The sequence below is a fragment of the Tamandua tetradactyla genome, chromosome 1 (genome assembly GCF_023851605.1).
Source record: "Tamandua tetradactyla isolate mTamTet1 chromosome 1, mTamTet1.pri, whole genome shotgun sequence".
Taxonomy (NCBI): domain Eukaryota; kingdom Metazoa; phylum Chordata; class Mammalia; order Pilosa; family Myrmecophagidae; genus Tamandua; species Tamandua tetradactyla.
This window is the reverse complement of record NC_135327.1, coordinates 154281973-154426151: the sequence shown is the minus strand read 5'-3', so window position 1 is coordinate 154426151 and position 144179 is coordinate 154281973. Positions and strand designations below refer to the sequence as shown.

The 144179-nt window shown below is 36.4% G+C and overlaps 2 protein-coding genes and 1 pseudogene across 3 annotated transcripts; 2 read left to right on the top strand and 1 right to left on the bottom strand.

Annotated features, from left to right (window-relative positions):
- Window positions 1–29665: 29665 nt before the first annotated feature.
- Window positions 29666–129754, bottom strand: MDFIC (MyoD family inhibitor domain containing). The gene is made up of 4 exons (XM_077113969.1): window positions 129661–129754; window positions 111906–112028; window positions 66030–66305; window positions 29666–40656 (listed from the first exon to the last, which is right to left on the bottom strand). Exons 1-4 carry the CDS (start codon window positions 129752–129754, stop codon window positions 40409–40411), a joined length of 741 nt encoding a protein of 246 aa, XP_076970084.1. The 3' UTR covers window positions 29666–40408.
- Window positions 47604–68337, top strand: LOC143644705 (uncharacterized). 2 transcript variants are annotated; one of them, XR_013156848.1, is made up of 4 exons: window positions 47604–48068; window positions 53884–53993; window positions 55011–55053; window positions 68023–68337. XR_013156848.1 is itself a non-coding variant. In XM_077114095.1 (3 exons), the coding sequence occupies exons 1-3, from the start codon at window positions 47920–47922 to the stop codon at window positions 68218–68220; spliced, it is 390 nt and encodes a 129-aa protein (XP_076970210.1). In that variant the 5' UTR covers window positions 47604–47919; the 3' UTR covers window positions 68221–68337. The 2 variants fall into 2 exon arrangements, 1 of the variants encoding a protein (XP_076970210.1); XM_077114095.1 differs by lacking the exon at window positions 53884–53993.
- Window positions 129755–137470: 7716 nt separating the features above from the next.
- The window catches only part of LOC143681501 (10 kDa heat shock protein, mitochondrial pseudogene), a 7346-nt pseudogene continuing 637 nt past the window's right edge, over window positions 137471–144179 (top strand).

The window sequence follows — 144179 nt, the reverse complement described above, 5'->3', positions numbered from 1 at the left end:
CTGGACTAAGAAATTTAAGTACAGATAATGATAAAATTCATGATAATTCATTAGAAGTTATCTTTAGAGTCCATTTTTCTCCCAGCAGTCTCTTCAGAGCATTCTAGGCCTTCCCTATGAAGCTCCTCACAACTCTTCCAAAATCTTCCTCTTATCCTATAAAACGCCATTCCAACATGTTTGGTATTTGCAAACCACAGCACCCCACTCTTGGTACCAAAATCTCATCTAGTTTGAAAGCTGCCAGAATGTGATATACCAGAAATGGAATGGCTTTTAAAAAGACAAATTTAATAAGTTACAGGCTTACAGCTCTAAGGCTGTGAAAACATCCAAATTAAGCCATGGCTATGAAAATGTCCAAGTTAAGGCATTCAAGAAGGCCGATGGAGTTCAGAGTTTCTCGCTCAGCTGTAAGGGCATGTAGTGAAGTCTGCTATCTTTCTCTCCATGCTTCTTGTTTCATGAAGCTTCCTTGGGGCCATTTTCCCTCTTCATCTCTGAAAGTCTCTGGCTGTGTGGGCTCTAAAGCTTTTTCCAAAATAGTTCCCTCTTAAAGGGCTCCAGTAAGCAACTCCAACTTGAATGAGTGGAGACACATCTCCATAGAAACGATCTAATCAAAAGTTACCAACCACAATTAGGTGGTCACAGTTCCATGGAAATAATCAAAAAGCTCTCACCAAGCAATATTGAATGAGGATTAAAGGAGATGGTTTTTCTGGGGTACAGAAGATTCAAACCAGCACAGGAAACAAGAGTGAAACTGGAAGAGGGCAAGGAAAGAATATGAGAGCAAATAATTAGGAGTACTTTATTTTTCCATCTTTTTTTTTTTTTTCTTATTTGTTCCAGTGATTATCCTGCATTGGTATAATCTTTTAATTATTCTGGTTCCATTTTTATAATACCTATATATTTAATCTCTTTCTCATTTTCTTCCCTTTTCAATGTGCTTTTGGCTATTTTTGCCCATTTAGTCTTCCAAATGAAATCTAAAATCACTTTTTTCAAGTTCCCAAATAGCTACAATTATTTTTGGAAATGAAGTTCTGTAGTATAGAGAATACTTTAAAAGAGTATAATATATATGTACTTGATGAACCTTATAAATAAGGCTAAAATAAATGCCCCTATATAAAATGACTGTAAAGATGTCAGTTCTCCTGACAAAACTCATAAATTTAATGTTATCCCAAAAAAATACCAAATAACAATTCTTTCAAAATTTGGCAAAATGATTCTAAAGTTTATATGGAAGAATAAGGACACAGTGGAAAAAACTATTTGAAAAAAGAAGCTAAAGTGAATGTGTACTTAAATTTTCATATATTAAAATATATCATAAAGTGGAATGATGGTGGCTCAGTGGCAGAATTCTTGCCTGCCATTCCAGAGACCTGGGTTTAGTTCCTGGTACTTGCTCATGCAAAAAAGAAAAAAAAAAAAATATATATATATATATATACACACACATACATACATATATATATATGCATATATATGTATATCATAAAGCTAAAATAATTTAAATGGTATTAAAAAAAACCCTAATTTCCTATAAGCTTTCTTCTTGCCATTTTGATCAATATAATGATTATGATCTCTTTATTTTTTCCCATTTTATTTTCTAGCTTATCTAATTTATGACTACCGTGGAAGATTGAATTATATATCCCAAGGAAAGACATGTCCTTAATCTTAATCTTGTATGAACCCATTTATAAATAGCACCCTTTTAAGACTTATTATAAATTAAACTGAGCACTCATTTGTGACTAGGACCTTCTAAGATCCTGTTTAGGTGAACCAGGATGAGCCTTAATCATATTACGGAGTCCTTTACAAGCAGAAGAAAGTTGGACGAAAGAATCAGAGAAAACACATAGGAAGGGTCCAAGGACCTACCATGGACGAGAGGCAGACATAAAGCCAAGGAATGTGAAGGTTACAGCAAGCCAGCGTCAGAATGCTGCAGACTTTGGGGACAAAGCATGGCTTTGCCAGGGTCTTAATTTGGGATTTCTGGCTTCTTATCTAAAACCACGAGCCTATAAACTCTTGTTGTTTAGACCAACACATTATGTGGTAATTGCCATAGAAGCCTGATAAACTAAGATCACAGTAATTCTTGATCATACGTCTGTATGTTTCATGCTTATTGATCTGTTTAGATTTTTTACTCCTTCTTGAGTACATTTTGATACATTATATTTTCAGGAAAATATATTTTATGAAGATTTTTAAACTCTTCTGTGTGTTGTTTATTTTTTCAATTAAAAAAAATTCCTTCGAAGACTGTTGCTTGATTCCCTTCTCATTCCTAATTTAATGTATCTATCAATATCTATTTAGGTTTTTAGTCCATGTGTCCATTAGAACGCTTTTTGTTTCAAGCGACAGAAAATCCAGCTCAAATTGGCTTAAGTAAAAGTGGCCATTTCCTGACTCACATTGCTGAAGATTCTGGATTAGATTTCACTGGAGGCAATGCTGAATATAGGGGCTTAGAATATGCTATCAAAAATTCATTTTCCCTTTTCATATCTGAGTTCCATTTGCTCTGTTTGACTACAGTCTTAAATAGGCTCTTTTTTATGTCACAGGATGTTGGCTAGTATCAACCCAAACTACATCTTTCCAGCTTCAAATAATTCTAAAAGAACAAAGGCATTTATTTGATCCAACACACATGCTAACTCACTTTCTGAAGGCCAGTTCAGCTCATGCATCCATACATTAGCCAGTGACTACAGGTAAAACTAACTGGCCTAGGTCTCAATCACATGCTCCTTCTCTAGGGTTAGATGATCAAGGTAGTATGCAGAATAATGGCCCCCAAAGATATCAGGGCCTAATCCTATGTTATATAACTATATAAAACATTATTATAATAAAATAAAGTGATATGTTTTAAAAATCCTTATGTAGAGACAAGATCTTTACAGATGTGAACAAGTTAAAGATCTTGGACTAGGGAGATTATCCTGGATTATCAGGTTGGGTCCTAAATGTGATCACTTGTATCCTTACATGAGGAAGGCAGAGAGAGACATATCCACACATAGAAAAAGAGGAAATCATGTGACCAGAGAGGCAGAAATTGGAGTGATGTATCTGCAAGTCAAGGAATGCCAGCAGCCACTAAAGTTGAAAGAGGCAAGGAACTGATTCTTCTCTAGAACCTCTGTAGAGAGTGCAACTCTGGTGACACATTTATTTTGGTCCATTGGTACTGATTTTTATTTGTTGGGCTTCAGAAGGGTGAGAGAGTAAATTTCTGTTGTTTTAACTCAACAAGTTTGCAGTAATTTGTTATAGCAGCCACAGGAGACTAATACTATCAAACTTGAACTGTTGGAAGAAAGATAGCTACTACCAGCAGATGTTCAGCAGGTATATAATAAGTAGTCACTATTAAAGTGCCTATGTGGGTATGTTTCCTTTATCTTTTGAAAAGACTAGCTTAACAGTTTGTCTGTGTTGGTTTTTCCAAACAAAAATTTCTTTGACTTTAAACCTTTTTTTAGAAAAAAACATTAATTTCTACCTTTACTCTTATAACTCTTTTCATCTGATTTCTTTAGCTGCAATTTGTTCATCTCTTTCTAACTTGAATTCCATAATTTTCTTCTTTATGTATTTATTTTTAAATTAAGGTAAAACAAATTGGGCAATCTCATGATAATAGATCTAGAATAACTTTATAGAATAGATTCAGTAATAGAGTAACCTGAACATTTTATTCACTTCAACATTGCTTTCTCTTGTTAATCACTTTCCCATTGGTATGTGGCACAATACCAGTGGAGATAGATTTTGTCAAATTCAGGGTGAAGAATGTCAGTTTTCTATGAAAAATGCATAGGAAAGTAACATCTTAAGGGAGTCATTTTGAACCCCTCTAAAGGTGACTTTCTTTACAATTATGAATTGTAAGAGTCCTTTTGGCACACTATAAGATAGGTTACAAAGTGAGACTAATGGTGTAATAAACATATATAAAGTTTCTTCATTGAAATAAGGACACACCACAGTGCGTCTAATGCAAATTATTTGTATAGACACACATTAAGCTATTTAATATTCAATTTATGATCTTGAATTCCATATTATTATGTCTGCCCCTGTGTTTATGATGACCCTTATTTAACTCACATGTGTTGAAAGCTCTCTAGCTACTCCTTAGGAAATAATAAATTGGTTAATATTAGAAGCAGCTACTTATGGCTATGATGAGACACAATGGAGTCAAGCATTTCATAATAGTTTTATTAAGGCATTTGATTTATCTAACAACAATAATGCCCTTTGTGTCCAAGACAATATATTTTTTCATGGAAATAGCAGCATAAAAGGCCATATTGGCATATGCTGTACAAATAACCCTGACATATTTATCACTGAATGTTTCTGAGAATTTTCTTTAAATTGCCAACCAAACATCACCAGAGCCTGTTTTATTTTTGTATCCCCAAAGCCTAGATAACTACATTAAATTGTCTAATTAAAATGAATGTAATTTTATAGCAGTGCTTATTAGCTTATAGTCAAAAAGTAAGCCACAGGGGCACAGCTGGCATTGCCTGGAAGTAAATGAAAATGGCCCAAGATGGAAAACCTTTTCACTTCCCAATACAGATCTGACTAAAGCAAAACTACAGTTAATTTACGAAACAGCATGAGAGTTGAACTCTGATAACGCTTCAACACATGAATCTTGTGTCTAAGTGGCAGACTGTGGAGGACTTGGCTTACTCACCTCATGAAAACACTCGACATAAACAAACATGGAGTGAAATTTATAAATCATATTCAACTATATTGAGTTATTCATTTCTAATGACAGCTCTGTATAGTATAGTGGTTTAGAGCACAGCCGGTAAACTCATTTCCTGTGTTCAAGTCCTGTTTCTTTCCTAAGTGACTCTGTGATCCTCTGTGGTTACTAAACCTCTCTATGACTCAGTTTCCACATATGAGAAATTGTACTTTTAATAGAAACTACTTCATAAGCTTATTAAGATGATTGAATGAGTTATAATATATAATACCTGGATATATTAAGCAATGAAGTCTGTGAACTTAAAATGATATTCATCTGCTAAATCAAAAAAGCAAGTAGGGTTAGAGTTTCTGTGAATTGGGTTGCTCTTCAGACTTCAGAAGAAGACAGCAGAGATGAGAGGATCAGGGATTCGGTGCCTGATCCCCACATATTCACATCTTTTCAGTCTTCTCTAGCTATAGAAGGTGACCCCAAAACAGTAATAAACAGAAGAAATGAGAATCCAATCATTCCTGATTGGCTGATTGGGTCAGATGGGGCAATCTATCTGATGGGACTATCAGAACAGTAACTGTGAAGCAATGTCTTCTCCTGATTCTAGGATTTCAGATCTGAGAATTCTGTTGCCATATTCCTTCTATGGTATCCTGACCCTGCTATCTGGGCTCCAGTGGTAAAACCAATCAGCCAATAATGTTGCCCATAATGTTGATGATGCTGGGATTGTGTAGCCCTGATAACAGCAGTCAACACAACAATGACCATGAAATTCTTCAGGCAAAACCCTGAGGGCAGGGAGGATATTGCCCTTCCAAAAAAATGTATATAGAGAATGCATTAGAGTGTCTATAACTCACTCTCTCTAGATGCTATTTTCTCTGCCAAAATTAACTGGCTATGAAGAACCTTTCTAAAGTCATAGTTCAGGAAGACTTAGCCTTCAGATTAGGGATAGTCAGAGCAGAGCCAAAAGGTAAAGATCTAAGCATAGTGCCAGAGAGGACAAGTCTTCTACGAATGCTAGTTATTGTTGTTATTGCTATCATTATTATTATTATGGACAAAGAGATAGAGAAGCCGTTTATAAGAACAGAAGGAAAGAACTCCAGAGGATTTTTTCAAGAGCACTGGGATAACCAAATCTTAAGAATAGCATCAAAAATAGTTGGTACTTAAAGTGAATGGAACAACTGCAGCAAAATTGGACCACTTTGGATAAAAAGTAAAATTTTCACTACCTTGGCATTTCCTTAAGCTGTCAGACCCATCTCCAGTCTCTGTTGAATCTGCTTGCTTCTTGACTCGTGGGATTCTTCCAGGTGGCAGCCACTCGTGGTTCCAGACCCTCTTGGCTCGGAATCTTGGCTCACACTTCCTGTCTTATTCCATTTAGAAGTGGTAACATTGATCCAGATTGTCTACTTCATGAATAGATCATAAAGCGCAAAGCCATAATATTGGGAATTGTTCCCAGTTTTCCCTCTCTCAGCCAAAGTGAGGTCGTTAGAATTCTCACCATTAGAAACCAGAGAAAGATGGCCCCAGGCACAACAGTAGTGTCTCAGTACTCTCAGTCTGGACAGACAATGAACAACTAGCAACACTTGAACAATTTATAAGGTTGAGAAATGCATGTTAGCTCAAACAGAAACTTGCACCAGGAACAACGGACCTGGTTTTCATCAATCTTTGGTGAGGAAAAATTGGATATTTATATATTTATATTAGGGCCCCAATGTACAGAATTGACAATTGTTTATTTTAGGTTCAGTCATCCTAAACAATCTTTTTGAGGTTTTCAGACTCCAAAAGAGTGAATTCTGTCTATTTCATTAAAATTGGTCTAAAAAATGGGAAAAACAAGGAAATAGAGTCCTTTACTTAATGCTGACTGATAAGATTTTTCAGTTTTTGAGATGCTGCAAATTCAATATGAATCATATCAGGAATATATTATTACCTTCAATTGGTATAGTCTATCGTGTTGATTTTTACAAAATTGACACCAGGATCATCTAAAAATTGAAAATTATTACTTTTCTGACCAGTCTCTTTACCATAATGATTATTTCCATCTAGAGTTTTTTCCTCATATTATCAGTTTGTCTTTCATAGATTTTTGTAGTAATTTATAATTTTTCATATCTGTTAATTTATTCATTGTCTTTTATGCTCTGTAAAGTTGATTAGAGCAGATATTTTGTTTTTCTTGTTCAACGCTAAATTTTCAGCTTCAAATCCATATGTGCTCTGCAAATGTAAATTAACCTGCCCAATTCATTCATGTTACATTTACAAATGTGGAAATGAGACTTAGAGAAAGTATTTAATGTACTGGAGATAATGATTTTGTTCAGTGGTACAGATTGGAACTGAGCACTACAATCCTGACCCTTAGGAGTTATTTTCCCTTCTACAACAAGCTGCCTCTTTCAACAAGCTTTAAAAGTGCTTATCAACCCTGAATGCACATTAGAAACAACTGGGGAGCTTTAGAAACACCAATGCCCAGGCCATATTCCTGATCAATTACTCAGAATCAATCTTTTAAAAGTTTCCAGAAGTTTCCAAAGTGCACCAAGGTGGCGAATCATTTGGGTAGATTACTGTGTGCAGGTGTGTGTCCATGCAGGCATGTGTGTGGAGGCCAAGAGTTTGAATTTAATTTAGGAGGCCATGAAGAAGCAAAGCTATGTTTAGGCAAGTAAATCTAGTAGCCATGTGGGATGGCTTTGGCTAGAAAGAGGCTGAATGGCAGCCAAGAGACCAGTTACTTATGCAGTTCTCTAAACAAGAGTTAAAAAGATGTGAACTCAGGGGGTAGCAGTGAAAATATAGTAGAGGGAATTGGGAATAAATGTGAGACACATTGTGGAAGTATCTCTACAAGATTTGGCAACTGATTGGATATGAACGCTATATGGGAGAAAACGTGAGAGAGCCTTGAGAACTGTGCCTAGCCTGATTCCAGGAGTAATTTGTTGCCCACATGTGGTAAATTAACACTTTGAATGACAGTGAACCAATTTGCAAATTGCTTCTTTCAGAGCATTAATGACTGAAGAGCGTAATCACCATGGCATTATTTTTATTGGCATTAGCATTAATAAATATTTCATGAGCAACCAAAAATTACAATGCCTATACTTTGAAGAATAGATATTGCTCCAAAATATGAAATCTAAACCTCAGGCTATCCCCAGTGCAAAAAAATTCTCTAAATATTTATAAATAAAATAACAATTCATTTGAATAGAAGATTAATTGAGATGAGGTGCAATTATGCTTAATGTTAAGTAGTTTTGTTTATGTAATTATAAATTGAAGAGCTTGAAGAATTAAGCAGCATGAATTCTATCAACAATTTAACTGTGTAACATTGGGGGCAGTTTCATAAACTCTGTGGGTCTTAGTTGCCTTATCTGTAAAGTGAAGAAAATAATGTTTTGTCCACTTGACAGCAACATTTGGAACCAGATTTTTCTCCTACTGCAGGTCTTCATGCTAACAAAATACGAAAAGTAATATAGAATGGAGAGAGCACTGGAAGGGGAGTCCAATGTCTTGTGATCAGGCTGTTTATCCCATAGGATAGGAAAATTAGAATAGATAATCTCTAAGTTTCTTTTTAGCTCTGAAGTTAGAAATGCAATATCCATGACATGATTCCTTCAGAAAACTGGGTGTAGCTAAGATAGAAAGGAAAACTAGTGTACTGGATTTCTAGAAATAATAGTGGATGGTGGCCTAGATTTAAGAAGGAAGAAAATCCACAGAATTATTCTCAAGTCTTTCTTTAACTACTGATTGAATGAATGCACCTGAGATAAGTGATGGCAGTGCAAGGACTTTCTATGTATTTTTAAATTTTTTGGTAAGAAGATTTTGTTGCCATTTTTAAATTTAGGAGGCCATGCCTTTGTTTTGTAGAAAATTTTAAGAGAATTTACAAGAGAAGTCTTTTGTTCTGTACAAATGCCAAGGAAGCAATAAAGAAGGCACTTTATTTTGTGGCATTTTTGCAGATCCCTTTTCACCATGCTTGGATAGGCATGTAAGTAAAATAAATTAATGATTTAGTAGGATTGAGTTGATGAAGTACAGCAATAAAGACTGCCAGGTAGAGAAGTAATTCAGTCTTTTATATTAAGCCTCAAGAAAGCTACAACACCAGAGGGAATAGTCACACCACTGGCAAGCCCAAAGCAAATGCCTTCACACCATTGGAAGGGGCTCTGCCAAATTTCTCAAGGAATTATGAAGTGAACCAGACGAAATAAGTCAACTCATCAAACATCAACAAGACAGGTAGAGCACCATGTTCCTGATACATGTCATTTCAACAAGCAAGTCAAAGGATTCTATAAAATGAAATGTGAAATGGTTAAAAAAAAAAAAACAGCATCAAGACCAATGGTCCAATAAGGTCAGTTTGAGAAAAAAAAGTTAAATAAGATTCTTAAGAGCATGATGCTGAGTGCTGGTAAAAAGGACAAAGTTATTTTACAGGAAAAGGAGAAAAGAACTGAAATTTGGAAAAAAGAAGTAATTCAACAGATATTTATTGAGCCCTGACCATGTGCCAGACCCAAGTACTTCAGGAGCTTTTGTGGGGTCTGCATTCTGGAGAAAGAAAAGCAGGTCATAAACACAGTAAATTAGTTAGTATTTTAGATAAAAATAAGAAGTACAGCAGGGTCAAGGGTCTGAGTTTTGATTTCACTCAGGAAAGAATATGGATAAATAACCTAGGTAAGCCTCATTGAGAAAGTGAAATGTGAGCAAAGACTGAAACTATCTGAGGACATTAGTCAAGTAGATATGTGGGGAGACATCTTCCAATAAAGGACACAGCAAGAGCCAAGGACCTGAGATGAGAGTAAGCATGACATGTTGAGGAATGGCAGTGTGTTTAGTATGGCTGAGAAAGCAGGAATGAATGGGGTAGTGGGGGGTGAGCAATTGTAGGCAAGGAGGTCACAGAGCAGAGTAGATCATACAATGAAGTCAAGTCTGGAGGCCATCTTGAAAAGAACTTTGGCTTTCACTCAGAATTTTAGGCAGAGAGTGACTTGATTGGCAGACAGGTATTTGAACAGACTGATAATGGGGGTAAAGTAACTTAGTAAAAGACTATGGAACTATAGAAAAGGAGCAGCATCACTCTCACAAAGATATGCTCTGAACTCATTATCTATAAAAGGAAAATGTAGTGTGATATATTGTTATCTGTACCTGCTTTCCCAGATTGCCTCATATCCAAGTGCATATGAAATATGCTAGACTTTGGAATGGAGGAAGAAAATTATCAAAACCCGGAGATTCTGCTCCTTTTCTCTTAATTGTTATCTTCTAAAGAATCACCCATATTCTTAGTGTACTTTCTTTTCTATTCTGAATCCAAAACTTTATGTTGATCCTTTCCTCCAACCTGGGCTTTAATTCCATGCCTCCATCCTACTGCTAGTTTCCACTTGGTTGTGTGTTTATTTTTCCAGAACAACTTTTCCAAGACTTATCTTGTCACCACCCAATTTAATTATTTTACTTATGAGTCCATGAGTCTGCCAGTCACTGGCTTAAAATCAGAGCCTTCTCTGGTTTACATCTTTTTATCCCATATGTCTAAGCAATCTTTGAAGGGTGCTGATGAATTCTTCAACATATCTCTTACAGAAATAGATAATTTTCTTTCCTATATCCAACCCATACAACAAGCTATATCTCATCCCTGTATTGTTGGAAGAGTTTCCCAATACTTACTGTTTCATCTTACCCAAGACTCTCATTAACATTATTAACACTGACACACAAAACAACTCAAAAGCCCACAATGCATAAACTGAAAACTAAAAAGGGAACACTATGTACTAATAAGTTAGAAAAAAGTCAATAGTGTGAATAGCATGAAAATTTAAATAATGTTATATCAAAAATATAATGATTTAAGAGGCAGACAAGCCAGGAAAAGTTTTAAAAAGGAGATTCCATGTTGCCATAATCAAGTTGGAAAATTTGTTTTTAATGATGACATTCATTGTCAGGGGGTGTTAGGGCGAGGTCAAATGGGTTCAAACTTTTTGAGAAGCAATCCGAGAATAGTTATTAAGAGCCTTTAAAAGCTCCCATTGGAAATATAATGAAAATACTATTCATTTTCTTAAGGATAGAAAAAACGAGGTGAAAATTTGCTTATAAATTTATTTACAAAGAATTATTTATAAAACAACTAGAAATGACCTATGTTCAACAAGTCATTTTTTAAAATTATGACATACTCCCATAATTATTATATAATATTAAACATATATATATATTAAACATACAGTTCTTGAAGGATATTTAAAACCTTTGTAAAATACTCATGATTTAATGTAAAACTTTTTAATGAAAATTATATCGTATGTGTTAGATTCCTACCACTACTGTAACAAATTACCATAGACTTAATGGTTTACAACAACGCTAAATCTATTCTCTTAAAAGCTAAAAGTCAGAAGTCTAAAATGGGTCTCAATGTACTAAATGTTAGCAGGGCCATGTCCTTTCTGTAAACTCTAGAGGAGAATTCATTTTCTTGCCTTTTCCAGACTCTTGGGGCTGCCCATATTCCTTGATTTGGCCACACTTTGGTTTTCAAAGCCAGTAATGCCCCGTTGAGTCTTTCTCACTCTTTTTACTCTGTCACTGACTCTTCTGCCTGCCTCTTCCACATTTAAAGTATTTTTATGATTACATTGGACCCACTCAGATAATCCAAGATATTCTCCTTATCTCAAAGTCAACTGATTAGCAACATTGAATCCATGTGCATTCTAATTTCTCCTTGTCATGTAAGCTAACTTACTAACAAATTCTGGGAATTAGGATCCACGTGTCTTTGGGAGGCCATTAATCTACCTGCCACAGTATGTTTTAAAATTTTATAATCTATAGATACTTTTACATATGTAAAATTATTTGAAGGAAATATAATAAAATATTAACAATCAATCTAAGTGCTGATAATTTTTTGCTGATATTCTTTTGTATTTTACAGAGTCAGTGTGATGAACATTATAATCAGAAAAAATAGGAAAAGGTCCTTTTATTTTTGCTGTTACATTATATCAATGTAAACTCCTTTTCAGAACCAATATTTTCCAGTCCATTTATATCAGACCTTCACTGATAGAGCCCCAATCTTTGGTCTTCATGTAGTTCTTTCATTATTTTCCTTTTGTAAATACTAGCCATCCTGCAAGTTCTAGTGCCTTAATTAAAAAGCTTCCTATGATTATTACATCTCTTACTCATCTGGCGTCCTACGCCATAGAATCTGTACCATGATATTCCCCTGACTGCTTACCACTTAGTTATGGAAGCTAATGTCTGATCTCATCAATGAAACTTGTGCTTTTTGGAAACCAGAAACACCATTTCTTGTATTGTTTTTCTACTTATTCATTGTATCTTGAGGCAAGCTATCAATATAGTATATATCCAAAACACTTGTTGAGCTATGATTCTGAGATTTCGTTGGGTTGAAGTCTTTCTTTTCTATTTTTGTTTTTGTTTATTTTTTGAATGAAAACTATTTTGCACATAAAAAGTAAACCTATTGCCTTCATCTCTTTGCTTCTAAGATCTTTAGACAATCACCATTATGATGGTTAGGTTCTGGTGTCAACTTGGCCAAATGATAATGCCCAGTTGTCTCGTCAGGCAAGCACTGGCCTGGCTGTTTTTGCAAGGATATTTCATAGATAAGTCACTTGATTGCAACTGTGGCTAATTACCATTGACTACAGATAACAACTCTCCTTTTGAGAAACAGCTTTAAACCTGCTACTGGGCCTTAGTAGAGACTGAATGCTTAACCATGGGCCACCAAGTTACCATGAGACCTGTGTTGCCTATTATGAACTGCCTGTTGTCTGACCCACAAAGTCATAAAGTTGGATAGGCACAACAGCACTTCATCATAAAACGGAAATGGTATGTTCGAGATAGGATTCAAGCAAGCCCTGAAGGCACAAGTAAGTTACATGAGGAAGTGCCCCAAATGCCCATGGCCCCCACTCCTGCCTCATTACCTTCTCTTTCTCAGACCAGAGCTGTGGCCTCTTGGGGAGCTCCTTACAGTCAGTCGAAGAGGAAGAGAAAATTCAGTGTTGGTTTACAGATGGTTCTGCAGAGAGAGAAGTTAATTTCGTCACTTTGCTCGGTGTTTTATTTTCTAGTTGTCTTACTTGCCCATGTCATGTTTATTTTTAAGCATTAGTTCTCTTACAGTGTAAATCTCTGGAAGGTAGAATTGTTGGCTAATTAATTGGCTTGACGCAGTCCCTCATTTGCTCATTCAACAAGATGTCTCCATCTCTGTATCAATAGCCTACCATGTGTCATGAACTTTCTTGAGTTCTTTAATGATTGTGAAAGACTGCTGATGATTATGAAATGGCCTCCCAAAGCCTGATTTTTTTTACTGTAAAAGCTTATCCTGGTTATCATCATATTTATTCCTAACATCTAGAGTAATCAAATTTATGCTAGCACATGCAGATTGTTTTCATTATACAACCGCAGCCCATCAATTCCAGGAAATACTATCAAAGAAGGGTAAAATGCAGCCCTGAACAGCAAAGTGATAGTAGAAAGATCCTATATGCAAGAAATTCAATCCATATTAAATTATTCTTCAATATGTTTGTCAACATTTTATATCCCTTTGTGCTGGTTCGTGTATATATTTCTCACCAAGATGACTGGCATAAAGAAAATATTTATTTTAAAAGCTATATCGAGTCCAAAAACTCCAACATTCCTTTTCTTTGTTGTTGTTGACTGACTAAATCTGGTTCTAATACCGAGTGGAATTTGCAAACATGACCCCAGGGCACAACGGAAAGAAAAAGTCAACATATTTCTCAAGGTATTAAAACCATCAGAAGGAAGTTCTAGTATTTCCTTAAATACACACAATGCAAAATGAATCAAGATATGATGTCATGTTTTATTGAAGTATTTATTTTCATTAGAATTTGCACACTTCTTCAAGGTCAAAATGACATGGGGCTTACTAGAAAATATGAGATTAAAGTTGCATAAATCATCCTCTACTGTTTAGAAAGCTAACCATGAATTATCATGAATTTGGGACACAATGCTAAGAAGTGGATGGTATCAAAATACAAAGATAAGTGACATTATTTCTTTTTTTAAAGCTTGGTTGGGATAAAGTTAACTTCTGTGGTTATGTTGGAAAAAAATGCGAAGACCAATACAGCCTAGCCTTTTTTCTTTTAGAAGTTGTGGAGGCCTTTTTGTCAGCAGTATGATTTCCTGACATGCCCCTATTCTGCTATTCTACTAAATTTGCTCTCAAATCTTCTATACACCCCCCTCCCACATACACAGGACAGAAGTGGAACAAGTGGAGAAGAAAATGATGAGAGTAATGCCGAGGGAAGACAGCAGTATGTTTAACATCACAAGATCAGAGGAAGCCCAGAAGCAGAACCTAGAAAAATCCTTTCACAGCATGCAATATAGAACAAAAATCCCCAGAAAACTCAAATACTACTATTATCATGTTTCAAAACAAGAAAGCTAAGAAAGATGACAAAAGGACCCAAGAAAGGATAGTTCATATTTTCAGCCACCTGTGTGTCGGGTAGAAAGTTTTCATCAGAATCCTTTAATTCTTTCCTTTGATGTATAAGCCCAATCAAGTCAATAATGTGTCCTTGAACCAAAATGGATCCTGTATGATAGACTATCATTCTGGGTGATAAACAAAGCTTTTAAAGACATAAACTAGTTCCATAGGTGGCCTTCACTCACTCCAAGAAAGCTTTTAATTAAAATAAAAATGTATATCAGAGCAAAGTTGAACAGAGGCATACGAAAAAGTCTTATTCCATTTGGGAGAAATAAACACGAAAATGAGACCCCTTCGATACCTCTACGAGGCTAGACAAATTGATCGAACCAGACAGCAAAGAAAAAGGAGAAAGAACAACTTTCCTTCAACCGCCTCAAGATTTTTACTTTCAGGAGAATAACCACCAAGGGTTGAACTATTTCAATAATTCCTTTCTACAGTGTTGCCTAACTTCCTCAACAAAAAATAAGGACATCCGTTCAATGGGCTTAGCTAAGAAAGCTGAAAAGAAAACTAAAGCTAAAGACGGCTTGAGACTTCTGACCCAATGGTAATATGTTTTGAAGCAGGCTTCACAGATGAAGAGATGAATTCTGGTGCAAAACAAATGAAAAGGCAGGTGAGAAATGAAGAAGAATATGAAACAAAGGGAGGAAAAAGAAGCTGGATTTCAACATAAAGAAAAAAGGTTTTGGATCTTCTTCTGAATCATAGCTATAGAATGCTTTTAAACAGAAAACTAAATGGAATTTTTTTGTTGTTGACTAATAAAAATGGGAATATGGAAAGATGAGGCATTGGGTAACTGACAAGGAAAAGTAATTATGATTTTATAAATTCAGTCACCGGCGAGAATATTCTGTTGGATGCAGATGTACCATCAACAACATTTTCTAAAGAGAGCTCTCATAAGGTGATTTCATAGGTACTGCTGCTAGAAGCACAACCATTATTTTCAGGCTTCTAAACAGGTAAGAGAAGATTCAGAATTGAGGACAGTGAGTAAATGTAACATTTAATTTCTCAGGGAGTACCAAAATATGTAAAGATGGCAGAGAACAGCATTACATCATTCACTCAGGGTCTCCAAAGGCACTTTTTTTGTTTTACATATGTACAGTCATGAACTATTTGGAGCAGAGAGAAGTTTGGCTGAATTTGGTCAGTTACTATTTTACCAGAAGAAATAAAATAAACAACAACTGCATGCAAACCAATATTTTAAAGCAACTACTCAAGGGTTCTGCTAAGATATTTTATAGTTTGTAGAATGGAGGTATTGTAATTTGACTTTGAGACAGAGAAGACATAAAGTATCTTTTATCTTTTTCATTTTTAAGTTAAATTTCAAAATTTTAATTGTCAAAAATTATTGAAGTCTTGAAACACTAACATGTAAATAAAAAGATAAAATTTAAAAATTAATTTAAAATGTTCCCTTTCTATTTATTGTCATGTACTAAAAATAAAGTGAATATAATAAAATGCAACAAAGTGAACACAAATCTTCTACAATTCAAATCATTGGACCAATCCCTTAAATCACATGCAATTAGATATTAACAATTCCTGATTTTTCTTAATAGTTGGAGACTGTAAGGCAAGAATATTTTAAATCAATAATCATTACGCAAACTTTCATAAACCAATATATTTCATTCTTCTCTTGTCAAATATTTCTTATTTTTAAAATCAGAACTGCTAAAAAGTCAAAGGCATAAATACATTAACAACTGGGACTCTGCTTTTAAAAGTTAGATATACTTGGGTGGGCAATGGTGGCTCAGTGGCAAAATTCTTGCCTGCTGTGTGGGAGACTGGGTTTGATTCCCGGTACCTGCCCATGCTAAAAAAAAAGAGTCAGATATGCTTCATTGTTGAAAAATTGCTAAATGTTTGGGGGGGAATCAAAAGCATCTATAATTATTAATGTCCACAAGGGACTCATGTATCAATACATTTAAACAATCTTAATTTGTTTTATTCAAATAAATTTAAAGAAGTTCAGGATGAATGATATTTGGTTTTATATAGTAAAAATAATTTCAGTTTAAATGCATCATTAATTCAGAAATATTTTTAAAAGTACATAGCCCATAAGCAATCATTTTTTTCCTGACACAAAAAGTAGAAATTTTGGAAATGCAGTTTATTAAAAGAAGACTGTAAAATCACTAACAGTATCCTAATGTCAATACTTAGAGGCAACGATTGTTAAATATTAGTATATTTTCCTGAAAGAGAAATAGAGAGGGAGAGACAGAAGAAAAGACAGTGAACTTTTAACAAAATTGGAAATTGACTGCAAGTAGTCACATACTCTTTTAATAAATTATATTAATACCTTATCTCTAATATACGTTGTTATTATTTTCCAAGTCAGCCGTTTTGACAGATAACTATTTCTTCATCTTTAATAGTTATTTCCATTTTTGTTCTTTTTTGTGTATTCTCATCAATTGCTCTTTTTCTTACTGATTTCTTCCATTGCATTTAAACCTAAAATATTACTGAAGACTTGCATAAAAGGAAGTGACCTAACCAGAGCTATACTTAGGAGTAGTGATTCTCAAATTTCTGCACTCTCCTGGATCCCCTTACACACTTTTGAGAGCTCTCACAAACTTTTGTTTATATGTATAATATCTATTGATATTATACATTCTACGTTAGACATTAAAACCAAGAAATATTTAAGACTTGGATACAAGTTCTCAAAAGTTCTAATTTTCCCTTGAAAGCTCAAATTTTATTATCAGCAACAAATATTTACAGTTGTTTTAAGTGACAGACTAACTTCATCCATTTTCAAGAAAATGTCTACTAGGTGTTTATGCAGGTTTGAAACTGTTGTGTACCCTGCTCTTTTTTTTTTTTTTTTTTTTAAAGAGAGAGGGAGGAAGGGAAGGAAAGACAGAGAGAAGGAAGGAAGGATGGAAGAAAGGGAAACATCTTTAAACATTTTCTTGTTTTATTGTATTTTGTTTGTTCGTTTGTTTTTTACATGGGCTGGGGCCGGGAATCGAACCGAGGTCCTCCGGCATGGCAGGCAAGCACTTTGCCCGCTGAGCCACCGCGGCCCGCCCTACCCTGCTCTTTTAATCCAATCTTGTTGGCACCCACAGACATATTGTGGGTGGATGTTTTGATTATGTTGTTTCCATGGAGATGTGACCCACCCAATCATGGGCAGGACATTTTGATTAGGTTATTTTCCATGGAGATGTGGCCCTGCCCATTCAAGATGGGTTTTAATTTGTTTACTGGAGTCCTTAGAAATGAAAACTTGTAACTTAATAAATTCCTCTTACAAAATCCAGCCCATTTCTGGTATATTGCATTTCCAGCAGCATTAACAAACTAATATAGACCGCATCTTAACTATAATTATATCTGCAAATATATCATTTCCAAATAAGATCTTATTCAGAGGTTCCAGGTAGACCTGAAATTTTGAAGGACATAATTCAACCAAGTGAAATCCTTTCAAAACTTAAGACATATTTCCAAAGAATATGAGTCTAAAAGGGAAAAATAGCAATTTTACAGTGGGGAAACCTTCCAAACACTACTTTAACTAAGTGATCTAGGTTAGCATCTCCAATGACGTCATGTAGATATCACATTCTTGATATGATGTGATAGGAGGGGCACTTCACCTGTGGCGATTTATCTCCAAACTCATAATTCCAATCATGAGCAAAACACCAGATAAACCCAGATTAGGTGAGCTCACAGACCAGGGGAGACAGAGGTGACATGACTATTCAAAGCAATATGGTAGGCTGGTTGGTCCATGGAAATGAAAAAGAATGTTAATGGAGGAACTGGTGAAATTCAAGCAGAGTCTGGAATGCCAATGTTGTCATTTTTTAAGTTTTAACAAATGTACCATGGAAATATGAGATGATCATAAGGTGGAAGAGGACTGGGTGAGAGTTATGAGAGAACTCTCATTGTTACTTTTTCAACTTGTCGGTAAATCAAAAGTTATTCCAAAATAAAAAAGTCTATTGGGAAAAAAACAACAACGTTAAGGCAAATCATGTTATTCTTCTGCTCAAACTCTCCATTTGCTTCCCTTTTCACTCAAATCCCTACATAATCTGGCCACCCAGGTCCTTTCTACTGTCTTTTCCTAAGAGTCTTTCCCTACCTCATTTTGCTCCAGCTGTGCAGAGTTCTGTGTTGTTTTTCTAACACAAGAAGTATGTGTCTGCCTCAGGGCCTTTGCAGTTTATTTTCCTCTGCCTGGTATATGCTTCTTCCAGAGAGCAGCATGACTTACTCCCTCATTTCCTTTAGGTTTCTGTTCAACATCCTACTTTATTAAAGAGGTCTTCTATGACCACTCTATGTAAGATAAAGACCACCCACTCTACCCTGGAACTCCTTATTCCGCTTCCTCCATCCAATCTAACACTGCTAACTGACATATATTCATTGGTCCATTTGTTATTGTCTCTTAACCCCTGGAATATAGTCTTCTTGAAGGCAGGGACTTCCTTTTGTTCCCTGCCATTAAGTAACATTTAGAATAAAACCCAGGGCATAGCAGGCTCTTGATAAATATCTTTTTGAATAATGATACAACAATGAAGTGTTCATGGCTTCACTTCAAAACCAGAAATGAAAGTAATGTATGTTTACGTTTTATCATAAAGCTGCCAACTGTCATTTCTTGAGAAGACCTGTAACTTATTCTGACATTTTGTGTTTGATTAATTTTGTGTGTGTCTTAAGAAGTCTTTTGAGGATATTAACAATGTCTTTTGATATCTTTTCTTAGCAAAAGAAAACATTTGAACATCTTATGTTTGTGTTCAAAACTCTGTCTGGAAATTTTACTGGTTCAAGCTTTTTAAAAGTTTGATTTTTAAATTTCTATATAACACAAAGTTCTAGAGAGATTCAGGGAAAAAAATAGACTAAATATCAGCATGAGGTTGCATTTCAATGGCTACCATCATTAATTTAAGTATCATTGTTGTGAAATAGCAACATGAGTTTATCTTATACTATCTTATAAATCTGGTAGCTTCTCTAGAGAATCTCAGGTAGAAAACCTTTCAAAAAATCTTATCTTCTGAAGGGCATAGTTTTTATGTATGTTTAGAACACCAAATCAGGCTGGGAAAAAATTCTAGGTCTTTTTTCCCAAGATAAAGATTTAGTTAAAGATGTATTTTTGATGTTTATTTTTCCCTACTTGAATACATGGGTTTGCTGTTTTCAAATATATTACATTACTAGAGAAATGACAATCTAAGTAAAAAGTACACAATATTAGAAAAGGAAATCCTTCAAGGCCTGATTGCATTGTCCTTCACTAATTGTGCCTAACAATTTATTCATACTTTGAAACCTTTCTAAGAATCATGTTTACACCATTTATAAATAACAATAGGAAATTAAAGCCCATATTACTGCATGTTGAGTTATCGTACTTTTTAGAAGACACATGATTTTCTCTGTACGTTTTCTAGAATTCTAGATAATGAAAACTTTCTTTGGAGTCTGAGTCACTTTCAAATGTCATTTCATAATTTTTATTTATTATTTATGATCCACAGATGGTCATGATAAGCATGAAAAAAGTGAGGTTCAATTTTTAATATCAACAGAACTGATACTCTTTAAAAATGAGCATACTAATTCTCTATTAACCCTGCCTTCACTGTCCCAACTCCCAGAAAATTTTGTCTGGACTCCGGATAATTGTGACTTTGTAGACTAGTAATATTTCATATATGACAACTATGTAATTGCTTTAAGGTCATCAAATTATTAGGTCCTGAAAGTTCTGAGGTTAGAAATTCACTCAATCATTTCATAAAAAGCTATAAATTTGATCTTAGAATAGAAGTTAAGAACACCTTTAATTAAACCTAATTCTAAACTAATTCTACACTCAAGGGTCAGTTTATAAGCCTGTGAAAGAATTACTTCATATTCATGTTCATAGCCTTGATTAAATGAGCTTTTATTATATTATATTCACTTCTAGTCAAGGTAGCCTTTTAAGTTCCTCTTTTGAGGCCCTCTTCTGCCCCAGACACATAGCAATGTGGAAAACAAAAGGCTAAAAAAGATATGAAACAAAATATATATAACTAAGGTCAAAAGAAGCTAAAGAGCTCTGTGGAAAAGAGTGGAGGTGGCATGCGACGTGGTGCGTGGAGCTGAGTCTGGGGGCTTGCTGGGCTTCAGACCCAGAAGCCTGTCAGGAGAGCAGGAAGTTCACTTACTATGATAAAATAAAGATTCCATACTAAAGTGGGAAAATTGAATCAGATTCAGTTCTTTAAAAAAAATGGCAGGGGCGTTGTTTCTCATTCCCCATCCCCTATCCCTACTGTCCTTTGAAAGGAGGGTGGAAATAACAGTTCGGAGTACTAGGGGCTATAGTTTAATTAATAACATACTCCTTGAAAGGCAGGAGGTAGTGCGCCCAGACTTGAAACCAAATGTGAGTCCTGGCCAGATATTGGCTGGCCTATGAGCCATTCAGTTTCTTTGAGGGTAGGGAGCACGCTGGGGTGAAAGAAAATAAAGAAAGTGATTTGATCTGATTTCTTTGTGTGAAGTGAGTTCTACAGTGTGCGTCATAGCAACACAAGTTCAGGCACAACAGAAAATTTCAACAAATTACAGCTTTATAAGAGCAGGGAAAGAGACCCTACCAAGGCCAGCCCCAGGGGAGGTCAATTGCGCGGGTCAGCGTTGGTGGATGGCAGCTCTACGTGCCCCACTTTGTTCTGGAGAGGAGAGACAAATCTGTGCTGCCCAAGGGCAGGGTATTTAAACATTTCAGAAGGAAGAATCCCTGCCACTGATAGTTCCTGCCCTGAAACAGTCAAACTGCTTATTCCCAGTTTCCTGGTTTAAGGAATGGTCCCACCAGTCCATTAGACTTAACTTTATCCCCCAAAGTTGCAGAATGGAAGCAGATTGAAACACCTGCATCAGACAGCAAGGGGGCGGGGTGGAAAGAGATGGGGCTAGGAGAGAGCTTCTAGCTGGATGTCCGACTTCCCTAGCTCCTTTCAACCAGAACCCCATGTAAATAGACGAACTGTATTTGCTAGGAGAAAAAGACCTTATCTACAGAATTCCCTTAGCAGGACTTCCCTGACTGAAGGATTATTCATTGAAAATAAATGTAGGGTCTGAGGATTTATGAGGCATGACCCTTTAGAGAATGTCACATAAATTATAGAACTCTCTAGGGCATAAAATAGAGATGTTTCATAACTTAAATGTTCCTGACCGTGCAAAGTAACATTGCAAAGCTTCATTAGGAGACCTTTTATATGACTCTGGGTCAGAGATCACATGGCGATTGCAGGCAGGAAGGACTTGGAAAGCCACACATGGATTTCCTAGACCTCTCTCTGCTTCATCTTGCTATCCAATTGCATGTCCCCTTGAAATTATTAATAAACCTTGATACTGGGGAAACTATCTTATTTGTGTGAATCTAGTTTGATAATTCAATACTTTACTTCTCAACCCATTACCTTCCTTAACTTCTCCACACAACCATTGTATTTTGATTGTTTTTGATAAAGCAGTAAAAAATATTAATGAATTCTTTTGTAGTTTGTTTCTTTTTTGTAATTTTTTTCTTGGTTTCTATTACAATGTTTCTTCCTGTCACTTTTCTACCTTTTTTTGATAACTCTTATCCTTTAATGAGCATTTATTTTATTCTAGGTACTTACTGTTCACCCAATTCCTACTTACTACTCACAAAACCCCTCTGTTTTAGTTTCCTAGTGTGCTCAACGAAATACCATGCAAAGGGATGGCTTATACAGTGGGAATTTAATGGCTCATGGTTTTGTGGCCAGGAAATTGTCCTTATCAAGGCACCACCAAGGTGAGGCTTTTCCCCCTAGTACTGTGGCATTCTGGGGCTGGCTACCCCCAGTCCTTGGTCCTTCGCTTGTCACACAGCAAGGCACATGGTAGCCTCTTCTGGCTTCTCCCTTCCTCCGATTCTGTTGATTTCAGCTTATGGTTGCTTCCTCTTTGGCTTTTATCTATCCGAGTTTCTTTCTGCTTATAAAAGTTTCCAAGAATAGGATTAAGACCCATCCAGGGCCATACCTTCGCTGAAGTAAACTCATCAAAAGATCTTACTTACAATATGTTCACACCCACAGGAATGGATTAAGTTTAAGAACGTGTTTTTCTGGGGTACATACAGCTCCTACTCCCTTCCTGTCCCCCCTCTTGTACTCTAAATGTTATCATCTCTATTTTATGTATTTTACAGAGGCACGAAATGAGGCTGGCAGATTGCAGTAATTCACACAGCTAGTGAGTTTTCGGGCCTTGATTAAATTCCAGCCTTACTGTGCTGGTTTGAAAGGAAGTATGCCCCCTAAGAAAAGCCATGTTTTAATATAAATCTCATTTCTTAAAGGTAGAATAATTCTATTTCAATACTGTATATTTGAAACTGTAGTGAGATCATCTCCCTGGTTGATATGATTTAGTTAAGAATGGTTGTTAAACTGGATTAGGGGATGACATGTCTCCACCCATTTGAGTGGGTCTTGATTAGTTTCTGAAGTCCTATAAAAGAGGAAACGTTTTGGAGATTCAGAGAGACTCAGAGAGAGCAGAGAATGCTGCAGCACCATGAAGCAGAGAGTCCACCAGCCAGCGACCTTTGGAGATGAAGAAGGAAAACGGCTTCTGGGGAGCTTCATGAAACAGGAAGCCAAGCTAGCAGATGACACCGTATTTGCCATGTGCCTGTCCAGCCGAGAGAGAAGCCCTGACTGTGTTCTCCATGTGCCTTCTCACTTGAGAGAGAAACCCTGAACTTCATCGGCCTTCTTGAACCAAGGTATCTTTCCCTGGATGCCTTTGATTAGACATTTCTATAGACTTGTTTTAATTGGAACATTTTCTCAGCCTTAGAACTGTAAACTAGCAACTTATTAAATTCCCCTTTTGAAAAGCCATTCCATTTCTGGTATATTGCATTCTGGCAGCTAGCAAACTAGAACACTTACCAATTCCTAGAACTGGGCACTTAACACTACTTTTCCTGCCTTTTTCTTTCCCTTAAATGTTGTTTTCCCAAAATATCTATTCTTACCCTTCTATTCTTGTCCAAATTTATATTTCTTATAGTTTTCTGAATTAAGAACCACTTTGAGAAGTTTGATGAAAGCTACGGACTTACTGCCCAGAAAAGTGCATACAGAAACAAATGCAAAGATGTTTCATTGTCTTTCTATGGGTTTGCTCTGAAATCTGGCTATTTGAAGAGATGCTGGTCTTCATATTCACTTTAGGACTCCCAGCAAGTCTAGCAGCTTCAGATACGTCTATTAGTGGTTTGCCTCTGATAGCAAAGATATCCGGTGCCCTGACTCTTCCTGTTTTCAGCTGTGAATGGGGTGGACAGTTCCATATGGCCTTAGACCTATTTCCCATTGACCAATTCTGGCTTCACGTGCCCCCTTACCAGCTTTTCGCCTCAGGGTTTTGAGCTCACACCACTGTAGCAACCAGGTTGGTCAGAGCAGGTGCAGCTTGGAAGTGCAGGTTGTTAACATTCTTATGGGCAAAGTGGACCAATAGTGGTAGGAGTTTGTAGATTAATGTTTGGGAAACATTTTGTGCTTCCTCTATAGGTATTGGCAAAATTGAGCTCCACTGCTAACAGTGTCAACCTCCTTAACACTCTTAGATTGGCTTTACCTCCTTGCCTGTTTCTCCCCACTTCCTCCACCCTGCCCTCTAGATCCCCTTATAAATAAAATAAAAACAAATTCTTGTTTCTGACTCCGATTTCAGGATTGTCCAACTCCAGCTAAAACAACTGTCAAATTTACTTTTCTACAACTAATCTCTTTTCTGAGCTCATATCCCAGTTTTGACTTCTATGTCATATGGAGGCCTTAGGCTCAGCATACCCTGTTCATCTAATGTTCCTTATTTTGGTTAGTGACATCAGCAAAAGACAAATTTTCAAGGCAAAAACCTTGGTGTCATCTTGCCTCCTTCTTCTCAATCTCATATTCTAAGTCCTATCTGCTTGATCATCATTGTGTCTCCTGGATGTTTCCACTTCTCTTTAACATCACTGCCCCAGCCTTGGTAGACTTGGTACTGGACAGCTGATTACCTCTCTACAGAAACAACCTCACATCTTATTTCACTCTCTCCCTTCCCCCTCTTTCATTTACAAATATCTTCTACGCCATTTGCCTAAATTATGTCTCTGAAACTGTCAATTTCCAAACTGTTTGGCATAACATTAAAAAAGAAAACAAAGGGGCATGGGTGGTTCAGTGTAGAATGCTCACCTTCCATGCAGGGTTCGATTCCCGGACCAGGCACCCCCCCCACCCCCCCCACCCACCCCCCACACACAAACAAACCTTGACAACCTCACTGTGGCTCATATTTTGGGTCTTGTCTTCTACCCTGTCACTCCCATGTAAGATGTTTTTTCAGCTATAGTGAACATTCTCTGGCCTTAGAACATGGCATGTTCTTCATAGCTCCCTATATTTGCGTCTGCTATAGCTTCTGCCTGAACTCCTCCTTCTTCTCCCTTGTCTGCCTGGGAAAATTGAAATCATCCTTCAAGATTGGTAAATGACATGTCCATCATACTTGTTCCTTGAGAGCATCAGTCTTCTGTAATCCCATACAACTTTACCATTTCTCTAAGTCTTCTCACAATGTATTTTAATGACTTTCTCACTCTTTATTTCCTTCAGTCTTCTGTGTATCCCATTAATACAGAGGCCAACTCTGATTTATCTTGTCTTCCCAGTGCCTAGAAGAAAGTGTCTCCTTAATAACTGTGTGCTTAAACTTAATGAATAGGGCTAGGGATGTCAAGAGGGAAGTAGACATTGAAAGAAAACATGGAAGAAAGAGGACAGTGCACTGAGGAAATGAAATTTATAAACAGGCAATTTTGGAGAAGAAAAGAGTAGTGGATGAAAATAGAGCTGAAATATGAAAGGAAAGCCAGAGGACATGAAGAAAGGAGTTCTCAGACAAAATGCAGAGAAGAGAAACACAGATGACGCACACAGATTTTCAGCTTCAGGGATGTGGGTGTATTTTAAAAAGTATCACACAAATCATTAATGCTGAATTTACTATATAACGCTGCTTTTTAAATAAGCTGCTGTATTCTTGGGATTAATTTAGTTTAGCATTTCAAGTTATTATTTAGAAATGATTGTGAACATAAATGTAATAGGTACACAATCAATGCTAAGTGACTTAAATGTTTTCTATTTTGAAAGTGCTCATAAGCTACAATTTCTCTTTTAAGCATCTTGGCATTCTAGCCTAAAACCTCAGAAATTATGTTGAGCATCACTGTGCAAGCATCTCATATTTTACCTGAGCCCCCTGAGCAGTGGCATTCAGCTGCCAAAAAGTCTCTGAAACTTTCACAAATAGAAAACTCGATACGTTCCATCATACAAGTAACTTCAGAGGAAACAGATTTGATTTATAGTGTTAATTCCCCTTGCATGACTATAGCAGGCAAGTAGAAAAGATTTGAAACCTTTTTAGATTTTAATATAGAAGATATGTTGGAGAGCTACCAGACCTGTTATGCTATCCCCACTTTCTGAATTCATATGAAAAAAGATTCCCCATAGTCCTAATAAAAAAGATTTTCCCCATGAGTGCAGTGTTCTTTTTTTGCTATCCTGCAGTGATATGGTAGTCTGTTGTGCCACAATTTGATGTCCTATGAAATCTTTTTTTTTGATATACTGCCAATGTTCCCTATTAATATTTTTTTAGTACAACATAATTGCATTTATCTGTTTTCTCCCTATCCATATCTTCTTATTATTTGGGCTATTTTGCCATGGGTTTCTCATCTTGGAAGGAGACAACCAGAATTTTCATGCCAATATGATAGTCAGACTTTGCTAGAGAAAGATCACCGAGCCTCCTTTAAATCAGTTTCACTGGATGCTCTTCCAAAGAATCGTCTTCAAATAGTGACAATTATGATTCTGATAGAATGTGAATGTAGGTAAATATAAAAAAACAAGAAGATGTATGTGTGTATACCAACATACATACCGGTAAACTTTCTTTTCTCTCTTTGTATCAATTTACACAAGAAGTTCATTGTTTTCTGGGTTCTTTTCCTAATTAATTTATTTGCAAATGATAGAAACCTATATTTGTACCTGAATTGGAAACAACTAGAAGATACAAAAGGCAAAACGGAGTGTTTTGAACACAATTTCTAGACTAAGAGAATATTTTTGACATATTGCAAATATAAACTTAGAGAAAAGTGATTGCATTTTTATTATACTCCCTTAATGAAGTTCAATATATTTTATTAATATTCCTTATATCAGAAATTTTTTATATACATACCAGTTTCTCCCATTACCTTGTAAGAGTTCCTGGACCATAAACTATCCCAGCGAATTGATTCCACAGTCCCTCAAATACGACTTTTCATAAGCCAAGTCCTTTAAAACGACAACATTTCATATATTTCTCAGACTACATGTGAAATCAGTATCATGCAAACATAATACTTTAACTGCTTTCTTAGAGCATAGTGTTGAGAGGAAAAAATTTAATATATCTGTGCTACATCTACATTAATGCAATGCTGCAATATTGAAACAGCTTTTATCTGTCACATTTCGCAAATGAAAGTGGTGGCTAAATTTTATGGCAGTTAAACTGTGACCCTCGCAGAAAATTTCACCTGTGTGGATGTGGCCCTTTGCTATTATTAAAGCAATGGTCTTTATTCTGCATCTTAGACTTTAAAAGTCGCTACGGATATAAGAAGCCTATCATGTAGTCACGTCTATACCATAAAATCTTCCCAAGGTGTGCAAAAATTCTTGATAGAATTCACAGGACTTTCAAAAAATTAAAGTGAAATTTCACCATGTATTTCTCAGGCAGACTCTGGAGGAGTTTGTGGATCTACCCTAAGCTCCTCAAAACCCTGGAGTGAACTTGTCAACAGTTCTTGAGTAACTTTGGAACAGCATGTCTGCTGTCCACATTTCCTGCTGTCTAACTTATGGTCATCTTGTACTTTACATGCCAAGAACATGGAAATTCCACTCTGAGCAAGGGTTACAGCAAGGCGTTTTGAGGTAAATATGACCTGTGTTAGTTAGAGTTCAATTAAATCTTTCTGGGAAGTTTACTATTAACAGCTAAAAAAGGCTGCAGATAGACAACTTCCCATGTTATTTTGTTTAACTGGCTTAGGAAGGGATTATGTTTTAAATAGCCTTATACTTTTATGTAAATTGAGTGTGCTAGAATCCTTGCTGTGATACTGATAAACTCCTTGTATCAGCCACAGTCAACAATATCTTTCCTTTAGCTGCATTGATTAAATGAGTGACATTCACTATTGGCAAATCCCCCATGGAGTAACTCGAGCTTGCATGTGCCTAGCCACAGTACCAGTAATGACATGATTCTGAGGGGATTTGAAACCCTATCTCAACAAATTTATTTCTGTTTTTCAACATATATTCAAAGCAACACTTTGGCATTGTAATGTGATTCTTGACAGGACTAAGGTAAATTCATCATGCTAAACTGAAATGTTTCTGGCAGATGTCTACTCTGTAACAATCAAATTGTGTGTACTGTAATATATAACAACTATAATGTTACTTCTGGTTGTAAAACTTACAAGTATAATACTTTATTAATGCAAATTCAGAATATAATTATACAACGTATTATCTAGCCATAGATTTTCATTAAGAAAACTTTTTCAAGATGATCTGCCAACTTAAAAATAATGGGACTTTTTAATGGCTATAGAAAAGATATAATTTTTTCGTCACAGATATTCAGGTATTTTGATGCTTTTAAAAATCATATACCTGTTGACATTTAAGAAACATAAGTCAAATGTTTCCTCTTATTAAATATTAACTTTGTCCCATGCAAGTAGTCCTTGTTCCAGGCGGATGCTCATATTTAAAGGAGAAATAATACTAATGCTAAGCATTAAAATATCCTAAAAGTATTAATGTATCTTCACCATCTATGAACTTCAGTACAATTTGTTATATTTTAGGTCTAAACACCTGTATTTTAGAATTTCCTTGAACTTGCACTGGCATTTGCAATGTGATTCAAATATTTATATAAATTATATAAAAAAATTATTATAAAAAAAGCACAGAATTTAATTTCATGATGCTTTTGTAATTTGTTGGAATTACAATACAGAAAACAATTGCCGTATAATACAATGCAGAATATGAGAACTCAGAGAACATAATATATTATACACAAAACTTAAGACAAATCAGGCAATCTCTTGCAGCCAGTAAACACCCTCCCAGACTAACATAAATATTGGAACATGATCAATTGAAAATTTGAATCAAGTTTTGCCAAAAGACAAAGTGGGTAAAAACACAACATTAGATGATGTTACACACTAATTTTCAAGCTGCTGGAGGCTGAGCAAAGAGATTTGGTTTCTACCTATACCTAAGACCATGACTGGAACTGGGCCTACTTAGTAAGACAATTAAGGAATGATTCATTTAACCAATCAGTTAATAACTAGTAATTTATTAGTGGCCTGTCAATTTAGTTTAAAAGGGTCAAACTACTGTACATATGCATAGCCCAGTAGAAATAATTTTTCTCTCTCTCAATTATGCTCAGTAATTGTCATCCAGTGCATTTCTTCCTACTAGATATCAAATTTTTCACATTGTTATTCATATTATATATTTATTGTACCAGTTTGAAAGTATTATGTACCCCAGAATAGCCATGTTTTAATCCTGATCCAATCCTGTGGGAACAGCCGTTTCTTTTAATCCTAATCGAAGACTGCAGGTTGGAAACTTTGATTAGATTATCCCCACAGAGATGTGACGTGCCCAATTGTGGGTGTGACCTTTTGATTAGATGGAGATGTGACTCTACCCATTTTGGGTGGGTCTTAATTAGTTTACTGAAGTCCTTTAAAAGAGGAAACATTTTGTAGGGAACTCAGAGCAGGCCGAGCTGACAGAAATAACAGAAGCGTCAGAAACCGTAGAGCCAACAGACACTCTAGAGCAGAGCTGACATGTGGAGAACAGAGATACCGATGTTTGGAAATGCTTGGAGCCCAGAAGATGTTGCCATGAGATGTTAAGCAAGCCAGAACCTGGAGAGAGCCAAGGGAAGCCAAGAGATGAAACCCAGCCCTGGAGAAGCAAAATGAGGAACCCCCACAGGAACAGAGGCTGGAAGCATTGGAGCCTAGGAGCAAGGGACCAGCAAACGCCAGCCATGTGACCACTCAGCTGACAGAGGTGTTCCAGACAGTATCAGCCTTTCTTAAGTGAAGGTAGCCTTTTGTTGGTGTCTTAATTTGGACTCTTTCACTTCCTTAGAATTGTAAACTTGTAACTTATTAAATTCCCCTTAATAAAAACCATACCATATACTGCATTCTGGCAGCTTTCAAACTAACACATATATGTAAATGTATTTATTCCTTTAGTCACTTATTCAGGCAACAAATATATAGTTGAACACTGATTATATGCCAGACATTCTGGACATCCTTTGTCTGTGTCTTTTTGGTTTTTGTCTCCCTCTCCTTTCTCTCCTTACTGCCTTGCTGACATACACTATTAGCATACTAAAGGACAAGAGATTTTACTTTGGCATTGATCTCTTAGTTCATACTATCATTCCCATCATGCAAACCCTAAAAAGAATTATGAAAAAGTTTCCTAAAATCTATATGGCTCTTAAAAAGCACTTTCAGAACCATTACCTCATTTAACGAAAGCGCGCTAGTGGCCTGGAATATGAGAACGCTTTAATACTGCTATGGACTTGCCTTTAATTTAACATTCATAAAAATGGTTCTGTGTGCAAATACTGGGCACATTTAACATGTCTGTTCACCTTAGAATGGTCTTTCAAGCTATTCCAGAAATATATTCAAATCTGTTCCCCATACCCTATCTGTCTCTACAGCAAAATCCTTAGTTCAGGCCCTCCCTATTTTTCATGTAAATCAATACAAAATCTTTTAACTGCTTACCTAAATTCGTTCTCAACCCCCTCTAGACCAAACTTACTGCTACCAAATATAAATGTGATCAAAATATAAATTTAATCTCACCACTTTTTTTGATTAAAAATCCTCTGACGTATTCAAATTGCTTTAGCAGAGGTTCAGGAGCCTTTGGTGGGCATTAAGATACTGCCCTGCCTGACCTGGTTCTGCATTTTTTCATATACCCTTCATGCTCCAGTCTTTCCAAATTACTGCAGTAATTGAATGAATAACATATGAATAATATGTTATTCATATTATACTTATATTGTGCTGGTTTGAAAGCATTATGTACCCAAGAATAGCTATGTTTTAATCCTGATCTTTGCTCCTTTGGCTTCTAGTGCTTTTACCTCTTCCACACCTGATGAATATTGTGCTGGTTTGAAACTGTTGTGCACCCTGGAAAAGCCATGCTCTTCAACCCTGACTCAATATTTCTGGGTGGGATCTTAGTCAAATGACTAAGTCATTTCCATGGAGATGTGATCTACCCAGTTGTGGGTGGTACCATTTGATGAGGTAGTTTCCATGGAGCTGAGTCTCCACCCATTCAAGGTGGATTGCTTACTGGAGTCCTTTTAAAAGGAAACCATTTTGCAAAACGCTTCAGAGACAACACAGCCAGAGACCCTGGAGATGCAGAAAGAAAACATTTCTGGGGAAACCATTTGAAGAAGCCCATAAAGAAAGCTAGCAGACATCACCATGTGCCTTCCCAGCTGAGACTGAAACCCCAAAGCTCAATGTATTTTTCTCTGGATGCCTTAGTTTGGACAGTTCTATGGCCTTAGAACTGTAAACTTGCAACTTAATAAATTCCCTTTTTAAAAGCCATTCCATTTCTGGTATATTGTATTCTGGCAGCTTTAGCAAACTAAAACAAATATTTACTCCTTCTCCAAATCCCAGTTTGAATATTTCCTCTTCTAATGTGTCTAGAAAGTCCTAGTCACTCTCACCTCTCTACTCCCATAGGAATTATACCCATCTCTCTATATCTCTATTAACTCTCTAATTCTATCAAATGAACATGCATTCTCTCTCTTGAAAATGACAACTCTTGTTGAAGAACATCTTCCTACTACTGCTCATAGTATAGGATCTGGCACAAACAGGAGGCCAAAAAATGCTCCTTGACTAACTGGGTGAATGGTCAGGTATCAATTAATGTTGCAGGTTTGCTAACCTATGGTTGAGCTGGTTGAGCTGCTTTTCTAAGGTTTGACACTGGACCTATCTTAAGTTGGAACTATTCAGCCTGAAGTTACATGGAGGTCTTAGTACCTGGTTTATTGTCAGTGGTTTCACTCATATAGAATCCTCAAATAAGACATTTCTGGGGGGATTAACTTCCATGCTAGGAAACTACTATGGGTCTACTTAGGTTAATAGTGATGCTGAGCCATTTCAGGTCCTGGGGAACAAAGGAAAACCTTGTCACCTCTAGGAATCCTAAAGCTTTAGACTACTCAACACTAAATTTGAATCATTCATGATGATACCCTCCTATTTTCCTTCTTCACCCTCAGTTTGTTCTAGTGTTAAATGGACAGATGTGTCATGGAAAATGTATGATCACTGACCCAAAATTGTTAAGGAAATTTCTGGGGTCTTTATTGCATTATTATAATACTAGATTTGACTAACTGTCCATGTTGGAGAAACACAAATATGCAAAGGACGCCCAGGATTTACATTATTAAGATAAATCTTAGAAATAGGTGGTAAGATTGGATTCAGATAATATGTGCATTTGCACACTCACAAACTCACTCTCTCTTACTACTTTGTAGCCCTGGAGGGGCGCTTGCAGGAAACAGATGGCTCCCTCAAAGGGTTTAATTGAAGAGAGTTTAATAAAAGGTTCTGTTTACAGAGGATCAGGTAGTAAGGAAACCAACAAGGCAGGATGAAATGCTAAGGGCTTGCAACAATGGCAGATCATTTCTGCTGCGTGCCTGAAAGGGCAAGGGGGAGGAAATTATAGCTATGGGAGAGGGACAACTGCAAAGGAACCCCTCATGTGGTAGAAAGCCACTGCCAAAATCAGTGCCTGGAAGGAAAGGGACCAAAGGACGGGGTGGGATATTAATAACTTAATCTCTCTCTCCTTCACGATCTGATTTCCTGCCACAGATTTCCATCAGCCAAAGTCAACTTGAAGCCAGAAAGCAAGGGAGCACAGCACAAAGCAGATGGGAGAATAGATCTGGAGGGGCAAATGGAGAATGACCTGCACACTATCTTAGAAAGAACATTAATTCTTGACTCCTCATCTCTCTAGGAAAAAAAAAAAAGAAAACAGATATCATTGATAAATAAACACTGCACTAGTGTGATATTGAGGGTTGATTGACATTTGGGTCAATACATGTCATGAGAGATCAGTAACACAAATAGATATGACTTTTAGTTATAGAATCCAAGCTGAGGTAGGAAAGGCGAGATGAAGACAAGGCAGGCAAAACTTCAAAACCCCTTGCCCGCACCTAGTTTCACCAGAGCAGTTGTGAATGAATTTATGTATTATATTAAGTTATATAGGAAAAATATTAATCTAATGGAAAGATCCAGGAACAGAAATCAGGTGTCCTAGATCTATCAGTAACTAACTGTGTTACCAGTATTTTCATCTGTGAAATGGAGGGGTAAAAATGTAAATCCTAGATGAATCAGGGGTTTTTAAGATCAAATGAGAAAATGGATATCGTTTTCTTTAAAAAAGTTAAACAAGCTCTACAACTGTCAGGCCCTATCACTTTTGGATGCTATCTTTGAAAGCTGGTCCCTGGGTGTATGCTTGCCAATCATCACATCCTCTCTTTTTGGCTATCTTTCTTCTACACATGGAGCACTTTACTCAACCCCAACTGAAACATCACGTACAAAGAAAGATAAGCAGTAAGAAAATCCAAATGAGTTAGCAATACCACTGCATGTTAAAAAGAAAGAACTAGATTCACCTTGAACTCCGTTTTCTTGGTGCATAACTCCCCCTTACATAGGTCCTATTAACTTCAAAGGGAGCTCCGTGCATGTAAATGATTATATTTATTGGATGCGCCAACTCCTTCTTATCCTCCAGGCACAATTAGAAATGTCATAAGAAAAATGTATGTCAGAGACTTGGATCCATATTTGATATTCTATGGGAAATTTCCCATGGTTACAGATGTTAAAATTTCTGTCAGTGGTCCAGTTATGAACTCGTATTCTTTCCTCTTCTATCATCCTTAGATTTATTTTTTTTCTCTTATTTTTGGAATTTTTTTTTTACATTAAAGGAATAACACTCTCCTTAGGCCTGATAAACTAGTGATAAAATCTGGACTGATTGTACAACTTGGGACAGTAATAAAAATTTCGACTACATATCCCCTCTCTTTTGAGGAGCTGTTAGTGTTTCCCTGAGATGATCCCATTAATACATACAGCAATCTTGTGTCTACTTTTTCTCTCTCTGAAAACTGTTGGTAGAGAGTTTCTTGAAACTAAATTCCTGGATGCCCAGTTAACAGTCCAGCCACTAAACCACACTGAAATTTCAATGTTTACTGTAAATTCAGGCCATTCAGGTGGCTATAAGCTCAGGCTTCTCTAATTAAAGTACCAACCAATGAAAACAGATTGTGGGTGTATGGAGAGCTGCACTCTTCACACCAATTAATTGTTCATTTACTTTAAATTCAGTAGTTTCTTGGTTTATGCTTCATGGTGGAAGTGTCACTAGAATTGACCTTCCGACAAACAACTTAAAGTTCCCACAATGACTTTTCAGTGAATATAAGGAACTTGTAAGCGTTGAGGACATGTCTCCTCGGCAATATTATATATGTCATATATCCAATAGGGTAGATTAAATAAATGTAGTTTTTAAATTGACAAAACAGAAGAAACATCTTAAATTAAATATTTAGAATTATTAAGAAAGAGAAAATGCTACTAAATGATGAAAACCTTTACTGGAAGTGTACCTATGTGTGGGTGGTTTTAAATATACAAAGACTTTTAAAAATGCGTTTTTGAGCAATACAACTTACAAAAGATTCTTTCCAACTAGCCTTATAGACATAGAAATAAAACCCTATCAAAGTAATTTGGATCCATTTTGAATTATTTGTAAGAAATAAGTAAGCAAGGACAGTCTAAATTGAGTAAATATTTATAGAGCCAAACAATCCAAAGTATATACGACAATCAAATTTCTAGTGAAAATGTGTGTAAGTAGGTTTATTTTGAAAGGAAAAGCCCTACTCCCAGTGTCATAACCAATTAAATTCTCCAGGTAATGACCCCATTTGCATAGTGAGCAGAACCCACAAGTGGGAATTTTAATGGGCACACTACCTGAGTATAGTAATTGAGAGTGACACAACTTGAACTAGTTTTGTGCTTACCCCACTGAAAATTCTACTCATATTATTTTTAATGTCAGGCTACAAGTCAAATTTCAAGATGATGGATTTGTTCTTTTTTAAGCACTGAGTGTGAATAAAAGAAATGCTTTAATTCTGTTATGCATTGCATATCTTTGCTTTAGCTAATCTGTAGTTCTGATTCTCACCATTGCTTCATTTTCTTCAGTGATTGGAATTTAATTTTATTCATTAATTTGTGAATAATTAGATAAAAAAAATAATGTCCTCAGTAGCTAAATTGCCTTTGGATTGTGATTTAATGTACTCTTACTAGAATACGTATTATAATTAAGCTGACATAATAGTTTACTAAAATGCAATTGTGTAAATATGCCCAATTATTCTTTCTGATGATCTGATAAAACCTAATATAATATGCATTCATGAATATTTCCCTCCTCCTTCAACCCAACACCAAGAAAACACAGTTCCTGCCAAGCTGATCACAGATGCCTTGTCATCTAAAGGTGTTACTTTTAAAAGATAAGCTTCTTATCTCTCAGACGCTACTCGCATCCTTGAAAGTATTGTGCATTCTGATTTAGGGATCAGATGATGTCCACATTAAATTATATAATAAAAGTGATTTCAAGACTCTAAGTCAGACACACATGATGAACTGTACTTTCTAGGTTTTGAAATGACATTTTAAAACTTCTTTTGTTTCATTCTAAGATTGCTTGTGATACTGTTTGCAGGTGTTTGACACTTCTCTGCCACATCTGTAATTGGCATAGCATCCAGCAGACAGGCTCTGTACATCTTTACACTGCAACCTACCAAGTTAAGAAATGTATTGGTTCAATATAAAACAGCAGGCTGTTTTTAGACATAGTTACTAGTGCACAAGCTTTAATATGGCTTGGCTTCATCCTATAATGAGATCTTTTGGTTCCCTGCTCAACAGGCTTTTATTCCTTTGCAAAAGGCTATGAACTATGTCAAGTGGATCAGCTGCTTTTGTACACCCTCTTTCTTGGCTTTGGAATGTAATTCCTTTGCTTCTAGCCCTTTATGCATCAGACAGAATTTAAGAACCTTTTCAATTTTTCATGCTAAACTTAGGAAGAATTTGTTTGAATTTGCTTTTCACCATTTACCTAATAATTACATTCTCATCTAAACCTCACACAAAGACCTGCCTGGAAGTGAACACCTAATTGCAGAGCTGCACTTTATCCTTAACACCTATATCCATATCCAGCGTAGCTGATGTGTCAAAGCGTGGCTTTCTAAGATGATTTCTTCACCATCACCCTGCTACTAAATTAATGATTTTCTTTCCGCCAGCACTGAGGTGAGGGGTGGAAGGCATGAATAGTAGCAAACAAACAATGGAACTAGAACTACCCGCCACAGTTAAGTCGGTAGGCAGGAACTACTCCTGTGGACATACAGGTGCTAAGGAGCAATAGTTGTGGTCACAGTGGAAAATGCCACGTGGTTGTCCCAGCTTGATGAAGAAGGGGATGGAGCAGATTTCCACTTGCCCTAGAGATCCTGCGCTCCAGGTGGGTTTGGCGGTGGCTTTGTTCTCATGGTTATGATCCTTTCACCTCCAGAATGCTCGCTGAATTCATGAAAATGTGATTATACATATAATATTTGATTCACAGTCCTTCAATGTAGAGGTAGGAGTCATCATTCATTGGGAGTTTTGCAAAGTGAAAATATATGATGGATTTAGTCACAATGTTAATTGTTGCAAAAAAAATACTCTCCACATTAGGGCTGCATTACAATGTTATTCCCTCTCCACAATCCCTTTCATTTTAACCAAAACCTCAAAAAGTAATATTATACAGGCCAGAAAATATGAATAGCTTCATTATTGGAACTAACAGTTTTCTCACAGAGGATGCCAAACTTCTTCTCTGAGTTGAAAGTTCCTTAGGGTTATGTGACTCCCTTGATATACCCAGCAGCAATTTAAGCACAGAGAAAACACTCCCTGTAAATGTACTGTTACAGAGGAGCATGGAGATGAGGAGTTCTCTAGAATAACCAATCCTTGGTTAAAGATACAAATAAGTGTAGAATAAACCCCTTCAATATATTAACCACTGTTTAAAACAAAAATGGCATGCTCTAAAAGAAAGAGAAAAATGGATATTATAATACTTGATAAAACTTTATCTTGTCTGTCATATTAGAGGTAGCAATTCAACAGGCCAACAAATCACAAGTATTTGAAAGAGGCATGAAGGTCTTGAGTAATCTGAGAAATAATCTTATTGATAAATAAACTTATTAATTAGGCATTTGGGTAAATCCAAGCTTTTAAACTAAAATTCAAGAAGGCAAGCCACAGAGTCTCTTGACTCGAGTCTTACTTGCTAGGTAGTGAGCTTTGACATTTCTAACATTAGAATCTAGGGGCACTGATAGAATGAGTATGGATAGAGAATGGGAAGTTATTACATAAGGTTGCCTTGGTTACTCCTTGAACTGCTCAGATCACACTGACTACTTCAGATAAGGAAAATGGATGCAGTTGTTAGACTATAAAAATACAAAAATAAAAGTATTATTTTCTTAGATAAAAAGCCGCCTCCTTAATGAAGTCATACTGCATGGTTTTAGTTACAGACTTACAATAAAACGTTTCCTACGAAAAACTGGTACTAAAGACCCTAGAAGGAAATTCTGCTGATGATTTACTTTTGTGTGATTTTAATTAAGTCATTAAAATCAATCTCATAAATTTTTGAAGATTTTTAACTTGGTGTTTAATATCAGTTATATATGAAAATTGCAATTGTTTTTGTAAGTCAAGAGATAATTTCAACATAAACGAAAACAATCATAAATGGAATAAATATATACAAAAAATTGTAGTTTATTCTATTGTGAGCTTTTTAAAGAATGCTAGTTTTGAGGTCAAACATCAACTATTATTTGTTGTATAAACTGATTTGTATCATTCATAGTTCACTTATGGGCATGAGTCACATGAGTTACATAAAAATACTAAGAAATACTCAGAAAGGAATGTAACAGGATAAAGAAAAGGCTCAGGTTTAAATTATAGTTGAATACATTAAAATATAAATCAATGAATACATCAATTAGGTATAAAAGTATGCTAAAGCACAATAAAGAAGTCATTTTTAAAAAATTTCAAAATAGTGTATTCAGGATAATACTTGTCCTGTTTAAAAATGTTTAAGTTTCTGCATTTATAGAGGCCAAATCTATAACCGCAAACTACAGCACTTAATCATGAAGGCCATATAATTCAATGGAATATTTTACATACAGAAATTCTAAAATATATTGAAACTATTTCACATTTGCCTACTTTTACTTTTTGCATTTAAAAAAATTATAAAAGGTGCTTTATGAAATAATTGTCTGACATAGACAATAGAGGAAAAGTATTGTGAATGTAAATATGAAAATAAAATTCCACTATTCACTAATGCTCTCTGTTACAGAGAAACATTATTCCCAAAGTGCTAATATTTTCATGGCAAAGAGTAGCAGAATCTTTTTGAATAGGAGACAAACCACTTGGTTGAAAACTTTTGCAGGATAAAAATGAAATATTCTAACAGTTACAGGTCATTAGAAGGTTTTATATGTCTATAATCTGATGATACTCATATCCTAAAACATAAGTGTAAGTTAAATTTGGGTATATGCAAATATTCATATTCTGGTTACTATGAAGTAAGAAAAAGCTTTGCTTATGTTTAATGCAACAAATGAGTCTTTAGAAGAGGAAGAGCAAAGGCAGCTATTTACTAGAATTCTATTTAAACACAACAATTTAAATTATTTTGTATGTATAAATAGCACTAAAAGGGGGATTCAAGAGTCTTGCTAACTTTTTCATTTTTAAGCCCTTTAAGTAATGATGTAAGTAGAAACTAGGCTTCATCTCAAAGGAAAAACCAGAGGTGGCATTCCCATGCTTTGTATAAAACCTTTCTTAAAAGCCTAGGTTTACTAAAAATATACCTTTTCTGCTATAAATTTGATGTTTGGTCAGAACAACTGAAAATAAATATTAATTCAAAAATATACTTTCAAAACTTTTGCAAGGAATCAAACCTATCAGGAGAGCATATAGCATAAAATTTTACTCTACCTTCCACCTGAACTACAAGAAGTTTCTATTTCTTAAGAATTATGAGTCTTGAAACTGACTCCTTTAACACTCAAGAGTTTTTATAATCTGCCATATCAATTTATAAAATAGTGATATTGAAGGCTGGTCCCATTAGTAGATGTCTAGATTTCCACTGCATGGAAAGGCATGGTTTGCATTTAAGATTAACTGTGTTTACAAAAGTATAAAACTGGTTAAAAAACAAACCAAAGCAGAAAAACAATCAAACCCTGGCCTCCTACCCTCACCAAAAGAGGACTTAAAGCTCTGAAAAAAGGAAGCCTTTGAATAAATCAAGATCAGAAAATCAGAATATAGGGATTTTTATATTAAACAGCTAATTTAGCAGGAATTTATCAAAAGCATCCCACATTCCTTATGAAATACAGCAATTTTAATAAGGTGCTTTGTTTTCATCAAAAATTTAATCATGCAATTTGCAACAAAAGGCATACTTCTAGATAAGTTAAACGTTCAAGAAATGTTATAACCTTCAACTAAGAAGTACGTTTAGGGCATGTTTTATGAACTGTTGAAGAGCACACGTGGTTCGTGTTGTCCATCTACATCTAAATAACGCATTCAAGTAGAGGTGAAGTCTGCAGTGAAGGAAGCCACTGCAAATGCCACATCTACCATGAAGCCTTCCTGAATGTTCTGCCAACAATTAGCTGCTCTTTTCTGTGTATTTCTATTGGGTTTATCTCTCTTATAACCTTCACCTCTTTATGCATTGTGCCATATTTCCTTGTTTACCCATCCCTTTGCTCTTTTACACTGCACACTCTTGTGGATAGGATGCATCTCCTTAATGGATTACACCCACGATACCCAGTAAACACTCAATTTGCCTGTTGAACAAGCAGGGAAAGCAGATAAGAGAATATGGAGTTCAACACTAGCTACCCATCTGCTGTGTGGATTTTTTTTCCAACATTTACTTTAAAATAAAGAACACTTACTTTTAACCATTAATACATAAACATCAAAAAATAAACTGTCAGGCTTAAATACCTACTGAGAAATAACATGTTTGGAGCAAGGGCTCCTGAGAATGGTTATAAGAAGTAAAAATACAGAATAAAAACGAAGAGATATTTACCTTTTTTTTAGTCAAAATGTTCCTCGGTTATTATAACCTATTAAGTCTAAAAGTAGTTAAAATTTCACATATTAAACCATGTAGCTCTGGTTAGAGTATAAGGCATTCAGAGATTACTTAAAATATTGAGTTAGTGCAAATACTGGGTTGCTTCATGAGACTCTTACTATATGCTTTTTTTCTCCCTTAAAAGAAGAATTTTAAAATACTCTCCAGTTTTAACACAAAACAAAAGATAAATATTTATGAAGGAAAACAAATTCCACAGCATTCCATACAGATTTCCAAACAGTCTGATGATTCACAACAGGCATCCATGATGCCACAGTCCATGTCACAAGGGCAGTTACAGTCGTCCCCCATTTCTTCTCCGCAGCAACAGCAGCAGGCCTCAGAGGTGCACAGACCGCAGGAGGCTTGTCCCAGCACAATATTGCAGAGGGTCAGGAATTCACAGAACAAGCACGCCAGGATACAGTGGACGCAACAATCTTCATTTTCAATTGTGAGGAGGTCGCAGAGTGAGAAAAAGAAGGAACAAAGTACATATATACACATTAGTCATCCAATGACTATACAATAATTTATTAAAATATTTAAATAATCTACAATCCAGATAATATGCAGCTCTAGAGGTTTTTGTGAGTTCAAGGCTCACAAAGAAATTTAGACATTTCATTTCTAAACGAAATGAAATTCTTTAGAAATAGATACCGCATGTGAAAAAATAACTGCTGCAGATCTCTGTACATAGTGAGGTTTTAAAGCATGACTTTTACCCATTTCTCAGTGACTCTTTCCCATTTTCCTCACTTCCCTATTGCTTTCTGGAACACTGGGCTAAAACAATCCCGTGGCAATTCCCGTGGCTGGAATCCTTCAAAAGAGGAAACATTTTGGAGAGAGTCCCTTTTGTAGAGCCACGAGAAGCCGGCAGATGCTGCCAAGTTTGCCACGTGCCCTTTCAGCTGAGAGAGAAACACTGAACGTCATCAGCCTCCTTGAACCAAGGCATCTTTCCCTGGATGCCTTAAATTGGATGTTTCTATAGACTTGCTTTAATTGGGACATTTTCTCAGCCTTAGAACTGTAAACTTGTAACTTATTAAATTCCCCCTTAAAAGCCATTCTGTTTCTGGTATATTGCATTCTGGTAGCTAGCAAACTAGAACATCATCTATTCTACCTTTTATGCATATTTTTTTTTTCAGTTTTCACTGTTCCAAACATAGCGTTTTGAACATTTTTGTGCCAGTCTTTAGAGCGCATATGTTAAAAAGCCAGCTAGCAGTAGCACTGTTGGGTCACAACATGTATACATTTAATCTTATTTATATCAAATTCACTTCCAAAGTGGTTACTCCAAAATTTACTCCCAAATATGAGTGTTCATTGCTCCATATGCTCACCAGTCTTTGAAATTATCACACTTAAATTAATGTCAATCTATTGAGCACGAAATGGTAATTTACGGTGGTCTTACTTTGCACCTCCTAATTTACTAATAAATTTGAACATCTTTTCATGTTTGTTGGCCATTCATGTTTTCTCTTCTTTAAAATAGTTAATTTCCCCTCACTTTTTTATTGAGTTGCTGCTTTTTTCTTGATTTGTAGAAGTTATTCATATATTCAAGATGCTAATCCTATTTAAAATATGATTGCATTCTCTCCATCTGTGGTTATTCTTTAATTTAATAAAATAAAATGGTAAGTAGAAGATTTAGGTTTTTAGACCTTGACTGTTTGAGGCAATGAAGAGAAATCCAAATCAAATTTTGGAGACATGGGTTTACACAACTGAAGATCTAAAGTGGCAGATAGACAAATCTGATGAATTAGCCAGTGATAAAAGAATAGGAGGCACTAACAAGAATGAAACCACAGCTTTTAGCTTTTGATTCAAAACAAGGAATAAGAAAGCAGTAAGTAATCAGGAGGGAAAGACTGAATGGCTTTGGTGCAGGATGCAGAGGGATGTGAGTGATATTCTAAACTAAACAACTAACCAATTGTAAGATATATTGTTATCACACTTTCATTTCAGAATTAGTATCTCTTCCAAATCATAGACTAAAGTGACAGCTGTCATACAGACATTAGAAATCCCAAGCCAAGAAATGAATCTCTCCAAACTCCTATTCATAGCCAATAAGATCTACAAATTAATTCTTTTAAGTCTGTTAAATGTCTTTCCTTTTTTCTTTTTGCAGAGAAAGAATTTTTTTTAAAAGTCTTTTGAAAAGTTTTAAAAAGTTCTCAGTTCTAGGTAGATTATCATCTACAACATAATTTGGTTCTTAGAACTAACAAGTATGATAGTTGCTTTAAACAGGATGAAAAGTCTAGCACTAATGAAGGTATAGTATGTATTTGCTGTATTTGCTGTTTTCAGAAGATGTGTTATCTTCGGAGAGGAGATGTTTTCATTACTTTTTTTTTTAATTTTTAAGAAACTTACTTTGTACCAAACTTAGCTTTAAGCTCTTCAAAAATATTAATTCATTTAATCCTGACAGTCATCCTATGAAATGGTACTAGTACTATCCTCTTTTTACTACTGACTCATAGAAAAGTTAAGAAACTTGCCCTAGAAGCAGTCAGCAACAGAAGTAGGATCAGAACTCAGCACTTTCCCTTCAGAACCCCTGTTCTCATCTAACATGCTATGTTGCCCATCCAACAGTGGGTTGCTTCTAACACTTGGCTGATCTTCCTGGGAGATTGAACAGTTATAAATCCAAAACTTTCTGTTGACTGGTTTTTCTGCTCTACATGTTTTTGAATGAATGTTTCACAAACATTCATGCTCCTTCCCCCTTTTTAAAAAATTATTCTGAATTTCAGTTTTAATTAAGAATTGATGGCAAATATTAACTTTCAACGAACAAGAGCAAAGCCTCTGACTCTCTGAGTCAGAGAACTGATAAACTGGTAGTCCCATTGTGGATATAAGGATATAAGCAGATATAAAAGGATAGGCAGTCTACAGATGATGTCTCAATCAAAAGAAACAAACCTGCAATCTAAAACATAAATATTAAAGTCCATGATTGCATGAACAAGAGCTACATAGAGATTGCATAAGAATTTTAGTGGAAAAATATATGATAATAAAGCCTTAAGAATATCAACCTCCTCATATTAGTATTAAAACTTACAAAAAATAGTTATCCTCTATTGGGTCTTACCTAATTTGCTAGAAAAGCATTTTTGGACTACTCTGAAAAACCAAACAGATTAAAGGGCACCTAAAGGAGCCACAAACCAAAATGCGTTTTAGAGATTACAGTGATACTAAATAAGCTGCACCTACCAGAAGCACATTCATTTTCTGTACTTTATAAGTAGAGAAATGATATCAACAAGAACAACTAAAGAAACAAAAAAAGGGACCCCTAAATTCTATCAAATCAATTTAATAATCAATTTTTTTCCTTCCCCCCAAAAGTCTCTTTTCAGTTGTACTGGTATAAAGCAAAGTGTGATTGTGACTTGGGTAATAAGAAAGTTAAAATGCACTAAGAAGAAACAGCTAAATAGTTTCCAGTATCTTGCCCCACCCACCCCCATCCCCACACCAAGGATATCAAGAAATATGAAAAGGGCAGGCCACGGTGGCTCAGCAGGCAAGAATGCTCGCCTGCCATGCCAGAGGACCCGGGTTCGATTCCCAGTGCCTGTCTATGTAAAAAAAAAAAAAAGAAAGGTGTTAAGATGGTGATTTTATTTAAAGAAAAAAATTATAAGAATTATGAAGGCCGAGGAGACCAGAGTAGAGAAACAATTTTTTTCAAAAGGATGAATCCTCTGCATGTGGATGGTTCACTGTCAAAATAATTCTTTTTTTCCTCCGTTCTTGAGGTTTCCAGTTTTTATGGTTTTATTCAGTCATGTTTATAGTTTTTGCCAAACTGCTTAACCTATGAGAAGCCAACTAGGTTCTGGGAAGGATGCCTGTCCTAAACTGGGCCAGGCACGAATTGCACAATTCAGTGCACAAAGGACTGACAGCTACTGAAAATTTAGGAAAACAATGGAACATATAAGTAGCCAAGCAGCTAAACAGAAAGTCTCAAAGGAGATCTTTAACATAACATTTGCTACAAAAACTGTTAAGCATTACTGCAAACATATCTCCAAACAAAATCTTGTGGTCCTACGGAAGGTCATCATTGTTAAGCCCATGCAGCTGGTATCTCTGAAGAAATTCTAGCTTCTGGACACCAGTAAGCTAACCACTAAAACCTACTTAATCAGCATCTTAGCTGACTGCTGAAAATCTCTGTGACTGATTCAAAGAGCTTTGTTCTTATTAAAATGAGATTGAAGATTAATTTTCATGAAATCAAGTTAGTTTAATAATGAAATTATCCCAAATTGATTTACCCCATCAGTATATGGCTAAAAGATCCTACCTAAGGAAAATACAGGGAAGGCAGTTTGCTAGAGCAAACAGGAGAGTAGCATTTTTTTGTGAACATAACAGCACTGAATTAAATATCTGAGTGTGGTCAAAGCAGGGAATTTTAGGTTGTATATATATGTCACCAGAATAAAAATTTTTAAAAAAATACATAGGACTGCAAAATACAAACAGAGAAACCTAATAGAAAGCATAGACCACAGTTAAAGATGTGCTTTTATCAACTGTAACAAATGTATCACACTAATGTAAGGTGTTCATAGAGAGGCACATGGAACTCTGCATTTCATGCATGGTTTTTCTGTAAACCTACAACTTCTCTAATTAAAAAAAATGTACAATAAACTCAGCTCTACTCTGAACGAGGCTCTTATCATTCTTTCATTTCCTTCTTTGAAGATGTGGTTTGACAGGTGCCCTGAATTTCTTGGAACAAAGACACCAAAACAGCTGTTAAGTGGAGTACAGGGAAGGGGAGAGAGCAGCGAATTCTGAGAATAATCTACAACCCACTTCTGACTAAGTGCCGATCTGTATAAGTCTTACCATGAGGAATTGCAAATCAAGTTTCCTATGAGTTAAAATATTTGAACGTACTTTCTTAATCTGGTCCCCAGCACACAAAATACATATGAAAAAACAAAGGTCTATTAGTATTTAGCAGGCCAACAATGTGCAAAAAAGCAACAACATATTAGAATATGAGAAGTCTGGTGTAACTAGTAATAGAGGAAACTAGATTGAGAGCAAACCGAACTCGGTAGCCTTATAATCAAGTGACAGAGAACCCACAGGTGTTGAGGGCTCTTGCCGCTCAGGCTCATAGGTGCCCCATGGTGGTGCCTAGCAGCCACTCCCCACACAAAACAAGCCCAAGTGGGTCCAGGCTCTCCTCTTCCCTGACCAGGGGCTTCTATTTCCTTTACTGAGAGTGTTATTTCTCCATACAAAACAAAATAGTAGGCTAGAAGTGAGTTTTGGTTACCCTGAATCAAGATGGAGAAGCTATTATCCAGCCTCTGTAAAAATCCAGCTGTGAGGGACGAGACACAGACATCTCCAGGGAGTTCTGCTCCTCAAGTGCGTGTGGGGAGTGGGAAATATTTACTAATACAGTACGGTAGCTCAGCTTCAAGTAGCTCAGTGTCTCCCAGCCAGAGGATGTGGAGTGCAGCTGGCCTACAGCCCTAGACTGACCTGCTGCCTGAATAAATTGGCCTGATGATGTGCGCCTCCTACACAGAACCTCTGGCACATAAGTGTCTCAAGAGGCGTGCGTCCAAGCCAAAATACAGTCAACATTTTCCTAATGGGGAAGAAAGTGAGATAGGTCAGGAGGTAAAAAGAAACTAAGAGAAGAGCTACATTTTCCACTGCGGCACAGAGAACACCACGCTTGGGGAAACTGAACAATAATCTTTGCAATTATCTTTCCTCTCAACAAACTCAAAAGAACCTTGGCAGAAAACTGCATTTCTCCCCACTCTCTCCCCAGTAAAGGACTCATCAGTAACTTTCCTTCCATGTGTCTAAATTCTGGAATCTATTCTCCTCCTAGGAGAGGTGCATTTATATTTTAAATTACAACCACCTCTTGATCACCCACAGCAAATGGAAAACACAGATTTCTGCCTCTCCTACTTACTTATCCTGCCACCCAATCTGTGGTTGGATACATTAAATATCCCAAACTCTTACAGAGATTTTATCCAGCAATTTTTCATCATGATTTAACTGTAGCACTGATTAAAGTAGTCCTTGTTAAAGAGTTGCATTTCACAAAGTCCAGGAAGATAACAAATACACCAAGAGACGTTTTGTTTTCCAGTGGCTTTACACAGGAATCAGAAGAGGAGTAAAAATGCTCGGTTAATAGCTTTGTTTATTTTACAAAATTTATACATAGGTTAGTATTTGGGCAGAAAGGAGAGAAATAAAGCTAACAAATGTCAATGGAGTAAATAATATTTACATTATTTATAATATTTATATTATTTACTCTCTACTGACTACAACATTTTAAGATCACAAATTTTATAACTAGAAAATAAGCATACTGTCTTCACAGGGTTATGGAGGGGATTAAAAGTGCTCAATAAAGGATTTAACATTTAAGTGTTTACAAAATAGTGTTACTGTGATAAAGATGACGGCAATGGTAAAACATTAATTTTAGGAAAGCCACACTTATCTACCTACTTATGTTCCATTCACAGTGATTATGACACCAAAAGAGGCCAATCTATTTTTATTTTAAGGAGGTGTTTTAAAAGACCTTGCTTATAGCTCAAATACTTGAAAAGTGACAACAAAAAAGGCAACTTTTAAGAGCCAACATTGCAGAAAACTGAAGCAAAAATCTGCCTAAGAAGGGTAAGTAATTCTTGCGTTTGGCTACAGCAAAAGATTTTTAAATGATAACCTACTTTTTCCATATTTCAATGATTATTCATTTATTTTCTCAGGGAGCTAAATGGCAAAAACAGAGTAAGACCATACTTTACTTGAAACTGTTCTGTGCTGACTTTATTGAGTTGGCCAGTGGAAATCTCTCTAATACAAAGAGTTTAGTTCATATCAAAATTGTGTATAATATTTTGGCAATTAAATTAACTGAGATCTTAAACACCTTTTCCTAGAAAGAGTTAATGTCCAACAGTTGCTAAAGTTTGCAACAATCTCAATTATAGCCAGGTCAGAAATACTCCAATTTTAATGAAAAGATAAGTTTGTGTAAAAATGACCCAAAAACCTCTCCCAAGTGCTTAACTTATTATTTTTCCCAATTTTATTTTCCCAACTACGACTATTTCACAATTCACATTTTGGCTGCCCTCCTTATTTACCCTTGGTTTAAACACTGTGCAAGTTACATTCCAAAAGGATCGCAACTTTTTTTTTTTAAAGTCACACTGTACGGGTGTGTGTGTGTGTGGTGTGTGTGTGTGATCCCATAAAAGATTCCAACAGTGGTGAAGCTGATAGCAAAACAATACCCGGCTGTGTCATATGACTTTTAGTCACTGATACTGGCCTATTACAAACAGAAGCACGGGACTGGCCAGCTCAGCTATGAGACGGGAGGTCTTTTGCTGCAGCATCAGAGTAAACAAATGCACCTAGGAGGCTGACAATATTCACAGGCCTTAGAACACGCACAGCAAATCTCGCTCTTGACTGTCGCACAGCAGGGGTGGAAGGGGCACCTTTCCCACGCAAGGGGCTGAGAGGTCCCCAGCAGGGACGGCTCCTGCAGGCAGCGGCCCCAGCAGGAGGTACAGGCCCCACATACGGCAGGCAGCGGGAGCTGAGCCGTGAGGAGGCCGCCCATGAGCTCCCCAGCCCCGACAGAAGAGCCCGGCCCCAACCAAAGCGGCACAGCGGTCTCACAGAAATGCCAGCAAGATGAAGAGCAACAAGCAGTCAAACGTTACAGAGAAACGAGACGCCAAAGCCTGCTTCAAAGCCTGCGCAGGAGGTAAATCCTGTTATTTATGGAATTAATTTGTGAATCAACGATGGGCCTGGTGACTCTTTTCACATTCCTTGTCTCCACCTCACCACCTATGTTACCTATTAATACCATTTGATACATTTTTTAACGCATTATCATAAGCCTCAGATGATCAGGACAGCTCGACCTTGCAATTATAAGGTATAAATATCTCCACCTTACTTTAGTATATAAACAAGTCTGGAGCCAAAATCTATGAAAGTGCTGTTTGCCTGTCCTCTAAAATTGACAAAAGCAGATAAACCTGGTTTTCTCATGCTATAAAAATGTTGTAGCCTTGCTTATTACTTTAAATTATGGAAAAGATAAAAATAAAAAGCCTCTTGCTGAGCTGCCTCCCGATCCTCTTCAGTCCACCTGCCCCCGCCCACCCTACCCCACCCTCACCATCACTGCACACCCACCTGAGCTTTTCCTGAGTCACAGCTCAGTACATACTTTTACCATTCAGGCAGGCAAATGCCAGAACTACCAAAAGAAATGCCTTAACTTTCTGTGATGGTGGCTGTTGACATATGCAGGCTTGACTTGAGACAGGCTCCTAGCAACAGGGAAACAATAGGCTTGTGACACAAAAGAAAGGTATTTCATTTCTGATCACCCTGGCATCTTTATGAGTGTCCAGATGGCCAGATAGTACCTGATTTATGAAGATCTTGATACTACAAAATTAAGACCTGCTTTCTAGTTCTGGCTCTGTCACTAATTGGCTGAGTAATTCTGAACCAGTTATTCTACTCAGTATCCATATACGTACAATGAAGAGGACAATGGTTTCCAAATTCTTTTCAAGCTCCATGATTCTATGATGATAAAATCTAGCTTTACCTATATCGAGCATATTTTTAAATCTAGCTCAGGGTGTTTCCTAGGCCTTACACAGGACCGTCACTGGGCTTAACGCAATATTCAAAGTATAGCTGAAAGTTAATGTCAACTATTAGTTGAATAAAAGTTGGTTAAGACCCAGGAGCACATGGCCACACCGTATGGGAGCCAAAGGTGCAAGGAGGGGCTGAGATTTCTTGCAGAGACTGAATGTGGGACCATAAATCAGTCTTCATATAAATAAGGGGAAATGGTCCAAGTATGAGCTATATACTCTGGTCCAGAGAAAATACAGAGTTGTGTAGCATTAGCCACAGCAAACTTTCTGAAAGTAGTGAGTTCAAAGGAATTGGGGGAAAAAATCGAGTAAATAAATACAGCCCTCATTCCTGACTAGCACAGAAACTCAGAGACAAGACCTTGGTTATTAAATATTCATTCAACAGATATTCACTGAACATTGACTACATGCCAGTTATACAGTGTTTACTACATATATATACACACACATATATATCCATAAACAGTGTGGTAACTGCTGCAAGGGAGATAAAACCATGGTGTCGGGGAGAAAGTAATGATCAGAACAGTTAAGATGGTAAGTGCCTCATAGGCATTATCTCTTCATCACAGATAATTAAATAAGGTTCATTGTATGGACGAGAAAATTGAGGTTCAAAAAGTTTAAATAATAGTCCCAAGGTGTTACTAAATGGAAGATCCAGAATTCAAATCTAGATATGTGTTACTCCAAAGCTTGCTCTCATCATTAAGATATATTGCCTATGTGTTTTATTTTATTAATTTTTATTTTTTTAAACATCTTTTATATAGTATTTGCTATGTTCAGGCACTATTGTGAGAAATCTACAAATATTTTTTCCACTAACTCTTATAATGATTGCATCAGTTAAACACTATTATTAGTCCCATTTTGCAGTTGAAGAAACTGAGGCACAAATGGAAAGAATATGCAATATCTAATTCAGACTTCAGACTTTTAAGACAGACCTCTCAGGGGTAGGAGGAGGGTTGGTAGGGTGGACAGAGGACATCAGGGTAATTCTTGAGCTATGCCTTGAAGAAGAAGCATTAATTAGTGAAGAGAAAGCAAAGGTATTACCAAGCTGTGGGAAGGCTATGCAAAGGCATAGAGACAAAAGTACAGTAGCTTTAGAGATGCAAGTGGCTCATTATTGTTGGGGCAGGGGAAACCCTTTACAAAGCCTTCAGTTTTCCATTTTAGAATTGAGGAGAGGCAGGGACATTGTACAGTGATAATACAGTGGCAGTGGAATCAGGCAGGATAACTTCAAAGAGGTAGAATTAGCAGGGGTTGATAAGACACAGTATGAGGAGAGGATGGGAAGGGAATAGTTGAATGTAGCTCCCTGGTCTCTGAAGCCATTTACTAAGGGAAGAAATATAAGAAGAAAAATAGCTTGATTTAAAACATTTGGAGTATAAGACATGTTAAGCCTGAGAATACTCAATTGAGTCCAAGAAGCAGCTGTAGACACTGGTGTGGCGCTTGGAAGAGTCAGATCTAGACTAGAAAGTTAGGTCTAGCTGAGGCTCTCATAATGAATAACATTTACTGATTGTCCTTTTCACTTAGTGCATTGTCCAGGGAAAATGCACAGAGTGAAAACGGAAGAGATGCAAAGGAGCAACATTTAGGGAAAGGGCTGTGGAAGAGACAAAGGAGCCTACAGAGTTCCCAAGGGAGTAGAAACTTTAGGAGAGGATTGTGTGGAGGTAAGAGAGAGAAAAGTCTCAAGAAGCAGATATCAGATGCTTAGTTTAGCCAGAGAAATTTCAGTGAAGTGATAGAGATAAAAATGAAATGCAGTGGGATGAGAAGTGATTGCAAAGTGAGGAAGAAAAGCCCACAAAAGCAGGTATCCTTTCAAGTAATCTATTTGTGAAGGAAAGAAACCTGAGGCATGCATGGTCAAGGAGAAGATACACACCCACACGTACACATACAACTAAAACACTTTAGATAGAGAGACCTGTGCATGTTTATTCGTTTTGGGGAAGGAGTTAAAACACAAGATAGAAAGGGATATGCAGCGGAATGAGTGGAATGTAAGATTTGCAGTAATGGAATGCATGCCACAAGAGAAACATCTTTTCCTTTGAAATGGGAGGTAAAAAACAGGTTCAAGTTTAGGTAAATTGGTAGGTAGAGACAATGGTGGGGAAACCCTGAGGAAATGTTGGCTGCCTCTTGTTCCTGTGGAGAATGAGGCAGGTTATGGAGTATGTCATTTAAAAACAGTAATAAAGTGAAATAACCACTGAGGAAAATGGGAGAAGACAGGTCTGCTTGTCTGCATTGTTCACTGCTCTCTCCCAATACCTAGGGGAGTGCCTGCCACGAAGTGAGTGCTCACAAATTATTTGTTGAATGAATTAGGGACAAATAGGAGTTTTGTTAAGCAATTTTAAGAGTCCAGTTGAGGCTGGAGACCACATGTGTATAGTGACAGGAATTTTTATGGTCATCAAGTTTTCTTCAGTAGTATTCAATTCCCTGACATAGAGAGAAGTTAAATGGCAACCTACATCTTTTGTTCTGAAAGGCGAGTATGCCATAATGACATGGTTGCAAATATATTAGGGGTTTCATCAAGAGATCTAAATCTGGATAAGGAAGAAAATGTATGGGGGAGAGAGAATACACACACACAATCACACACTATTCTGGTATGTTTAACCATGGTTCAGAAATCAGTAGAGGTTTATATCTATCTCTGACTAAATAGGTATTTTAAAAAAAAACAGGAAAAAAAACCAATGGTACTTAATTAAAAAGTAAATGGATGTCTTTATAAGTCTAGCACACAGGGCCTGGCACATGGCAGACCTTTAATAAACACCAGCTGACTTGGTAAAATTCATTTGTATGGCCTGAGATAAAGAGTACGTTTGATTTTACCTTAACTTCTCCTGTCACTCCATAGAACACATTCTCTAGGAGATACCTTCCATAGACGCTGAAATGTTCTTTCTAAAATAACTACTCTTCTGTCATTTCAAAATGCAATTTCTGCATCCCTCACTGAGCATAATTATTAGGAAAAAAATAAACTTCAAGTTTCAGTGTCAACTTTAAATTATGTTATGTTATAGTGATATTATTCCCCAAGAGGCCCAGCACCCCAGTTTGATTTCCCAAGAGAAGTCACAGGAGAAATTTGGGCATATTTAATATGTCTTTGGAAAACTAGCATATTAATCCATTTTGCTCTTTTCTTCCAATTATCTTCACATTTCCCCCAAACCCCAGGATTTTCTAAGAGACAACTACTATTTATTGGTAGGAATCTTTTTCTCCTTCAAATTGGTGAGGATGATAAATTTCCCTGAGCAAAATGTTTTATAATCATTCAATTCTATTCTTCTAATTGCCTCTTAGATTCACTTGAGAGGATTTCTAACACCTTCCCTTTCCCTTCTCCTGTCAAGTTTAAAAGACATAGGGGAACCAGTAAGAATTACTAGGGTCCTGTCATCAAAGAGGAGGTTTGAGGCCACACTGTATAGCTCATCAATTCAAATCCCATTGGAAGGCTTGCTTAAGAGTCCTGAAAAAATATTTTTAAACAAGTTGTTGAGTTGGAGACATTTCCTCTGTTTTCTCTCATACTTACCTATGAATAGTTAGATTATTAACCAAATTCTGGCAAGTCAAAAGCATGAAGTTAATTTTCTCCATTTCTCAGTACCCAGGTATTGCTGACTATGCATCAGCGAATATATGTTATTAAAATGTAAACGTGAAAAATAATTACTTTGGAATTTACTATTTTAATGAAATTTTTAAGGGTAGAAATTTGGATACCTTATTTATTCCTATTATTTCAATTTCATGTGAGCAAAAAAATAGCTATGTAAAAAAAGCAATCTGTGGTTTTTGCATTAAGAAAACCACACACAGAAATGTAAATTCACAACACAAGTATGCTATAAAATAAATTATTTTTACTACAAAGAACACTTAGGAGAGCTAAGAGCAGGGATTCTTAGTTTTTCGTGTGTGCCATGACACCCATCACATGTTTTTAAATCCATAAAATGAAATAAACAGGACTCAAAGGAAATATGATGAAATAATTAAGTTGAAATGATTATAATATTAAATCATATGTTAGAATAGCTGCCATAATATTAAAAATTTCAGTAAATATATGTGTTTCTGTATTAATGCATTAATAAGATCTACAGGAGATCTGATGACTACTGTATTTTTAAAGTAAGAATTAATATAAACAACATTTCATGATCTCTATAAAACTGTAAAATACAAAGATATCAGTGACAAAGTCACAGGCACTACTAATGTCACTGGATCTTGTCTATATTTATAATAGAAGGACATGCTAAATTTAATTTAGTTTAGGTTAGTGAAATCAAAAATGATTTTTTTTTTTCCTCATTCATGTCACAAACTCACAAAGCTATGAGGCCCTGAGCTGGAGAATCAGAGGTGAGTATTTCAGATAATGTCCTAGAACTTGAACCTTCTACATAAACAATTTCACTTTGCAAGTTTTCAAAAATATAAGCATTTTATGCCATGTGCTCCTCTTCCTATTTGACAGAGTTGAGATTACCATCTATTAATAATTGAGAGTAACATATACTAATTATATCATAGGTATAATAGTTGAGAGTAACATAATTAATTATAAAAAACTATAAACTATAATAGTTTAACACTATAAATAGATAGGATAATTACTAAAATAATTTCTAAGAAAAACAAGTATTTTCATGTTATTTCAATTAGACTTAAGAGCCAGACTGGATCATTTGGGAATATAGTCTACAAAACAACAAATAACTGAGTAACTATGTATTTGGAAAGAAAATAAATCAATCCAAATATCATGAGATATCTATTCTACAAAAAGATGATTGTTGAAAAATTCTTGGGTTTCAGGTGGAGACTTTTGGAGCTATTTCTTTGAAGCTGTGAACCCACCCTCACATACATATAAGCTATCTAAAAGAGTATTAAAATGCTATTATTGATTTACAGGAAGTTGAAAGGTGAGTGCATTGTGTTTTTTTGTTTTTGTTTTTTTGCATGGTCAGGCACTGGGAATCGAACCTGAGTCTCCGGCATGGCAGGCGAGAACTCTGCCTGCTGAGCTACAGTGGTCCACACTGTGTTTTGTTTTTTAAACATTGGAAAATAGTCATTTTCTGTCCCTCTGTCCTGTACCTAATAATAACATTATTGATCTTGCCTATTTCTCAGGAATGTTGCAAGAAACAACAACAAAATGTTTTTGCCATTCCAAAAGAAAATACTTCAAAACTTAAAAATATTTGTATTATTGAAAATGCCATGAACCATTGCCTCTTTCATTCCTACAAATTATAATGTATGGTTAAATGAAGTCATTCAATATTTTTACCCAAAGGGAATAAGGATGGGCAAGGGAGAAAAAGTAAGAAAGAGAAACAGAGAAAAGAAAGGGAGGGAAGAAGAAGAACTGAGGGAGAAAGGTTGGGAGAGAGGGAAGGAGAGAAATAAGAGAGAAACTCAGAGGCATAGTACAGTAGAGTATACTTTAAAGTAAAAACCAGATCTCTGGATTTGACAGGCCAGATCTTCAACAATGGAGGAAACTCTAACACAAAACAGACATATCCGAAGACATGAATATGCCCTTTTGTTCTTGTTCCTTGAAAATCTTCTCCTCTTTTTAAAATCTCCATGTTCAAAGTTAAATTTCCCTGATATTATTATTCCCTATTCTAAACATTCTAGTGTGTCTAATTAGTCAGTAAAAGCAGAAGACTTTTTAAGGATATAGAGATAAAAGTGGGGGAAATTAAAGCAACAAATTGAAAGAACATAGCAGTAAAACACAAGGGGAAATGTGTGTGTGTGTGGGGGGGGGGGTGGTTATCAAGATTTTAAGATGCAGACACCAAAGGCAAAAATAAAAAATAAAGAAAACACAGTATCATAAAAATAGTTTTAATTAAAGACAAAGGAAAATGAATATAAAATCTAACCTGTTTAGCTTAAAATTTATGCTTTTCTCTTTTTTCCAGATTATCAATGGGCAGACCCCATGACATGTGGATATATGCTGAGGTATGGGCTACACATCACTATATGTCTCTTCAGCTCAATGGCTGATTTCAACATGCTTACTTCACTACCTTCCAAAGTGGAACTTAATTTTTTAAAAGGTGAAATATTTTAGGGAAGGTGGTGAAATTTAGGCTAAAGTGAAATTCAAAATATAAAGACAATGTTTTTATGTACTGTAAGCATCCAAGATAAAGTTTCACCATACGTGGTCACCTCAAATAGATGAAGACAAAAATTATATTCAACGAATAATACTCTGATACTATTTTCCTCTGTGGATACTCTTTATAAACTGCAAGAGACTCATGAGTCATCAGCCCGTTTTTGTCAGAAGATTCAAAACACCCTGCTCATTCTGTATCTTTTCCCAAAAAACTTCCTTCTTTGAATAGTAGTATCATGCAGGATCTACTGCTATTGTATAAAGAAATAAGTTTTTAAAATACCTCTAAAATGAACGGAAACTTCTAGCACATTCAACATCACTCCAAATGATCAAATATTTTCTTAGATGGAAGGTCTCCAAAACTATAAATCTACTAATGCCAAATCCTACTAGTCACCTAAATGATTTCCAGTTAAATAAATAGAAAGTGCCTTCCATGTGAAGACTCTTATTAAAGTAGACACTGAAAAAGACAATATTTTCAAAGCATGGCCTCTTTCTTCTAATGATCTAAAATCTATGAGGGATGATAAGACAAGCATATAAATAACTACAATAAAAGGCACTTAGTAATGAATTCCTTCTCCTCTCATCTACCCCAGCACATCATTCTGCATCATCAATGTCCCCCTCTAACTAAGACATTACCTACACCACTCACTATATCCCATTTTTCAACACATTCCCCTTTAGCTACCAGGCCTTTTTAGAAAAGCTTCTTGAACTAATAGCATAGCCTCACAATCTTCAATTTCTCTTTTCTTTCTCTCTAGAATCCACTTCAATCAGGCTTTTGTTCTCATCATATCACCAAAAATATGAAAATCATCAATGACCTCCAAGTGACATTTTCAACAGTTACTTCTCACTTGTCTTACCGGGCTTCTCAGTTGTATTTGACACATGACCATTCCCTCCAACTTGAAACACTTTTTTTACTTGGAGTCCAAGCTCCATCCACCAGGCATTCACCCTCACTTATTTCGTGTTCCACTTCATTTTCTGACCTCTACATATTGGATGATTTAGACTTTGTTCTTGGAGTACTTCTCCACGTATCCACCTCCAGCGAAGGTCTTAACTCAGAATGCACATCAGAATCATGTGGGAGCTTCTGAAGAATGCTGCTGGCTTGGCCCCATTCCATTCCAAAGGAATTAGACTCACTGGAGGTGAGGTCTAGAGTTTTCATTTTAATTTCTATTTCCTCTGTCCTGAAGTTCTCACCCCAAATACCCAGATATAAGGATTGAGACTCCCTGCCTGAGGTGATCACATCCACTATACGTTCTTTACCCTGAAGAGTCATGAAATGCAGATAGGGTGAAGTCCTTTTCCAGGAACTCCAGACTCCCCTATCCTACGACTATTTCAGATCACTTGATTTGTAATGGACATCTCAAATCCAACAGGTTCAAAATCAAACTCTTGAATTCCATCCACAACCCTGTTCCTCCCACGGTCTTCCCATCTCAGTTAACGGCTATTCCATACTTTTAACTACTCATGTCAAAAACCTTGGAGTTATCCACATTCTCTGGCTTCTTCTTACACTGAATCCTCTCTTTCAGTAAATCCTACTGCTTTAAAGTAAATCCATATGCAACACTCCATCACCTCACATAAGAATTACTGGAATAGTTTCATAACAGGTCTCTATTCTTTGACTATTTTAAGCCTAACCTTGGCACAAAAGATAGGGTTACACTTAAAAATGATAAGTCAGATTGTGCCAATCATCTCATGAAAACCTGCCACTGTCTTCCCAGCTCTCTCAGAACAAAAGCAAAGACTTTACATTGGCTCAATTAGGCAGACATTATTTGTCCTCCAACTCTCCATTCAATTCAGAGAGACATTGGATTTTAGAACAAAATGACTGAAGGGATCCAGTCTTTTTTACTATCTCCAGGGATAATACATTATACAAGTGTTAACAGGAATCTGTTACCACTTTACTTAAATAACTTGGGGAAGAGAATCCTCAGATTTTCTCAAATTCTCAAAGAAGCCCATGCAACCAAATATGATCAAAATCTCTGTGTAAAGGACTATCAAAATTTATTAAAGCCCCAATTCATTATGGGTTAAGTCTTAACTTTTTTAAGCCTTTTGTTGGTGATAGTAATTCAGGGAATAGTAAATGACACTCAAATATTTTTAAAAATTAACCTCCTGAAACTGTCTTCCATTTTTCTTGAGTATGCAGCAATTTCCTACTCATCTTCCACACCTTCTTATAACTCCTTAGTCATTTGTTTACTTGTTTATAGTCTGCTTTATTTCCTTTCTTATACTATATTATGTTTAAAAGTTATGATTATTCAGTTAGGAGTCTTATCAATTTGAAGTACAAGAAGCTCTTAACTTCCAACAACTTGTGGTCCAGAAGACAAAAGTCAGAAATTTGGAGCTCAGAAATCTAAGTACCTGCCCTGTTAATGCCGTCCATTCAAAGTAAATGCAATTAATGCCCATGGAATGAGGTAGGAGTGGGGCCTTCAGATAGGCTTTTTAATAACTAAAAGTTACATTTCCTCATACCAAGTCATTCCGTGGAAGTTACTCAGAAAGCTCCTAACCACACAGTTCATACAGAGCAAAGTCATCTAGTTTAACAATTCATTAAAGCGTTCGCAGATTGCTCAATTCTTTTGTTTTGATGGCTGTGCATGCATTCACATGGCTCCCTGTTACTGGATCCTAAATCTAAATTATAAAGAAATTATATGCTGGCTTGTCTAGAAGGCATCATTACTACCAACTTATATTTTCAAGCTCTTCCTTTCTTCTGGGTTCTTTCAGTCTAAATGTAAACAAACTCAAGTCTTTCCCAACTTATAAAAAAAAAATTATGCAAAACAAACAGAACAACTTCCCAGGATATTCATATCCACCCTGGACTTGACTTGTCATAAATTTTGCTTCCTCACTTTCCATAACCCACATCCTTCTGGCTTCTCCATGAAAATGGCTCTTATGAGGTTGCTAAATGACATTCATATTGTTAAATCTAACACAACTATTTCACTGCTCATCCTACTGAACCTGTCAGCAATATTTAGTACACTTTGGCAGAGCCTTCTCCATCTCCTCAAACCATACTTTCCCTGGACTTTGTGATACCACTCTAATTTACTTCTCTCACCTTTCTTACTGTGTTCTCTTAGATTATCTTCCTCTTCTGTTTGCACTCTGACTTCTACCTTGGGCTATCTTATTAGTGCCAGGACTTACTCTATCTAAGCATCAGTCTATCTGACATCACCTCTGGAGGGATGTCTGAACTTTCCATGGGATTGTCTCCCAAGCACTCAAACTGAACTCACACTCCCACCCACCAAAATGGCAGGCCTCCAAAGATCCCTGCGTCACCCAGCAATCAGCCATCTGCACTTTTCCCTCAAATCTCTACTTAGGAAAATTCGTCCAGATTTATAGTTCCAAATATCCCCTCTATGGAAACAAATATAAATTATATTTATATTTAATTTACTTCTATTTCTTCTCAAACTCCAATTTTACATCTCCAATTACACCCTCAAACTCTCCTTTTGGATTGTGTACTTTACATTGAACAGGTTTCAAACTAAACTTATTGTCAACCTCAAACTACATTCACCTATTCCTGCTGATTTACTAATTTTTATTCATTTTCCCAATTAATTAAACCTGAAATTAATGGCAGTCTTGTTTGAGATGGATGTCCGACTACTGTCCCAGTTCTATCTTGCTTTAGTCCTGGGCCAGGACCCTTCACTCAATCCTAAACTCTTAAAGAAAACCTTGGGATCCCCCACAGCCCATACTTGACAAAAATCTTGGAAATAAAATGAACTTCCATCCTAACTAAGCTGGTGGCTGCACCGACCTACTGCTGTTCAATCTAATACAAACATCACTTAAATGTTTCATCACTCTGTAAGAAACTTCTTAAAACTTGATGTATTTAATAGGATTATAACATCTTCTTTCCATTTGGCTTATTATTTTGAAGGCAGTTTTCTAAATAGTCTCTTCATTCCACCCCACACCCCAAAGCTTCCTGGCCAATCTATCTGTACTTCTATTGTTTTATTTCCTCCCCACCCATCTCCTGAGTAAATGCTAAACTAATTTAAAGTGTTAGGTCAGTACATTAAGATAGCTTTTCTACCAAACCAAAGGAGGAGAGTCCAAACACATCTGATGGCTTCTATCTCTGCTTTAAAATGGCCTGCAAAGCCATCAGCTATTATTAAAGAAAGGTCCTGAGATTTGATGCACATGTTGAGGTGTCTATGTTAAATGTTAAATTATATCTATTTCAGAACCTTGTAAAATATTTTCTTTACCCTTCTATCAAATGGATGTGTATGGCAATACTTTATTGTTTATCACAAACTACACAGTTAGCCTATTCTTCTGAACTCTAAAGGAAGTAAAACTTTCAACTACAGAGTAGAGAAACATTTGCCCCTTATAAATAATTCTGGTAGAAAATTTAGCAACAGCTGAATAAATATTTAAAATAAACAAACAATTACTTATATGTGCAAAATGATTAGTACTGTTACTTAGTCAACTTTGTGCCTGTCCTCTTCATACACACACATGAACACACGCACGTCACTGTATTACTATCATTCCATTTAGTGTGTTGGCTGAGCAATGACATTTATTAAAATCCTATTTTTCAAGGGACTTGGAAATATTTCCTTGGAAAGCACAATTCTAAACCTTTCTCTCACACATTATTCTGACATGGAATAAACGGCACTGAGCCCACAAAAACAGAACAAAACGAAATATTATTCAATCAAATTAAGTATTTTGAGGAATGCAATGACACATCTTGCCAAAGTCACAGAACATACGCTTCTGGAAGCTCAGATAATAATAATATAGTCAAATCATAAAATTCAACTATTTTTCCTTTCACTAAAATACTAGTACTTCTACACTTACAGGCAAAATGACAAGTTTTTATGGGAAAAAGTGAATACAAGATTTTATAATAGTATTGAAGCTAATAACAGTTACTCAATTTCAATTTTACCATCTAATTTTTTTTTATTTTAGGATTTGAAAATGTATAGTTGTCTGAAAGCTAAACGGAATAATGAGAAAACTTGACGAGGTTGGGTGGCAGGAGATTTGGTTCTCCTGTTGTTGGGTCTCTTTTAGCCTAAACATGAGCATTTCCCAATTTAACCATTTCCCTTTCTTTTATTTCTCGACATTCTCTCCCTTGAAGATTCCAGCCATTCCTGAGGTTTCAACCATAATGACTAAAGAATGTTAAAGAACAAGTACCTATGTTCTCCATAGGTATAATCATTTGCTCCAACATTTATTCAACCCTTATTAGAAGCTTGGTACTAGGCTGTGTGCTAGAAACCAAAAGGCAAGTAAGACATTGAGTCTTTGCCTTCATGAGGTATAATTTAGATGCAAAAGACAGACATTAAAACAGATAAATTTCAGTATTATTTTGAATGCATGGGGAGTGCTGTGGGGAACCTAAAGAGAGGCAATTAGCCAAAAATGGGGCAACAGGAGTTGATTTCTAAAATGAGTGCTAAAAAAATAATGTGTCAAACTAGCAAGGCAAAGAAACTAATGAAAACACTCCAGGCTGACTGGAGAGAAGGAACAAAGCCATTCATTCCAGCTATGTTACCTAATCATGTATGTAGGGACCTCTAAGTAATGTAGTAGTGAAGTCACAATTGTTAGTGGAAGGAGTTAGGTTGAGAGGTTAAGGAAAGATATTTCTACCATTTATCAGTGATTCACAAGGAGACAGGGGGCAGGGCATAGCTGAATCACCCAGTGGGCTTTTCAAGCTGTTGTGCTCAACTCTGCTACATCTACTTTGAAAGCTTTGTGCTCCCACCCAGACCACTCCTCAGAAAATCATGGGTGTCCACCTCCTACTGCTAGAGGGAGTGTGTACTATCTCTCTGGTATATTGTTATGAAAAACTAGTACACAATGAAAGCAAGAAAAAGTACATTAAAAGGGGGAGGAAAGGAGTCTAAATGGGAGAGAGAGAAAAAGGCCAGAATCTAAGACAACAGCTTAAAGAAAGGGAAGGAAAGAACACAATAAAATAAGGACCAGGCTTAAGTCCATCCATGGGACCAAATGCTTGAAGAGCTTGTTAGCATCTTAAGTTGAATAAGCCTGAAACCAATCATTCAATTTATTTATAGTTATAGCTCATCACTAACGATTGGAATGCAAGTGATTAACATATAGCAGCATTCACTACTGATGATAAGGCACCCTAGTCCACTTAACAGTAACTATGGAAATTTGGTAATATAAAGAGAAAAGAATTTTTTTTTCAAAGATGTATATACTGGATATAAAATCATGTCCTTCAGAGAAGTCATAGGGACAAAGACTAGAGCCTCAGAAAAATAGGACATCCCAGGACACATATGGACTGGTTCTTCCCTACCCTTACTAGTCTCATTTCTCCTAATTCAGCTTCTCAATAACTACAAACTGTTTACAGTTCTCTGAACAAAACTCATCAATTCATGTGGTCCATTCAGCCTATAATGCCTTCTTCTATACCATAAACTAACTCCTTGTCTTTTAGGTCCCCCATCTGTCATTGCCAAATGAGCTAACATGCCTCACAACAACAACACATCCCAGGACACATCACTGGTCGGTGGTAGAACTGCATTTAAACCTAATCAGCCTACCTCCAGGAGTCTGAACTATACTACCTCTATATTATTACAATAAGATCGATCCTTATTTCTCTATATATGCAATGCTCTTGACTGTCTTGATAAGCATTTATGTTCAGTGAGACTCTAGGATTAGATACGTATCTCTATAAATATGAAATCTATAATATCATGTATGAACTATAAATTAAATATCAACTATTCTGAAGATTATAGTTTTTCAGAACTAAATCTCTTCTAAAAATATCTTTGTTGATACTTAATTTTTACAAAATACATAGCTGTAACTGGAAAACCTAAAATATATTGGGATTTACCATTCCTACAATAAGAAAAGCATCTTAGAGTCTAATGAAAACTCTTGGCAATTTGAATATTATATGATACTAAATTGTACTACAATTATTTTAAAGGTCAAGAATCTCAAACATTTCATCTTAAAACTCTCCACTTGGGTGATATAATTAGAAAATTAAAGTATCTATAAAATATTTAATTATGAAAATAAGTAGAAATCTACTAATCTAATAACCTTTAGATAAAAAGTACAATATTTTCTCACATGGGTATTTTTTCCCAATATTGCATAAAAAGAACTTTTTTAAAGAGGCTTTTCAATGAACATGAGCATATCTTATTTTCCAGTGCCAGTTTTAAGGAAGGATAGGATAAAGTGGTTTGGAATAAACATTGAATCATTTACTGACTCTAAGGAAACTCCATAAAGCTATTATACTGGAAAGCATTATACATTTTTTTTTACAAAAACTAAACAATAAATTTTTGAAAAGCTCTAAAAGTTAAACAACAGCAACAATAAAAAACAACTCAGACCTAGTCCAGGTTTTTAAGAATTATTAGTAGGATACAAATATGAACATAGAGCGCAGGTACGAAAATTAATTTTCAGATTTTTGTAGGAAGGGCTTTAAGAAGACAAATATATCAAGATAATGATTCTTGCCTGACCCATAGCTGTAACCCCATCAACATCCAACATGGCAATGAAATGGTCAGTACTTTATCTTCTTAGAGACCTTTTAGAAGGTAAAACAGTACAGTAGTGACCATCAAGGGTTTTAGAGCCAGGCTTTGAATCTCTCCTCAATTTTAATCTCAAGTTTATCAGGTACCAGTTGATTCTGCTAATTCAATGAACTATTCTGTAGCTTAGTTTCCTCTTCTATAATGAGATGATATCACATAATTCATAAAAGTAGAGTTCTGTTGAGAGGATTAGATAAGTTCATGTGAGTGAAACTTGTAATGCCTGGAACATAGAAGGCACTCTCTCTAATAACAACAATCAAAGTTGCTTAAAAAAAGGAGTTTGATCATGTGCATGACTATCTGCCCTTAGGTCTTAGGTACCCCATGGATAAACACTGATTAAAACATTTGTCAACCCAGATTCAATTATGTGATTGGTTCATCCCTGCCTCTGTATAAGCAATGGGCCTACATATTCACAGTATTTCCCCAACTTGGTAGGCAAAGAGGCCCTTGGTGCTCTTAATGAAGCATTATGGAATATTTAAATATTTGGTTCCATCACCTGAACCAGAAAACTGCCCCTTTAATTGTCAACACTATTCATGTACACTACAAAAATCACAACCACAAGCACTGGCTACTCAGAAAACCACACATTGTCAAACAGGGCATAGTTAGCTGTTTTTGAGGTTTTCAGTTAATACTATTTTGCTACTTGCTTGGTAATTTTGCTGTCAGAAGAGCAGGAGGGGATGAGGAAGCATTAAGAAAAATATGAAACAAAAGAAAAACATAAAGCTGAGAAAGGTCTAGCTCTTAAATCTTCCTGTTATTACTGCTTTTTACGAAATAATTCCTATCCATTTGTTATTTGTACAAGTCAATCCTGTTCAAAGGCTTCTATTCTGACATGTAGGTATCCTGAAATCCAGATGCTATCCCTGTTTACCAAAACCATTTCTACAGTGGCCCTGTTGTGGTTGGCAAGTTTTAGATTTCTCTTCAACCAAGGATCACATATGCTACAGAGTGAAAGACCTATCCTGATAGTGAAGCAGCTTTGTTGTAAAAGGAGATCACAGAATCTCAGAACCAAACTAACTTTGAATATCACCTAATCCAAACCCTTCATTTTGTTGAAAAACAGGCAAGTCCACAGAAACCCAAGTTACCCCATGCTGGTGGCAGAACGGAGAATGTTTTGTTCTTCTATTTTGCCATTAGCAATTGGTGCCTTTTTTCTTCACTACAGCACTGCCAGAGAATAAACTTAACTTCAAAACTGAAAGTCAGAAGAAACAACAGATTTTTATGGCATGATCTTAAGGAACAACAAAAACAATGAAGAAATCTAATTTTGAGAAAATTCTAAGAAAAATGTGAATAGAGAAACAGATTTTAATCCAGATTCAAGCAATTACAGGGAAAGGAATCAACAATTGGCTAAATTCCACAGTTCAATAGCAAAGTTATGCATATGATTTTGTACAATATATTTACACATTTTCATTTCTGTTTCCCACTCCTCAAACTCCCAACTCAATCTGGAGCAGATTTCTGTGATAATAACAGGATTTCAAGGAACCTCCCTTATGCAGATCTTATGGACTGTCTTAAGTAGAGTATGTGTTTGTGAAAGGAAGGGTGGAGGAGAGGGAAGAGTAGAGGAGAACTATATTTCACTTATGTACTCTTGATTTTCTTCCTCCTTTATGTTACTTATGAAGCTGCATTCTTACATCAAAAATAATTTCAAACATGACATTAAAACAGGCAAATAATGAAATTTTTATAAATATTTTGTAATTTACTTCAAGTTGGATTGATAGATAAATGTTACCTCCTTTAATACTAAAATAAGTAATTATCAAATGGAAAATAAGAGGTTAGAAACATAATAAGTGAATTCAAATGTATAAAACAAGTAGCTTTCAATTGCCTTATTTCTCCCAATCACCTAGAAGTCAAGATCTTCTAAAGAAAATTGCATTGCCTTTCCAAGTCCTTGGAGAGCCCGTTTAGTTAACAGCCTACCTATGCTTCAGAGATGACCATGCAGCTTACGTGTCAAACTCATTTTAAAATGTCAATCATGTCCTTTTCAATCTAATTAGTTTGGAAAGTAGTGTCACTGACCTGGAACTATGCAGACCATTTATTATCATTTCATTTGATCAACCTAACACTTTACCTCAGTTGAATTTGAGACACCTGTAGCCAAAATGTAATATTCTTTTTCCCACCCATTACTGGTAACTCGCAACATAATTTCCTATTTACAACCCAATTTATCTCTATGAATAAGCATAGCCAGCTTCACCAAAGAATCTCACAAAATATCCCTTACTTAGGTTTTCATGGAAATTAAAATAGTAAGGGAAAGGGAAACACACACCCAAACACACACACACACCAGATTTGCATTTTTAAGGGAAAAAGAAGAAGAGAGGAATAGGGTTAGAACAGGGATATGCCAGTGGAAACAGGGACATTAAAATATAGGGGAAGACTTTTTAAAATATATACAGACAGCAAACCACATTTAAACTGACCCAACTAGGCCAAGGCAGGATGGAAATGGAAGAGGTAATAGTGGGTTCCCCAGAGCTCAGAGGGCACAGCCAAGTGTTTCTAACGCAGGCACAAATGACCAGAACATAGTGCAGTGATAGTGGAAGGGACAGTGGCTGGAGCTGGAAGATGCCTAGTCCACTACTAGTAAGAACATGACCAAATACTTTTCTAGTCTCAGCTTTAGTGTAACCATAGAATAGCATAAGAGAGAAAAAAATATATATACTCATATATGCCACCCAAATGCTACTTTCATATTTTTAAATGCAGCATTAAAAAAAGGAGTAGCAGCAGTTACATTTGCAGTAATGACTATTCACTCTAGAAAATATCTACAAGCAGGATGTCAGTTGTCAATGCTTCCTTTTCTATCCTGTGCTGTCCTTAGGGAAGTTAAGTTGCACTGTACCAAAATTCCTGAATTTCGCAATTTCTGAAATATGTCTGAAGGATAAGCAAGATTCTTCATTATATTTACTTGATCAAATAATTACCAGTGAATATGATTTTATATCTGGTCAAATAAAATATGCATGCACATACATCAAACTTACCTTCTGGAGAAGAACCTGTCTTTTGGGAAAAGACAGCATTTACTTTACTCTTTCTGCTAATATCGCTGTTTACAGACAAGCTGGACTGAATTTTCCTATGTACTTTTTGGGAAACAGGCGCTGAGAGTTTTCGATTATCGGCAGATGCTTGTTTGACCCCATGGTGAATTCCACTCCCATTGCTCAGACTTGTGTGGCCATTGTTTATCTTGACTATCTCCTCTTCACTTGGTTCCTGCGCTGAAGTATGAAGCTGAGGCAAGCGCTGAGGTTGTGCTAAATTAAAAAAAAAAAAAATCAGAAAAAGTTTTCCAGTTAAGGGGGAAAAAAAAAACTAATAATTTTAAATACTCAAAACACATTCAGTAACAGAATTTTTGGATTTTAACCATGATACTTAACATGAAGAAAGAAAGGAAAATAAAAGAAAGGAAACTCCTAGCAAAAATGACAGAGAAAACAACTATAAAAAGGCAAAAATGTAGGCAGGGTTATCAAAGGTAACTTTACATAAGTAATATAGCAGGAACAGGGGAATCATTTTTTTCAAGAAAATTTAAGTTGGAAATCTGAAAATAATTCAACACACATTCAACACATACTTACAGTTTTCTGTGTCTCGTGCCCTCTTCTGGGCACTGCAGACACAATAGTATTTTCCTAATCTCCCTCATAAACACAAACTACTAAATTTTCAAAATCTATGGCAATAAAAAGAAAGGAACAACAAATTCAGGTATTCAAAGGTGGGCTAGCTATAGAGAAATATAGTTTAAAAAATAATCCAATTTTAAATCCTGGAGAAGGAAATCTCTTTTACATTTATTATTTAATTTTATTTAAAAATAATCTGCCTAAAAAAATTAAAAAATAAAAATAACCCACCTATGAAAAGTTAGGAATAGACATGAACTTCCTTAATCTATAAAAGCCATCTACCAATACTGAACACCAACACTGCAGAAGTACATTGTAGAGGGTCCTGAGGTCAGGACGAAGAAAACAATGACCACTTGCACCCCTCTTATGCAGTGTTACACTGGGGTCCTTGGCAAACCAAAAAACAAGAAAAAGAAATAAAAGGGCAGAGTCTTAGAAAGGAAGAAACAAAACTTTTGAGATGTACACATGATGTGAATGCTTTGGAGAAAAATCTAAGAGACTGCAAATTCTGATATAAGGATTCAACAAGATTAATACAGGCTCAACTACACCCAAATCAACAATGTTGATTAGCTGAATATGACAACAATAACCAGTTACTCTTGAAAACAGCAAAAAAAGGAGGGGACAACAAAAAAACAAACAAAACCCTGTAAGTGTCTAAGAATTGTATTAGGAAAAAATGGGCTGAGATTTTTATGGCAAAAACAAAACGCTATTGAAGGACATAAAAGAAAACCCAAATAAATGGGCAATATAAATTTGCTGATTCTCCCCAATTTATATACTTAATGTAATTCCCATAAAATTTCCAAGTTTTCTTTATGAAACATGACAAGCAGATTCAAACATTTTAAGAATGATAAAGATGTTTGTTGAACTTGATTTATTAGATATGAAGTCATGTTATTTCAGTAACTTATACACTATTATACTTATGTGTGTACAGTAGTATACATACACATACACTATATGTGCATAGTATTATACAGTCATTTATTGTACAGTAACTACAGTACCTCATACAGTAAGATATTAGACTAGGCATAGACATATAAACCAATGGAACATATATAAACACATGCACATATACCTCACACAAATAAACCCCAAATGTATTAAATGTATAATAAGCAAAACTCTTATAAAAGGAAAATATAGGAGACAATCTAATAGCATTACACAAAAGAAGGACAAGTTAATTTGATTCTTTGGGCAATGAACCATAAAGTAAGAATAATAAATATTCATCATTTGTGCTGCCATCATTTCTGAACACTCTCCACAACTTTTTCTAAGTTCCCCTATCCCATCCCTGGACTCTCTGCAGGTAGGGGTCAGAAGTCTGACCTACATTCTGCGAATCAGAAGCACCCACAAGTGTCATGCATTCAGAAGTGACAATGCAAGGCGGCAGTCACACAAGATGGATCCTTTGGCACAGGCAATGGAGAAGGCACTTGTCGGTCTTGGCCACGAATGGGTGCAGCTTCTGGTGTCTACTTCCCAGCAGACCACGGACCAGTGATGCAGCAGTGGGGTTTTCATTAAAGAAGCTCTACTAACTGAATGGGCAAATCCTTGGCTTTGTAGCTCTGGGAAGGTATATGTACTGCTAATAAATTTGTTTTCTATTTAAATTATACAGGACGGATTGTTTTTGCAACTATGAACTCTGACCTTCCCCCAACATTTATTTATACTGCTTAAGTGATGAGATTATTTTTAAAATCATTATTTACCTTACTGGGTAGATAAGCAAAGCTATTAATCATAGCATTTCAGCAAAAACAACAGCAGCAACAAAATAAAAACATTTATAAGGAACATTTTACTATTCCATAATTTCCTGGAATTTTTAAAACAAAACTGCTGTTTAGTTAGTCTTATCTGCTTATGGTTATGAACAGTTATGAAACGTTAATTGAATCTGGATACAAGAACACTTCTACTTAGAAAAAGTATTTAATGCAAAACCATAATGGTTATACATGGCCATGATATGTTTAAAAGAAACTGTTTACCTCCGGATAGGGAACTATGTAAGACTTGGCACAGATTTTTGACAGAAACAGTTTGGGTCTGAGTAAGTATTAAGCAGACCATTGTTTACTTCGTTTCTTCATATAACCTTATATATTGAAGAAAAACTTTCAAAACGTGAAAAATTCTATTCATGAATGTGTATATTTCCAAAAAAAGGACAAATTCACTGTTACTTAACAAACAAAAGCATGCATTCAAACCAAGTCACTAACATTAATACGCTATTTCTAAAACTAATACATGAAATCCTGTTTTCAGTGACAACAGAGAGGGAATGATCATATACAGAGAAAATATTTGGGAATGTCACAAAGTACTGGTAGTAAAATTTATTAAAATATTTTATTTTTCTCTTAATTTCTCAAGAAAAAAAAGTTTACTTGTCTGTTTAGCTGCAATACATGGATTAATTTGCAGCTTCTGTAACCTCTTGTATCCACTAGAATGACATCTTAGTGATTGCTACTGAGCAGAAAACTGGGTATGCATATGTATTTAAAAGGATGCCAAAGAAAACAGTTGGAACTAATTTGGTGTTTTTTTCAGTGTGCTTTCCAGTAAACTTCACCAAATAAACGGACTATTGGGAACAACTTTATCTCTGAAAAGAATAATTCAAGCAATCTGAGTGTCTAGTTAAGTCAAATTGTCATTGACTGATGCTAGGAAGAATCCTTATCAACAAAAGAAATGTCCTATTATCTTCCATAATTCAAGATAAATTAAGAATTATTATATTGCAGCTAAACATTCTCAATAAATAAAAATAAGTGTGTAAAAAGACAACTGTGGCCTGCCACCAAATTCTAAAATTGGCAGCTGTGACCTTTTCTACTATCAAAATTGACTATTTGCAAATTACTATGTATAGCTGGAGTGATATTCTAACATATCCTTAACAACTTCTCTACATTTCAATCTTCAAAATGATATGTATTTCTGTTGGCAGATAAATGATAGTCCATTCATTTTTGTGTTACTGTCACCTAATTATTTTTACTATAGTTTGTATTATGGGTCAGATAACCAAGTATTATCCCTTCACTCCAGTTTTTTAACATTAAAACACAGTTTCTTAGTTGAATGATTTTGCCAGATTCACACAGTCATATCAATACTAGTATATAAATGCATTAGCTGTCTCTAGAGACATGTATTTTAATTTTAAGGATAATTTTTCATGGAGAAGGCTTAAATTTTATTGTAAAATTACAACTGAAACTAAGTGGCAGGAAACAGATCATTTGTGTGTGTGTGTAAAAACCAAAAATGCCTGACCGATCAAATCACAGCTACTTAGTTTAAAACAGATATTCTCTTATTGTGTAAAAGTTGTGTATGGCTTTAAAAAAAAAAAAGCACACTAGTATACGAACGACACAATGCTTCTTAAGACACAAGTGATGCCTAGGGACCCTCACTCTCCCTTTAATGATCCACTGCTCTCATTCAGCTGTCTTTCTTTTCTCAAATCTTTACATATGTGACAGCTCTCAAAAGTAGACCATAGATCATCTGGCATTTTCAGAGGTGTAACTTGTGCAAATTCAGCTCTATTGGGAGCATACTGCTATCTTCTGCCTGCGTTATAAAGGGACAATAGAATGTAGAACTTATGAATTGTTTTGAATTATTCATTTTTTGCCTGTATATTCAAGAAATTTTACAAACTCTGCATTTTGTACTACATAATCACATGCATTAAAGATACAAAGAAACTTTTTGACACCTCTTTTCTACAGAAAGCTGGAATTTTGTTTGATATGTGAACATTCAGCCGCTGTTATATCACTCTAAACAGGATGGGTGTTTCTACAAAAGACCCCATTTTAAACTTACTCTATAGAGCAAAAAAAATGTATTCTTGATATTCAGTAATAAATGCAATACACATCAAAATTTCAAATGCCAGTAATATGAGCATTCAGCATCTTCAAACCTGTATAGCATTGGTCACCCGCTTACCATATGTGTGAAGATTTTTAAAAAACCATTGCTCACACAATGCAGCATGATTGTAATTTTAATACCCATGAATGGTTCCAAATGTCTTAGAAATACTGTGCTTTTTAGGTTCAAATGTTTTCAATCAGGGAAAAAACCCAATTGAATTAGGTCTAGTGATTTTCAATAAGAATAATAAATACAGGAGTAATGAGTCAATAGCATGAACTTTTTTGATAATTTTTTTTTAAAAACTAGTTGATACTGTAGAGTAGCTAGTAATAACTATACCTGAAGCTGCAGCTGCTAGTGCAGCAATATAAAGCAACATTTTGCTGTAGTATATAATCTATTAGCATGTACAGATCATCTTTAGTCACTGGTCTCTTTATACAAGTAAGGTTTAATAAAATTTAGAAAAAAATTCTCACACCATTTAGTCAGTTTAAATGGTTGTTGTGCATATACATAGAATCCACATTAACTGATTGTAATTTTAAATTTTCAGTAACAAAATGATCCAAATAGGAGAGAGAAGGGAAAAAAAGACTTGGCATAAACCCAAATTCTTCCTCACATTACTGAGCTTTAACTGGATGCCCAGTACAATAGTACCCCATGGTTGTTAGGGAACAACAACAACACACACACATACACACACACACATACACACACACACACACACACACAGAAATTAAGATGATAGAGATTTTATATATACAAAACAAATAGTGTTTTTAGTATATATCATAAACATCTATTTACAACAGCTTAAGGTTGAAATGAATTGAAAAGTTGCTTCAATATGCATGAATATGATAAAACTATATGACCTTATTCATTGCTATATAATTTGAATTTAGGCTAAAAGCAACTACAACAAACATACTAATGTCCAGTATTTTTCCTCAACTTGATCCAAGCTTTTCTCAGTGTGCAGAATGTGGGTGGAACTTGCATCCTAACACTTAAACAGCCTGTTTGCATCTGGCATTTTCTACATTTATTTCCTCAGTTTCCTTAGGAAATACTCTTTCAAGAGTATTCTGAAATTGTTTATATACCTTTTGAGTTTCTTAGCTCTTTCATCACTTATCTTATTTTCCATCTTCATCTTCTTTAATGTATATAATTAACATATTGAAACATATTCTGAAGTTCCAACTTTTTTGGAATGATCAATTTGATAATCTCAAACAAACTGTGATATTTTATGTCTACGAATTACTAAGGTGGAGAGAATTGTCTTTTAAACAATAACTCAGTTCTAATTATTGCAAAACAAACAAACAAACAAAACTATGAGCATGACAGGCATGAGAGGTACTTCTATCCAAAACAAAGGGATAAACTTTAAAAATTGTTTGGAGAATAAATCATTTCTAAGTATTTCATAAAGAAAATTTGGAAAGTATTTAAGCACATTTAAGTAAAAATTTAAGGTGAAGAATGTTAGATTTCCCCCAAATCCATTTCACCATTGTCTTTGCATATGACTAGATCCTATTCTTCAGCCTTCCCTTCCAGGAGAATGAGAAGTGTCCTCCCTATACTTTCTTGTCCCCTCCCATCAACTTGGATGACTTGACTGTGGCAGCAACTCAGCTTTGGCCATGTGAGAGGGAAGTGTCTTAAGGGATGCTGGAAAAACCAGACAGAAAGAACTGGCATGACAGAAGAGATCAGAGCCTTTCATTGAATTGGAATGTTCATCTATTTACTACTGTTACAAGCGAAATAAACTTCTATCCTATTTAACCACTGAATTAATATGTTAACACTCTTGATTATAAGATCTTAACTTCTATCAAGACCTCAACAATTATGTACAGTAAATATACATAGTAAGCGTGTGTGTATTTGTGTGTCTGTACGTGTAAACTTCCAAAGGTACTTTATAGCAGTATAAAGACCACTGCTAAATCCATAGCCTGTGGTGAATTTTAAAAAGCAGTAGAATTTTATGATGTATTATTTGATGATTATTGAAGCATAATAATGGCATCATGTCATCTTGTAAGAAAACCATTCCAGCCTCACGCTACCATTTGGAGAGAATTACATGATTCGTCAAATCACCATGCTTACCATCGCTGGGTGGCTATCAGGTGCGTGGATGAGCCCTTCCAATTTGCTCAGGACTGAGCAGGTTCATGGGATGCAGAACTTTTATTTTTAAAACCTAGGAAGACTCTGGCAAGTGGGCAAGAGTTGGTCACCTTTATATCAGAAGCAATTTGTACTCTACTGCTACAACTTTCCCCTCAACAAGACTCTGGCAACCACAAATGGTAGGAAACAAACAGATTTCAGAACAACAACAACAAAAAAACTAGGATTGGAATTCTAGAGTCAGTATATCCTAGTTCTGTGATCTTGAGAACTTCACCTCTCTGGGTGTCGGTGACCTTCTCCTGTAAGATGAGGGAAAATGACAGATCCTCATGACATTAGTGGGGGCCTTAACAGCCCATACCCTTTGTTTCCCTCCCCTTACTCTCCCCAACATAATTCCCCAATCCATTCTTTTATGATTTCTATTTGGCTTTTATTTTTTATTCTGTGATCAGGGTTTTTTTTCTGTAAACCAAAACCTTCTTGTGAGTAGACAGGTTTCAAATAAATACACAAACATTATCATTTTTCGAGAAATTTAAGGTCTAATAGAAAGATAAATTCAATAAGGATCTTTAAAGAAAGTAACTGGTATTTTCTTTTAATTTATGCATGTATTACTGAAAAGTCCCGAGACAATAAACTAATGAATAAGAAAAATCTCTATTACAGTCCCTCCAAATGCACCTTTTCTCTAATGCTTATTATCCTCAGATGAATGACAAATTTGGTCCTACTTCATACAAATTTTGTATATCAAACTTTCAAGTTAAGTTATAACAAAAGCCCATGGCCCATACATTTAAGAAAGAAATTTTTCAGATTAAGTTAGGTTTTATTATGAAATACTACTGTCTTTTATATACTTTACATATTAAAAGATCATATTGTTTCCCCATATAATCCTACAGGGGAGATGGTGGTTATGTTTGCTATGGTATTCTTTGCTTCAATATTTTTTTCCATCTTTGAGTCACCTAATGAAGTGACTGCTGCCTATAATTATTTATAATAGTATAATATATAAATATAATTTATATTTATTATTTTACTTTAGAAAATAAATAGCTTAAACAATGGTTTCTGTATGAAAAAACATGTTCATTCAACAAAAAGATATGAAAGCATGATCTTTTAAAATTCTATTTTTTGGAGGGGTGCATGGTCTGGGAATTGAACCTGGGTCTCCCACATGAAAGGCGAGCATTCTACCACTGAACCACCTGTGCAACCTAAACTCTATTTTACATACTGAAATTTTAATAATATGGTAACTTTACAAAGAATAATGACTTCATGCTTTTTAAAGAATCACATCTGCATTTTCTAATAGAAAATAATGAATATAGTCAGAATAAATAAATCTGTTACTTTTTAAAAATTCATAAAAGCATTGCTTTTGTTTTTAAAATAATCAATTAACAGGCAAGCAGAAGTTTGAAAGTCCTACTATTATGCCCTATGTTTCAACAAATAGCTTTCCTTAGACTTCTCAAAACAGCAGCAAGGCAAAAAGTATCAGGTGGCTACTACTCATGCTTGATCTCCAAATCAGTAGTTAAAACAGTTCTTCTACCTTGCCAGTGTTTCACCATAAAGTTCATAGGAAAATAAAAAATATTATCATTAGTGTCTGCTTTTATAAGTAATCACATAAAAAGCATCTGATAATCTATCACCATGGGTTAGATGTACTTAAGTCTTATTTTTTTTTAGTAATATTTCATAATGCTTCACTTAACCAAATTCAGCACATACAAACACTAAGCCATATATATTATTGTAAAATAAGGGTAGATATTAGCTAAGAAAAGTCTACAGGGAAAACTTAAATATTTGAAACTCCAAAAGTCAACTGAAGATTTTATACACTGATTAGAGCATTTAAGGATCACAAAGTATTTTAAAGAAGATCTTTTGTTAAAAAGCACACAATATTCTTAGGTTTCACCTTAACATACATGTTGACACACTTGAAGAGATACAGGGCTATTTTCTGACTTAGATTCTAGACTTAACACTGACCGTAGGTCTCTTTAACCCTTTCCTGTGTGATAAGGGCTCTTCAGTAATTAAGGATGCAATTCAAAAGCTTGAAACCAAGAAATCTGATTTCATAGACAAACTGGCACCACAGAAAGAGACCCCATATAGCTAAAAGTATCTTAAAAAAGAAGAATGAAGTGGGAGGATTAACACTTCCTGATTTTAAACTTATTATAAAGCCAAAGTGGTCAAAACAGCATGGTACTGGAACAAAGATAGAAGTATTGACCAATGAAATTAAATTGATATTGCAGAAATAGACCACCAAGCTGATCTTCAACAAGGTCCTCAAATTCACTGAAATGGAACAAAATAGTCTTTTCAATAAATGGGCATGGGAGAACTGGATACTAATAACTAAAAGAACAGAGGACGCTCACCTTACACCCTATACAAAAATTAAGTCAAACTGGATCAAACTCCTAAACATTAAGAGCAGTACCATAAACTCCTAGAAGAAAATGTAGGGAAACATCTTCAAGACCTAGTAATAGGAGGCTTTGTAAAATTTACACCCAAAGCACAAGCAACAAAAGAAAAAATAGATAAATGGAAATTCCTCAAAATCAAAAGCTTTGGTGCCTCAAAAGACTTTGTCAAAACGGTGAAGAGGGAGCCAACTCAATGGGAGAAAATATTTGGAACAAGTGCATTGGATAAAGGTTTGATATCCTGTATGCATAAAGAAATCATACAACTAAACAACAAAAGAACAAACAACCCAATTATCAAATGGGCTAAAGATATGAATAGGCATTTTTCTGAAAAGCAAATACAGATGGCTCAAAAGTACATGAAGAGATGCTCATTTTCATTAGCTGTAAGGACAATGCAGATCAAGACAACAATTAAGATACCACCTCATATCTATAAGAATGTTTGCTATTAAACAGGAAACTACAAGTGCTGGAGAAGATGTCGAGAAATTGGGACACTTACGCACTGCTGGTGGGAAAGTATAATGGTTCAGCCACAATGGAAGACAGTCTGGCAGTTCCTCAGAAAAGTAAGTATCGGGTTGCCCTGTGACCCGGCAATATCAGCACTCAGTATACACCCAGAAGAGCAGAAAGCAGTGACACACAGACATCTGCACACCAATGTTCAATGCAGCATTATTCACAATCACCAAAAGATGGAAACAATCCAATGCCCATCAACAGACGAGCAGATTAACAAAATGTGGTATATACGTACAATGGAATATTACATAGCAGCAATAAGTTGAAATGACATCCTGAAGCACATGACAAAATGGATGAGCCTTGAGGACATAATGCTGGGTGAAATAAACCAGACACAAAAGAATAGGTACTGTACGATTCACCTTTTATGAATATGGGAAAGGTAAAATCAGAGGCTTATAATACAACACATGGGGACCTAGAGATACACAGAAGCTAGAGATGAATGAAAGGTTTGCTAATGAGGTTGAACTTAAATGTAAGGGAATAAATTGAAGTGAAGGTGGTTCATCAGTGGGTCTATAAGTAATGTTACCATATTGAAGGTGAACATGATTTAAAGGGGTTGTATAGACCCATATGTCCCTCCAGCCAACACTACAAATATAAATAAGTTCTTGTATGAACTACTACAAAAGTATGGATCTTGTACAAAGAGTGTATAATGTCAGGGTATAAGGGGAAAAATCTTTCCCATAGTGACAGCATGCTATGGGAAAACATCAACAGCATCACTGTAATACCAGAGTAAATAATGGGGGGAGGGCCAAGAGTTAAAGGAGGTTTGGATTTTCTATTTGGTGAGGGTGTGTTTATTGGTTATCTTTCTCTTAAGAACAATGAAATTACCTAAAATTGAGAGTGTTAATGGACTGTTGACTTTGGACATTACACATGATGCCCAATGGATGGAGGTGGCTGAAGGATATATTGATGGAGAAGGAGATTGGCGAGCGTGGTGTACACATATGATACACATATGATCGAATATTGTGCTGCTACAAAAAGGAACAAAGTTGTGAGGCAAGCAACGATGTGAATGAACCTTTGGGACATTTGGTGAGGCAAAATAAGCCAGAAACTAAAGACTAAATATTGTATGGTCTCATTTAGAAAATACTTATAAGAAAACAGTGATTTAGATTGTAAGCTCTTACAGCAGTCACATTTAGTCCGGAGTGGTAATTGTTATTTCTGGATTTTGAGAGGCTGCTTTTTATATGCCTAACCTGGCATTTAGAAATAAGAATGAAGTAGATCGGGATTAAGGTAATTCAGAATACAGGGGTAAGGAAGATATTGTCTGTATTTTAAAACTTCATCTGCTCTTTGAGACCAAAGGAAGACAGTTTTATTTTGTCCAGAGCCTAAATTTCCTGGAGCACATAATCTAACTCAACCTGTCTGCATAGACCATTTAAACAATCCAAACACAGGGAGCCCAGAATAAGAACGAGGGCCTTTAATCCTGTATAGCTTAACGTAATACCTGGATACATCCCAGAGTATATTAAGCAGATAATTAAAAAATGTATTGGCAACATCCCTTGAGGGATGGGAGAAAAAGTATGGGACTATTAAACTTTACCACCAGGGAAACCTTGGACACTGTCAAATACTAGCAACACCCAAATCAGGGTCAAGCCCTTGATCTTGAGGCTTGCTTCTGTGAAGTTTAGGTATATAGTGGAGAAGCTTAGCCTACCTATAGGTATGCCTAAGAGTTACTTCTGGAGGATCTCTTTTGTTGTTCAGATGTGGTCTCTCTCTCTAAGCCCAACACTGCAAGTGAAATGATTGCCCTCTCCACTTCATGGGACATGGCATCCAGGGGTTGAAAGTCTCCCTGGAGGTGTGAGAGATGACTCCCAGGGATGAGCCTGGCCCTGGCACCATGGGATCAACAATGCCATCCTGACCAAAAGGGAGAAAATAACTGTAACAAATAAGGTATCAGTGGCTGAAAGAGTTCAAATAGAGTCGAGAGACTACTCTGGAGGTCAATGGTATGCAAGCTTCAGTTAGACATTGCTACCTATCATAGCTTGCCAAACCCCAACCAAAACTATTCCTGCCAATGCTAAAGAACATCTAGGGCATTATATAAGATTCTACATGGTTGCCATGCACTAGAATAACTTCTAGAAACCTACAACCTCCAAATAGGTCCCTGGACCAGATAAGTCCTAAAATGCAGAGGGGCCAGCCTCTCCAGAACATCAGATAGTTCCATCCCCCTATCCCATATTATCAACAGCTACTTCCAACATGAAAAAGTTAGAATGGGCATAGCCCAAATACCTCTAAAGGTTGGGAGAAAGATCAAAGATGATGGTGGAATTATACAGAGAAGGTATTAACAAATGAGTATGATTGCTGAATCATTATATTGACATTTCTTTTACTCTCCAGCATCTTGGAGCAGCTAGTAGTAAAAACCTAAAATTGTGGAATTGTAACCCATACCAAACTCTGAAACCTGTTCTACACCTAATTGATGCAATGTGCTTTGAAATTTATTGTTTTGAGTATATGTTCACAATAAATATGTATATTTATTGTGAATATATCATCACAATCAACTTTTTTTCCACAAAAAAGAAAAAAAAGTTGATTGTGATGATAAATGCACAGCCATATGATGATATTATGAACCACTGACTGTACACTTTGGATGATTACATGGCATATGAATATGTAATGTATCAACAACAACAAAAAATGGTACCAAAGTATGCTAAGTGAAGACAAGAATGGGGGCAATGAGGGTCATTCTATCCAAAGCTGGAAAAATCAGTTTTCAATATTAATCAGTAACTAATTAAAATAAACTGCTATCTGTTCTTAGGATTCAGATTATAGTTGAACTAAGGCTGGAACTTTAGATACTCTATAGAAAGCTATTCATATATAGATAAACTGGACTTTTTGTATCTACAGTAGTTGCTACAATAAAAAGACAAACTCCATTCTTACTGGCTGAGGGGAAAGTCAACTAGAAAAAGCAGGCAGCTTTATTAAAGAATGCTCTTTTTACCTGCAGGCAATACAGCCACAACCAGGAACAAGTAAATCTGCTTTTGTGCTAATCCAAAAAGGTGCTCCCCTCTACATAGACAGATTTCAAAAAGGCCTCCTTGCCAGAGTGCAAAACTTGGTGAGTAGAGCAGGTGGGAGGGATTTCAGCTCCCACTTGCCTCTTGTGTCGCTCTCAGATATGTAATCATAAGCAGCAACCCTGATAGCCAGAGTGGTCTGGGGCCACTAATGTTCAGAAAATTACACACGCTAGCTGAATTGCAAAAGCTAAATTGTTCATTACAGTTTAAAGCTAGCGTGTTGATTTGGAAAATGTGACGTGTTGGAAAGTGGAAGAGGAGATATTAGGGAGGAACAAGAAGAACTGTAGAAGCCTGAAATCCCAGACTCTTTCAAGTGCCTCCCCTACTCCCTGTCTGTCAGAAATCCTATGTCTCATTCACGAGGGATACAGACTGGGGAAGGATCAGCAACGTGGGTCAAGTGTCACCACCCACAGAAATAGAGATAGTGACAGGAAACCATTAAATTGAGTCTAGAGAAGATAGGGAGATCCCAAGGCTCATAAGCAAAGTGGCAAAGTAAGGGACCAGAGACAAAGATCATTATTTAACAAACTTTTGGTGCCAACTACTAAAGTATTACTGTAATATAAATAACACATTACACAATAAAGCATCATTATCAATGATCAAGGCATCTGGGTTACAGTTCAGTGAGTTTCAGTAGTTTCAGATGCTTACTTTTGGCTATTCTACAATATACTAGAAAGTAAGAAAGCATCTTTATAATGATTCAGTAACTCTAGTATTGTTAACTCTTAACCCTTTACACTATGTATAGGAAAACACATCAGAAATACTAGCTAAGTAATCTTTTTGAAAACAACATAAGAAAGTCAATCCTAAATCACTTATGTAAAAGTACTTCGCACACCCACCCCACCTCCTGCTCCCTGTAATAAAAATAAAAGCTCTGTCTACATGTAAAATTGGTGTCTCCTTGAGGTTAGAGGAATGGAAATGCAGATGAAGTTCCAGTTAGAACAAATGAAATTTAAAAAAGCTATTGATTGCTAACTGAACATTTAGAAAGTGCATTTAGTTCTGGTAGCTTACACAAAGTAAATCAGAAGAAAAGCAGATCCCATTTTACGAATTCCTCAGAGCCTTAATAGAACATATCCCTCAAAGATCATTGGTAGAATTTATTATTAGGATGATTTTTCAGTCTTCAATAAATTCCCTTAAGATATGGCTTAAGATAAGGAGACCTTTATGCTTTAGTTCCAATAACAGTTCCCTCTGACCTAATTTGAAAATTTAGAACTCCAAACGAAATTCTAAGAATTTACTCAAAGACTGGAATGGTCCTGTTTTGGTTGGGTAACACTGCCAGAATGCAATATACCAGAAATGGAATGGCTTTTAAAAAGGAAATTTATTACATTATAAGTTTACAACTCTAAGGTCATAAAAATGTCCAAACTGAGGCATCCAGAGAAATACTCCTTGACTCAAGAAAGGCTGATGTCTGTCATGTGGGAAGGCAGGTGGCTGGGGTCTGCTGGTCCTTGTTTCCAGCTCGACTGCTTCCTGCTTCTAATACCAGTGGTTTCCTCTCTAAACGACTGTGGACCTTCACTCAGCTGCTCAGGGGCAAAACCCTGGGTTCTCACTTGCTTAGCATCTCATGGGAAGGCATGTGACGATGTCTGCTCTCTATGTAGACACTCCAAGCACCTACAAATGTCTGTGTCTTTGTGTTGGCTTTGAGCTTTCTCCAAAACATTTCCCCTTTTAAAGGGCTCTAGTAAACTGATCAAAACCCACCTTGAAGGGGCAGAGTCACATCTCCATCTAATCAAAAGGTCACACCCACAATTGGATGTGTCACATCTACATGAAAACAATCCAATCAAAAGGTCCCACCCACAACTGGGTATGACACATCTCCATGGAAAGAATTCAATCACTTTTCCACTCTACAATATTGAATCAGGATTAAATGACATGGCTTTTCTGGGGTCCATAACAGCTTCAAACAGACACAGGTTCTAATTATCATGTCTAATCCTTATAGGGGATCCTGGTGGGTTTCTTCTATAGAGAAGTAATGAGCAAGCTTCTTATCCCACATAACATAGCAACCGTATTTAGAAATATGGTACAGATAAGTTTTCAAAACTTACAGAGGGAGGTTCACATATATGGATTTTGCATTCTTTTTTTTCTAATGTGAACAACAGATTATAGTTTAAACACAATGGAAAGTTTTCAATACATAAATTAATAGTAAAAATAACTATTTCCTCATTAATCTTATCTTATCTTCTCCTGAAACTAAAATCTTTTCCCCTTACAGGGCTGCTTTAAATTTTTGCTGCCTGATTTGGGGAATAGGAATCAGAGTATTAAGATAATTTTAACTCTGTAGGATTAAAATGTTATGCAAAACATAAGCACCAGCAAATAGCTAAAGAGAGGAAAAACTCATTAACCACATTTAAAGAGTTACATGATTAAGACCACATTAAACATTTCATATTTGGTTTGCAAAAACTTCTGCAACTTCCATACCACCACAGCTCTGACACCAACTGCAAAGATGGCAGTAACTCATTTAACCAGTTCTGACTCTGACTAACAGAAGCCAGACTCTACAGGTCAAGGTACAATCCTGTGCTTTTCAGGTATGAGTCACAAGTTCGGGGACCCAGGCCCCCATACTTCTAATTTACTAAACCCATTGAAAGCTCTATTTACTATTATAGTTTTATTACAGTAAAAAGATTTAAATAAGCCAAAAGAAGAGATGCACAGGGCTAGGTTCCAGAAGGGTCTCAAATGCAAGCTTCTCTGTCCTGTCTGTGTGGAGTCAGAACATGTTACTCTCCAGGCACAGTGATGTATTTTCTCAATCATGGAAGCTCCTCAAGGTTTCAAGTGTCCTGAGCTTATATGAAGTCTCATTACATAGGCATGATTGACAAAATCAGTGTGGCTGAACTCGATGTGCAGCCCCTCTCCCTTCTGACCCCACCCTGTAACTATCAGGTATGGTCCTGGGTGCAGCATAAAGAAGAAGACATGTCTAGCACAAGAAACTCCAAAGATTCAAAAGTTCCTTCCTCAGGAACTGGGAACAAAGAACAGCCAAATTTTTCATTATACCACAAATTTCTTCTTCTAATTTTGCCATTTAAACATACAGAATCTGTGAAGTTATCTTTGGCTACAAGTTGACTTAAATGATTCTTTATAAAATATCTGTTAAGCATAAATCATGGTGCTAAGTGCTGTTCTAAGCATGAGGACAGTAAAGTGAATAAAATTTCCAAAGACCTTGCCCTCATAGAGCCTGCAGACAGTTACTGCTTCACATAATAGGAAACCCAAAGACAGGGTAGCTCTAGTATTATTAATTTTGCAACTAATACCATTAGAGATACACGTATTATTTTTTCAGTGACATCCCTGACATGTCAACTTTTCCTATCTGATTATTCCCCTCATAGTCAACTAGAGATGATGACAACCTTTGCCAAAAGAGGGGACACTTTCCTACTGTCTTTTTGTAAGGGTAATAAAACACACCTTTCCCGGAAATCCTCTATCAGTTCTCCCCTCAACTCTCATTTGTCCAACACATTTTCTTGAATGACTTAATATCACCACCTTCCACGTACAACACATTACAAAGGGGCTAATTATTTCCCTTGACAATCTCCTGCAGTAGTCTGTCTTACAAAGTGTCATGACTACCACTACTAACTTTGCTTCCCAGATATAACCATAACCTCTACTCCTGGTCCCAGTGAATCAAAAACCTTTCTGGAGGTGAACTCAGGAACACTAATTTTAAAAAGCTTTACAGGCGATTCTGATAACTGAACAGATTTGAAACAATTGCTCTAAAGCAAACTGTTTTACTCTAAACAGTCCCTTTTATTATGTCAGTATAGTGTTCCATGACATAAACCTATTTTTTTTTTAATTTATTGTTTGATGGGAGGTTGTAATCATGTGAATTTGGCTTTTAAAATTCTGTAAGGACAGCTTCATTGAGGGCTCATCAGCCTCAAATGCAGATGAGTGCTTCAAAAATATTATCTTGGTGGTTCAGTCCCAGAAATAGGGAAAATAACCATATTGAAATGACATCACTCAGTGCATTTTTCCCCATTAGGAAATCAGAATGAGCACAATAAGAGCTGGCCCACCAAATTACAAAGACAGAAGTCACTACACTCTCAAAATGTCAGCAAAACCAAGTCCAGGGACACTCACAAATCATTCCTTATCCTCTGGGAATTTCTTTCAATAACAATGAAGAGTAACCTTTATCTTTGACATTTTGAAGAGCTAATTTTGTTACCACAAATAAATAATATAGCCCACTAGCACTGATTTTATTTTCCAAATTTGCTTTAAGGGTCGCTTTCATTATGACATTCTGCAATTTAGTCAACCCTTATTTTCAATTACTTCATAACATCTGGTTAATATGTGAAATACTACAATATTCTTATAAATTTAAGGATTTCAGTTTTTAGAAATTCTTTTTAGAAAGAGAATTTAGAAGCATCCTTTCTGAGTTTATATAGAGAAAAATTATGACTTGAAGCATCATTTTAAGAGGTGTTTTACTCTTTTTTGCATGTGACATTTTAATCAAAATACTCTTCCAAGGAAAATAAAAACTAAGAAAAATTGTCATTAAGTGAGGATAAAATGGAAGAAAAAATGAAACAAAGAAAGGAAAGAATAACAGAGTGAAGGAAAAAGAAAACTGACTCATTTTTGTAAAATAAACTACTATTGAGCACCTAACAATAGACAGCAGATACTGTGCTAGGTTCTAGAGATCGCAATGAGATGGAATACATCTCAAAACTGTCAAAGATCAGAAATCTGATGAATCTCTGTTCATTCCCTACCACCTTTCACCCACTAAACCATTAAACCCTTTAGTTTATATGCCTTGCACACAATACCTCTGAAATACCAATTGTGCTTTCAATCCACCATCTCTTCTCCACCTTTCTTGCCACTATCAGTTCAAGTCTTCTCATTTCTTTTTTTTTTTTAATATTTATTTTTATTTTTTATTTTTTTTACATGGGCAGGCACCAGGAATCGAATCCGGGTCCTCTGGCATCACAGGCAAGCATTCCTGCCTGCTGAGCCACCATGGCCCACCCTCTTCTCATTTCTTAATTATCTTTTTCTCCTAACCAGAGCGCCCTGCCTCCAGATTTTCCTTTTCCAACCCATCTTTCACACAACTATCAGAATTATCTTTCCAAAAAACACAAGAATCCTGTATCCTAATGCCCTAGATGAAACTTTCATTAGAGTCTTATTATCTCCATGATAAAATCCGAAATCGGTAGAATTTACCAAGCCCTTCACAAAATTATCCTAATCTCACATCCCATCACTTTCTTATTTTGGCGTGTTCTAGCTACACTGACTTTCTCATAAACTCAAACATGTCATGTTATTTTCATGCCTCCATGTCTTGAACTTACAACTCTTAACTTGAAATGCCCTCTACCATTTACTAGTTGACTCTTACTGCAAAATCTGGGTCAAATGCCATCTCTTCTCTTCCACTGTTAAATGGTTCCCCTGGGAAATTTGTAGATTACTCATCTCTATTCCCAGAGCAAAACCATTTGTTTAAATGTTTGTCCTCTGTTAAACTGCTAAGCTTCTCCACAGCAAGAAATACGCCATGTCATTCAACAAAGCTATCTTATAGCCACTCAACAAGCATTTATTAAGTACCATATTCAAATGCCCCAGCATCTAGAAGAGGCCCTCATGTATTTATACCCTGGTTAGGAGAAAGACACTAAACATGTAAATAAGCAAATAATAGCAGTACAATTTAAAATGACAATAAATGCTATAAAGGAAAACAACTACTGTGGTGGGTTGAATTGTGTGCCTCAGTCTGGACATGTTCTTGGTCTTGGTCCACATTCTGGTGGGTTTGGACCCACTGTAAATAGGATCTCTTACTTCCATTAACGTGTGGTTCAAATGAATCAGGTTAGTCTTGAATCTAGATTGCTGGAGTCCTTTTAAGCAGAATCAAATTCAGACATAGAGAAAGCAGGGGAAATTTCGCCAGAAGTCCATAGAACACAGAGGAGAAAGGAGAGACACCACCATATGCACAGCCATGTGAGAGAAAAAGCAAGGAGCAATATCTTCGGCAGCAAGTCTCAGAATGCCAGTCTTCAGGGAGAAAGCACCGCCTTACAGACGCCTTGATTTTGGACTTCTTGCCTCAAAACTATGAGCCAATAAACTCCTATTGTTTAAGCCAACCCATTGTACGGTATTTGTTTTAGCAGCCAGGAATCTAAGACAACTGCTATCAAAGAGAATAAAAAGGGAAACTATTTTTGCTTGAGTGGCTAGGAATACCATTTCAACAGAAACCCAAAAGGAAAGGAGCCTTGCAAAGAAAAGGCAAAATATATTTTCAGGCCAGCAAATCAGCGTGCACAAGGCTCTGAAGAAGATTAGGGCTTGGGACATTTGTTGAACGGACACAAAGCCAGTGTGGCCAGGAAAGACACACACAGTCTTTTGGGTGATATTCATTGCCTAATTCAAGTTATAAACATGAACAAATACATTTCTTCAGTGTGGCTAGGGAAGACACACACAGTCTTTTGGGCAATATTTATTGCTTAATTCAAGTGATAAACATGAACAAATATATTAGAAAAATCATGGAATGCATTTCCAAAAAGTCTTCCTGATAGCATTCTTTCAGCTATTGTGCTTCTTTACCTTGTATACCGCTACTATAATAAATTATTCACTTCTAAGACCACTCTCAGTATAACTGACCAGAAGTTTGCTTACATGTTTAGTGTGAATCAGGACACTCCCAACAAAAATGTTCTGAGAAAGTTACAGAAAGGGTCCATCAACAGTATATAAATGTAAAATACAACAATTTGGAAAATGAGAAACATTTATAGCACTCTTAACCTTTAATTAACTTTCCAAGAAAGAAACACATAAATCCATTTCTCTGAAAAGTACAAACCTATTTATAACGAAATTGAATGAAAACTATTCTTATGTTAGAGGGAATACCATGAATTGTTTGAAGTTCTGTAACAGTAAAAAGTATGATTGTGAGAAAAGAGTGCTAATATTCTTACAAATCTGCTCAGATTTTAGAAATGAGACTGTTACATTGATTTGTATTTATCTTCAAATTTTAATCCAATTTCCTAAATCAGATTCCTTTCCTCAATTAAAATACATAAATTCTCTGGCAGAAGCTCACAACTTTTTCCAACTGCACAGGGTTTATTTGAGCCATATACATACTTCAGTAATATCCTATGTGGTTTGAAAAAAGCATACTCCTTCTGCAGGGATTCTTATTACCAAGTGCCTTGAGCACTGCTCTAGAGAATGATAATTCTAATACTGGAATCTTGGGTGGGCAGAATGCTGACCAACAGCGATTTTTTATCATGAAGGCAAACTCTTATGGGAGAACAAAATGGGCAATTGGACAGCGAATTGAATAAGTTCATCCATCAGGGGCTTTGAAAAATTCTATTAATTTCTAGTAATTATTTTCTATTAATATAGATTTTCAAATCCCACATTGTGGTTTATAAACTATAAATCGTTACAATATATCCTCATTAATAATCAAGGACTGTTTTCAAAGATTAAAGCCCTGGTTCCGCATTACCTACCTACGTATCCTGCTTACCTTTTTCGGCTTCAATTTGTTAACAAAAAAATCCAGAGGTTTAACTCCCTGATCTCTACAAATTCCTTCCCTAACTCTAATATTACATTGTAAACATGTAGAAAAACAATGAATATATAATTTAATATCTAGAAAACCATCTGAAAAAAATCATTTTAAGGGCCCACTTGATTCCCTGCAACTTGGGATTTAAGTCATCTCAATGGTGTCTACTATAATTACTTGCTAAAATTGTCTTCTTTTTTAAGAGAGAACAGTACACGAGGGTGGAAGGTATGACACCTTAGGTAGAAACATTTATTGGGAGCAAAAGTAACATGAAGAGTGATAGTACTGACTGAGCACTTTTCCATCCTAGAGCCCTACAGCCAACAATGATTAACTTAAGAAGTTTCATACCCACTCTGTTCTTACCAAGGTATGAGCTCTGGGCTGTTACTGGTGACAGTGGCAATCAGCAGGAGGTAAAATTAAATCTGTTCTTTTTGTTTTTTCAATATTGGAAAAGTGGAAAAGAAATGAATAAACATTTTCTCTATTTGGTTTGTGACCATCAATACCTGAAGTTTAAAAATTACCAATGCAATAAACTGAAAAGTGTTCTTGTTCCACATAATCGCAAATAACTGAGTATCAGTATAGCAACGAACTCTGCTTTAGTTCAGGATATGGATTTGAACTGCAGCCCTGGCATTTTCCACAGATATCTAATGCTCTCTCTTTGTTCAGCATTCTCATCTCAGGCAGTCTGCCCTGCAAACTCTATGTTGGTCTCTCCAGACCGTCAATTTCATCTCCTCAACTCAGGGAGACCACTCTTTTTCCCTGTCACCATGTCATAACCTAGAAACTCTCTCCAAGCGCTAAGCTAGAGCAATTGGGTTCACCTCACTTGCTTCCTCTCTCTCATGGATTACTGTCTTGTGCTTTTTATGTCCAATGCCTTGAAAACTATTATTTCATTCATTTCATCTAGGTTTTGAGTTGCTGCAGGGGAAGGGGAAATCCAGTACCTATAACTCCATCTTGGTGGGAAAATTGGAAGGCTTGGCTTTACTCTTGACATACATTAGGAGCTCTAGTTCGGTGAATGAGAATGAGGGATTAAAATGATTCTACAGGTTACTAGTTTATTCTTAATACTATCCAGATATTTTACAGGCAGAAATCCACTAATTAGAGAAATTACTTTCTATTTAACAGAGTGAGAATTTAGTGGAGAATTCTGTTTCCAGCCAGCACTATGACTGACTAAACCAATAAGAATCTCCCCATCCCACCCCCATTGATTCATTCATCCAGTAAAAAATTTAGAAATGTGGAATAAAATTTGCATGCTTCCTTCTTGTCCTTTTCTTTCTTTTACATTTTCATGTTCTTGCTTCTTCTCTTATCTTTTTCTGAGAATATTACATTTTTTTTTACATTTACTCATACTTTGTATTGAGTTGCCAATATTACCTCCAAATCCTTTTCTCCCTGTTTGTTTGGATTTAGTCTTTCATGTTGAAGGTTTTCCTCAGTTATCTGTGATTCTTGGCTATCTATCCATATCTAAGAATAAGGCACTAAATACTGATAGAAGATCTATTTGAATGGTAAAGCTTTTCAATTGCTGGGCTTAGCTTCTGTAAAGATACTGAGTGTAGAGTCAACTTCTTTTATTGGTAGCATATTTTTGTGGGTCTTTTCTCTGGGATCATTAACTTTCTTCAAGGAAGGAAACTAGAAATTGTTGCTAGAATGTATACGTCTGGCTATTGGTATTCTGGAATCCAACAGGGAAGGAAGTCGGTACTGTGCATGTGGTGTGTGTGTGTGTGTGTGTGTGTGTGTGTGTTAGGGGGAGGTGTCTCTTCATTCAGGCAGTTGATTTTCACTGTGCACCTTGTTTTCAGTATGACACACACTCCCGTATGCTGCTGTTCCTGGGGTCCAATGTCTGTAGCTTCCCTGGTTTGAGTCTCGAGAGTGGAAGTAACATGGCTGCACAGATTGCGGTATTGGGGAAGACTGGTTGTCCAAACCCTGTGTGCCCAGATTTTCAACCAGCACTTCTTTTCTTCAGTTCAGATTTCATCCCAGATTCCAACAGCCCCAGCACCCACCAAATCCTGAGCCCTTTTGAGTGGTACGGTAAGGTAAATCCACTTTTGTTGTATTGCCACTTAGGGTTTGGACCGCAGATGTACAAAGACAGTTACCATTTCTCCATCCACTTTCCACTCCCCCAGAAAGTCTTTACATCTCTGATACATGGTTGCTTCCTTGCCTCTTCTCTCTCTCCTTAAAAGTTTATGATCTTTTTAAAAATTATTATTAACTCACTATCATTTTAGTGGGATTTCCAGAAGAATTGGAATAGATATGTTCAACCTATATTGAACAAAATGCTTATTAAAAAAAAAAAACCATCAAATGAACAAAAAATCTTAAGGAATTTTGGCAAAATATTAACAATATTTAAATCTGAATGATTGGTATATTGGTCTTTTCAATACTCTGTATAATTTTCTGTATGACTGAGATGTTTCATTACATTTTAAAACTGAAAATGAATTTAAAAATAGAGTGGGGTCTACTCGATACAGATTTATGTGGCTCAGATCTTCACATAAAGACTTTGTGAAAAACTCTCTTGAAACAGGTTTATATTTTTTCAAAATCATAAAAACAGGCCACAATAAGCCTATTTAACTCTTCCCCCTAACTCCTGGATTACTGATGAGGGAACGCAGAATGTCACACTCCAATCTTCATTCATAGTTCTCTACTGTGGATCTCTGGATCAGCCTGGGAATACAGTAAAAAAGAGGTTCTGTTCTTTCTAAGGCATGACTCAAAATGGTCCTGGTACCTCTTTCTTTAACTCAAGTACTAGTCACCCTCCTCATCATAGATTCAGACTTGACGAAATGTTTCCATTTAGATTTTCAGGTTTGACCATTCACCAGCCTCATGAAGTTAGAGAAAAAATTACCTGTACCTATGTTTTAAAGAGGCAAAAGTTGAAGACAAAAGGCAAAGTGACTTGCTCAATGTCCCAGAGCTAATGAGTTTTAGTCTAAATAAGAATCCGAATCACAGGACTTCACAACCCACCTTCTTTACGTTCAGAGAGGCTTTTCGAAGCATGGGCGTTGCAGGCTGCCCTTCACTTTGCCTGAGTAGGAACCTCTCTCCCTCAAACAGGGATGGATGACCAGCAAGACAAGCCTCTGGCCATTACTTCATTTTTACCTTTCCTCCAGATGCTTTCTTTTTTTTCAGTCTGTTTAGAATATGGGAGTTAAGGTAAATGCCATGAGCTGTGTGACACATTCAGTTCTTCCATAGTCATCATACATAATCATTAACAGTATGTGAGATGTCAGTATTTCATTCCCAAAGCTACACTAAGGTAGATTTCATCAAGACCAGGTGCTGGAAACTCCCTGAGTTGAAGTAGCCTTTGTGAAGACTTAAATTAATTTCTCTGAATAATGCAACTTCTTCATGACATTTTCTAAGGAGCTGAGATCTAAAGTTGTGTGCCAAAAAATATCAAAGGAGTAAATTAAGGGTAGAGACATGGATCTCTCTCTTCAAAATTCACCATCCACAGATCTTTTCACATTTGTATTAATATGTAAAAAGGTAAAGATGATAGATACTGTACTACAATTAATAGAAAAAAGAATAAAACCATCCCCCAAAGAGTTAATCCTTTCCCCCTCTGAAAAAGGCCATTCCAGGACTATAAATTACCCAGTTTTCAATGTGTTATAATTTAATGTTTCATACACAAAAATGGACACTAAAATCTGTCATTACTGACCAGGCTGAAATCACACCCACTCAGCCATACTAGAGCTGTAAATTCTGACTCTGTGGGCTTAGTTATCCAATTTTGTTTTTTAGGTGCAAGACGGTGTAGCTGGACTTTGTTTTTGGTTTGCAAAAAAAAAGTAAATGCAGAAAATGGATACTCCCACACACGAGCAATTGCACATTAAGTATGTACTCTGTGAACTACACCATTTAAATATTTTTACTTTACCTACTGTAGATGTCATCAGAAAAAAAAAACTAAATTGAAGACTTCTTTCCAGTAAGCAGCAGGGAATATTATATTTTAACAAACCCTTCATTTTCTTTAAGCTTAAAGAGGACAATCACATAAACAATGCTAATCAAAATAAGCAAACCCGAAACAGAGGATGACATGGGAGTGAAGAATATTTGGCTATATAATGGACTCCATTTCTGAATAAGATGTTTTGAATATATTGAATATAACAATGATAACACCTCAGTTTCAGAAAACAGTCTAGAAAGAGTTGTGCAAAAGCTAAGGAACAGTATTTCCTTTGTGTGTCTCAAAAATTCAGGAGTGGATGGTAAACTGTGCTTGCATATGTTCTTATAATTTATATACTATATATCCTGTAACCTAATTAGTTTCCATGATAAAACTGAAGCCTTTGGAGGAATTCTGTCAAGGTGAGGGGGATTAGCTATTCTACTGTGTAAGATCAATTAGTTTAGAATATTCATTCCTGGTGGCAAACTAGTTTCTTCCATAGAGGCAGTTTCTTCAATTTTACTGAATAAAATCAACTTATTTCAAACTCTATTCCTCCCTCACTCCCTCTGAATACATTTATTGCACAATTATAAATCTTACTCTGAATGCTGATTTTTCTTAAATAGGTCCATTATTCAGTGTTTTGTAAAAACATAACTCAATACCTAAATGACCAAGAACATCTCTAGCTCTTTTAAATGTTTAAATATTGTGATACAGATTATTCTTATACAAGCAAATGACTATTACTAATTTATTGGCTACAAACAATGGTGCCAGAAGTTATATAGTGCTAATATTTTCCCAGCAGGCCCACAAATATTTGTTATTATACTTGTTTTAGTAACTGCTCCTAAATGAACAGACTATGAACTTTTATACAGTAAGAATGGTTTAAAACTGCCCCTAATAAATCTTCTCAGTCTTTTACTATATTTCCACACCACAGGAAGAAATAGCTGATATTGCACAAAGTTTTGAAATACACTGTTCTCCAAAGTATATGCTTCATCAGCAATTTATTTTAACATCCTCATCTCCCTCTCAAAAGGAATTGAAACTAATTATATACTGTCCCAAATGCCTTGATACCATTGCTACAGTTTGAATTCATATATTATTCAAAAAGCTGATCTTTTTTTTACTTATTAATATGACTCTTAGGTAAACGGAATCTCTATTATAAGGGTCTTTGCTTTACTCTAAGAACAAACTCCAGCTATAAGAGTCAGGCAGATATTCTTTCTGATACATCTAAAACACTTGATCAGAAGGCTGCTTATTCCAGATATTTTAAACTGAAGGAGGCAGCTTATCTCAATTCAGGACAGAGGGTCAAAAGAAAATGAAGGAAGCAGGTGTGTGTAACTCTTCCAAAAATAGGCAAAGTTGTTTTTACCCTTAAAATATTTCACTCATATATAATATAAACCTTGATTTTGATTTAATATATCAAGAATCCTAAGATAATCAAATAATTTCTTATAGTTACATCAAATTTTAGATTGTAAAACCCTTTCCTTGTGCCATTCAACCTCACTGTACCATTTAACCAGGCTACACAGGCAAATTATAATAGCTGTTTTCAACATTATAAAATTTGGATTGCAGTGCTGCATAGTGAAACTAAAAGGAAGAAACATATGAACATGTTTCATTTTAACATCTCTCTGAGGAAAGAACTTCCCAACAGGGCTAAGGGCTAAAACAGGAAAATAATATCTGGCCTTTCCAAGCATGCAGCTCTATCTAGAAGTTCCTAGGAGGCACTGATCATAACCACAACACATTGCTTTTCAAATAAAAAGCCCTTAAATATTCAAATACACAACTCATTTTCAATTTATTTTACAAGCATATTTGTTTCAGGGTGTGATGGTTTGAAGCTACTATGTACCCCAGAAAAGATTATCTTCTTAAAGGAAAGCCATTCCTGTGGGTGCAGACCTATTGTGTGGGGGACCTTTTTCTAAATCCTCTTACTGGAGTCCTTTTTGAGAGAAGGTGAGAGAGAAAAGTCAGAGAAACTAAAAGAAAAGGACAAACAGAAGTTATAAGAGACAGACACTAAAAGAGAGGAACATGCAGAAGCTCAGAGGGGAAGCCACAAAAGCTAGAGGCTGGGAGCAATGAAACCCAGGAGAGAAGGGAGAGACCAGCAGATAGGACAGGTGACTTCCAATGTGACAAAGGAGCTGAGGATGCCAGCAGCCTGTGTTCAGAGTCCAGGTAGCATCCTGCTGATGCCTCGAGTTGAACATTTCACTGCCTCAAAACTGGAAACTCGTAAGTTAATAAATCTCCATTGTAAAGACTAACCCTTTTCTGGTATATCTACATCTCTTCAGCTTTAGCACACTAGAGCACAGGGTAATATATTCAAATTAAACTCACTGATTCACAATCTGAGCTACATCAAAAAATCACTTTTATGAGGAACTTTTTTATGGAGAACTTTTAATAATTATAAATACCCAGGCCACACCCCACGAAGATTCTGATTTAATTGAGCTGGGGGAAGACCTGGACATCATAATTTTTTTAAGCTAAAGTGAAAAACGGAGAAACACTGTTTCACACAGAGGGGTGTAACCAGGGAATCATAACCCTGTCCTCCATATCTTGAGCTTCAGTTACCAGGATTCCTTCAGCTGCAGTCAGGAAAACGTACATGCTCAAAAGGAAAAGCGGGTGCCAAGACTCTCTGCCTCTCTCTTAGAATGCTACTGAGTTCTCACGGAGGCAATGAACAATGAGGTCTAAAAACTAACACAGCAGTTTTCCTAGGATGTCAGGTGTATAGCAAGCCTGAGTATTGTCTTAAATTTATGACAAGAAGGTTGAAATAATGGAGTAGTATAATATATTCCAATATTTAAAACCTTTTTATGACCCAACACAAAGGTAATCAGTGATAAAGATATAACACAGCAGTAATTTTTAGCTAGGAAGATGGATGGGATTTTGGGCTTTGAATAAGGTAATGATTTGGAAAAACTCCCACAACCTCTGTGTTTTTAATATAATCACTAGGAGACCATAAACACCACGATATGCCAAATTTCTTCCTATCTCAAACCCATTTGAGAAACACTGCTAGTGTTAAGAGCTGTATGCTGGGAATGAGGATATTAGCTATGCAGCCCCTAAGCAAGCTGCCTAACTTTTCTGAGCTAAGTTTCTCATATAGATAATAATATTTATCCCACCTACCAAAGTTGCTGATAGGCCATTTTAGACAATCAATATGAAAGTTTTCATTAACTGTAAAAAGTTATAATTAACAACTTGTTAATAATATTACTAATAGAAAGCATCCTTTGATATGCATGAACTGTGTAGGCTGAAAAAAATAGCTCCTTAAAAGAAGCAAAGATAGTCAACCCACATTTTAAGAAGATGTACTATACCTTAACAAATTCAAAGCTGTCAGTCTCCTGTAGAGAAGCTAAATGTAGCAAAAAAGTATAAAATTTCATTTATTTCAACAATTAATCTATAAGTATTGAGACAAACTCTGTGTGTGGCACTGGGTTAAATGCCGTGAGGGCTACAGAGATGAATCAGTTATCAATTCTGCCCTTAAGGAACCTTCACTTCAGTAATGGTGAGGACCACAAACATGTGCACTGCAATTTAGAAATTAATGAGTCCTTTAGGAGAGATGATGATAATTGCTCTGTGAGTCCAGACAAGGGGGAAATCACAGAAGGCCTTGCTTGTTGGGATGAAGATGAGGGGAGACAAGTAACATAAGTGAAGGCTAGGAGAAGGAAAATAATGGACATGAACAGGGAAGTACAAGTAATGCATTTAGGCAATGGCAAAAGTTCATATAAAGAAGTTGTGAAGAAAAAATGATGAAATTTACCTTATTCTTAGATTCAAGCTTACAAAACAATGTACCTAAAACTTAAACTGTAGTCCTTGAACTATGCTGATTGCTTCTCACATAAATAAAGTACAAAATGTGACAAGGGCTAAAAAGGAAAGGGTGCTACTAGAAATAAGGAAACTGATTTTAGATTGTAAAGTCTAGGAAGGCCTTCCTTAGAAGTAACAACTAAACTCAAGAGGTGGTATGCACAAGCATAGAGACAGAGAGGAGCTCACAGCCTCTGAAGGACTGAAAAGAAGCCAAGGTATATAAAGAAGGACAAAGTGTGGAGTGGAGGGAGAAAAGGGAAATAGAGAGAGAAGATGGTTCATGTAAGAACTTATAGGCCAAGAAAAGTATTTTGAAATTATTTCTACTACACAGTAAAGCAATCAAAGCATTTAAAGATTAGAAATAAACGATCAGAAGAACACACTGGCTAATATTTGAAGAATGGATGGAGAAAGCATTATTGGAATTGGGCAGAATTGCATTAGCACATGCCATAAGTAATTGCGATTTGGACTACGAAAGTAGCAGTGAAGTTGGAGCAAAGATGGATGGATTCAAGGGATACCTTAGGAGCAGAAACAATAAGGACTTGATAATGGGAAATACATCCAGTAGAGAGAAAAAGAGAGATTAAGGATTATTGCTAGTTTTCCCGTAGTAGTTTAGTTCCTAGACAGACAAAGGAGCCATTTACAGTGAACAGACTAGAAGAAAATTAGATTTCCATGGATAAGGGTTCATTCAGCATAGGTTAGGGTCAGATTTTAGAGTTATATGAATGACAGGCTAAGGGATTTGAGTTCTATTTTGGAGACTTGTGGTTCTCATCTAGGAGTCAGTCAAAAGGACAGATTACTTAAACCCACCTTAATACTATAGCCAGATTTTAGGAACCACTGTGAAGATATAAGAAGATTTCCACTTTCGATTAAGATGTGTCTTTTAGCAGTAAATATTAAGAATTGAAGCATGAGGATAAAATCCCACAGGCCTGACAGTAAACCACAGGCCAGAAAGAGAACAACAGCCTGAGTGGTGACGTGAAAAGAAGGATAAGGCAGATTCTCATCAGAAGGACATAGCAAATGACTGGAAGTGAGGGGAAAATTGAGAGAGAAATTCAATGTAATTGAGGCCTTGAATCAAGATAATTAGGAAATGAGGCTTCAATACAAGGGAAGATACAAGGCAAAGCAGGTTTGAAGGGAGATAATGAGGTCAATTTGGGCCATACTAAGTTTGGGGGTGCTTTGGTTTGCTCAAGCTGTCAGAATGCAATATACCAGAACATGGGGAAAAAATGAATTTATAAAGTTACAAGTTTACAGTTCTAAGACCATAAAAATGCCCAACCTAAGGAATCTAGAGAAAAACCTTGACTCAAGAAAAGGTTGATGATGTTCAGGGTTTCTCTGTCAACTTGGAAGGTACATGGTGACATGTGCTAGCTTTCTCTTCTGGCTTCTCCTTTCAAAATGGCTTCCCCAGGGCCATTTTCTTTCTGCATCTCCAAAGTGTCTAGTGTCTGCTCTGTTGGCTCTGTCGAGTCTTCCACAATAGTTACCTCTTAAAGGACTCCAGTAAGCAATCCCACCTTGAATAGGTGGAGACACGTCACCATGGAAACCACCTAATCAAAAGGTCCCACCCATAATTGCACGGGTCATATCTCCATGGAAACAATATAATCAAAAGGATCCCACTCAACAATATTGAATCAGGATTAAAGAACTTGGCTTTTCTGGTGTATACCACATTTCAGACTGGTGAAGAGGGCCATTAACAAATCCTAGAAAAGGTATCTACTAGGCTACTGTAAAACTAATATGGGATGTCAGCAATAGTGAATATTAGCAATAAAGATCTGTAAACACATATCCATACATAGGATATAGATAAAGTCACAGAATTGGCCAATTTATTAACACAAAAGTATAGAGGGTAGGCCATGGTGGCTCAACAGGCAGAGTTCTCTCCTGCCATGCCAGAGACCAGGGTTCGATTTCTGGTGCCTACCCATGCAAAAAAAGTAAATAAAATAAATCAATAAATATAGAAAGAAAACAGCAAAGTGGGGGAGTCCAACAAGAATTAGAAAAGTACAATTAAAGAAAAACCAAAAGAATCTGAAGATTAGTGCATCAAATTAATAAGAAAAGAGAATTTCAAAGAGGAAACCTTCTGGGAAATGCTATAGAAAAGAACAAGGACAAAGAAATGACCGCTGGATTAAATAAGAAAAGTGATCTAACAGTATCAGAAGACCATTTAGTAGTATTTAACCCTTCCAGGACATAGAACAAGAAGGGCTAATATATTAGCCATGTAGGCGAGATCTGGAGTTGAATACCAATAGCTTGTGTTCAGATATAACCTAAACTGTGCCAATGGCAAAGGAACTAGAACATAATTTAAGACATTATAGAATAGTAAGTGCTACTAAAAAAAAAAAAAAAAAAAAGAATGAGCCAAAAAATGGAAACTCATCTAGGAATTAAAGTATGGCTGACTAGCAGAAATGTTTCAATTAACATTGGAGAATACACATTTATACTTGAACTAATCCATCTACTGTACACCATTTTCCTTCTATGATCAATAACAGTCCTTGGAATGTGAAACGAGAAGACTGATGGTGTGGTCTATTACTACAAGTTCGGCATAAGCACGGCAGATATGGGATGAGGTAATAGAATTTAAGGGGATTTGCAGGTTTCAGCTGGCCATGAAAAAAGACAGATGCAGTCAAAAGGTAGATGTGATACTATGGAGAAAAAGAAGACAGTAAATTAGCAGATTAGGTGCTGTTTTTCATTAGGATAAAAACCAGGGAGAAATAAGGAAGTAAATTTCTGAGTTTGAAATCACAGAATGGAGCAATTTCAGTGATAATGTTCAAAGTGTGTCCATATTTGTAAGGCAGTTAAAGTGAAATAGATACAAGATCATTAGAGTTAAGGAAGTAAAAATCAGTTTCAAAGAAAATCAAAATAAGCTCTACAGTTAGAAAGACTAGGAAACCATGTCTTAGAAGACAAATAAGATACCAGAGAGAGATCAAATGGTTATAATGGAAGGTGTAGCAAAATCATGAATAAATAGTCAAAGCCATATCACACTCAATACCACTTCACACAGTGACTAACTCATTTATGGTTCTGCTACTTGATTTTCAGTGTCCCCTGGGGAATTAACATATCCCAACATCCCTGCACATCAACTCTCCAGATACCAGATTAGCCACTGGCCTCAAATTTAATGTTGAAATAATGAGAAGATGTTGTAGCATAAAGTTATTTGCCTTGTCTTGAATAAGTCCAAAGAAATTTTTACTTAATGACATAAGTTAGTGTAATTCGAATCCTCTAAGAATACAATATAGAGATGTTTCAATTCATTGAAGTATAATCTTTGTAATTTAATAAATTAAATAGCAACCTTTTATTAAAAAATTAAAAGGCAAGTTATATAAATCTGAATAAAAATATTGAATGGCAATATGTTCAGTGTACTGAAAAATGGAAAGCCAGATCAAAATTCAATCACCTGAAACTGGTTGAAATGAAAAATATTTGAAAGCTCAATATGTAAGAATATGGCTTTAATTTTATATTTCCAGTAGTAAATATTTATATACTGAATTATTTGATGAGACTTTTAAAAATCTACAGGATATGGGAGAAAAGCAGTAATAAGAGCCTGCTTTTATTCTCACAATGAAGAGGAAAAATGACAGCTTCTGATGCCCACACTGTTCCTTGGGTGTGCTGCTACTGCTGATGCTCCATTTCACTCACCCAGTAACGGTGAAGGACTAGGACACAGACAGCCCACAAAGACAAGCTCCACACACATGATGCAGGAATATCCTTTTTGTAAAGACAAGGAATGATGGGTAGTATCAAAAGATTACACATAGGGTCTTAGTATGATCTCACTAGAAAGAATCAATTATTTGTGATAATTTGATATGGTGGGAATTTTTCTTTTTTTAAATTTCCCACATTTAAACCACCATGGGAAATTTTCTAACTAAAAATGTTCCCCAAACCAGAACAAATTTCTCCACCCACTCTCGTCTTTGGTTCACTTAATGCAGTCTTCACCCTCTAATATCAACAGGAAAATGTTTTAAAAGATTTTTCCCCTGAGTTTTGTGTAACTGCTGCAGAACCCAGTTGGGAAGAGTGCAGCTTCTGGTGGAGAATCGTAGGGCACGATTTACCACCAACTTTTTCTTTTTCTTTTTTTTTTTTTGAGAACAAAGTTACGTTTAATAAACATATCCATTCAGAGGGTACAAATTAATGAGTTTTGACATCTGTATACATCTGTGAAACCACTGCTACAATCAAGACACAGAATATATCCTTGGTCTCCCAGCTATGGATATCTTCAAGGCTCTTACTGAATGCTATAAAATTATTCTTTACCACTCCACCCCAAGATTGTGTCAATTTCCCCTGCTTCCCCCACCCCTAGCAGCAGTCTTCTAGACTAACACTTCTGCTGTGTCATCAGCAGACACTCACACTGCATAGTGTTGTCCATTTAACAGACAATATAATCAACAGACAATACATAGGAAATAATGTCTCATTTCAATATGCATTTCCTAGGTTATTACTGAGATTGGACCTATTTTTCAATATATTTATTTCCCATTTTAATTTTTTTTTAAATACCAAAAAACACCAATCAAACACAAACATTCTTTTGATCATTCTGTTCTACATATATAATCAGTAATTCACAATATCAATCACATAGTTGCATATTCATCATCATGATCATTTCTTGGAACATGTGCATCTATTTAGAAAAAGAAAACAGAAAAAAATTCATACATACCGTACGCCCCACCCCTCTCCTTCATCGATCACCAGCATTTCAATCTAAATTTATTTTAACATTTGTTCCCCCTATTATTCATCTGTATTCCATATGTTTTACTTGTCTGTTGATAAAGTAAATAAAAGGAGCATCAGACACAAGGCTTTCACAATCACAAAGCCACATTGTGAATGGTATATCATTATACAATCATCTTCAAGAAACATGGCTACTGGAACACAGCTCTACATTTTCAGGCAGTTCCCTTCAGCCTCTCCACTACATCTTGACTAACAAGGTGATATCTATTTAATGCATAAGAATAACCTCCAGGATAACCTCTCGACTCTGCTTGGAATCTCTCAGCCATTGACACTTTATTTTGTCTCATTTCACTCTTTCCCCTTTTGGTTGAGAAGATTTTCTCAATCCCCTGAGGCTGAGTCTCAGCTCATTCTAGGGTTTTTTCTCAATCCCTTGATGCTGAGTTTCAGCTCATTCCAGGACTTCTGTCCCACATTGCCAGGAAGGTCCACACCCCTGGGAGTCATGTCCCACGCAGACAGGGGGAGGGTGGTGAGTTTGCTGGCTGTGTTGGCTGGAGAGAGAGAGGCCACATCTGAGCAACAAAAGAGGTTCTCCTGGGGGTGACTCTGTGGCCTAATTTTAAGTAGGCTTGACCTATCCTTTGTGGGGTTAAGTTTCATGTGAACAAACCCCAAGATTGGAGGTTCAGCCTATAGCTTTTGTTGTCCACGCTGCTTGTACCACCAACTCTTAAAGGACTCATTAAAAGAGACATGGGCCATGTTATAGTACTGACTTTCCATTGTGCCAACACAAGGGAGGATGGAACTCCTGGAACGGCTGGTGAAAGATTTCCAACAACCTCCCCCTCATTCTGATACACCTCCACCCTGTCCTGAGCCACGGATAAAGTTGGAAAATGGGTCTTACCCCATATGTGTGTTGGGACTTGATAAAAGCTGGGGACCGCTGTCTTCTAGAATGTACCACAGGGCAGTTTTTCCATATAGCTGTAATAACTACTCACGGTTGTGGCTAAGCTATCAGATGACTTTCCCAATTCCCAAAACCTCCCTCATTCCTGAATTTCAGAGGCTTACTGAAAAGATATTTAAAATGCGTGTAGGGCAGTATCTTATCATATCAGAGCTGAATCCACACTGCCCGAGCTTCAAGGGAGTGTGATCCATGCAGCTGCACAAGGCTCCAAGCATGGATCTATTGCTCTGCTACTTCAGGCTTGAAATTTACGACTTTAAGCAAGGGGACCTGAATTTTCATTCATCTAGTCAATTATAGACAGATAGTAGTCCTAGCTGCTGCACAATCTGAAGGAAGCTGAAGCTCCCAGTCCTCCTACAACGTGAATATCTACAGGAGACTGTGCTTTAGTGTGGCTTTGGGAAACTGAGTGCTTAGCTCTAATATTTTTTACTATACATGAAAATTTTCTTTTAAAAATATGATTGTTTTCAATAATATAAAATAATTAACTTTATGGAGAAAAATCAGCAATACAGAAGAAAGTAACATAATATTAAGTGGAAATCCTCTTCACTCATATTTTTCCACCTAATTCCATATAAACTCCCTTAGAGGTATCTATTGTGAAGAGATAGATGAATATTTTGCAGTAAGAAAAAAATAAACACAATACAGAAAATTCGTTAAGGATCCTTGCAGTTAAGATAAAGACATGCTAACATACATCTTTTTAAAAAAAATCCACATTTTTATGTCTGCAAGACAAGATGGGGAAGACCCTTTAGAGTCTTACAACAAAGAAAACCAGCAGCTCTAAACAATCTGTATCATTTTACATTCGTTCCAGGGTCCTCAGTTTAGAGAATATCAAACCACTATTTCATTTACCCACAACAGTTGACTGATCTCAGGGCCAAGTAGCAAATAAATAAATAAATAAATAAATAAATAAATAAATAAATAAATAAATAACCAACAGCTACTTTCTCCTAAACTATCAAGAATCAATGGGGAATTCAAGAAATTAAGACTCAACAGACAGTGCTACAACTCCAGCTTTGCCTCTGATTGGCCATATTGATTGGCACAAATGTCTGGATCTCTGTTTCCTTACCTGTTAAAGTCAGGAATTTTAGGAAACCTCCAAAAGCCTCTGCCAAATCTAGCACTCTGGGTTAAGGGAAATCTGCTTTAGTCACCCATTCCCATGACCACACATTTGGTCTCATCCTCACCTGGAATTGCTCCACCTCAGAAATTTTGTATCTCTCATTCTCAATCTTCTTCTATTCAATTATGTCATTTATACCTTTTCTTTTAAAAACAACAGACACCTCTGGAGATTCTTAAGCCCTCCTTTTTTTTTATTTGCAAGATCCTTTTTTCTTTACTTCTTTCCTTATCCAGCTGATATTCATAGCCTATTAATTCAAAATTTCTTTGGCCGGAGTCCTTAAATCCTTTGCCATACTGTCCTTACACAACTCTCATTTGTCCAAACTAACAACTTTGGCCTCTATTCCAACACCTTCCATTCCCTTAGCCCACATGTAGTTAAGTCCTGATGATCCCAACCTTTTAAGCACTGACTCTTTCTACTTATTTCAATCCCACCTGCCACTACCCAGCCAAGAAAACCTTCCTTTCTGATCTGGATTAATGCAACAGTGTCCCAGTTCATCTCTTAATGTCTCATATTCTTACTTATTTTCTAACTATTGTCAGGGTAATCACCCTACAATACAAACCTGCCTAAATAACCCCTACTTTCAATGACTTCCATCTTCCCCCAACCCTTTGTTAAAAAATTATTTCTCTCTGAACACTCACCATCCCTCATCTAGTATTTTACATTCCAGCCCACACAAAGCTTCTCCAACTCTGCTCAAGTGGCCCAGTTCTCTCATACCTACATACATGTAGATTGCTCTGTTTTGGGTTTGGGACACTCAGACTTCACCTGCTCCTGCCACCTGTTAAAACTGGCTGTTTCTTCAAGCATCGCCTTAGACATCATCTTGCAGAAAGCCCTCCCTAACCTCTCTCCCGAGTGAAGAGTTGAGCTTCTACTATGTGAAATGTACAGCCTGCAGGTCCCCATCTTGGTACTCATCACACCACATTATCACTTCCTATCAAATCGTCTGTCTCTTCCACCATTCTGCAAACTCTGAAGGCACAGACCACACCTGTATCGCTCGTCATCGTATTACCAACACAGTAAATCATAAGCACACAATCATAAAGTAACACATTTTTATTCAGTTTTCAAAGTGATATTTTGATTCCTAAACCTGAACGTTCAATATAGCATGTCCTAAAAAGAAAAAAAAAAGCAGCTTAAGTGTAAGTTCACAGAGTGTTCAGATCCAGGAAGTTTGAGGTTTAAGTACTAAAATTGTCTAGACACAGTGTTTATGGGCTTGATCACTAAGTGTTATCTATTTATTCAGCGGCTGGCATTTTCAGGGAGATCTCCCAGCTAGTTTTCCAACCTCACCTTGAGGTTGGAAGAATTCCCAGGTGGGAGAAGAATAATTTTGGTTTCCCTCACTGAGCCCTCATTCACTATGATAAGATGCCGTCTTATCTTTCCCAATATTGATCAAATGAGTTCAGGAAAATCAAGAGATTGAAAAACTTTGACCAAAAAGAAGTAGGATGTAGTTTAGAAATTGAATTAGTAATGGTGCATGATGAAGATGAAGGATAAAGCAATGTAATAAATTACAATAACATTAACAGTAATAATAAGGACAAAAATAATACCCATATTTTTTGTGTTTTACATCATGCTAAGCACTTGAAAATATTCTCATTAAATCTTCACAGAAACAAAAATTTGATAGCTTACCCAGGCATTATTGAAAGAATCTAAACAAGGGGAAATAAAGTTTTATGTTTCTGAGCGAGAGAAAGAGGTAGACATAGAAACATCTACTTGTGTAGGTTGGAAAGCAGTCTCTTTCCTTTTTATATGCTGCAAATTAGTTTGTATACAAGTTGTCGTTTCACAACCTATTTTCCCTAAGTAAATTCAAGCTTACAAATCCAGCAAAGAAGAATAACTATTAGAAGAATCTCATTACCAATAACAGTCTCTAAATAATAGTGGGCCTCTTTATACATGCATCTGCGCAGATGAATGTCTTTGTACAAGGTAAGATTTCATGAATCTGTTAGAAAGGCAAAGAAAGATGAGAAGGAAGAAGAAAACAGATTGAGAGAAAGGGAGAAGGAAAAGGAAGAAAGGAAGGGAGAGAGGGGTGGAGGGAGGAAGGGAGGGATGGAGTGAGGGGGAGAAGAAAAGAGGAAGGGAGAGAAAAAGAGGCATGAAAGGAGGCAAGGAAGAAGAGAGGGAACTAAAGTCTCTCAAAAATTTTTCTTACAGGTAAGCCAGAAAACTAATGAATTAGATTTTAAAAAAAGACCCTAAATAAAAGGTGATCTCTACCCACCTCCACAGACAATGAATTCTATCCAGAATACTGCCACAAGAAGAACCTTTTCAGTGAACAACAGACAAATTTAGGTCTTATTGTTTTAATTACATTAATCACCTATAAATACCCGGAACTTGACATGGATGAACTATTCATGGCATGAAAAACAGAAATGGTTAAAAGAAATGAAGGAGAAAGCATTGATTTAAAATCTTCATTACCAGAACTTAAAGTCTGAAATAACAGATACAAAGTAAGTAAATCATTTCTCACCCCACTCATTAATTTAGTAGGCTTAATTCATCAAGCATTTCTTAAGCATAAAACTTGTAGCATCAAATGGTCTGGTTACTCTTGCAGACATAAATTTTAAGCATCTCAGAAAGATCTGGTCGATTTTCGCAGCATCTGCATATGTCAAACCAATGAAACCAGAGAAGAAGAAAAACAAAACATAAAAACTGATACTTGTGGGTTCAACTCCTGGACCACGCACATCCCCCACTCCAAGAAAAAAAAAAAAAACTTGATACTTGGGCCCAAAGATAATACTGCAAAGAGAGAAATTTATTGAGTGTTTATTCACTTAAATCTGTGCTAATCAAGCATACAATATGCATTTTCTTGTGCATTCTCAAAAAAGCCCAATAAGTTCATTATGGGTTGAACTGCATCCCCAAAAAGATATGCTGAAATCCTACAAATGTGACCTAATTTGGAAATAGAGCATTTACAGATATAATCAAGTAAAGAGGCAGTCCTCTTAACTTGAGGATGGTCCTAATCCAACATGGCTTACAAGGATGGTGTCCTTACAAGAAGGAGAAAAGAGACAAGAGACACAGAAAGGTGAATGCCATGTAAAAATGGACAGATACAGAGAGAAGATGGCTGTGTGAAGATGGAGACAGATATTAGGGTTATGAATCCACAAGTCAAGGAAAACCAAGATTGCCAGTAATGGCTGAAAGCTAGGAAGCTGCAAAGAAGCATCCTCCCTTAGAGGCTTCAGAGAGAACATGGCTCTACTGACATCTTGATTTTGGGCTTCTATTTTCCAGGACTGCAGAAGAATAAATTTTTGTTGTTTTAAGCCATCCACTTGTTGGTACTATGTGATGATAGCCCAAGGAACAGGGGTACATAAACATAATAAAATCAGAGTTCAGAGAATTAGCTAATTTGCCAAATGCCAAGAGTAAATGATGCAGGCAGGTCTGAACCCTGGCAGTCATCTTTCACTGGGGTCCAGGACCCTGGACTAAAGATGCTTAAAACAAAGATGGGCAAAGATCCTCCCTAGCATCTTGGGCAGAATTCAGATGAGCATGGAATAATACACTCTAAGCAGAAAGGGTGTCAGGGAACTTGAGCCCCATTCTAGAACACTGCCTAATGGCTGTTATTGGCCAAAAAGATAAATACAATCAGTTCATCAAAAATGACTTCATTTATCCACACAACTCAGACACCAAACGTTAGATTGATTTTGAAATGATTGATTAAAGCTTCCTCTCTAAAGCAATAATCAAGCATTTGAACTGCAGCCATATAACCATTTGGTCAGCATACTGAAGAAAGCAAACTTGTTTGAAAGCCAAATGTAGGAGGAAAAGGCACTGATTAAGACAAAAAAAAAAAACACGACTTGATCCCAATGCATGCTTCCCAAAATGAATGGCAATGAAATATTATAGAAAGAATTCTAGATTACCTAAGAAACATAACTTGAAAGCTATACCCATAAGTTGTATCGGATGGTAGTTAACTGGGATTTGTTTATGGCCACTTTAATGTAAATGTAAATTCTAAAGAAAACCAAATAACTAAGCAATAACTTATTCTAACGTACATTCAAAGAGAAGAGACATGGAAGAAATTTAATCTGAACCTCTCAATGCTCTTTTTTAAACCATCAAAATGAGAAATGTTCTATGTGCCTATAAGTAGTATGCCTTTCTTTCAGTATTTTACATAAAGGTGGCTTTATCTAGCCTTACCTAACGTGATGAAATGATATTCATTTAGGGGTGATCAGTGCTAAGTTGGCAAAAACTACAGAAAGAATTAATAGAGAGCAGCATCAGCCTGTGGATGCCGAGCAGAACGTCAGGGAATACCAAGAGGAAAGTGTCAAGTACCAGAGTAAAAAAGCATCCTGCAAAAAGCATGAGTGTGAATTCAAGAAAGAGGGTTAGCCTTCTATTAGCAATTAAGAGCTTACTATTCTGAAAACTAAAAACTCTTCAAAATGAATAAATGTGTTAAATAGAATAGGGATTACCATTTAAGTAGAGCATTCTAACTTTGCTTCAGATCAAGGGAATTCTATAAAATCACAAAGGAGAGAATTAGTTGAATAAAATACTTTAATGGAAAATTTATTTCAGAAGCTAAGGGAAATTTCTGGAGTTAAGTAATGGCATTTAGAATTAGGAGCTGTTTATGGTAAAGCAATATCTAAGGATAAAGTTAAATAATAAGAATTTTCAGAAAGACCTAGAAAAATCTGAAATAAAGACCTGAGGCACTCTATAAAGAAGATTGAAGAAAAATGTACGCTCTCTGTAGAAATAATTAGAATAGTAGAACTTGACCTAAATTAAAGAAAAATATTACATAAGTTTAGGAGTACAGGCACAGGAACACACACACATACATACACACTCCCCTTCCTACCTTAGAAATTCCCCCAAACACTAAGATCAAAATATGGCTTCTGTTCATTTTCTAGTCTAACTAAAACCTATTGCCCATTATCAGTTTATGCATATTATGGGTTAAATAGAAAAATTATTAATTGAAAGTGTCACTTCACTGCAACATGTATTTTACTAAGTCAGAAGACTACTGATTATTAAAACAAGAAATAGCTCCAAGTTAAATACTGTACCATATATGCTAATCTGGGGGGAAAAGCCAAAGTTCTCATTAAAAGATGCTCTTATAAACTCCAAAATTTAAGCCCCATTCCAGAAATTAAATTAATTAAAAAAAAAACTTTCCAGTTATAAAATTTTCTCACAAAGCTTCTATTATGTTTTTAATTCTTTACTGATTTGATTTACTTTATTGAACAAATTTAAATGGCTGGAATTGTCTTTTCAATTTAAATTTCATAGGAAAGAGAATCACAATGCACATTCCCTGACCAGATTGCATGTGGCCTATTTATGCGAAACATATGATTCCATGTGGATTTCTTCTCTTTTATTTATAACTTTCAGGAAGAATTCTCTCTAATAAGTTAGCAATTCAGGGGCAACCAATTTGAAATCCAAGACCTGGGAGCACCGAGACAGCCTGAGTAGCAGTACCCCTGGCAGGTCTGCCACCTGAAATGTTTTCTAGAAGGACTGGGGATCAAAGGCACACAAAGCATACACTTTTAAGTGGAGAATGAACAAGAGTGAGCCAAAGTGGGTGGTCCACTGAGGTCGAGGTTAAAGTTCACAGAATAACTTAGAAAATGCTCTGCTTGGATCTCATATATGAGCCCTGAGAATATACCCTTTAATTAGAATACAATTTCCAAAGCAGCCACTCCCTTGACTTTCCAGAGCTCAGTTATTCTCAGAAAAGGAAAGTGAAAAACAGCCTCATCACACCGACAGCTAACATTCCCCTATAAATTATGCCTTAAATGTCCGACAAAGAAGGCAGCAGGCATCTGGGGAAACAGAGATGTTAGCTGCTGGCATTTACTAACCACTCTTAAGAACAGATAGAAGAAAAAAAGTCATATTAAACAGAGACACACTTCTTTGATTCTTCCTTACGCAGCTGAGCTGTCCCATGGAAGCTTGGAAAAAGAGTGGGTTGTGCATTTGAGTACGTTCCCACACCCCGGCCGGCCTCATTTTTCTGATGATCCCTCCCAGCCAGCCAGCCTCGAGCTACAGTGGGAACACTAAAATCAATTCTGTGACAGCCAGCTGTCTGCCTCTTCCACGGTGTTCCGTGTTCGGGGAGCCAAGAGCCGGGGGGGCCAGCCCCGTCCAGACCATCCGCAGATGTTCCTCTCCTCCCCCAGGCAGCTCTGAGCCAAAGCCTTCTTTCCAGGGCCTATTGTTATTACAAAAGATTTACTGAGCCCAGAAAAATGTGCTAGAGGCTGGTGCAAGAGAAAAACACACATCTCCCTAACTGCAGGCCGCAGAGAGGCAGACACTAAATTATGCAGAAATGGTTAACCACTCTGTGGGGAAGGCCAAAGAAGGAAAGTCAGGCAGCCTTGTAGAGGTTTGGTATCAGGGAGTTGGAAAAGTAGAAGATATCAGAATACTGAACTTTCAAATGCTCTGCGGAATTGAGACAAGTTCAAAAAGGATACAAAATGTTCCGTTCTAAAAACCAAGGTATCAAATATTTCTGTAGACCCAACAAAGTAGCCTTTGTCTAGAAAAGTGAAGCCAGGAAAATAACCAAGATATACTTTTTGAATCTGAAATCAAAATTCAGAATCATAAGTCACCCACAAATATTTGGAAATTTTTGCCAGCTTATGTTTCAGACAGAACTAACAGTACTGTATTTGGCCACAATCTTTTGTATTGCCATTCATCTGCCAGTCTTCCTAGCAGCCCTCTACCAGGGGGTCATATCTCTCTGCATTCCTTCAGAGTATATCAGTAGGAAACTAGGCAGTTGTTCCCCAAAACTCCAGTGTCCCATGGCATAGGTTGCATCATTCTTTCAGTAAAGAAACTATTCCATGCAATTTGCAGTATGTTTTAACATTGTTCACTTAATCAGTATAGACAGTAAAGAGAAAAATTCTTTTTAAATCTGTCCCCTTTAATCATGTGAATTCTGTGCTAAAACGAAGTTCTCCAAACAGCACAAATTTTTTAACATATTAAGAAGATAACCCAGTGCTTGCAGTTTGGTTTTTGTCCCATGAGGTTTAATTCACATTTTCCTTGGGACCTTGGGAAGGGAAAGTAATTCAATAAATGAACACAAACACACATATACACACACTTAAAATTCTGTGACTATGAAAAGAATTGGGAAAGCAATCACGCTTCTTAAAAGGTGGATAAAGTTATCTCTAAGACCTCTACTACTAGCAATTACTAATTCTCTGGTTGTTAGGAAATCACAGAAAAAAATGGCAGTGTCTCAAAAACCAAGTTTCACAGAAGCAGCAGAAACAACACACAGAAGACATCTAATATATGTTTTTTAGAACAAATATTTATTTGAAATGATTATTTGGAAAAGTTATCAATCTTTAAATTTTTTTACAAATGTTTCTCACTAATTACTGGATAAATTTTTTTCTTCCTATTTCCAAGACAAAAGTATAGAAAACCAAAACAATTCCAAAATTAAACTAAAAAGCATTCATTTTTAGGGCTTGGTTTGAAAACCAGAATTTTCTTTCAGTAGTATCTTTATTGTTATTTGTTTTCTGAAGGTTTGATTTTTCTTTCTTTTTATTTTTCCACTTAATTCTACTTGGTTTTCAGCTAGGGACAGGTGCTGGGGATTCTAAAGACGAAACGAATGTCCCAAGTTTTGAAGTAAGTGGAATATATCATAAGTTAACACAAACAAGGGTCAATATTACGAAGTTGTTTTAAATGAAGAAAATTTTTTAAATGCACTCTATTCCCTCAAAGGAATTCTGCTCCTCTGTTCACCCTGGAACCTCAAAAATAAGAATGAGGAATGGGTCACAGAATGCTAAATTTATATTAATAATGTTATAACCGAGGTTTGCCTTATGTTTATGGCAGCATGGTAACTGTCTTTCACAGAATGACAGGGTCTTACAAGTGCAAAGTTACAATTTGAATTTTCAAGGAGCAATTTTGTGTGATAGGAGTCGGAAATCCCGTGTTATAGACCAGACCTATACAAAGTGAAGTTTGCAGACTAGAGCCAGCCTGCTAAGTTTTTGTTCTTGATCTATGAGGAGATGAGGAGCTTATTCCAGAATATAAATCAACCACAATTACTGTCAAGTTTCACTGACCTTTTTTTTTTTCAAAGCTTGACTTTCTCAATGAAGGAAGCAATGATCTGATTTCCATTTTGACACAAGATCCTTATCTCATTGGAAATTAATACCAATTAACTTAGGGCCCAGCTCCTTTGGGAGTCACTGCTCCACACTATTTTGGCAGACCTAGTGCTGCCTTTGGCAGGTGACTTTACTTCTCTGGGATTCCATTTCCTCATATGTAAATGAAACATTAGGATAATAAGATCTGTAAGTTCTCCTTCAGCTTTACAAGTCTATGATTATGCTTAAAATTAAATGTTAAGGATGGAGCCAAAACTGATATAACTCACTGCTATATGGTGATAAAGAGAGAACAAGATAGGGAAAAGTCTGTAAAGGTATAAAAGAAACAAGGATGAAAGAAAGTCAAGTCTGAAAGCTAATCCTTATCTTTGATACCTCCTTTTCAAGACTTCTCTAACAACTCTTCCTGTAGGCCACAAGTTGCAGGCAAAACAAATAAAGTTTCCTATCTTTTGTAAAGAAAATCTGTCATGTAGTAATTGCTTTTCTCCACTAGCTAAAAGTAGTCTACTTTCCCAACTGGGGATCCCTAAATTATATTAAAGTTGTATTGACAGCATATTTGATTTAAATGTGCTTAAGACAGAGATCAAAAAACATGTGACCAATCACAAGTCTTACCTTGCTCCAAACTGCCTCTTAGCTAAAAATAATCCACAGTCAATACTTCAAGATTACTATTTCTCAACAAAGCCAGACTCATAGCTTAGTCATTAAATTGTGTAAAATGGATCATTAAAATGAGTGGCAATATAAAGAGTAGGCTGAAACTTTCCTCTTCACAAAATGTGAACTATCTAACAGAACAAAAAGGATTTAACACTAATGCACGTGGGATCCTAGGAGAGACAAAATCGGTACAACTTACTAAAAAAAAGCTGAAACTACAACTTGATCTTATACAAATTAATCTTATATTTGCAGAATCTGAGAAGAATTTATGAGCAATATAATGTCTGAAACAATATAGAAGAAAGTCTCTAGCCTCACATTTATTTAAATCATACATTCTCAACAGGGACACCACCACTCCCAAAGGAGAGAAATATCAATTCTTGGGGTAAAAAAAATCTTAGATATTAAATTAGTTTGTGGTCCAACAAAGGACCACAGCATATAAACACATATGTGAGTATATCTGTGATATCCTGGGGAGAGCAGCATTAAGAAAAAGATGTCTAAAAACCTGGAAGGGACGACAAGTAAAAACTGCTGAGAAATAGTGATTTAAATAATCAAATAACTAAATATACTGAATCTAATTTACACTTTTGAATTTCAAGAGATTTACTCTTATGTTCTTCCAGGTGCGGCATAGCGGTGATCTTTGTACCTGTTACGTCTGCTACAAAGAATAATTCTTCATAGGGCATATTCCTCTTGAACCCACCTGGGAAACCTAGCAACCAGAAGGTAAGCTCCAGGAGGGCTAAAGCAGAACCTGACATGGAATCAACATTCTAAACGTCCAGAAATAAACAGGTATAACAGGGCTATCCCAGAGTATTACAAAAATATACCACAGCTCTTGCATATATCCTACCAACGTTTTAGAAAAAGCAGGACTCAAAAATCCAAATGCTAATAAAATGTTAATTGCAAACTAAGTTTGAGTCAGGTGACTGAAGAATATGGACTCCAAAAGCATCACCAAAACGCTATTTATTGTCTTTTAGCCTCTCTTTCTCCGTCTTTTTTATTTCACAGTCCATATACAAAAAGTTATCTGCTTTCCATTTAGTCGTTGCTCAAGAAGAAGGAGCTAAGTTTTAACTAAATCTCTCTGAATATCCAGTCCAAACGTATGGGTCAAATCCTCCTTTCTAAAGAATGGACAGAAGCTGACAGATTTGTTTACATCCTAATTTTAGCTCCATATTTTAAAATACTAATGGGAATGATTTCAGATAAATTTTGTTCTTTATACAACTGCAGCAAAATCTTAAATGACAAATAACTGAGCAGCTATTACCAGGTCATAGTCCCAAATCACTTCAACTGTCTCTAAAAATACTTACTTCTGATAAGTTCACCTTCTGAACAATTCCCCCAAATGGACTGGTCTTGCATCTCTCCATGTGTGAAGCAGCTATTGGTAGCATGAGTTCTCTCTCTCTCAGTATTTTCTTTATCACATTTTTCTGAATAAAAAAAATACATAAATTTACTTACTATTATTAAATATTACACGCTTTTACATGTTTTTTTCTAGTCTACTTTTTTCAGTTTAGAAATTTTTCTAAAGGCTTTTACATCTACTATAATTAAGGGAATGAGAAAGTTAGCTCTGCTGACTATTACATACTTTATTCAGTCAATAATTGATATTTCCTGAGCATTTAGTATGTGCCAGCCATGAAAGAAACAGACATTCACAGTAGAAGTAATCTGTTAAAATTACTGTAAAGAAAAAGTTATAACACCAGATGTTAGGTGCCATAACAGAAAGATGTGCAAAAGTTTCACTGAGGATGACAGTCAATCAGTCCATACATGTAGGGAGTGGGGGAGGCAGGAAAGGCACCAAAGGAGCAGAAAATCCAATGAGTGGGCGAGACGAAAGGTGAACTGAAGTTGAATGAGATGTGCCTGGGTAAGCGAAGAGATAGAGAAATCAAATAGAGAAACCTGAGGGATAAGTTAAGGATTGTATTTCACAGCTTCAGAAAGGGAGGTTGGTTAGAATAAGAAACAGATTTATATATTTTTTTTGGTTCTCAGGGAGAAACCCAATAAGTAACAAAATGTAAAGACTTGGGCGGGCCACGGTGGCTCCGCAGGCAAGGATGCTCGCCTGCCATGCCAGAGGACCCGGGTTTGATTCCCGGTGCCTGCCCATAAGTAACAAAATGTAAAGACTTGTACAGAATACAAGTAAAACAAAAAGCAAACTACAACACAAGGTAAAATGCATGGTACGAGAGATACAGAGAACTAAAGAGGTCCAAAGTGTGGGGTGGGGTGTCATCAAGACTCAGAGACCAAATAAAGCACTAAAGAAAAGGGTGTGTGTTAAAGGGCCTTTGAAAAATTAGAAGAATTCCAAAATGTAGAGATGGGGAAAGGCCATGCCAAGTAGAAGAGAACAAGCAAACCCCCAAATCTGACACTTGGGCAGAGGTTACAACTCTGTGAACTACAAACTACTTTAAGGCAGCTATCAGGATAGACAGTTATAGATCAGGGACATAGTGTGAATATTCGGAAACCAAGGTGAGAAATTTGGATCTAATTCAAAAGCAAGATAAATAAGCCAAGACAATCACTGATGCTTTGTGAATCGCCTAACCAGAATCATGCATTCAGACGATTAAGAAACAGTATACACCAGCAGTTCTCAACCCTGGCTGCACTTTAAGATGCTTTAAAAAAAAAAAAAAGATTCCCGTGCCTATGACCAGTGATTTGATTTTATTTCAGTTGGTTGAAAAGTGGCTCCAGTAATTCTACTTCACTTACATTGTCAAAAATCCCTGTAGTATGGATGGATCTAAGAGGGAGAATGGAGTAAGGGAAACTAAAATGAGAGACTTGCCAGAGACCACGCAGAAGTAGATGAGAGAGAGCAAAGAAATGAAAGATAGTCAAACAGAAGTTGTTAGTCAACTGTGTTAACATTTCCAGTGGAAGGAAACAATTTGTGCACATGGAAACATTTCTTGTATACCATGGGGACTTCACAACGATTAAAAAGTTCTGCCATGAAACACATTTCAGAACATGAAAATAGATGGACACCCACTTAGGATGAGGGCCAGTGGCAAAGATCTCTGATTAAAGAAAAGAAAAAAAAAAAGGACTTTCAACTTTAAGTATCTTTCAGAAAGCAAAAACATAAAACATTTTTAGATAGAAGTAGAAATATAAATTAGAAACCCACTAAGCCAATTTGTTTTAGATTTATGTAACATTTACTTAGCATTATCACAGAGAAAATGTTATCTGCATGAAATGTATTCATGTCCATTAAAACCCTTTCTTTTTTAAACTCCAAAATCTTTCCACTGTTCCAGTCAACTAATGGCTTTTTTGAGCTTATCAGAAAGAAAAAGAGATTTTTGTACAAACTCACCAGTACGTATGAACTAGCTCATCAGCGGAGCCCTACATACTTGTAGCTACTGTTATATAGCTGACTGCCGCCAGGTGTCATGCTAGTAGGCTTGATTCAATTAGTAACTTTAATTGAAGCTGAATGAAATTAATTATATAATTTTGAGCTGTTCAAGTTTAATTCCATTAAAATTAATTCATGAAACCAGGGCATTATGAAGCATTGCTGACTAAAAGAAAATAGGTATGAATAAAGCCTCTAGACACACTTGACACATTTGAATCATATCCAATACTCAAGTGCTAAACACAAACCCTCTCAACTCTCCATTCAATAAGTAAAAATGCCATGTGGTCCATACACACATGGATTTATAATCACGTGAGCCACTACTGGGGGGAAAACAAAGATCTTCCTGCTTGTGGTGGTTTGGAAATGTATGCAACCCAGAAAATCATGATTTTAAAGCTAATCCATTACCGTGGGTATAAACCTATTGTAATCATGGCCCTCTGATGAGGTCTCTTCAGTCAAGGCATAGCCCAGGGTGGGTCTTAGTCCTTTTACTGGAGTACTTTTTAAACAAGATGATACAGAGAAAAAAGAGAAAGCCAGGGAAACAAGAATGTGAAAGCAAGGAAACGGGAAGAGAAGGGAGAACCGCCAGAAGCTACCATGTGCCTTGCCAGGTGACAGAGGAGTCCAGGATAACTGGCAGCTGGTCCTCAAGAAGAAAGCATAACTGTGATGACATTTTTACCACTTCAAAACTGTAAGTTCATAGCCTAACAAATTCCCATAGTTATAATCAATGCATTTCATGGTATCTGCTTGAGCAGCTTGGCAAAGTAAAACACTGCTCTAAATCTTGATTAAGGGACAGTCATCACATGTGTTTTAAAAAAGTTCCCTTCTCTTTGAAATTCTAGAATTAGACAACCCTAATATTTTTCCAGGCTATAAAGAAAAGAAAAACCATCATGCCCTGTCTCACTGTCTCACTCTATTCAAGAGACAATAAAGGAAATATAATTAGTCTTCAATAATCATCATCAGTCTATCCCACTTGGCCTTCTTTTAAAACTAAATGATTTGGCTCAAAAGCTGGTCTCAGGCTTTTACTATGATGTATAGAACCCAGCCTAAAGTAAGGCTAAGAAAAGATTCCAAAAGAAACATTCAAACTGATTTTTTTGTGTATGCTGCATGGCAGGGGTCACATTTCATTCTTTTTCCATGTGAGTATACCCTTATTGCAGCATCATTTGTTGAATCTTTGTTTGGCTGGTTTTTTGATTTTTGATTGTTTGTTAGCTTGTCCGTTCTTCGGGAAGTGCATGGGCCAGGAATCGAACACAAGTCTCTCCCACATTGCAGGCGAAGGAATTCTACCACTGAAATACCCTGGTACTTCTAAATCGACTTTTGCCAGTTTCTACAATTATGGACTAAATTTCTGGGACCACATGACTATTCTATGACTTTCCAGTGTATGCACTTTACTTTATTAACATCTACTTAAAATTTACTTTGTTTAGTGTAATATTTATATGGAGCCTCATAAACAATATCATATATAATACTGAAACAACGGACTGAAGAGAAAACGGGTTTTAACTGACAGAAGATTATAAGATGGCACCATGACATCGAGTCACAGAACCAAACTTATTACAACTTTTCGTTTCATCTTAACCAGTTACTACTGATTAAGATGACACAACAGCAGTTTATAATCAAGGATTTCTGTTATTATGTAAGTTTGCGGTATCATTTTTGAATTGTAGAAAGTAGAGGCTGCAGTCCTGGCTTAATCAATTCTATTCTGGATTCATGGAGGCTGTCGCTGCAGTTCAACTGCTATGTGGACCTGAATGATACATCCTATAGGCAAGCAAGTTACCAGAGTCAAGTGACTTCCAGTGATACATGAAATAAGTTTGCACCTTCCTACAAAGTTTTTATAGCCAAATCCAAAAGCACTTATCCCCAATTCAGCAATTTTCTCTCATTAAAGGGGGCCCACATCATCTCAGCAACATTGCTCTTGTAAGTCAATGGTTCTCTTCTTTGGCTCTGGGTCATAATCACCTGTAGAGCTCTTCAAACACAAAAATGTCCAGAGATCCCAGTTCAAGTGTCCTGTGTGGGAGCCATGCCATCATGCTATTTGGCCAGATGTGAGAACCACTGTTCTAAGGAAGCTCTTCCATACTACACAACTATTTAAAGAAGCTTTAGAAGAGCATTCCAAATATTAGCATACAGGCCACCTTGTCACAGTAAAAACTAGATAAAATTTTATCTAATTATCTACTCAATACAGAGTTATTTAGTTCTGTCTTCATGCCAGGACAACAATGAAAATATAAACCTGGATTACATATAATGCTAATTAGTTTTACTAAAACATAGGATAAAAGAAATATGTTTTAGATATTAAAATACAACTGAAGACGCTTTAAAAATAGCACTAGACCAAAGCATTGTTGTAATATCTCACTGACCTCTGCTTACAGAGGCTATTTCTTGAGCACTCTAGTGTGTCTTCACTGGGCACAGAAATGCAGAAGAACCTTTAGATAAGGAAAAAAGTGCTCAGTGCCTGAGAACAAATCCTCTGGTTGGGGAGACTAAATGCACATGTGCATACAAAACAATCAAGCAACTGCAAAGTAACAGAAGGCAATGAAAACTGCCCTGGATCATGATTTTGGCTCAAAAACTGACCAGCTGTGGGTTCACCAGCTGTGTGACCTGGTTGGGCCTCACTCTCTTCATCAGGAAATGAGGGTGTTTCACTAGACAACTGCAAAGGTCATTTCAGCTCTAAAATGCGTAAATATGACTCTGCACGAGGGCTAAACAATAGAACCAAAACCTCATGTAACATGAGTTGTTTGGAATGGTGTAGAAGAAATTATTGAAAAGTCTATGTAGGGCACTGGATTTGAATTAATTCTCACAGAAAGTGATGAGTTGAATTAAGCAGAGTGAAAAGTCAAAGAAAATAAATAAGAGTGCTAAACAAATTTAATTGAATTTAAATACAATATGTCCTACTTAGAAATGGCAAGCTAATTTAGAGGATCAATACCTTTTATTTTTACTAATTTTCTAAAGAAAGGCATAAATGGTAAAAAGCAATACCTGCTATTCAATCTCACTTATCCCTGCTGATTAGAAAGGGGAAGACTGAATAACAATTTCCATTTAATTTAAAATTCTAGATTTAATATTTTACCTGGTTGTCTTACTCTAAAAGTTCAAAACTTTGAGTTTTATTTATCCCAGACAGTTGATGAATAAAATAATTGAATGCTGATAAACAAGAGAAATATAGAAGCATTAAAAATAAACAATTTGTGGGCGGGCCGCGGTGGCTCAGCGGGCAAGAGTGCTTGCCTGCCGTGCCGGAGGACCCCGGTTCGATTCCCGGCCCCAGCCCATGTAAAAAACAAACAAACAAACGAAATATAATAAAAAACAAGAAAATGTTTAAAAAATGTTTCCCTTCCATCCTTCCTTCCTTCTCTGTCTTTCCTTCCCTTCCTCCCTCTCTAAAAAAAAAAAAATAAAAAAAAAAAAAAAAAAAATAAACAATTTGTGAAATAATATATGTAAAATATTAAACATGCCATATAAAACCAACTACTCAGCTGGCACATGGTTTTTAAATAAGTACAAACATGAAAATACTTCCCATTGTTGAAAGAATTAATGGATATTTGCAATTAGAACGTAGGCAATTTTCAAAGCACTCTAATATATAATATTTATTTGATTTTCAGAACTATCAATGGTATAATAAGGATGATAATGTTAGCTCAATCTCACTGATGAGAAAACAGAGTCTCAGAGATAGATATTCAGTTGGAAATAGATTGATATAATACGTAGCTGGAAAGGTTCTAGCAGCTCAGCTAATTCCATATTCCACCCAATGTAGAAATGCTCACTGCAATGCTCACTCAGTCCTTCTCCAAAATTTCAAGAATGGTACCTCACGAGGGAACAATTCTATTCTTGGCCAGTTTGGTTCAACAGTAAATTATTCTTTATTCTGAACATAAATCTGCCTTCAAGTAATCTATAACAACTAGTCCTAGTTCTTACCCTTTGCAGACAAAAATAACAAGCAACCTTTTCTATGAGACAACAGTCAAACAACTGAAGAGGAATAATTTTTACCATCATTTTGCAGTCAAGCAAACATTATCTCAATAGCCAAATGCTTTTAACAAATAATGGTCAGAGAAGAGCCTAAGAATGTCGCTGCAGGATGAAATGAGCTTGCCAAAGTTACTAAAGATATGGGGATGTTTGAACTTTTAAACATATAAAATTCCGTACATGCCATGGTTTTCCAAGAAATAAGGACAATAATGCCTCCGTTCCCCATCTAAAAGTCCAGATATTTTAATCCTTTCTGATGAATAAAAAGGCTCACATTAGGATCTTCCTGACAGAAATATCATCCCTAAATCAACTTGGCACAAGAAAAGTAAAGGGCACAGGATCTGAAATCAAGGTACATGGGGCAACACTAACTAGGTGGCTACTGGGCAAGTCAATCTCTAACAGATCCGTCACCTCTAAAATGGAATAACAAACAATACCTATTTCATAAAGTGGATGCAGAAATAAAATCATGTCTGGAGAGCATAGAGTCTGGTATGTAGTTAGAGTTTATTCTCACTGGCTATTATTATTACATTAAGGGTTATTACAATAAGTAATATTTATTTATAAAAACCTGCTATTAAACTCATCATAGGGAGGCTATTACAGGCACTATCCACTCAGTAATGCCTTATGAAAAACCATACAACAAAACTGTTTCCAGACTGAGAACAGGATAAGTATTGTTTCCTCGGAGAAGCTGTATACTATTTTTTTCTGTATAGACAATGAATATTATGTTACAGGAAACGTTTTCTTTTCAACTCTAATTTACAAACAAAATGGAATAACCAAATTTGACCCTAGAGTATATATCTATAAATTTTGATTTTCCCCCAGTTTTGGATCTCCTAAGCTACCTGTATTTTCCATTACTCTGTTTTAATCTTTTTAATGTATTCTTATGAGCCATCTCAAATATTCTTCTGAGATGTGTGTAAATGCACAAAAAAATCATCAAATACTTTTTCTACTTGTTATCCATACTTTATTTGCTTACCTCTTAGAAGGCTAATATAAACAATGGCACTCGGCAGAAATCTTTAAACAACCTCATAAAACTTAATCAGTACAAAATACATTTATATTTTTATGGAAAAGAGTGTAAGTAGCTCTCTTTGTGCTTATATTTTAGGACTTTTCCAAGTTTTGTCCCACACACTTCAATATTTGATGATAATCTATGCCAGATATAATCTGCTTCATGTACATATTCCTACTGCTATGTAATATACATATATATATATATTGTAATATATATTTATACCTCTTTTTTCTATAAACAAAATCACCTTAATTTCATTTTTACTTTTCTATTCAACTGGAAGTATTATAGATGATTATATGTATTCAGGTTTATAAACTAAGACAATCTCAAGTAATCTGAAATTACAATCTCTAGAAAAAGCGAAAAAACATGGGTCTGTACTTTCCCAGAGGCTCAGAACAACGTGAACATTCTACAAATGCTTCCCAAATGTAACCTTTAAAAACCAAAGATAAGTCAGCTTTCAGGAAGACCTAAGGCTCTAGAATTTTACTTCTTCATCGATCCAAAACAAAGCAAAACAAAACAAAAAACTCAAGATTAATAGCCTTTAAGGAGCATTGCAAAACCCACCTCTTTGCTTAGTGTTCTAATATGGATTAAAATCTCAATGTCCAAAAAACACATTATGATAACTTTCAGTTATATAGAAAGTTTTTATTGCGTTGCTGCTTTTATTAAGAACATGTTCTTTACCAAGCACTCTGGTTAAGCGATGAACATATGGCATGTTCTGAACTATTACAAGCCATGAAGACAAATAAAAATCAAAGGAAAAGCATTTCAAAGTGATGATTTGAGTCTGATCTTGAAGTAAATAAAAGAGAAAGGATGGAGAAAAGCATTTCAAATACTGGTGACATCATGAATAAAACAATGATAGGAGAATTTCAAGTATATTGAAATTGATTACCTGGATATCAGAATGATGGATATGGATTGGAAGTCAGGAGGGGTGTCTTCTCTGTCAATTATCCTAAGGCTGAAACCTGGAGCCTTCCCTAGTACACTTTGGATTCTCATTTAAGTCCACCAACACATTCCCTTCTGGCTCTATCATCTTTGCAATCTTATTAATTTCCCCAGTTTCAGTCACCTTCATGTGGATAACATAGCTTTACTTTCTTATCCCTGACCCCTGCGCTGGCTATAGATTTGAAGTATCAACCCTATATGGATATATCTTTAGCAACTCAAACTCAACATTCCCCAATATGCATCACCCTTCTCCTGTCCTTTTCTTCAACTGATGTCAGTATCTTTGTCAATGACAGTCACAGGATCAACTTCAGCTTTTGTACTCCCCTTAGTCTTCCTGCCCCAACTTAATGAATCAATTAGCAGGTCCTTCTACTCACAACTTCCCAGTTTCTCTCAAATCTGTACTTTCTTTGCCTTGCGTACTACCATGGCTCTACTCTCTCTCCCCTCCAACCAGAAATATATTCCTAAAACAAAGATTTTAAAAGCTCAAGTGTGTACAGAATTAAATTCATTTCACATATTGTTTAAGAAACTGATATGGCTATTTTAACATTGTACATATTTTAATGTTGTAAACTCCTACACCTTTCCCAACTTTGTTAATTTAATCTTGTATGCTAGGGAGAAATAAACAGTAAAAGCCCTCAGAAAATCTTGCTACAGATCCTGTGTTGCTTAAGTGATAGGAGAAATAAGAGCAGAAGAAGTCTACTTCCTAGAGACCCAAAAGATCAGGAACTGATCCCTTGTGAAAAAGAGCAGGAGGACCATGCCTTGGAAGAGAGAAAGCAAAGAGAGGAAGTTGGTTCCTTTGTACCCTGCACCTTGCTTCAGAGTGCCTACCACCTGTTCAACCACAAAGTGCCTTATTTTTAGTGCCTCATTCTGTATAATTCAACTCCTCCCCAGCCCACCCCACCCCCAAAAAATCTACAAACTGTGTATTATTCAACTAGGGTCAACAGCAGCACAGCCCAGATCAAGCTGACTCCCACTTGCCATCCTAAGATTCTCTTTCAACACCTAAACTTACATATGCCAGGACTGACCAGTCAGTTGGCAACTGGCCATGAGCTAATCTGTCACATAGTTTTGTTGTAATCTTGAATTTAGATTAATAAAAGAAATTATAATTTAACCTATTGCACATTTATATCTTATCTTCCTCATCTACTTTTTACATTTTAAACCTTCACAGGAACTTGTACATAGCAAGTACGCACAAGAATTTGTTGACAGCGTTTTTTGCCTACACACATCTCAATAATAAAATATATGCTAGCAGAAAAATTAATTTGACTTTATTCCCGCAACTACTTAAAAAGCAGGCATAAGGGCACATGTGTATGAATCATCTTACTTCAGATCATGTGGGTGTGAATCTGAAAACAGAAGTGGACTTCAAGTAGAAACCACAAAGTTAAATGCATGTTAAAATAACTCTTTTCATAGTTCCTACTTAGTAAACTCTGGTGATTAGAAATAGAATCTATAAAATATAGCTTAATTTCCAAAGCATGAAAAACTTCCCTCCTTCAGGACACATACACTAATGCAAAAAGGTGATATTAAAAGTTTAGATAACTTCGATAAAGTGCTAGTGGTAAAGGGAGAGAAGAGGAGGGAAAGAAGAATGACAGAGAGAGAGAGAGATTTGAAATACCGGTGAATATAAAGCATTGTTTAAGGTGATAGAGGGCTACTGCATCTTTGATCTACTCAGATGAAACAATGAGATTAAACTACCCGAAACTGAGAATGCAGCCAGCTCAAAAACAATCTTCTCTTAATAAAAGCTTAAGACAGATTTTTAGAAACAGAAACAGAAATCACTTGATCTATTCCATTTCAAACAGTAGAATACTTATCTCAGAAAGACAATTTGGTTTAATTTTTCTGTTTTGTTTGTTGTTCTTGTTCTAAATAATTTTCCACTTGCAATGCCATAATTTCCAGATTGTATGAATTTTTTCCTTACATTCCTTAAATATTTTATTATTATAAAAAATATACTGCTAATAAATTCAGTGCACACTGTTATTAGGCCTTCTTTCCATGAAATCACCTCAGCAAGATCCAGGAAATAAGGGTCAAAGAAACAGGAAAAACCTTACACACCCAGAAATTCCATACCCTCCCCAGTAACACTGGAAAGGTCACTTGGTCGTATGTATTAAATTCCCATATGTGAACTGTCCAATCAAATGAGCAGGATCCTTGCTCACTAGATGTCTTAGTCTGTCAAGTGCACTTCTGGTTTCTGACTCCCTTACCCAGGACGGAACACACATCAGTTAGAACAAACACAGTTTTCCACACATATGGGCCACGCTCTTCCCTTGTCCCCCCACACTTACGCCCTACCAACTTCCTGCTCTATGCTAATTCCAACATCCAGTCTATTTGTTTCTATTTCCAATGACATTCAATCTATGTCAAGCCCTCAGTACTACGGAATGGCCCTTTTATTTGCCCAGATGGACTCTGTTGAATTCTCCACTCTTCCAAATCTCTTCCACACATCTCAAATTTCTTGACTATCTTACCCATCCAGTCCCTCCTACTCTTAACAAATGTTAACATATACTTTAAGGAGAAGATCTAGGCTTTCAATATTCTCCTTCTGTATCAAATTTCCTCTAAATTATCACCTACGCTTTTCTCTCAACCTCATCTCAAAGGAAACCAACTCTTCCTTCTAAGATTGTTCTCTTCATCCTATTCCTTTTATTAATTTTACTTTTTCAATTATAAACACCCACCCATCCACCACTCTACCACATGCCTTTTCATCTTCCATCTCTCTCTAACCACTGGCTTTCTTCCCTTAAGTGTGTGAACATGCACAAAAAACACCCATTCAAAAGGAGCCCTCCATTTACCTTGTTTCTCCCTTAACTCACCATGACTCCTTTCACCTTCCTGAACCACACATATCTAATAGTTCGGTCAACAAAACGTATGGCCTCTTTCTCTGTCTTCTTTTCATCCACCTTAGTAAAGTTTAGCCACTCCCCAAAATTTGGTTTGCAGTCATCTTCTCTTCCTCAGTGATCTCCTCATATCCATGCATGAACTACCTGATGGTGAATTCTTAGTCTGTAAGCCTGATCCTCACCAATTTCCTGGGTTACACATTCCACTTGTCTACTGGATATCACCACTAGAGATAAGTTTCCTAAAATCAACATGACCAAGAATCACTCAATAGTAATTCCTATGTTCCGACTAAGGCTAGAAGCAAACCTTAAATTTCTCCCTTTTCACCATCTCCCATATCAAACATTTTGCTCTATTGTATCAAATCAACACAACAAAATTTTGTGCTGAATTCAAAAACAAATAAGTAAAAATCTACGCCCTCAAGGGGCTCTCCTAGCTAGGTAGATCTCTACCCAGCTTTTGCCACTGTTTTGAAATCCTTTCACTCCCACTGACATAGTCCTAGGTTCTCTAATCTTTGGCCAGGTTATGACAATAGCTTCCTGGATAATTATTGCCTCCAATCTTGCCCCTCTCTCTAAAATCATCCTTTGAATTGCCAACAGATTTATTTTCCTAAAAACACAAATTTGGTACTGTTTGTCCCTTTCTCCAAAACCTTCTTTAGCTTACCACTGCCTATAGAAAGGATATTCAAACTCCTCAGTAGGAGAATCAGGGCCCTGCTCAAATCAACTTTTGCCTATCTTTCTAACTTTACTTCAGTCTCTGTTCCCTCATGCAGCCCATACAATGGTCTTATTGAAATACCCAACATTCTGCCATAATCTCCTCCAAGTTCTTCCCTCTGAAAATGCTTTCTATCTTCCATCTCCACACAGTAAGCCCTATGACCATGATTCCTCATCGAACTCAACTTGAAACTTTCCCTTGAGGTTTTCTCAAATGTCCCAGTTAGAGATGCTTTCTCTTGCCTATGTTCTAGAGTCAGAACTTTGTTTGTGCCTCTATTACAGCACCAGTCTTCCTTTTTATTATAGGTGTGTGTGAATGCATGTTTTTCCCTATCTGGTGAGCCCCAGAGTTCACGTGCCCATCTATCTCCTTCAGTACCTGTCATATAGCAGGGTTCAATAAGTAAATGTGGAATTGAGCATTTATAGAGATTCTGAGTAATGCACAAGTAAGCGATGTCAGAGAAAAAAGTTTGGTAAAGATGAAAATCAGTAATAAAAGCAAATCTTTATACAAGTACTTGAGTTACGAACACAAACATATAAAGACTTTTCCTTTTTCCTATCCTCCATCTTTTCCCTAATACTGTTAGTTTTCATTGCTGTTTCATGACAGCATTACATGATGCTGTCATGTATTCCACAACTATAAATTAAATACCTACTACTAGGTCAGCAGTGCTACCTGCCTGACTCAACAACTTTACCCGTCCCTTACTTCCTGAACTTACCCCTGCTACCTGTCCTCCCTTAAAACTCTTTTTTTTCACAATTCTCTGTTCAAGCCAATTCATCCTCTCCAACTGCTTTCTTAAATTTCTAGACATCTCTTCCTTAGCCAGTTTCTTTCTTCCTCCATCCTTTCCTTCTCAGTTTTTTCTCAGTTACATCCTTCTTTTAATCATTTGATTATTTCTCTTAGTAAAGGAAAAATTGAGATGCCCAGCTGATAAGACTTGCACTTTTATACCTAAATTTTTAAAATGAGTATTAAGCACTTTAGACATAAAAAAAGAATTAGGAATATTGAAGGTGCTTGAAAATGCCTCCATATCTGCACAAGTTGAGCTACATTTTTGAATTAAGCCTGCATTTCCCCCAGTACCTATACTCAAAAAGTTTTTCAAGCAAGTTTATATTCCATTTAATTTTGTTGTTCATTAGTAATATTGGTTTAAATTATATTATCTATGATTTATCATTATAAACATAAAATTTAATAAGGCTTAGTTCCAACAATCTTTTGAGATTATGGAACTAAATATAATAAATTAATTCTATGAAAAAGTATAAGCCAGGTTCCAGAAACTCAGTTTACTAAAGAGTCTCTGAAACATAACTTATATGCAAATTAGACTTCTTTCCTTGTTATGCCATGATTGCTGGAGTTGCCGAAGAGAAGTATAGGGTGGCAGGATAAAAAATATCTTCTGCGGTAGCAGAATAAAGCATTAAAATAACTACATATTTATTTTTATCTTATACTTTTAAACTTTTGCTTTGTATTTCTTTTATAACGTTCACAACATATTTGTATCATAGTATATAAAATAATTTTAAAAATAAACTATTTTGAGAATGAATATTTATGCTTATTTTTGTTAGAGTATGAAAGACAAATTTTGGATAGCACTAGTAGAGAGGACACACAGTGATATGATTTTGATTTCTGAGTTAGAAAAACTATAAAGGGATATTTTGAAAGTATTTTCCCTTATCTAAGACTTTTTAAATACCTATCAATATAACATGTTTTCTACAGATAAAAGCCGCTAAAATAGTGATATTCAACTACAGTTGGAGAGAACCTGGATCTTGTTTGAAATGAAGACTTTCAGGTCTTAATCAGAATTCTGATTCCATAGGCCTGGGGAGGAGTAAAAAGTACTGGTTTCTTCAAGAGATTAGGATAGTAGAGCTTCTCAACTTCAACTCTTTGGACATTTTGGACCAGGTCATTTTTCTTGCAACAGGCTGTCCTGTCCTGTGCACTACAGAAGGTTTACAGCATCCCTGGCCTCTGCCCACTAGATGCCAGCAGCACCACCCCACCCCAAACATGTCTCCAAACATTGCCAAATGTCTTCTGAAGGGAAAATCACCTCCATTGACAAGGATAGAGACTATCCAAAGAAAGCACACTTTGAGAAACACTATCCTTAATCAAAAGGAGGAAATAAGATAAAAGTAGATAAATAGAGATATGTGTAAGAATACATTATATAAATTGAAATAAATAGCCTTCCCCAAAAGGAAATGTGATTAGCCACTATAAACTCCTGACAACTTAGCTAAGCTTCTAAGTCAAAGCTCTTCTCATGTAATTTCAACTTGAAGATTCTTTCCCCAGCTCCTATTTTAGAATATTTTTAATTAACTTCACTAGCATTTTGCATCCTGCTATGAAAAGTCCGCCTAATAGTCTCAGAGGACTCTCCCAAGAGAAAAGAGCGCATTAAATCACACATTATCACATTAAGGAATATTCCAGCACTCAGAGTCCAATGTTTTAAATCTTGGCAAATGCGATGGGGTGTGGGGTGGTAGAAGGACAGCACAGGCTCAAGTGATTCACAATATCCAAAGCCTATTATCTTTGATGTATCCATCTGTACAAAAAAGTTATACTGATTTGCTATATCAACCACACTCACCATAATGACACATACCTTTTACAATTTGTGTTTCCACTCATTTCTTACTACTGGCTATATGTGATAATACCTTGGACAAGTCATTTATAGGCTTTATACCTTCTTTCCTTATCTAAAAAGTGAGCAGGTCAGACTAACTTATATCTAAAGATCTCTCCAGTTACAAGTCACAAATTTATAAATGAAGCACTTAACTAAAAGTCTGTTTTAAGTATATAGATTCTAGTAACTGATGCACTGAAATGCAAATATCTATATTTTCAATGTTATTTCACAACACAAGAGATTTTAAGACACTTAATCCAAAAAAGAAAAGATGTTAATTAGAGGAACCACATTTGCAAGATACATTAAAACAAAACAAAACAAAAGGTTGGCTCAAATTGTCCTTCACTTTGAACATGCTCATACACACTTGCATTTCATATCCTTTCATAGAGATCACAAATTGGCCACTCAGAAGCCACATCTCACCTTCAGGTTTGCTTGTTTTGTGTGGCCTGGAAAATAACCGTATTTAATTAATTAAATTTTGAAATGGGGAGATACAAATAAAAATTCAGTCTTCCAGTTTCTCTTAAAATATTGGAAGATATTAACCCACATGACAACAACTACCTGACGTTGAAGAGCACTGCCTCCAGAACCATGAGCTCTCCAGTTTCCTGCAGTCCCTACTGCTCCCCTATAACCGACACCCACCCAAGCTATCTCTTACAGCTTGGTCCTTTGTAATATGTGAGTTTATAACTCTGCTTTATAACAATGTTTGAAATATATAAAATGAATTTTTAATGCTTTCAAAGTAATAGTAAAGCTTGCAGAATCACAGCAAATGAAAAGTTTTTAATGCTGATAAGCAAAATGAACTACGCTCCTAGTTTCTAATCCACTGTCTGAATTTATATAGAATGGAATCCTAGATTTGATGGGGAGTTTGGTCTACAGAATCCCTAAAATTACTTCCAACTTTAAGATTCTATGCCTTTAGCTTATACATAGACAGCTCATCACAACAAATTAATATAAGTTATACAATCTATCTTTTGTATTCGGGTATATATGTATAAGTTTCTTTGCAGGGAAAGACTTGATCCTATCCTTCTTCTTCATGAAAAGATATTTTCTTTTAGCTTGCATAAAATACTCAATTTTTCTCATTTGTCTGAATATACAGAATTTTAAAATTAAGTTTCAGTGAACTAAGCAGACACATCCCACCATATGAATGCTAAAAAAAAAAAACAAAATACAGAAGAAAAATAATAAAGGAAATTCAGGAAAAGCTAAAAAGTAGAATGGCCTGTGAGCAAAGCTTCTTTACCAATATCAACTTTTTGCCACTGCTGAATAAAACCACCCTACCCATGACAAGCTGCATCTTGAAGCTTCTTTCCTACCCATCTACTCCTGTTATTTTTTCCCTTTAAATATGCTTTATGAACTCTGTTTAAGACAAAATATTTCAGCAAGATTCTGAGGATTTTCTATTTTAAAAAATAGAAATAGAAAAAAATCAACTTCATATTACATATTACATTTACAACTAAATGGCTGCCTATTTAAAGAATTTGAGTGCAAGTCAAACTAATAAAAAAGCAATGTGTAACAAAGTCGCTGAAGCTAAGCCAATGTCCCAGTAAAAACACAACCCCAGAGTTTCCACACACTGATCGTGTTTGTGTTTTGTGCAGCAAACACTCTACTTAAGACCATTCTAAGATGCCCTTCTTCTTAAGGTCAGACCACGTGACACCACACAGTGTTGCACCACACAGGTGTATGAAGTGTCACTACAAGCTCTTCCCCGCTAACTAAAAAAAAACAAAAACTAAAGATAGATGTCGTAAACAACTATTTCCAAATCAAATCATTTCTCTGGTGTTTGAGGCAGATTTTTTGACATAAGGATTGTTTAACAATGGTGATTAACTGCTCAACTGTGAACATAAACAGCACATCAACGAGTCAATACAACTACTGAGGGGATGCCTAACGACAGGAAAATGATTGTGTTGACAATCCAATGTGTATAACATGGGCTGCTTCTGGGAAAACATATGTTTATCATTCTACTTCTCTGATTTTCTGTAGCTAATCATTTTTATTTTACTTACAAAGCATGAGTCACTCTTTAGAAGCCAAAAACAAAACAAAAAATGATAAACATAATTCTATTTAGCAACCCTGAATGCCAGAACATTCTAATTTAACCATGGATATTTTCTGCCTTTACCTAGTGTAAATTCAACATTAGGTTCATTTCTTCTTCACACTTTCTTTTTTCTGGTCTTAAGAAATAGTCTCAAGAAGCTCACTACATTATTGGTAAAGGAAAAAAAGCTATCAAATATGTTTAAAATCAAGAGTATAAAGTAGATTTTCGAATTCTGGAAAATCACTTATTTTATATCAATGTCAGAACTCTTTAAATCAGAACTGTCAATGGAGGAAAACACATCAGAAAAATAAGGCCCTTGCTCTCTGTCATAACGAAAACCTGAAGTACTTTACCTTCAACACAAGAAGAAGGATATTGTCTAACTTGCTTATAAGCCTCCTGTGGAAGTTTCTCAGAAACAAAAGGTTATTTTTCTTTTATAGGCTGTGTGTGCTTACACTTCTAGAAGAACGCAAAGGAGTTGATTCATTCTTGGAAAGTTTCTTTGAAGTATGTTTATTTCAAAACAAAACAGTTATTGAAAACGTATGCACAAACTATTTCAAATAACTGGTCACAGAATCCTAGATGGTCGCTCGAGTTACAGAGTAACCCACAAGAAACAGCAAATGAAACGGAGATGGCGTGCTTGCTCAGAGTAGCAGCTATCCCGGATCTGATCAGGCCCCAAGAATTGAAGAGACCTAATAAGGCAGAAGGGCTTCAGAACCCACACATGTGAGTTCGAGGCCCAGAAACGCTTATGCTTAAGAAGCAAGCCTGTCATGCAGTTTCTGGGTAGCCAAAGAAAAGGGGAGTGGAGGCACAGCGGATCCCGCCCTCTTATCCGGTTGTTGATCTAAGGCAGGATCCTAGAGAACTCGCTTGAGTAACGCGAACTTGCAAAAGTTCAGAACTACCGTCCCCACCACCACTCTCATCGGTAAACGTACAGACAAGCCGAAAAATGCAACAATGACCAAAAAGTTTGCAGCATGCAAGCGCGCACTCACCCTGGGCCAGGGAGCCGAGCCGGCCGCCGCCTGCCTCGGCCGCGCGCTGAGGCCCCGCGGGCCCGGGAACGTGGGCTTCGCCCGCGCTGGACATGGGCCGCTCCGCAGGGCCCGGGCCGCGCCGCACCGCCGCCTAGCTCGCCGTCCCGCGGGGCGGACGAAGGAAGGGCTGTGAGGTGTTGGGTGCAGGGAACTGACTGCTTCTGGCGGAAAAAAAAAATGTTTTTAGAGAGGAGCACACCACCCATGCGGGACATTCCCTCCCCCTCCGCTTCCCTCCCCAAACCCCACCCCGGGGAAGTTTTGATTTGAAACCAGGGAGGAAAACTGTTACACAGCAAGTTGACAGTGGCGGAGTCAGGGGGATGGCAAGGGCGGGGGGCGGAGAGGAGGAAGGGGCTGGGAAGAGAGCTCGGATTTGGGAGAAGCGCGGGGGTGGGGACCCAAATCCCTCCTCCCGCCCAAACCAGGCGACCACCACCTACCTCGGCATCTCCCACCCCAAACCCCCAACTCGCTCAAAGCCCCTTCCTCATCCTCCTCTTCCGCCCCGAAAAGTTAGCGAGGCTCGGGCAGCGGCGGCATCTCGCCGCGGTGGCCTCACGGCGCAACGGCCCCTCCGCGCTCACTCTCCGCCTCTCTCCGGTTTCTCCCGGACGCCGCAGTGGCGGCAGCTGCGGCAGGTCCTCTGACTCCGCGCACTCCGCCCCCTTTCCAGCCAACTCACTCGGGCCAGTTCCCCTCCAAGGGGAACTGTTTCCCCCTCAGCCTCTCTTTTTCCCCCTTCCGCCCCCCCCCCCCCCCACGCTCCTGAAACACTTCTCGCTCTGTTGCGCCTTTTCATCGTATCGGGTCGAAGAGCCTCAGACTCTAGGCGGACGACCCCAGAGGACCAGTGGACCCGGGCGGCGTGGCCCGAGCTCCATCGCGCGCTCCCTGGTGCCCGGCGCTTTCTAGGTCAGGAGGCCAAAGCCGGAGAGGGCTGGCGCGGACTCCCCGCCCAGGCGCTAAGTACCAGGGCCGAGAGGGCCCTCGCGGGGCCGGGAAAACGGGGAGAGGTGGCAGGTCCCCTGCCCTGAGAGTCTCCCCATCCTCTCTCTCCCAGTTCCTCGTCACAGGTCTGTCCCCCGGACTGACTAACGCGCTGAAAATCTTTAGGGTAGAGTAAGGCAAAACTGAAAAAAAAAAAAACTAACTAAAATATCAAACTTTTCAGGTGGGAGGGAGAAAGTGTACGTTTAACCCTTCACCACCGCCTATCCTACCCCACCACAGAAGGGCGCCTAATCTCTCAATCCGTGGTTTGGAAGTTACTTCTACTCTGTTTTTTTTGTTGTTATTGTTTTGTTTTGTTTTGTTTTTAGGTATTTGTTCATTTTGGTCGAACAGGATCTGAGAGCAGGTAAAACCAGTTGCCTGAGTCCACTGGTGGCATTCAGACAGGGAAGGTTGAAACCCCTGAGGACTCCCTGTCCTAGGTCCAGAGCCTGGCCTCTTGCAGGCGGAATGCCTGACTGGACCGCCGGCTTCTGTAAAGAGATAATCTTGTGGTGGGAAGCAAAAAGTTGATCATCTCTTGGTCCTGATTGTAGTTTAATCTGATGAGCCAAAAATAACAAAGTAACTTGCAGATATTTATATTTTAATAATATGTTCAAGTAACTTTTGTTCTTTATTTCATAGTGAGTAAACGCAGGATCCATTTGTAGAAAGCTAGAATGAGCTCATTCTCTTTAATCTCTAGGAAAAGAGAAACTTTAGTAGTGCTGATCAAACTGAAGAAAATGTAGATTGGATGCCGATTCTCTCCTGGTGTACAGCTAAGGCCCAGTTATTTCATTTCTTCAAAAAGCCAATTGAAATTGATTCCAAGGGATATAGAGGATCCTTTCCTACCGATAGAGTCAGTGAATCCAAATTTTGCTTTCAGCTAACCTGAAAACACACCTTTAGAAGTTTTTGATCACAGTCATTCAAACCATGTTCCCCAAAAGGCAATTGACATTTTGCCCAATGACCTTTAACTAACTAATGCTTTTGCTGTTTGTTATTTTAGAGATTTCAGAAATGGTATTATTAAAGTGCTTTAATGTTACTGAAAATGTGTATAGGGGCCTGGACTTTGGAATCTGCTACATGGAAGCAGACCAATTCTAAGGGTGACTTTATTACCATTAGAGAATAAGCTTTTAGAAAACATCACTCTACCGCAGCAAAATCTGTACTCAAAGGAATAGGAGAGAAAGCAGCTTCTGAAAGATTCTGCTCTATCTCATTGTTATGTATTTCTTTTCCATGTTTAACCCTTCACACAGATGTCCATGAATGTCAGGAGGTTATGGTATTCTAGAAAGTCATAGTGATAAGAATTTGTTAACTTAATTTCACATAATACTTAACGTTGCTCACATGGTATGTGGTGCCATAAATCCTCTTCGAATTAATATTAAACACCTTACTCTTTAATAGGGAAGAAATAACATTCAAATAAAAATATTAGGAACAAATGAAAGGCTGTGTCATGTAATGACTAAGATAGTCGGACTCTGACCTACTCAGCCACATACTGATGCTGTGACTTTGGGCATCAGTGAAAAGCTCTATGCCTGAGTTTCCTGACAGAGGGATAATGATAACAGAAACTCTCAGGGTTCTTAGGTGCACAAAATGAACTAATTCTTCTATAGCACTTGGAAGAATTTCAGATATAGGGAAAGGGCAGCAGAAGCAATTTGATGGATTAAGTTCATTATGATATGATGACTATGTCACAGGGGCCACATCAAGATACAAGTACCCATGCCATTCACTTTACACAGATTATTTCACTGAATTCTTACATCAGTCCTACAAGTAACTTTCTAGGCTGGTACTGCTGGTAAATAGTTGGGTCAGTATCAGAGTTCAAGTCTCTGACTGAAAAACTATACTGCTTCTTTAGGTAAACTTAGGTTATCCCCCTGGGAGGCTTGTTGGTCTTAATGACATAAGCCTAGTGTCTGATATGCCAGGGGTTGTGGTGGAACCCTGAGTTTCCCCCAAGCTGTTTGTTTTTCCCATTCCTTTCTGTCTTTGCTCAGACTATATGATGATCATTTAGTTTGGTTCCCTATGAATACCCCAGTACTCTCATCCATTTATTCATCACAAATGTATGGATGTGAACGGACACTGCTGTGGGCACTGGGGATACAACAGTGAAGAAGACAGACCCAGCCATCGTTCTCATGGAGCTCACAGGCCAGGAGGAAATATGGGCACACAACTATATATGATGACAGTCTCTGAGTGGAGTGGCAAGCTGTGCTATGATAATACCTAGCAAAGAGATAAAATCGGTTCTAGAGATAAGGGAAAGTTCCTGAAAAAAAAGCTATGTCTTACTTGAGTCTAGAAGAATTTAATGGGACCTAGCCAAATGAAAAGAGGGAAAAAGACTTTTCCAGGCAGAGGAAGCAAAATGGATGAAGTCCCAGAAGTTTGAGGAGATTCTAGCATCTTTTTTAAGAACAGAAAGATGGACCCAGAAAGCCAGAAATCTTAACTTCAAACAAGGAGATACATTATCCACATTGCTATTTATAAAAGCCACTTGATTTGGAGCCCGTAAGATTGGAGCTAGGGAGTCCAATTAAAAGGAAAGGGATAATTCTGTCAGTGGGAATGGAATAAAAGAGAGATGTAACAGATAGGGAAGCCAGAGGAATCAAGGGTGACTTCCAAGTTTTTGTCCCTAGATGGAAATCTATAGAGATGGAAACCTTCAGGAGAAGCAGGCTTGGGTGAGAACTCCTGAGCTAACCAGGTAGATAATGTAGTATGAGATGGACAGGTGAAATCATCCAGTTGCTGGATTTTTGTCTACAGTATAGGCACATAGATGGTTATATGTTAGCTAGGAGGCTATAAGAGTGCCCAAAGCAAGTAGAATAAACTCAGAGGGCTCAAGACACAACTGGACCCTGAAATTGAAACCAACTGGGTCCTTATTGTCTCTCTCCTTTTCTTAACACCCTTCCCATATCATAATACTAGTATCTGCTTGGCTTTGAGAATCACCACTGCCAGTGTCCACCCACTAAGATGGTCCTAGTTATCCTAGATATCACATGATGTTTTTTATTAAACCAGATTTTGCCATGTCTCACACTATGATAATCTGAATGGGTGAAAACCTTCCATGGGCACCAGCCTTCCAGTGAAATTAAATGTCCTAGCCCTGGATCTGTTCCCTTCATATCCCCCTGCTTTTGAAATCCCAGTGTACCTTACAATCATTCCTGCCTGGTGATGTACATCAGACTGGCAATGATGATATAGTAATATATGAACAAATTTTGAAAGAAGTATGACATGAGGTAAGCAAATATGCTAAAGAGCTAATTAAGAGAGTTCATAAAGCATACTCTTGACTATATAATTTCATCATTCATTAAACATTCACCAAACATTTATTATGTACCAGCTGCATGCTAGTTCACATATTAGGCTCTGGAGATAAAGAAATGTGATGTCTTAAAAAGCAGCTGAGTTAGTTTTCACTTGGGTAACCTAGCAAAAGTGAAAATTAATATGCTTACATAGATAGCTAAGCCAGAGGTCTACAAGTGCAGTTGACAATTGTGTGTATAGCTCTCGGTGTGCTCAAGACAATCCTATGGAAAGTGGGAAGAAAACATTATGAGTATTTGTATTTGTTTATATGTTATTCTTTTTAATTTCCATTTTGGGGTATGTTTTATAAAGTGTATAGCATATTCATACAAAAGTACGTGGCATGTATAATGTATAATTTATAAACATGCATGCAATAAGGATTCATATTTTAAAATTTTTGCAAAATTTGTTTTATTTTTAAAAAAATGAGGGGTGGTGCAATGGTGTCTCAGTGGCAGAATTCTCGCCTGCCATGCTGTAGACCCGGGTTAGATTCCTGGAGCCTGTCCATGCTGAAAAAAAAATGGGTTAAGTGTTTCGACCATTTAAGATACATTCAGTTATTCCCAGATTATACCAAAGGTACTTTTTCTAGAAAACATATTTACCTCAATTATGTGGAAGCATGATACCAGCAATTCCCAAAACTCAAGGACAGCAGAAGCTATGAAATAATTCCAAACTTCTAAATACCTGAAACAATCTTTAAAATATTCATGAAACTCAAACACAAAAGCCATGGACTTTCTCAAATCCTACTCACTCTTTTTTGAACACACAGCTCTAAACAAACTTTATTTATCTCAGTATATTAGAAGGAGAAAATTTGTGAGGCAGAGCCTTCGAGAAAAAGGGATTAGCTAAGGGAGCTATTAAGTCAGACAAAATGACTGCAGGAGAAATGATAGCTGACAGACAAGGAAGACACGGGAAAATAAATACGTCATAACAGCATCATTGTGAATTCAGCTCAGTGAAACAGTAACTTCTTAATGAGGGCTTGAGTCATTAAGTAAGATTCAGTTTCCTTAGTGCTGTATTCTGTTTGTAAGGGAGACAACCAGCATATTTTTGCATTTTAGGATAAATTCCATCCAATAGATGCTGTAATTAAAGATGTTAATATACGAAAGGGCAACTTTACAATGTTATAGCTGCAAGGGAAATTAGCAATCATGATTCTGGGCCAATTTAAAAAAAAAACATATTTCCCCACCTCCTATTGCTCTGTTGAGAGGGGAAAGGTCAAATGGACAGGTTTCTGAAATCCCTTTCTGATTTCAAATAGAGCGTTTCCTCCTTTGTTTCCCTAATGGATGGGTCCCTCTCTTAAATTTATAAGCAAGAAAACTGATTCTTCTACTTTTTCTTAAAGTTTTCAAACCACCCATCTCAATAAATGCCATCTTGTAACAAATGAAGCAATATAAACACATGTGAAGTTCCTTTGTTAGGTTCAACAAATGTGTATTGAGTGTTTACTTTGTGTCAAACCATTTGTCGGTCACTAAGATTTCAAAAATAGGTGAAATAGAGTTTTAGTCTCTGGGAGCTCATAGGGTGTAGGGGGGAAGGGGCAGAAAGGGTAGCAGAGCAGAAGGACATTCACATTAATAATTATAGTACTGCAGGAGCACAAAGGAAGTAGCACCTAACTCTATTCAGGCGTAGGTGGGGAGAGTCAGGGGGTGTTTCAGAAAGAGGATGATAACCAAACTGAGCGCTTCTTATGAGTAAAATTTGCCTGTCAAAGAAGCGAGGGAATTCCAGACAGAAGGGATAATACCTGCAGAGGCACAGTGTGAAAGCCCCAGAGAAGTTAAATGACTTGGCAAAGGTCACTTAGTAAGCTAATTAGAGTCAGGAACCCAAGTTTCTTGACATCCAGGCTTCTTTCTCCAGGTATCTGGATAATAGATGTAAATAAATCCATCATTTCTAAGTGATGGCAAGCAAGTGCATAACTGATGTTATATTTGGGAGTTTCAGAGATTTTCTATTGTAGATATGTGACCAGAATGTTGGGCACAAAATCTCCTGTTGATGAATTAGCTTAACTTTCTCTTCCCCTCCAAGCTCTCCGTTAGTGCCCCTTTCAGAATCCTTTTGGCCTGGGGCACTGGCCTTCAGCATCTTTCCTTGCTGTCACTGTGGTTTCCTGCCTGTGTTTTGAAGGAAGGTAGGGATATGTTAAGGCATCCAGTGGCATATGTCAGATAAGAGCAACATAAGTGAAGACAGAAATGAAAATCGACATAACTCATGGAATAGACAATAAACAAACTTTTTCGTGGTACATAGAGAGTGAACCTAGATGCACCAGGAGAACAAGTGGTGCGGAAAAGTAGTAAATACAAAAAGCTCTTGAAGATAATGACTGCTCTCCTGAAACTTCAATTGGAAATTATGTCAGCCTGATGAATATGAAAAAGACATGTTTAAAACACAACAGAAGATGAGAATTCTTTTATCACAGTGACCCCTAAACTGTTTTAAACTCTTAGATAAAAAAAGATAGGAATTTTTAACTCAGACATTTAAACCAAATTTCGTACTAAGAAAACCTGCATTAAATTAAAAATGCAGGGTTGTAACTAATTTATAATGTTCACTCAGTCCTAGGGACCTTTAGTCAACACTGCTGAAAAGGCAAAGTTTCATGAAATTCTCCCACCTCCCATGATTATCCACTTCCTATATAAATAAATTCTGTCCCCAGGCCCCTGGAGCCCCTGAATTTCTCTTGCTGCCCCAAGTTCCCTACTTTAGACTGTGCATAAATCTTTGCCAAGCTTTATAAGGGAAGAATTTGATTTACTACATTAAACAAAAAAATATGCTTTACTCCTCGTCTCCCAAAACCTAGGGGCAATGATTGTGTTCTCATCTTCATTGCCCAAAAATATCTTCTGCAGACCCATAAGGGGGCATGATGAAGTTTATTCCTGTGCTGTTTGAATGACAGGGTGCTGGAGCCAATCCCAACCTGGCAGCCATCCAAGGAAGCTAACTGTGGTGGATACAGAGCATGGGTACCATGTGACATTTAGAAGGAACAGATCTTATGCACATATAGCACAAAATAGATCTTAAAACGTTACATTTAGTGGAGAAACAAAATTAATTTAATGCAACACCAATTGATGAAAAATATGTGCACACAATGCAACAGAACACATTTTATATGAACATATACAAGCAAAAAGATGTACTGAATTTACAGGTGGAAGGAAAAAGGGAAAGCAGATGGACATCAGAATGAACAAATAAATACAGCCAAGCCTCATTATTCGCAGATTACATATTTGTGGATTTGCTCATTTGCTAAAATTTATTTGTAACCCCAAAATCAATACTCAGAGCTTTTGCAGACATGTGCAGAGCCGTGAAAAATTTGAGTCGCCTAACATGCATGTTCCCAGCTGAGCTCAAACAAGATGGAACTCCACCTGCCTGTTTCAGCGCTCATTTAGTGAATACATTTCTTCTCGGTAGTATATTTAGTGCCATGTTTTTGTACTTTTGTACTTTTTGTGTATGATTTCTCAGTTTAAAATGCCCCCCCATCTCACCCCAAAGATAGTGCTGAAATGCTCTCCAGTGTTTCTCAGCACAAGAAGGCTGTAATGTGCCGTATGGAGAAAATATATGTGTTAGATAAGCTCATCCAAGCAGAAGTTAGATTGCTGTGCTAATGAGTTAATAACATATATTAAATACAGTGTCCTTAAATGGAAACACCCATAAAACGAGATTGTTTATTGATTGATGAAAATGTTGCAATGAAGAGAACATTCTAGATTATCCAAGTAGATCCTAAATCCAAAGACAAGTGTCTTTATAAGAGACACAGAAAGGAAAGGCAGAGGAGAAGGTGACGTGAAGACAAAGTGAAGTAGCTACAATCCAAGGAATCCAGTAACGATGAGAAACTAGGAGGGGCATGCAACAGATACTCCCCTAATGCCTCCAAAGTAAGTAGAGCCCTGTGGACACCTTGATTTCAGATTTCTGGCCTCTAGAACTGTCAGAGAATAAATGTCCATTGCTATAAGCCATCAAGTTTGTAATACTTTGTACAGCAGCAGGAGGCAAATAATACAACTGCCTTTAGGTGAAATCGAGAATGCTTAGGCCCAGTGTGTCTGTTCCCTTACTGTCAAAGGGAAAAGCAATCCACTAGGAATCCCTGAAGTGACACAACCTTTCATAAAGGCCTTTTTTTCCAGGCAGATGTACATCCATCCCCACAGCTCCATAGGTACAGCCTGTCTCTTAGCATTAATGATTATCATGTGCAAAGTCCTATAGAATTTACACATTTCTTACCATCCATTCCTTAATTTGATCCTTGGGATAACTCTGTGTAATAGGTATTGAATGTATTATAATCCCCACTCTATAAATTATAGGACTTGAGAGAGGTAAAGTGAAGGATACATAAGTATAGGAAGTTGAAAAGCTAGAAATCTAACTGAAATCTGCATTTAATTATTCATCAGACAGGCCACTTGTTAGGCACAAGCAACACATAACTCATTTGTTCAACTAGGATGTGCCAGCAGCTTTGCTGGACACTGGAATAAAATGGGAGTAGGGCAGATGTGTTCTGGCCCTCAAAAAGGTTGGATCCAGTTTTGGGGGAGACAGACATTGATCAAGTAATCATACATATAAATATATAAGTTTAAATAATGGTTAGTGGAGAAAAATAGTGAAGTGCCGTTAGACCACGTAAGAGGGCTATAGAATTAGAGACAAATCCCTGCTCTAAGGGAACATATAGTAGAGTAGGGGGGAGCATCAAGTTAAGAGATGATTAGAACATAATGTGATATGTACTATGAGGTAGGAATTGTGTCTTGTGAGAACACCTTAGAAGAGGCGACATTGAACCCAATCTGAAGAGACAGGAATTTGAGGAGCGAAATAGTTTTGGAGAAAATACCCAAATGAGGAGTTAACAGTTGGAAGAAGGAGCAGAAGGAAAAAGGAAGCAGCAAGCGCAAAGATGCTGGAGAAGGTGGAAGGGGACACATTTAGACAACTCCAAATCTCATGCCTGATGCATTGTATTTCTTACAATGTATATGTCTACATCAAAATAGGACCTCCTTTATACATTGCAGAAGCTTTTAATTCATCTCAGAATTCTATTAGAGAGTTTTCTAATAGCAAAAAACAATTTCTTTACTCCTAAACAATGAAACTGTTTATTCAATTTCGCCCCCTAGTATTCAGACAAAAAAATCCATTTGAAGTCTTCCAAAGATGCTATTGGCTATATGGTGCTGGCAAAAATAACCTGAAAGCAGCCAAAAGAGAATATGCTTAGAAAGCTCACATGTATTTACATCATAAACTGTACCATCAATACTGGAATAACATTGCTCCACTTTGCTGGTCCCACAGTGTTGCTGGCGTGTGACACTGGCTGGAGCCCCTGAGTGACATCTGTCTCTTTGAATCCTATACTCTTTACCATTTAGTCTCCCAAGAGCACAGAATCTCTCCTGGCTCTCTCTGTAATCAAGAAGCTGGTATTTGGAAAGTCCACTAATGAATAAAAGTTAGTTTCTTAAACAAAACAGAGGGAATGGTACTTATGAAGGTATATGATTATTAAACTACATCAAAATAATAGAAAATATGTAAAACATAAGACACTTATGCCAAAGATAATAAAAACAAGGCTGAAAAAAAATTACAAAATGAAGCCATGCCATTTAAAATTGCTAGAATGACTTTTGAATATTCCCATTTAGTCTGCACTAGATCCAGAGTGCTTTAGTCTTAGAGACTTGCTTATGGGCACGTTTGTGACCGTTCAGCATTACTAACACTCAATCTCTTTTAAAACCAGAAAGAAGCAACTTAGAATCACTCAGATTTTTTTTTTCCTGATAAATCAATGCTTGTAAAAGGTCTAGGATTTTCTTAGCGTTTTTTTTTTCTTTCAAAACCATTTTGAAAATTGAGTGTAATTCCAAAAGAAAGAAAAATACCTTAAAAACAAGGTATGGAAGATTCCCTAGTCACTCAAATTTTAAGTTCTGATTTTTGTTCAGCGTAAGAAACATAAATCACTCCCCCTCTTTGACTCTGCTGAACTCATGCCTTCTAGGATTCGATGGTTCTTAAGTCAAGGAGCCCCTTTCCCCACTCAGGGTGGACAACAAGGTAAGGAGGCAAGAAAGGGGGCGTGATGAACTAGAGAATCCTAAACTTTAATCCAGGGGAAACCTGAAATCCTGTAGTACAACAATCAGCAGTTTGAAATATTTCCCTATTGGCTTTGGCCCAAGCCAAAAAAAAAATACATTAGAATTTGTCATTTTGAAAGAGGTGAAACAAAGGGTATTCATTTTTTAAATCTCTAATGTGTTTAATACCATTCTCTTGGTTTGTTAAAATTCCTTGAAAAAGTGGTCAACTTTTTACTAATAAGAATGTTGCTTCTGGAAATATGGATGGTACAGAAGCTTGATTAATTCATATATTAATAAAAATGTTCACCTGTCCATTGTGCACATGATTTCAGCAGGAGCCTGATAGTATTTTCAAAATATTAAGTCAAATATACAGCTTCTTATCATATTATAGTTTCAAATATTTTGTTTCCCTAGTTATTTTAAGTTTATAACTCTCATGAAACTTAAAACAATTTTGAAAGTCAGTATTTTAAAAAATCAACTTTAAAGTTAAATAGCTTTCTTTTTGATGGTTTGGGATAAGTTATTTCATTGAAATATCAAGCCTATAAGTAATTAGATTCACGCAATCACTCTGTATTATGCAAACTATGATAGCATACCATGTACAAATTTATATTTATGAAAAATGACCCAGTCAACTAAGAAAATTGAATATGAAGAACTTATTTAGACTATATTCTTTTTAGAACTAAAGTTTACAAATTATACTGCAAATTTAATAACTTATAACTTTGAAAGATTTTTTTTTCCCTGTCACTGTTTATATTATGCACATACAACTATATGCTATGAAGGGAATTTCCGAATATTATTAAGTAAAAGAACTCATCCATACTGAAGGCCAGGAAATGTAAATTTTCCATAAAATAATACTTTGTTCTTAAAACCTCTACTGTCAGAAATATTAGTAAGCATCCACCCTGTGGAATCCCCTCCCTTGAGTGTTGGCTGATAGGACAGGCTTTCTTCTAATTAAAACAGAATAAGGCAAAAATAATGAGATGTCACTTCCACTAGGTAACAAAAGTCTGTCGCTTCCGTCTTAATAGCACCTTCTTACTGCCACTCGTTCTCTTTCTCTCTCTGCCCTACAGAAAGAACTGAGGGCAGCCTTCAGTCAACATTCCTTGAGGAAAAAATCAAGCCACATGGATGTATTTGGAAGCAGATCCTTCTCTGGTCAAGCCCTCAGATGAGACTGTTGCCTTCTCAATCAATGTAACCCCTTGATTGCAGCCTGAGCGACCCTGAAACAGAACCCAGCTAAGCCTGGCCCAGATCCCTTTCCACAGGAAACTATGAGACAGTAAGTGTGTATTGTTTAAAGCCACTAAGTTTGAGGGTAATTCATTATTCAGCAATACTTAGCTAATATAATAATTTAGCCACTTTTTCTCTTTCTAAATCCACAGAGAACACTAGAACAGCTTTCAAAGTATGAAAAGAAAGAGCTTAAGTGTTGCCAATTGCCTTAGTGCCCAAGACTTACGCTAACATTTCAGGAACAGAGGATCATTATTCATTTGCTTCTCAAACCTAATTAAACAAAGCATTGTCTTTCAAAGAGTGAGTCTGAATTTTTCCATTATGCCAATGGGTAAATAAATTAATTACTCTGCCCATATAAAACATCATATTTCCTGCTATTTTTAAGTTGAGATATGATTCATATGTGATAAAATGCAGGGATCATAGGTGTTCAAGTTAACTTTTGACAATTATATATAAGCAAATAGCTACTACCCAAAATAAGCAGTAGAATATTTCCATCATTCCAGAAAGAAATGTCAATATGCTGTCTTCTGCTGTCAATATGCATATCCTACCCCTACCTCACAATTATCTGTTTCTATGAACATTTATTAGTTTTACCTTCATCTATATTTCATACAAATGGACTGAAAAGTGCACATCCTTTTGTATCTGGCTTACTTAGGTTAGCATGGTATTTTTATATTCATCCATGTTGAAATACGTAGCCATAATTTCTTCTTTTTTACTACTGAATTTCATTTCATTATGTGTTTATCCATTTGTTTATCCATTCACTTGCTGATGGACATTTGGATTATTTGAAGTTTGAAGTGTGGCCTATTATTAATAAATTTACTCTGAATATTTGAGTTATGTCTTTGTGTAAACATATGTTTTTGTTTCGCTTGGTTAAATACAGGGGGGTGAATTTGCTTTGCTGTTCAATTAAGTATAGCACTAACTTTATGAGAAATTTACAAAAGACTCTCGCTTTGCAATATTTTATAGCTTCTATTCAACATTTTGCAATTCGACAAGAAATGTAAGAGAGTTCCAGTTTCTTAACATCATTGGTAACATCTGGTCATGTCAGTCCCTTTTCTGTTTGTTTTAGTGATTGCAGTCTGTAAATGTAACATTGCTTGCGGTATTAATTTGCATTCTGCTGATAAGTAATGACTTTGTGCATCTTTTCATGTGTTTATTGAACAGTCCTATATCAGCTTTGGTGAAGTATCTGATTAAATATTTTGTTTTTTTTATATTGAGTTGCTTATATTTTTACTGTCATTTGTATATATGTACTGGATACAAGTCTTTTCTTAGAGATATGTGCTGTGAATATTTTTCCCAGGCAGTGGCTTGCCTTTCATATTCTTAATGGAGTCTTTGATGAACCAAAATGCTTCATTCTGATGTCTGATTTATTTTGTTTGTTTGTTTTGTTTTGTGCTTTGTGGATTATGGCCTATCTGAGAAATCTTTTGTCCATTTGGAGATCATGATGCCCGTCTTCCACGTTTTCTTTGGAAAGCTTTATGGCTCTGAGTTCTACATTTAGCCCATGATCTATCTGAAGTTTTTGTGTGTTTAGTCAGTGAGAGAGAGATCTAGGATTATTATTTTCTTACAGATTTCCAGTTATTCCCACACAATTTGTTGAAAAGACTTTTCTTTCCATTCTCTCAGTTGATTTCTCAATTTTGTAAAATATCAGATGACAACATATCTATGGGACTATTTCTGGATTCTCTATTCTGTGCCATTAATTTATTTTCCTGTCTTTTCTTGGATACCATACTGTAGACGTAGTTTCACAGTAAGTCTTAAAATTATATGATGTAAATCCTTCAACATTGTTCTTTTTTGCAATTGGGTTTGACTGTTTTAAATTTTCTGAATTTTCAGGCGGTACAGGAGTAGTTCAGTGGTAGAATTCTCACCTGCCATGTGTGAGACCCGGGTTCAATTCTCAGCCCATGCACTTCCAAAAACAAACAAAAAACAACAAAAATTCAACAAATGGTGTTGCAATAATACTCACATGGAAAAAGAATGAAATGTGACCCCTGCCATACAACATACCAAAACAAAGAGGAAAGAAATCTTCTGAATTTTCATATTAATTTTAGAATACTCTTGTCTCTTTCTTGAAAAAAGACTGTTGAATTCTAATAAAGATTACACTGAATCTATAATATTGGTTAAGGAGAATGGATATCTTAATTTTGAGGATCTCAGTCAATAATAATGGTATATCTCTCCACTTATTTAGGTTTTCTTTAATGTCAGCGATGTTTATAATTTTGAATGTAAAGACCACGAACATTTTTGTTAGATTTGTTCTTAAGTATTTTTGCCAAAACTTGGAAAGGATCTGAGATTTTAGCGTAGTTTTGTGCATGCTAACAGAAAATACAAGCCTCTCGAGTGAAAAGAAAAAGGACAGTTTATTATTCACAACAGTAGTGAGAGTATAAGCAATTACACAAACTTTCCAAGCCCCAATTCCCACAAGGTGATTCAATTGATGCCTGCCCAAGCTTAGGAACCCCAAAATTTTAAAAGGAGCTGAGCTCTTTAGAAAGATTCTTTCTCTCTATCTTCCAATGC

Coding starts and splice junctions, on each gene's coding strand:
- MDFIC (XM_077113969.1), bottom strand. CDS start 129,754: ATGTCCAGCGCGGGCGAAGCCCACGTTCCCGGGCCCGCGGGGCCTCAG. Junction 66,306..111,905: donor AGAAGGTGAACTTATCAGAA/GTAAGTATTTTT, acceptor TTTTTAATTTAG/CACAACCTCAGCGCTTGCCT. Junction 40,657..66,029: donor GACAGGTTCTTCTCCAGAAG/GTAAGTTTGATG, acceptor TTGAAAATGAAG/ATTGTTGCGTCCACTGTATC.
- LOC143644705 (XM_077114095.1), top strand. CDS start 47,920: ATGAGCTCCCCAGCCCCGACAGAAGAGCCCGGCCCCAACCAAAGCGGC. Junction 48,069..55,010: donor CTTCAAAGCCTGCGCAGGAG/GTAAATCCTGTT, acceptor TCTTTTTTCCAG/ATTATCAATGGGCAGACCCC. Junction 55,054..68,022: donor ACATGTGGATATATGCTGAG/GTATGGGCTACA, acceptor GACTCTCTGCAG/GTAGGGGTCAGAAGTCTGAC.